Source organism: Melampsora larici-populina (genome assembly GCF_000204055.1).
Source record: "Melampsora larici-populina 98AG31 unplaced genomic scaffold MELLAscaffold_75, whole genome shotgun sequence".
Classification (NCBI taxonomy): Eukaryota; Fungi; Basidiomycota; class Pucciniomycetes; order Pucciniales; family Melampsoraceae; genus Melampsora; species Melampsora laricis-populina.
Genome location: NW_006768839.1, coordinates 3000 through 144536, shown reverse-complemented (window position 1 = coordinate 144536; position 141537 = coordinate 3000). Strand labels below are relative to the sequence as shown.

Sequence of the window (141537 nt, the reverse complement as noted above, 5' to 3'; positions counted from 1 at the left end):
ATTGGTTTCAAAGAAAAGGTATTTATCTCACATCTAAAGTAAGACAGTCTTCTTGACCTCCGATTCCTGGTCCATAAATCGGAAGTTTGTCTAGTTCATCAGTCACAACAGTTGCAATGTTAAAGAGTATGTTGCCTCCTCCCGTAAGGACTTGCTGAGCACAACTAGGTGGTGTCCTCTGTGCAAGAAAAGATACGAAAAGGGTATTGTGTAAGTAAGAATTCAGAGTTCGTGATAAGTCAAAAAAAAAGACAAACTGTTGCATCAAAATTCGGATACTTTCCCAAAGGAAAGATGGGATTTGTCAACCTACGTGCGCCCACAGGTGGTTCAGCCTATAGAAAAATTCAAGTATGGTAAAAAGCACGTGAGCGTGTAAAAAAAACAATGAAGACGAGAAGATGATTACATAAGGAATCCCATAAAACTGGTCCACATGGTTATTAGTATTTCCATTGAAATCGCCGTAATCTAGAACCACCTTGACAGAACCTGTGCCAGAAATCGATTTTCGCGTATTCGATTTGTCGGTTGGTAAAAGGGTTGAAGTGACTTTATCAACCAAGGGACCCAAGACTGGGACATTTCCTAATCCGAGAAGACCATTTCGACGAGAATGACTTTCGGCGGCTAGTTTTGTACAGTTCGAAGAGATACAATTCAGATCAAGTGAGAAAGGAAAGCTCTGGAGTTTCTCGAATCTTACCTGGCTGTGGTAAGATAGCAGCAGATGCATATCGGAGGCCGGCAAGGCTGAACAAAAGGTATACTAAACCTACCATGATATTAATATATATATCTATTTGATGGAGATGAGTATAACAAAAATGTAAGATGAGTGAAGAGTTTATGTAGACCGCGGGGTGTCTACAATAACGCTGGTCAAAAATAAGGTCGAGCCAAGAGTGCCTCTAATATATCCCTTGCTATCTATCGGTCCCTTGCTATCTGCAGGTGACTATGTATCCCAGTGGAGGTCAAACTGCACGTTGGCGGGGATAAGCAGGCTGTTGGTGTTCTAGAGTCAGGCAATCTTAAGGACATCTCCTTTCGTAGTTTGGAGTCTCGACTGGAAGAATGTAATTCAGATGAGAATAGATTCTGCCTCATTGCGCTAGAACCTTTTGTGTTGATTAGAGCAAAATGGCATGGACATGACTGGGGACTATGACGAAAGATGTGGTAGCAAATGATGCTGTGATATGACGAAGAGTATGCAAAGGCATTGAATAACTTGTGTTTGCGGGATATCTTGTGGGCCTCATAGCGTAGAGATGCATTGCGATATCGGTATACTATCGGCGTTATATAGACCGCGCTTTACTCAATTAAGTAACCCATGATTTCGAACACTCTGCGCTGAAGTAGAACCAGCTGGACTACATCCACTCAAATCTTCAATTATTTCATCTTTCCAACCTCAGAACGGCTCGCCCAACAAGCCTTATGATTGTCACGTAAGTAAAAGAGGATACGACAAGAGTCAAGTTTTCTTCCGGCTCGCCTATCATAAGGAAGTGGAGGTTGAAGAAGTTTTAAGCAGCTCAATGCAATGCGGAACACATGTTAGGTTGAATTGCGGACAAAGAAGCCGAAGTGACAACGGAGCGGCCACTGGACCAGATGAAAAGATCGGACGACCGAACTGCACGCTATGTATGGATTGGCACATCATCAAAGTCTGATCCACCCAAACAGCCGGAGTACTCCACACAGGCTCACAGCTAGGTTCTCGAGATCCACTGATGACCAATGACCTCCAACCTATCACATGTGCCTCGCATTCGACGAGAATGAGCGACTTCTTGCAACGTTGACCGCTGTGCTTGCTCGCGATGAGGGACTGCAGCGCATCACAGCGGGGAGTAACGTACCGGACGAAGGAAAACTCGTTGCGCTGCGCGCAACGCACTCGGCGGCAACAGCGAAAACCCCAAGTCAGATCGAAAAGCTGGATTGCAAGCTAGGCGCCCCGTTGCGCACCGCAACCCCTGGGACTCCGGCCCTGCATGGATATTGTATTGTACAGTCGCTGCGATGCGGTGCAAAGGCCAGCACAGCCGTTGCAGTGCGTCGCAATGCATTGCGCGTTTTTGCCAATTGGCAGCCAGCGGTCCAACATTGCTCTTTGGTGGTTACACCGCTGTGTGGATATGTGACTACATCAAGCTGCTTCAAGATGTTGTGATTACTGGATGAGGGCTCAGATACATCTCTGCTCAACGCTCTGAAGTAATAGCTTTGAACCTGGTTAGAGTCATGGCCATACCTGATACCCTTGAACCTCAAAATCGTCACTGTGACATAGCCCGTTTGAACTTGAGGGTATCTTCAATCTACGAGTGCCTCAATTCCAGATGATGTGATTGAAGTATCCAACAATTGTGGTTCCCAAAGCCTGTAAAAGTAAAAGATCATCTAAATCAGTAAGATAGAGTTGTTATAAAACAAGCAAAACAGGATGTTTGATTTGGCTATCAGATTGGGAAATCCATGGTTGTCACTAAACTTTGAGTTGACCAATTGGACATACACCCATTGAATGTTCCTCTGATGAACCACAGTAGATCCATCACAACCACCATGCCTTAATTTAACAAATGTGCTAAACTGATCAACAAATATTATCCAGTATCATGGAGAAATCAAGTGAAATCTCAAAAACAATTCATCTTAGTAAACTTTAAAGGAAAGATACTTTGACAAATCTGATAGTAAGATTATAAGAGGATACAGCCAGATCAGCAACATGATTTATTACCTGAATCCAAATAAAACAATTGATCTCAGTACAAGTCAAAGTACTCTGACAAATCTTATAGTAAGGTTATAAAAGGATACAGTCAGATGAAGACAAAGGAATCCAAGACTGTGACTTGAACAGGTTCAGGTACTAAAGGAGAAAATGAAATGAAATGAAATGATGTTACATAATGAGATGATGATATTTCACAAATTGGTCAAATTTGAAATAATGAAAACAAGACAAACCCATGTAACAAAGTGTTTTGATGCAGTATATGACTTTTAAGCCAGACTGCAAATGTTTGAATAATAAAACAAAACAATAAATTCAACACAATTTGATCAATCACTCAGGACCTATAAGAAATTCTATCTTTCTGCTTCAACTTGATCAGATTGCAAAAAATCATTAGTTTCCATATGGCTCCTCACAACAGAAAGACTGTCCAATCGCAATACTCAAAATGTACAGGTAGGTTCTGAATTTTTACAGAAACTTAAAATCTTGGTTTTTCCAAAACTTGTCAAATCCCAATGAAATATGTTCCTGCTAGCAAATCATTCTGTGGTAAACTGAAGCACTCCCCATTTTCATGGATGAAGTGGAATCAGACTTCTGAAGGGATGTGAGGAAGTGCCTCAGGATCACTAGTGAATTTGTATGTTAAATTGATGCTCACATATTGTTGGAAGAGCTCTAGAGATCCCTGAGCCTATGTACTTTCATCTCACAGGGTCTTGCATGGTTCATACAGAGAGGATGAGGGAGCATGATCTTTATGTTGTGGATATCTGTCACAAAGGTCAAGAAGACAATCAAGGTGGCATACTTTTGAAGCAAGCACAATATCAATACAACTTTCAGACTGTATCTCACATTAATCAAACTCCTACCACTGGCACCAATCCTTGGTAATTTTCCAAACTATTTGTATGCACAACTAACAAGGATGGACTGTTACTAGTTAGTTGATCAGAAGAAAAGACCACATGGCGCACTTGAAGCAATCACCATTTGTATTGATTGGCAACATGAAAGTGAGTGAGCATCCATCAATCCTCCTGGCTCAGTGCCCTGAAAACGTGATATTTTGTGCTTGTAATTTAAGCTATACAAATATGAAGACCATGTGATCAATGTGATTTGATTTTTGCAGCTTGGCTTTTTGAGAAAATGAAAATTTGGCATAGGAGTGTGAGGTGGAGTGTACTATACACATTCACTGGGTCAAAGTCTTGGTGCAAGCTCTTGAAGGAGCGGGGATTTATCTAACCCCCTTAAATCAATTGCTAGTCCAGCACTTCAAAGATCAGAAAACAGTATAAAATAAACAATAAAACAATAGGAACAAGAAGTGAAAACCATGGGGAAAAAAGAGAACTGTAAAGGGGTGAATGAAACAGACTATCTACCCAGTACCAACTGTCTAAATCCATACTGTGATTACACATCTCTACTTAATGTCACACTTCCGCCCTTACAAGGAGATCACAGCTTACTGTGAATTTCAAAGCGGGTTGCAAGATTTGCCACATGGTAGATGACACTATTCATGCCTCATCTCATGAAGTTCTCACTTATTTGGAAGCTTGAAGGCTGCTGTTGCAGGGTTTATTGGGCTTTGTAAAGTTTTGCATTGTGGTAATGGTTTTCTAAATTGCGTGTTATACAGGTGTGTTTGTTAAAAGTGGGCTTCAGCGAATGACGAGATGTACAGAGTATGATAACAAGGCTAAATATGTAATAAGTATACAATGAGGATTCCAATAAATATGTGTGGTTAAGAAATTTACTTTTATGCAGAAATAAGTCTGAAAGTCTTGAGATTATCCAAATAATAATTAATTTGAGTTGATCTAAAATCATCAGGGATAGTTCCAGTTGAACCAGATGATTGGAATTGAAGTACATTTCCTTTAAAATCATCTGTCCCACTTGGTCCTCCGTAGTTCTCCCATCTGGGAAGTCCTGGTACATTAGGGTCTAGATTGTTAGCAAATGCTATCCAGCGAGATTGGAAATCATCAGCTCTAGGTCCAGGAATGATACCAAAAGTGGAGAGTAATTCGACGGTGTGAGTTGAGCCTGATGAAAAGGATTGTTAGCACTATATTTTATGAATGTTGCAAATTATAAGACCGCCTTACCTAGAATGGGGGTTGATTTCATCCCACGGTCAATGTAACCCCAGGTTGGCATATGTCTGTTAACCTGCCTGGAGACTAGACGACGTAATCCCTATAAAACAAAAAGAATTTTTGATTTTAGAATGTTGTTAAATGAAAAGGGACCATTGTGTTACGAACCTGGAACCCTACGTCACCAAAGATAGCTAAGGAAAGTACGAGGTTCAATTGAATTAGTATCAAGCTCAAACAGATATGATGGTCAATCTGTATCTCACCTGCATATTGTTTAAAGACTGGGGTAAGAGTATTGAGTAATCCTGTGTTGAAAGGGGAACCTTGTGTTGGGTCTTGAGGATAAGCCTTGGTGACGAATTCAATTTGCTCTTGTGTAGCTTTTGGTACCAAGCGTGACAGATCTAGTGTGTGGATATGCGAAATATTATGAGCATCAACTTGAGTGTAGCGATATGGATATGCTTACATTTTTTCAAGTTTGACTCGGTGAGGATCGAAGGAGCCACGCCTAGAGTTAGCAATGTTCCTTCATCATCTTCTGCTCCGGTGATCAACGACACGCGCGCAACTGAAAAGGAAAAGGTTCAGTCTATAGCGATATGATGAAAGGATCTCGAGAAAGCGTTAGGACTCACACTTTCCGGCTTCGAGATTATCTTCCATACTTCCTGTGACAAATTCTCCTGAAAGTCGAGGTTTTTCATTATCCCCACTGTTTTTGAATATAAAATAGAAGAAATGACTCACCATCGACGTACGCTAAAAAACGTGGCACAGGATGATGGGAGAGTGGCGTAAATCAGCCTAAATACTAACATAATGATAAGGAGGTCGCGAAATTGGGCTTACGAGCATAAGCTAAGGGATATGAGCCTCCGGAGAAAGGTCCTGGTAATCGGTTTGATGCAGCGCTACGTTGTGAAGTGCGATGAGTAAATGCTTTCGAGCCACGATATTGTTGAAAGGAGCTGACTATAAGGTAGCAAAATCCACACTTCTCAGGCACGCCAATGCATCAGGCTTATCCGCGCAACCAATGTCTTTCAAGATGGCATCGTAAGTGGTTTGACCAGCTCCTTCGGCCAAAGCTGGTGAAAAAAACAATTGAAAGTGATGAATGTGGATGTCATCGGGTATAAAAGGTGTGTAAGTAAAAATTTGACTGACTTCCAACTGGGAAAGCACTCCCGGATTCGCAGATGGCAGCTCTGAAAAGTCCCTCGTTATCTCCGTTGTTGATGAAGAGATGATGTGAGATAGAGATGGAGCCAGCTGCAAAACATTCCATCAATATTGCGTCCCATATGGTTTGTGTAGGCTGTGCTTACATGATTCCCCAAAAAGCATGACTTTAGCAGGGTCTCCACCAAACTCAGAGATATGTTGCTACACGACCAAGAAAAGAAGAAGACAATGTCAGGTATAAAGATATGATAACTTTTACATTGGAGAGACTTACTTGGACCCATTTCATCGCCAGACGCTGGTCTTTCAAGCCGAGATTACCCACTCCTGCAGCGCCAACTTGTTTCCCTCCGAGGAATCCGAAGGCCTAGTCAAATGTTTGCATGAGCCTTGCGAAGAGCTATATGCATCAGAATGAAAGAGAAGCCTCTTACCCCCATTCTGTGATTGATTGCGACAAAAATGACAGGTTGGCCCAAGGCAACACTTTTTTCAACCCAATTATTACCTTGAAGTAGTGTTGATGAACCAAATGCAAAGTCCCCTGGGTCTAAAACACATGGTATAAAGGTTATCAATTTCAGAATGCATGTGAGATATCAAAGAATGCAGGTGCATATACCCCAGTTGAATGTGATACTTACATATCCAAAACATGACAGGTAAATTGGCCCCCTTTTGGATCCCTGTAGGTCGTAAGATCTGGCGTAATGCGGAAGAAAGCGTCAAAGGGTCAGGTACGAATTAGTTCCGCGAAAAAAGTGTTTGCCTTACATCTAAAGTGAGGCAGTCTTCTTGACCCCCAATTCCTGGTGCATAAATTGGAAGTTTGTCAAGTTCGTCAGTGACAACGGATGCGATGTCGAAGAGTGGATTTCCTCCTCCCGTGAGGACTTGCTGAGCACAACTGGATGGTGTCCTCTATCCATGAAAAAATACGAAGAGTTGAATGTGTAAGTGGGATTTCAGAGCTCGCGATAGATTCATGAAGCAAAGAAAAACACGAGACAAACCGTAGCATCAAAATTGGGATACTTTCCCAAAGGAAATATGGGGTTTGTCAATCTACGTGCGCCGACAGGTGGTTCGGCCTATGTAAAATGCAAGTAAGGTATAAAAAAGGCGTGAACTGGTGATGCATATTGAAGATGATCATATGATAAAGTGATTACATATGGAATGCCATAAAACTGGTCGACCCCGTTGTTGGTGTTTCCATTGAAATCGCCGTAGTCCAAAACAACTTTTACAGATCCCGTGCCAGAGGGTACTTGTCGCGCATTCTGATTGTCTGTTGGCAGTAAGTTTGAGGTGGTTTTATCAACTAAGGGGCCTAGTACTGGGACATCGCCCAATCCGAGAAGACCACTTCGACGAGAATGACTTTCCGTAGCCACTTTCCGCCAAGTTGGAATCAAGAATTTTCAGTTCAAATGAGGAGGGAAAATATGTGGATGTTCTAGGTGATGAGACTTACCTGGTTGCGGAAGGGTAGCAGCGGATGCGTATTGGAGGCCTACAAGGCTAAAAAGAAAGTATAATGAAGATACCATGATGTATGTACGTTTGTCACTCGAATAAATTATTACACAGGTCAAGAATGAGTGAAGATATTGTGTAGACCGCGGAGTGGCTACAAGATGGATAAAGGATAAGAAGGCCGAGAGAAGAAAAGGGGTTAGTTCTGGTATATCTCTTGCTAATAGAATCCTAATTATCGGGCGTTATCCTTGAGGTCCAATTGCGGCTTGATAGGCATAAGCAGGCTACCAGTGATGCAGGTTCAGGCAATCGAGTGAACGACTGCCAATGTCGTCTGGACTGGACGGTGACCTATCAAGTTGCGTCTCATTGCGCCATAACCTCACGTCGACGGGTGTCAACCGACTGTGGATTCTTTGATAGAGATCTGTCAAGTATCTCCTGGACCGGATGGAGTGGTTGGTTCGAGTTGCAGTGCGATGCTAACCTAACAAAGTCTCTCTCGGCGAGCGAGCCTGTTCGCAGTGCGATGTCGGTATCGCTGTCTTCTTCAATAGCTGAATAGAAGATGTAAAACGCTTCACTAAAAGTAAGCCTTGATGCGAACACTCTGCGGTCTTATCAAGCGGAAGAGCTGAGCAAGCATATAGGGAAAAGTCTGACTATATGCGCTCAAATCTTTGATTCTTTCGACTTGTCAACCTTGAATCGGAGCAAAACTTGTGACTGGCTTGTAATCGGTAGAACAGGATGCGACAAGTCAGGTTAGCATCCAGTCTGCCTGTCATAATGAAATGTAGGCTAGTGTAGGTCTTTATCAAGTCAACAACGAAGCGGCCAGATGGAAAAATCAGACGATTGGACTACACAGCTTCAAAGCATGGTTCACCCGAATAATGCATGTCCTCCACACGGTCAGATTTCTGACATCAATTGCGGGGCGAAAGTCCACCAAACCTATTCGACGTGACGCCACTGCTGGGTCCAACGATTCCAGGTGATGTCATTCTGGGATCATTGAAATCAATGACGTGTCTAATCAGAGTGAGCCTGTTGGTCAGTAAGAGTAAACAAAAATGTCAAAGTCAGTAAGGTAAGGTCTTCAAAACGATGAAAACATGATGTTCAATTTTACTGCCAAATCTGCTTTCCAAAACCTCTGGTTGCTTGCTTCAGGTGAAGATACACCTATGCTGGGGTTCTCTCTGATTGATCAGTTGATAAGTTTCTCGACGAGGTGGGTTGGAAAGCCTCGTTGTCATTTTCTGTTGACAATTCGTGAATTTCAACAAACTTCTTTTCTCTCACTATCAGGACCTTTTCACCATTCCATTTATGAACTCATCATTTGTACACCCTCCGTGAATTTAATAGTGTTCACAAAAAGGCATTAATTAATAGCACAGGAGTAATGGTTTAGACTTTTAATAAAATAGGGATGTAGTTTGAAGCAATGATTCTGGAGACAATCATAGAGGAATGGGTCTCTTTTGGTTCTGGATACTACGTGTATCGTGATCACTCTAAACGGCCGCGAGGACAGGTTTGATTTCGCATAAAGATAAAACCTGACTGATAGAAAAAACGCTACAGAGATATAGACTTAAGATGAAACAATTGTGAGTTCTAAGTGGGCGGCTCTAGCAATTTTTCTGCGCGTACAACTATTATTAAGATTTACAAGAAAGACATTTTGATATTATGGGACAACAAGGCTTTTATTTAGCTGGGCGGGCGGGAGGTAAAGAATTTTCTTCACTGGAAAAGTTCTCGAGGTGGAAAAAACTAGGATAATGAGATGGATGAAAAAAGGTAATAATTCTTTTCGAATATACTTTTTTCGATGCGGATGTTGGGAATAGGGAATTGCTTTCATCCTATCTTGCCAACTCTTTCCAAGATGATTCTTAGAGTGGATTTTTTCGTGATGTCATAATCTGTTATGAAATGTAAAAACTATAAGTATCATCTTATGAAGAGTGGAAGTTGTGGTGTGATCCGGTTACTTCTTTATCCGGTGCCTTTTTTTCCCGACCCATTCCCATATGTCAATACATGTACCGACTTCTAGTAACACAATGTGTTGGGGGTTTGAAAAATACAATATTTGGAACATTTTCTTCGCGGCCAGGCGTAATGCATTCATTAGGTAGTTGTGTACGCCCTAAAGTTTGCTATTGATTTCCTGAAACATAATGGTCATGGATGGCGGAGTCAATAAGAATAAGAATGCGACAGGGTACAAATACAAGCATTAAGCAATGGTAGATGAAAACAGAATTGTAATGGTCAGAAAAATGTCTCGAGCAGAGATAACAGATTGTAAATGTTGTCTACGCGATGCTAGATCATATACAAAGAACAGATAATTATAGAGTAAAATTCTAGTTGACAAAAAATATTGTCTATGTAGAGAGAAGTCTAAAACTCTTAAGATTGTCCAAATAATAATTAATTTGAGTTGATCTAAAATCATCAGGGATAGTTCCAGTTGAACCAGATGATTCAAATTGAAGTACGTTCCCTCTAAAATCATCTGTACCATTTACACCACCATATCTTTCCCATCGAGGAAGTCCTGGAACGTTAGGGTCTAGATTGTTGGCAAAAGCTATCCAACGAGATTGGAAATCGTCAGTTCTCGGTCCCTGACTGATACCGAAAGTCGAGAGTAATTCGACAGTATGTGTTGAGCCTGTTTAAAAGAATTCTTAGCACTTGATCTGATGTGTTGCACAAATTTCAAAAGTATCTGACCCAAGACAGGGATCGATTTCAACCCGCGATCAATGTAACCCCACGTAGGCATATGTCGGTTGACTTTCCTTGAGACTAGACGACGTAATCCCTGTGGACGGAAAAGATCTATCGATTTAGCACGTTGTCAATCAAAAGGAATCATCTTCTTACGTACCTGGAACACAAAGTCACCAAAGATTGCTAAGAAAAGTACGCGAGTTGATTAAATTAGCATCATGTACATACCGGGACGATGATATATATGTATCTTACCAGCATATTGTTTATAGACTGGGGTAAGAGTATTGAGGAGTCCTGTGTTGAAAGGGGAACCTTGAGTTGGATCTTCAGGGTAAATAGTGGTGAGAAAATCGATTTGTTCTTGGGTAGCTTTGAATAGCAAGCGTGAAATATCTAGATATGAGAAAGTCAGTATATGCTTCAGTATCTACTCCACTACATCGATCTCAGACGCTTACACTTTTTCAAGTTTGATTCGGTGATGATTGTAGGAGCAACGCCTAGCGTTAGCAGAGTACCTTCATCATCTTCTGTTCCTGTGATCAAAGGCACACGGGCGACTGAAAAGGATAAAACTCAATCTAGGACGTAAAAAGAAAGTCAAGATAATATTGAGAACTCACACTTTCCGGCTTCGAGATTATCTTCCATACTTCCAGTGACGAATTCTCCTGAGAATAGAAGAGACTTCATTATCCAAACTGCCATTTAGTTGAGTACTAACAAACAGGACTCACCATCGACGTACGCTACGAAACGTGACACATGACGAAGCAAGAATGGGGTAGATTAGCCACCCGAAACACAAAGGAAGAGTGATGTAATTCATTGAGATTCTGCGTACGTGCGTAAGGCAATGGAAAGGAGCCACCAGAAAAAGGTCCCGGTATGCGGTTCGACGCAGCACTGGGGTGAGAAGGGTGATGAGTGAATGCTCGTATGGTAGAAAATCGATGGAAAATGACAAACTATAAAGTAGAGAAATCCACACTTCGCAAGCACGCCAATGTGTCAGAATTATTCTCGCAGCCAATGTCCTTTAGAATAGCATCGTAAGTAGTTTGACCAGCTCCTTCAGCCAAAGCTAAAAACATGATTGAAAGTGATGAATACGGGTATCACTGGAAAGGCTCGTGCACGCATAAAGATTTGACTGACTTCCAACTGGGAAAGCGCTTCCAGACTCGCAGATGGCAGCTCTGAATAATCCCTCGTTGTCTCCGTTGTTGATGAAGAGATGATAGGAGGTCGATATTGCACCAGCTGAAACATGTCCCATCAGTTTTTCGTGCCGGATTGTCTTTGGAAATTCCACTTACATGATTCCCCAAAGATCATCACTTTAGTAGGGTCCCCACCAAACTCAGAGATGTGTTTCTGTACGACAAAGCAGAGAGGAAGACACTATCAGGTATCTCAATTTTGAATATCTACAAGTGAGTTCTTACCTGAACCCATTTCATCGCAAGACGCTGGTCTTTCAACCCAAGATTTCCAACTCCTGCAGCCCCAATCTGTTTTCCACCCAGGAACCCAAATGCCTAAAATTGTCTGCGTAAGTCTTCCAAAGAGATATCAATGCCAATTTGAGAGATCATAATCTTACACCCATTCTGTGGTTGATTGCAACAAAAATGACCGGCTGGCCCAAGGCAACGCTTTTTTCAATCCAGGTGTTACCTTGAAGGAGTGTTGATGACCCAAATGAGAAATCTCCTGGGTCTGAAACGTATGGTGAAGTGGCAATGTGATTCAGAACGCAAGGTTGACATCGAAGAAAAAACGAGTATATAGTCCAAGTCAAATTTGATACTCACAAATCCAAAACATGACAGGTAAATTGGCTCCCTGTTGGATTCCTGTAGGGCGTAAAATCTGTCGCAAACCAAAAAAGAGGAGAAGTCACGATCACTTCACAGGTAAAGTGATTTTGCAAGGAAAGGGTTTCTCTCACATCTAGAGTCAGGCAGTCTTCTTGGCCTCCGACGGTGGGTGCGTAAATTGGAAGTTTATCTAGTTCGTCAGCGACAACGGTTGCGATATCAAAGAGTGGATTTCCTCCTCCCGTGAGGAACTGTTGAGCACAGCTGGGTGGAGTTCTCTGTCCATGAGATGGTATGAGTAGGGTGATGTGTAAGTGGGACATCATAATATAGTGATGATGAAAGTACAAGGTACATACCGTAGCATCGAAATTGGGGTACTTCCCCAGGGGAAAGATAGGGTTTGTCAATCTACGTTCGCCAATCGGTGGTTCAGCCTTTGAAAAAGACAAGCATGGTACGAAGGGCGTGAGCTTTTGAAAACCAATCAGCCAGAAGACAAGATGATTACGTATGGTATTCCATAAAACTGATCGACTCCATTGTTAGTGTTTCCATTGAAATCGCCGTAGTCTAGAACGACCCTGGTAGATCCTGAGCCAGAAGGTACTTGCCGCGCATTGTAATTTTCTGTTGGCGGCAAGGTTTCCAAAATTTGTAAGCGATATTATCCAGTCCATGTGGGACAGGGGAATTATGGAGTTGTTCTCGGTGATAATGAGACTTACCTGGCTGCGGTAATGCAGATGCGCCATGGAGGCCGACAAGGCTGAAAAAAAGGTACAATGAAGCTACCATATTGTTTGTATTGTTTGTTGATGGAAAAGATCGTAAGAGAATCAATATATGGATAACGATTGTATGCAGACCGTCGGGTGGCTACAAAGGATGATGAAGGATGTAGGGGAAAGATTCGAATCAACCTTGCTATTTATCAGGGACTGTGGGAGTGAAGGTCAAACTGCACCTGGTTGAGCACAAGCCTGTCAGGAGTGCAAGTTCAGGTGATGTGGTGGACATGTATCAATATTTTTGCAGTTTGTAGTCTGGACTAGAAATAAGACAATTCAGGTCAGAATAAATTGTGTTTTGCTCCGCTAAGCGTTCGTTTGTTTTTGGTCGAAGCGAACATGGATAGAATTTCGAAGTAAAACTAGACAGGAGCATACACCAATGGTGCGGTCATGATGATGATGATGAAAGAGTAAACGGACTGGAGTGTTCGATAGATGTTTGTGGAGAATCTTGTCGTCCCGTGTAGTTCAACTTCAGAAGCTCAAGAGTTGCGAGATTGGTATCGCCAAGGCCCATAGCTGATATATGTTCAAGGTGGAATGCACTTCCTGCAAAGATGTGAAACGGACCCTTCACTATCATATCAAGTTGGAGAGCAAGTGACGAACAGCTTGTTTATCAACATCATGGCATGATGGGACCAGATGTTCAGTTCCCTTTACCTCATAATGATATAGCTTACGATGAACTTAAAACTATGTACTTAAGTCTAATACCAATATACATAATTAAGTTTTGATTTTGGGGTGTGGATGAATCGGTCAACAAGCAAGTCAAACTGAAATGAGTTTACCAACATTTGCTTGTTTACCTTCATTCTTAGAATTCGATCCATCAAACCATTCTCAACAAAAACCGCAACCATCATCATCAACATCAGAATTCAATGAATCTACTCAGCCTAACATCGGGGTAAGGCTTTTTCAAATTTAAAACTTGAATTTCAACAATCAAACTGATTTAAACGAATTGTTTTTACAATCAAAGCCACATTCGCCTGCTCGAGTTGCTTATTACTTTCCAAAAGGTGTAGGAGAATACCATTTCGGGGTACGCTCTCTTTTCTTATCTTATCGATCGTCTAGAAAAACTAATTCTTGAAATTCGGATGATTTTGTTTTGAAATAGAAAGGTCATCCAATGAAACCACATCGACTTACAATCCTAAATCATTTGGTCGCTGGTTATGGATTACATAATCATATGGAATTTCATTCACCTAGACCAGCTTCACGTGAAGAACTTGAAGTGTTTCATTCAGCTCCATACTTAGATTTCCTAGAATTGTCCGTTTAAATTCTCATTTATTCCTTTCCGAATTATTTTATAACTTATTTTTCATCAAGCATCAATTTTGAACAGAAATAATATACGAACCTTACCAGATCAAAAAGTAGAAGGAGGTCAATCTTTAAGTTTAGGACCTCATAATACAGGTGAAGATTGTCCAATGTTTGATGGAATTTATGAATTTTGTTCAAAATATGCGGGTGCAAGTTTAATGGCAGCAAGAAAATTAAATTCTGGTACATCTGATATCACTATAAATTGGTCTGGTGGATTACATCATGCGAAAAAATCAGAAGCTTCTGGGTTTTGTTATGTGAACGATATCGTTCTGGCTATCATCGAATTACTTAGGTTAGTGATTTTTGAAACTGTTTTTAAACAAAAAAAAACACCGTTAGAGATCATTTACTGAGACTTTTTGGCACTTTCCTTGTTTGGTTCTTAGAATTCATCCTAGAGTACTGTATATTGACATAGATATCCATCACGGAGACGGAGTCCAAGAAGCATTTTACTTATCAAATCGAGTTTGCACAGTATCATTTCACAAATACAATGGCGAATTTTTCCCGGGTACAGGCACGATAGATGAAATAGGATATGGATTAGGAAAAAACTTCAGTTTTAATTTACCATTGTCAGATGGAATAGATAATGAAAGTTACATAAATTTATTTCGATCCACAATCGAACCGATTATGAATTGTTTTAAACCAAGTGCGATTGTGCTACAATGTGGTGCTGATTCTTTAGGTGGTGATAGATTAGGTGGTTTCAATATCTCAATTGCTGCTCATGGAGAATGTGTTAGATTTATGAAATCGTTCAGGATACCTTTATTGGTTTTAGGTGGTGGTGGTTATACGCCAAGAAATGTAGCAAGATGTTGGACATATGAAACATCAGTTTTAGTATCAGATACGTGTCCAACAATACCTAATACATTACCTTCAACACCATACGATTCAATCTTCAAAGATGAACCAAAACTTCATGTGAATTTAGTCACTAAAGTAGATAATACGAATAATCGAAAAACATTAGAAACTTTAAGGATTGGAATTTTAGAAAGATTAAGGTATATGCATGGAGCACCAAGTGTCCAAATGCAAGAAATCCCTCCTGGCTTATCTGATTGGTTAGAAAGCGAATCTGAAATGTTAGAAAAAGATAAAGAAAGAGTTCAAGATTTTAGAAGATCAAAGTCTAAATCAACAGGAGTTTTATTAGATTATTTTCCAAACAATAATCAACCACCACCACCAAGACGAAATAGTAGATCAGGTTCAGTTTCTTTACATCAATTCAACCTTCATGAACTTTCTAGTGGGATTAAAGGTATGCCAGTGGCTAGAACTAGAGCTAGTTATGCTTTGAATTCTAGGGATGTTAGTCGTAGAAATACGATTGTAAAAGAAGCGGGAGCCAATCTTACTGGAAATCTCAATCAGAATCAGACAGGAGATGGGGATGGAAATGGTGGTGGAAATAAAAATGAAAAGAATGTGGATTCTATGGACTTGGATTTGTGATCGATGAACAAAAGACAAAATATAAAAGTATGCAGAAATTTATTAGAATTGGAATTTGTTTTGGTATGCTAATTGTAGGGATTGGATTTTAAGATCTGAAGTGGTTTATGTTATCTAAGTCTTTTTTTCGTTTTTATCATTGTAATTCTAAGCTGAGCAGAAAAAAAATGTAATCAAAATTATGTTTCAGGAATGTGATGTGATTATCAAGAGGGGTTCAAATTTTTCTATCAGAGTAGTGTTTGGATCAAGACAAAAGTTGAACAATTAGTTATTCAATCTTCAGGTGTCAGCATTTCATGACTCAATAACCCAAAGAAGTGCTGGTAAAAAGTTTGTAAAGCAATTTGTGGCAAACTGTCCCATATATTTCAGATTCAACCTAGCAAACTGTAAAGAGTGACTGTGACCTAAATTCACACAAAAACAAGATACTCAAGGTTCCTAACTCTTTAATCTTTAGCCAAATCTGCCCTTTGGGGCAGTTCCTTTTTAAACGTACAAAGCAGCTGTAGGGTTGTTTACAAAATCCTGATGCATTGTCCAAGTAGGGGTAGGTTCCTCAGCAATAACATCCCAAAAAGAAGAACCAAACTTGATAGTCATGCCTCAAATGCTAATTTTAAGTAGAGGATTGTTTTCAAAGATTCACTTTCATAAAAAACTTTATTACTTCTGAGTTATAAGTCTGAACTCTGAGAATGTAATAAAAATACCTGATGTACACATGAAGAAGCCAACATGCAAACAAGACAGAAAGAAAAAATAGGATGGAAAATTGAATGATGAGATGAGATTTTTTTTTCTGACAAAAGATGAATAAGTGGTGTACAAGTGCTTGCAGAAAAGATATGGCACACTACTCAGAGCCAGTGGCATAAATGTGTTGTATCTTTTCTGAAAGCACTTGTACACTATATGATCAGAATTCTAGTTTCATCTATGAGAAGGAAAGGGGTGATATTCAAACTTGATGAGTGATGAGAAATAGTTAAGATCAGTTTTGGTCTTTTTTACTTACTGGTGAGATTCTTGTTACTTGTGACATGAGCAAGGGTAATGATGATACCAAAATACCTTTTGTGTCAGCCATGAGGAGTATTCTGTGATACTCCCATTGTCAGCCATGATTGATACATACATTAGTTCATGGTAGTTGATACAAGGGTGGCATTCCCAAGCCCAAAAGCAGTAAGACCCTACACCACGGGAGGACTTTTTGTCTGAAATTGGCCTGCCATGGTCTGAGATTGGTCTGAGCGCAGAATGGCCGGGAGACCGCCTGCGGGCCATCCACAGGCGGCCTGCAGGCGGCCATACTTCTGGCGCGCAGATGCAATTTTGGTCAGCTCAAAAATTGGCCTGAAGACCGACTGCAGCCGTTCTAGAGCCCGCCTGTAGATAGGCCGCCATGAGCGCGCAGACGCCAGATGGCCAGGTTGCAATTTGGGCTGAAGACCGACTGCGGCCTACCCAGAGGCAGCCTGCAGTCGGGCATACTTCTGGCGCGCAGACGCGAGATGGCCACAAGACGCAGGACCTGCCTGTTGTCCGCCTATTGACGGCCTGCAGGCGGGAATCCGGTTTCCGGCGTATTCCAACCAAGCATCCGACTGCAGGCGGCCAACAGATCGCCACCAGACGCCCATCTCACGAACTTCGGCAATACTGATCTCACAGTCTGCATGTCACACCTCCGCAGTACGCAGTGAATCCATCAAAAAATTTGATTGAAGTTTTTGCAGGTGATGGAATTAGGTCAGCCAGATTCCTTCACCTTTGTTTTGCAATCACCTGCATTTTCTTTATTTTTCAAAACTACATCAAAACCCTCCAACAACTTTGAATTTATATACGAAATCAGAAAGTCACTTCAAGCTCCTATCATATAGAATCAACCTACATCTTTTCGTGATCTAGACAACCACATCATCATCATGTCCCACCGTTCTTCTCAGGAAACTCACAAGTCACATCCGTTTACCAAGCCGATTACAATCTTGATATCTTCTTTTTCTTGGAAATCAACTAATTCAAACCACTCTTCTAATCTTGATGATCTTGATGGATTGAATCATCAACTAGGTAATTTGAATGTTTCTAATCTGCTTTCAGACGGCGGTTTCTTACTGGGACTCGGAGACAATCATGAAAGTAAAAACCAACTTAAAGTATCCAGTTTCTCCAAAAGTCGAGAAGTTTTGACATTAATGACTGATAGTTTGAAAAAGTAAGTGATTTTGGGTTTGTTCTTTTCAAATCAATTGACCAACGAAAAACTCACCTGGATCTTCTGTTCATTCTTAATTGAGAATTGATTGTGGATTGTGATTGGAAAGTGTTATGAATCATTCCTGTATATTTTCAAGGACTTTCTCTTTTGATATCATGTCTTCTCAAGGCTGATGTTTTCAACCTTGTTCCAGTCTAGTCCCAGAAGTTAGTCGTCTCCTTGTTTTCAAACCTTCCTCAGATGTGTTGAACACCCACACTTTTTGTAGACAACGGTCGTGATCAAAACAACAGCTTGCATGACTTGAACAATCACCAAAGCCTACGATCTCTCGCAGGCAAGTGTCTTGTTTTGCTTCTCGTTGTTTGCGACTTGAATCTCACGAATTTTATGTTGGAGTTAACAAGACTTTACAACAACACGTTTGTACTCCATGTATAGTTTTTTTCTTCATATATTCCGAAGAATTTACAATTACTTACAAAACTTCTTATTCTATCATTGGGGTGATAGGGGGCTCTTGTGATGATAGGAAGTGTCAGTCGTTTCTTTCAACATCATCTTTTATGACATCGGTTGCTGATTAGTTTATTTTTTCTTCAGGATCTACATCTTTAATTGAACCACAACATCGAGTCATGAATTTAGGTCTATCAGCTGGAGGCCATACAATTCATAGATTTTATACTGCAAAAGAAAAAATCTCAGCCTTGGCAAATTATTTTCAAACACTTCCTTATCATATCGATCCTACAAATAAATCAATAGATTATGCTTATTCAGAAAAAACTATCAAAGTTGTCAAACCTTAACTTTTGATTTGTAGTGCATTGGCTTGTCCACATGATTGGGATTATGCTAGATTGCAAAGAATTGCTGCTGAGCAAGGTGCTTACTTAATGATGGATGTAAGTTTTAATTTCAATATCAAAGTTTTCTTAAAGAGGCACCGATTCCGAGTTTTATTTTGATTTTTCATAGTTTTTTTGAAAGCACATCCTTTGGGTTTGATCGCAGCTCAAGATCAAAACGACACATCTGAATATTATAATACACAACAACTCACAATTCCCTCCGAGGCCCTAGAGCAGGAATAACCACTGACAGAATCGACTAGCAAATTGAAAAAATTATTCATTTGATCATTTAAAGAATTATTCAACCATGTAATTACAAATTGTATCTTATAGTCAAATAAATAAACTGTGAAATGAATATCATCGATTTCCCCTGTTTATGTGCCCACGAGCTGAGCTGAGCTGAGCTAAGCCTGACCCATCCCTGAGCCTGACGCCCACCCCTATTTGCTGACTCGGACCGGTCAAACCGGTTCCGAGTGCTGAAAACCCCGTCAATGTGTCTCGGTCCAAGACCCAGCTGACCGTCTGAGGCCAAATTGCAGCTCGTCGGCAGCTGGGTCACGCGCCTGCTGAGCTCGCCTGCAGGCGGCCATGAGGTAGGTGGCCGTCTGAGGGCGGTTTGCAGATCGCCAGCAGGCGCAAACAAGGCCGGCTGCAGGCGAGCTCAGCAGGCGTCTGACAGTCGCCTGCCGTGAGGCCCATCGGGAGACGGCCTGCCCCTCTGCAAAGGTTGGCCGTCTGCCGCCGGCCTGGCTAGCCCGTCTGTAGACGGTGAGACACCTCTGTGGTGTAGTCTCAAGATGGGATATTGATTGACCCTAAGAGACGAGCTATTGGTGTTGCGTGTTTCAAGATTAAAACCCTGATGACAGCATCCAGGAAAACCCTGACAGTCTAGCGCAGAACAAATGCCTAGCTCTGATATATAAGCCACAATTCTTTGCATCCAAAAGGAAGAGAACAACCTTTTACCAAGCAACAACTTTACTTTTAGAAATCAAACTCTATAACTTTTTACTAAAAAACCAGCGCATACTTTTAACTTAGATTGTATCCAATTTATTGATCCTATCTTTGTTATTTGACTCTTACTGTTTTTTATAACTGTTATCGTGTATCTTTTCACTAAAGAATGTCGTTATTGAACTAAAGATCCCAACATCTACCTCATCTTATCGTCCAAAATGTTATCGAAGATCATTATTGATAAAGACACCTCTTTATCAATACGTAGAAACTAGACATAGATTACCTTCCACTGTCCAAGATGTTTTCAAAGATTGTTATTAATAAAGATGTCTCTTCATTAATACATAGAAACTAGACTGCCTATACCTGAGACAGGAGTACTCTTGTACCTACCTCAGAAGACCCTGATCGGAACAGACCTTTCAGCGAGTATCAGGCAGCGGTAGCCATCCCGCACCTAAGACAACATGGAGTCGCCAGCTCCTTTTTATGAAGGCTCAAATTTACTTCAGTAAGATACTGTAACAAAGCCAATAAAGACACATCAAGCGCACAAGTATTCAGCTTTGATTCTCTTAAAGCCACCTGTTTTAAGTCTCAGGCTGACATTTTGTCTCATTCCACCCAGGAAGTAAACATTTTGATTTCAGATATTTATTTGTGTATCAGCACACAACTGGTCCATCAAGTCATAAAGCCTGAGTGTGGCCATTGATGAGTATGATGATCTACATAATGAGGGAAGTGACTGTTCACATTGTTGCTTTTGAATCCATTTTCAAGTCATTTGATATTACAATCTTAAACGCATCACATTCCTACCAAGGTTAAATCCTACCAACCTATATAAGCTTTTCATAGTTCCCTACCAATATCAAAACTCCTGACTAATTCCCACCCTCTGTTGTCCTTGGAGGGACTTACAACTTATTTGGTACTTTTGAGTGTGATACCAGTTAAAAGAACGTGAATCTTCAGGTGTCTTTTGACATGATTAACACTACAGTATCATTATCAAGCAATCAAACAATTTGAACTAAACAAACTGTTTTGTACATACTCTACATAGAATCAGTCTAACACTTGTGTACTTGAATGATCACCAAGTTTGGTCTATAAGCTGTGCAAATTGCCACAAGAGTGTAACTCTTGAGGAGCTCAATCACAGCACTGTAGACTATCAGGAAGAGATTAGAGACATTAAGCAAGAGACAAAGAAAAACAGAATGTAAAACAAAATAAGATATTTCTTGAACAGATGCCAGAACCATTGTGTTTTGGTAGCTTTGAAGACTTGGTCTTCATAGATAAATTCTTGCAAAAAGGTTCTGCCACTACCCCAAACCAAAACTCTATGACAAGTGATTGAGTTATGCTTGTTTGTAAGGGCTAATGATTATCCAGAAAAACCCTTTGAGACTCATCCTTCACTTGAAATGATTTAAGCTATTGAGTAGATCTAACAGAAGACTGTATGAGATGACTGATACAACAAATAACAATGAAATTCAAAAAAAAAGGATTGTTTAAGGATAAAAGTGGGTACCAGAAAAAATGATACACTTTCTAGCTGTGTTTGGTTTCCATGACTGGGAACCTATCTATAGCATGACTGTTTGTGACAATGACTAAGAACTCCTCCAAGTCCTGAACAATGGCCTTGTCTAGAAATGAAGATTGTTTCAACCAGGCCATTACAAGTGAGAAGACCGTTCTCAAGGGGAAAGGTCCTGAAATATGTGACCTCTCAAGGAATTTCAATGTGTTCAGCATAGCCTCCTGTTCAACCAGATCAACCTCCTTAAGCTCTGTTTCAGTTGACCCATATGGTTTTGTAAGTGAACCAAAAAAGTTGATTAAGAATATCCAACCATCATCAATTAAATCTTCTATGGATGCACTGCTCTTGAATTTTGATTTCAGAGCCAAAAGGCTACCAAGGAAGCATGGTGTAAGGTCATTGTAGATCATCCTGACAAATGATTCAACTCTTTTTAAGCATTTTGTACTTTGTTGATTTCCAGACAAACACTTAAAGTTGAGTGCTTCCTGAAAATGGTCAAAACATTTGTCTGCTTCAGCGCGTAGTGTTAACATTTCATATTGATATTTACCAGTACGTATTGTTGGATGGTACAACTCTGACCATGGGGACCTGCCACCCACACTAGCTTGTTCAAGTATTCCAGGTCTATTTTCTTCCAGCTGAAGTGTATGACATGTGTTCAAGTAACTGTGTTCTAATGTTGTGTCAAACTCACTTTTACTGGTTCTTGATTTCAGCTTTACAAGGTTGATGGCAATTAACCTAGAAAATTGATTGATTCCCACAACAGTGTGTTTACTTGGGTATTGAGAGCTCCTGAACCATCTCTTCCACACTTTCCAAAGACTTGTCAGACTAAGTCTTGATGGTCCCCACAATTCTGAGACATATTGCAGGAAAGAAAATGGTTCTGATACATCAAAGTGATGGTCAGGGGGAACCTCCCAGGCCTCCAAGTCTTTTTTAACTTTGAAAGAAAACCATTGAGAATTCATGTCATTCAAGAAGTTTAATCCATCTTGAATCAGTGTATCTTTGGAACCGTCTTGAGTAGATGTTTCAGGGTGTAAGATTAATAAAAGGTTGATAAAGGGCATATTCAAAGCTTCTTGAGACTTTCTGATCATGGTCCAAAGCTCACTTTTATGAGAACTTTCATTCAAATCTAGTAGCCCTGGAAGAACCATATGGACTTTACGAGTGACATGTGAGGCATGATCTGATTCACCAAAATCCCTGATCAGGAACATCAAGTTTGGAAATAATCTCTTGTGGTCATGGTCTTTTGAGCCCTTGAGATATTGGTAAATCCAACCATTCTTAGTTCCGGAAATTTCAGTATTGCTCTTGGTTACTGTTTCAGTTAACTTTAGCCTGTGCAACCCCGGTGAAGTAGGCCTTTTCCTTTTATTCACAATGGTCTTTTTCTCTTGATCCTTGTTTGCAATGTTATCCATGCTTGGGGCCATTGATGTTTCTTGGAATACAGACCCATCTGGATCCAACATTGATGAAGAAGGACCGTGGGTCACTGGGACTATTTCTGTTAGTTTCTCCTCTATAGCCACACTTGATGATGAAAGTATATGTTTTTGTTGTTGTGGTTCCTCCCCCAAGGCCCACACCTGAGATTCCACCGTTGAGAAATGGTGCTTCTGACCACTCATATCTTCAGCAATATCATTGACATTCATGATGTTAGATTTTGCAAAGAGTGTATTGGATAGATTATGTCTTCTTTCAGTTTGAGATAGAGAAGAAAATCTTTGATCTCCTGGATAGATTTCCATTGGTGTGTTATGATTTGAGGCCAACAAATCCTCTGAGGAGGAAAGAATAGGAATGAAAGGATGATTTATCAAGCTGTCCTGTACAACGTCTGATTGATGAGCAGACAGCTGGTTGGGTTCCACCCATTCATGCATGTAGCTGTCTATCAATTGTGACAACTGGAGAAATGATTGTGGAGATTGTGTTTGGGACTTGTGAAAGTCTCCGGATTCCAGGAGAGGTGTGGATTGAAATTCTAAAGTGTTTACTTTGCTAGGAATGAAGGTTGAAGGACGGATTCTGGTTTGTCCACTATCCAGAGGTAGGGTATGCAAGATCTTTGGAGATTGTAATTTTTGGATCCAGTCATCTAACCATTCGGTACCATCTAAAGGATTTTTTACTCCATCCTCTGTATGTAAATCCAGATTGATGGGATTGATGGATGTTGAAAGTGGATCTTCCAATGTAAAATAGTTTGGGTTTTTATGAGTGAATTCATTAAATGATCTTTCTGGGATTTGGCTTCCTTGCAAATATCCAGCTTCATGTAGCCTTAGGCCACTTGTACTCAAACCCTCAAATTCTTCAAAGGGATTATATGATGATGTGGTATGGTATATGTGGTTGTTTTCATGAATCAATCCATGTGAGATGCAGTCAAGGTGATTCAGATTTGTGTGCTGTAAGGATGGACTAGCCCTTGCACTTGGATTAATGTCTTTGATTGCTGTTTGAAAGCCATCTTGTGTGTATTCAGGAACCTGAAAGGCTTCAAAGTTATCCATTGGTAGCCCCCAAGTATGAGATATTTGCCACATAATGAGTATCAAGGTGATCCAATTGTTCATTTTTGTTTTGTCAGATGATTTATCTTCCTAACAGGCGGGCAACAACAGATGTGTTATAGCTTTTATTAGCAGAGATTATGCAATTAAAATGGCAAAGGTGTTATATAGAGTTTGTGAAGGTCAAGCAAGACACGCAAAAGGTAAAACATACTTTCTGAAACATCCCCTCTTCCTGACACTTCCTACATTAGAAACATGCATCAAAGATATATGTAATCAGATCACTTTCCCCCATTCAAAGTAAGCTAAGGATAATGCAAATCCTTTTGGTAAATGGTGAATTTCAAGTTGCGTCAGAGAAACAGTATACTCACCATAATCAAGCATTGCTGGGAATTTATTCATGACAGAAGTCATTGTGCAGGACAGTGTTTTGCAACATCACCACAGTGTTGCCTTGCACTTCAAGCCAGGAAACATCTCCATTTTGCACATGCAAGGAAATATGCCTGTAATGAAATTTGTAGGTTCATAATGTTGTTCCTTGTCTTGCCCTTTTGTTAAGGTTAAGTATTTGGCACTTTGAAATTACACAAAACCATTCATCAATCTTAATTAAAGCTCAATTCAACTTGAATATCTAAACCCAAAAGACATTGGTTCCTTCCTTGTAGCTTTTCCACTCTGCCTCTTTGTTAAGCCACTTTTGGTACAGAAACAGGCAGTAATCAATGGTTGTGTGTAGCTGTCTCAATCAAAATCTTAGACCAGGGTCCTCTTAATTTAAGATCATTGGCAATTATAGCACTCAAAGTCTTATTTGGTCAAATGCAAAGAATCAGAAAGGATTCCTTATCACTGTGGTGTTGCCTTCTATCTCCAGGTTCAATTTTTGGAACATAGTATTAGAATAATCATGGGAATCAATCTGGTTGTAGTTCAATGATATAGGGTAAATTAATGTTTGTCAGCTCTATATTAAAGGCCTCAAGCAAGGCTGCCACTATACTATACTATACTATACTATACTATTCTATACTATACTATACTATACTATACTATACTATACCATACCACACTATACTATACTGCATCTGAACTATACTCAGTATAGCATAACTACACTGAAGTATAGTCAGATTTCTTTTTGAAAACTTGTATAAGCATCTGTCAGGATATTTTGTAAATCCAGATATACTGGGTATATTTTTCAGTATAGTATAGGTCCAACTATACTGGTATATTTGTTATACTCATTGTATAATATACTAGTATAGTATAATGGCAGCCTTGCCTCAAGAGATGATAAGAGCTGCTTATGGAGTGAGCCTCTCTCTCAGGATGGGGGGCTCAAACATCCCAGGGCCATCCAATGGTAAAACCCCATGTGACAAATCCCAAATTTCACATGCACTTTTTGGGTTTGTCAAATGGTTTTTTTGCAAATCTAACTAAGCCTCTAGATGAGCTGTACTGGTCAGCTCAGTTAAGTCTAGGTTTCCAAATGTTTATCAATGTTTTTTTTGAAAAATAAATCATAATCAGCACATCATTTGTCAAAAGAAATGCAGGATGCAGAGCTATGTATTCATGTTTTTTGTATACATAATTCCAACTTGATGATGCAAGGGTGTTTGCCCTGAACCGGCGTGTTTCAATCCTCACACCGCAAAAACCTTATCATTGATGATAGCACTTGCAATATACATGTTGATATCCAGACATCCTCTCTGAATCTAGGCGGAAACAGTTTGTCCGAGTGTAATCCATGCCATGTGCGCGCGGCATTGGAAGTCCTAGGACAGGACTACACTATGCTCTCAGAAGGTGGCTCACAGATGGCTGAGTCAGAAATTATCTAGAACCCAATTATAATATTGAAAACTAGGGCTAGTTTGTGAGGAACACTCAGACCAGCAGAGCCCCAACTAACACAGATAAGTGATAACAAGAAAGAAAAGGAAGCCAAAAATGAAAACTACAGATTTTTGTGAAGCTGCTAACAGGAGTGTGCACAGTGCAATACAATTCTGTAACATCCATGTGATAGCTATGTGTAATCTTACAGGCATGCAGGATAAAGGGGTGGTAACCATTTACCATATACATCCAGAAAGTCATGTTCACCAATACGGATTCAGTAATCAGCCCAACACAAGCTGTCAAAGAGAGCCATAATGAATGACAGAAACTCTTGTGGATGCGAGGAGCTTTTTTGTAAGTGCAATTCTTTGCATTTTTGTTGAAATATTGTGTTTTCATTCAGTTGTTGTCGGTCAAGAACTTATCAGTACAAGGTTGAATCTTTCGTGTGAACAGAACAGATCTCGAGTAGTGAGTGTGATCAAGAAGATCAATTAGGTTTGATGATATGTGAATGTCTCGAAGAAGTGGTTGATATTGAAGTAGGAGTGTTTAAGTCGAAGTGTTCAAGGTTTATGTTGAATTAGTGTTCTCCGTGTGATACTTGTTTTTCATTCCTTGTGATAGTGTCTTTTGTGATTTTTCTTATATACCTGGGTGCTGTTCTCCTTAGAATCTTTTTCCCCTTATCGGGGAAATTTATTCTAAGGTAAGGTCTATTCTTTTTACTTTGTGTGTGTTATCATCACTGAAGCCTACATTTCTGTTGTGCGGGTTTGCTCTTTGTTTCTTTGTCTTATTCATCTTTATACTAGTCTCTTACTTTCTTCGTCAGGTCTGTTGAGAGCGTCGTGCCTCTGTTTTTCTTTCTCAGCGTGTCTCATCAACACTTGCTGAAGTATTATCTTATACCTTTATAAAGGTGTGTTGTATATGTTTATCTCATCGGGGAAATTTATTCTAAGTCTCTTACTTTCTTTGTCAGGTCTGTTGAGAGCGTCGCGCCTCTGTTTTTCTTTCTTAGCGTGTCTCGTCAACACTTGCTGAAGTATTATCTTATACCATAAAGGTTGTTTCTGTTTAGATTTCAAAATCTTACAATTTTTACTTGTGGTAGTGAATAAATCTCAGAAATACAAGAGTGTTTTTTAAAAGGGACATCATATATAACTACCTACATAAATAATTTCTGTGCATCAAATTGGTATCGTGATTATACTAATTGAATTTCCTGAATCCTAAGCGCTATCTATGTTTGGGAATTCGAAGAGAGCAGAGAATGGAACATGCATGCTGTCGGATTTCTATATTATAAAGCTACATGGATCTAATGCCAGGCATAAACTTTGATAATAAAAACAAATGAGAATTCGAGAGAAAAGCAAACATCGCTAGAGAAGTCCATTTAATCTATAAGAGCAGACTTGGCGCCTATCTCATTGTACCTTCAATTTGCTGGAATGGCAGGGGCCGGATGAACAAATTTGAATTGAGGTGTTGCTGCATTCTTTCTTGCTATTTGATTGACTTTACTTTCGAGGTCCGTCCATATATTTTGCATCTCCCGTCTCGTGAGAATGCTCTTAACTTTTGACACCATTTCCCATGTGCGTTGCCGTCCCCAACTTTCTAAAGTGAATACAGGTCGCTGGCCGAGAGGTATATCAATGATGAAAGGCTTCAACAGCTTCTTATTATAATCTTCCACCCCTGCGTGTACTTTGGATGACTGTTCTGGCTTTGTTTCACGGTAAGTTTGTTGTGGGTCGATCTTTCTCAATACACCCCAATGGCCGGCTGATGATGACGGGCGGGGTTCGAATCCATCAGGTGAAGTTGAGATGCAGTATGTAGAAGAAGAAACAACTCACTTTCTTCGTATAACTCCCGAAATGCTGCGAGTTTTGGAATCACATCTGGATCGTTCTTGTCTATACCTGCTTTCTTCATCACCACTCCCAATATGTAGTCGCTCGTTGAACCTTGTGGGATTACCTCGTCTGCCAAAGGGCCTTTTCGCAGTTCAGCCAATCTCTCGAATGTAATCTCGGTTTCCAGATCATCTTTGAGCAAGTGGCCCCGTGGAAATTCTGGACTCTTCAATTTTTGAATCGGTCCTTTGTTATTTTCGACTCTCTGGGTCAATAATATATTGGGTTCTTGATTCTCTGGGTTGGGCCTGACACCAATAATCACCGCTTTGGGTTGTCCCTCGTTGTCAGCCTCTCGACCCTGCGGCAGTTGCGAATCGCGTTTGAGATTTAATTCGGCGTCACCTGGAAAATTTTTGTGGAAACGAACGCCATCTTTTGTAACTTGGAGGTCCTGAGTGTATCGTACATCGGAGATGCCACCTATATTGTTGCCTATATTGAGTGAGGAAGCTAGGTCGTGGGGGGCAGCTAGATTGCGGATTGCACCTCCATTATGGGCGAGAGTCATGAAAGGGAGCGAGAGGATCAGGTTTGTGTGGCATACGAGAGCAAGAATGATCAGATAAGGGATATTGAGCATCTTTTATTGCTGTGTGATGTGTTAATTTAAGAGAACGCCACTGGCGTTGTTGCTGGTGATGTGCGATGAAAAGTGATGGTCAAAAGACGATGTAAATATTGTTAGGAATGTATGTCGAAATAAAGAAAAACGACTGGCAAGCTAGTTGCAAAGACAATGACAAGGGGCAGGTCGGTTGGACATTGACAAAAAGAGACGCAATGGTGTGGCTTTTATCTTCTTTCGAGGGATAGCTGATTGATCCAATACTCATCGCAAGCACTTCGGCTTGCCACTCTCTCAAACGGGAAACACGATCTTTCACGTGTTATGACGGGAGTGGGCTGTACTTTTCGAACGTTAGGGGTACGGTATTTTAGTTTTACATAGTTGTTTTGTATGTTTCGACCGGCGATATGAGCACCTTGGTGGTCTTCAAGGGGCGTTATGTATAACTGATAGAATTCGAGTTTCATTGGTAAGATGAAATTTCGACGATGTCTTGGAGACATTCAAAGTAATGCATTGTCTGCTTATAGTACACTTCATCTATCAGAGGGCACAGCAAGTTTCATGGAGGTTGTTACCAAATTCTCAAGAGCGACGTGGCCGCGTCGGCAGAGGGGCTTAGTTAAGCTTACCTAATTCTCCCCCCAACTGCTCAAGTTTTGCGGGTAAATTTCAATGTGATTGAGGAGGATAGTACCTTTTTTTAATTGACTCCGAGTCCGGAGGATATACAAAGTTGAATCTGGCCACAAGATTTGAATTTACAGCCAAATGAGATCTAGATGAACCCAGATGAACCCGCTTTTGCCTTTGATCAGACGCGAAAGCTTCAAATATCCGCAGAATGAAAATAATCTTTGACTTCGTCATCACTACTCGTCCATGCACCCTGCACAACTCAAGGTGATTCCTCCTGAATCTTGCCGAAAACGGTTTCAGCCTGTTTCAGCGCTCACTCTTTTGAACGATAATATTTAGGAGCCATTTTGATCATTTGGGCATCTTCCGGACAGTCGTACCCTCTTGTCGCAACCCGTGACCTCAACGATAAATACCATCGCCTACATATGTACCTCCACCGACTGCACAAGTCACAAAATAATTCATCTACATTGTGACTAGGGCACGCACGTAAAGATTCCGGTTGTTCGAGGTCTCTAACTTTCCAGTTGCTGTGCTATAGAAGAGCCACAACAAGTTTCGATGGAACATCCGGTCCGCTCCCAGGCTGAGACTCGCACTGTCCGCCTGCGTTTTTTTTTTTTTTTTTTTTTTTTTTTTTTTTAAGTGCTTTTGATTTCACATGTCGCACTAACTATCTTAGTATGTTATATGTAACTAAATTACAACTTCTGGTTCGTCTTCTACTATGGACTGGTCTACTGAGCCTCCAAAATAGTCGCCTGCGTTGACAGCGCCTTTTTGTTGGACATAAAGGCAATGCTCGGCCCCGCACCGCAGGAAGTCGCACTGACATCGGATGCTCCGAAGCCTCTTGGCACCACGACTTCGGCCCTGGGTCCCTCCAGGGCCCTCAGGGCTATTGATCAAAAATGAGCTCTTGATGAGTTTTCAAGATCAAAATACAATAAACAGATTGTAATTTTTGGTAACTAAGAATTAATTCAATGATATAGCCTGTGAAGAACTAGATTCCTGAAGGTTTCTTTGATTGATTAAATTGAGGAAATAAGACAATCTTGAACAGTCAAAAATTTGATTCCAATTCAGAAAACAATGATGACAAAATGAGCCAGAAATTGAAGAGGCAATAGAAGAGTACAAGTGACAATTCTTATTATTGTCAAAGTCAAGACCAAAGTACAACTTGAATGATTCTGAGACTGTAAAAATGATGACAGAAGCTGATAGATGACTTACAATCAACTTGACTGAATTATACTGTCAATGATTTACAAGGAATGAGTTTGTCCAAGGTTAGGCAAGACATGATTTGGGCTACCTAAGTGGGCCTGGGCCTGGAATGAATTTCCCCCACAAATGCAAAGTACTGCAAGAGAGAGAGAAAAATACAAAGACAGGAGAGTACATGTGGGAGGCTTACCTAGGCCTACAATATTAGGACCCAGGAAAAGCCCCAGGTATTTGGGTTATCTGAAATGACCAACTTTAGCCTTTTTCATACTACTATTTCAATGTATGTTGGGTGTTGAGAAAAGATAACAAAGTTATCTACTACCATGAAGCAGATTAAACTTCAAAATTCACCACTGAAAACCAGACAATACAGTGGTTGCTGTGTTTGAATCCAGTCAAAAACTGAAATTTGAACTTGTTCATTTTTTCTCAATGTCCAACATATAACAAAATAGCTGTACCAGAAAAAAGACTGAAATATATTTATCTCACTCCTGGGTTTTGGGAGTATAGTCATATAAAATTTGGTTCTCATTCCTACCACACCTCCGTTTTTGAGAAACTCTTGTGGGTGATTTGAGCAGAAAAAACCATTCCTGCCTTTCTTGGCCAAAATGTGTGCAAATCAGTTTTGAGTAGATAATTTGGCATCAGAAATCATGATTACTTGATGCCTGTGCTTATAGATGATCTGTGCTGTGCAATCAACGTAGAAAATTCAACTTCAACTCTTCATAAAAGTATATGAGGAACCTTTTCTAACAAAATTCATACACTCCTGGCATCTAGGTAAAAGTTCACATATACTGGACATTTTGAGAAACATATGCTCAGAAAACCACCCTGTTTTTGAGAGAATCAATATCATACCTGTCAGACCACTATGTCAAAAAATATTTTTTCAAAAATTCATGCCTCCCAAGTCAATGAGCTTTGGTAGGATTTGTCTGGGTCCTGCAGCCATTTCCATGATTGATGAACATTTGAAAGAAAACTTTTTGATAATCACAGCAAAGATCATTGATCACCAGTTTTTTTCTGTGATTATTCAAATAGTTTTTTCAAAACATTTGAAAGGTTTTTTTAAGTGTTCATCAATCATGAATACGGCTGTACAATATTACAACTCTGATTGAGTTTGTCTGGGGAGGAGGAGGGTGGGTAATTAAGATGATAGAGGGAGCCAACTAGATAAGGCCATGCAGTGAGAATGAAGTAGAAGATTATTCAGTGAATTAGGATATAAGGTATTAGGTCAGATTCTGATTAAATCAAAAGGATTGATGCTGAAAAAAAGAAAAGTCAGGTTGAATATGCTTTTCACAGTGATTTAGACGATATTTTTGGTTTTTGTCACTCTCTGCCCTTTACATATTCAAGACAATACAACATAACAGATCTAATGGAGTGACCAAACAATATAGTTAGTAGATAATTTGACAATAGAATTGAAAAGTTGTGAAAGAAAATATGTTGAGAACAAAGATGAAGGGAGCCAAAAAAAAGAATATGTGAAAGATTCAAGTGGAAATTGTTGGTTGAACCACTTTGTATCAAGTTCTTATGTAGTTGAGTTTGGTTCAATCAATTTCAACATTGATTCAAACTATAGCTATTCCATCATATGTTGGGCCATAAATAAAAGAAAAATCAAATTTCAGTTTTGGACCAGATTTTACCTAGGAAAAACTGTATTGTTTATTCTTCAGTGGCAAATTCTGGTCTTTAATCCTTCTCAATTTCTCAAGGTCCAAGATATAAAGGAATGGTATCATATTGCTTAACTAACAATTGAATGATTCTTGTTGAATTTCGGGCAAGCTAGGGGATAGAGGCATCTTTGTTGGCTGTGAAAGGATTCTGCAATGAAGAAAATAAAGCTTTCAGCAGAAAGGACCAAAGGAATCAATTTTGAATAGTGATACCCAACTTATACTATGTGACATATATAGAAAGGATAAGCAGAGAAAAGCCTTTTGTGGAGGCTGCTGCATTGTATAGCAAGGCTTGTCAAAGTTCTGTGATTCAAAGATCCAATGTCATCATCACAATTCACGGGGGGACACTTCAACATATGGAATAGGAAGAATAAATTACAAAGCATGAAACAATGGGTGTTTTGGGAAAGAATAAGCTTATCAGGGATGACAGCATTTGACTAGCAAGATATGTCATTGAAATGTGTCCATATGGTCTTTGTATCAAAACTTGGCAACATTGATTGGCATAACTAATGGTTATCAAAGGAGATATTATTATTCAAAAAAACAATGAAACATTGGATCATACATTTGAGTTGATCAGGAAGTGCTTTGGATTGTGGCTGTGATTAATTTTGAATAAAGCTTGTTGATTATCTTCATTTCAAACAATTAGCTCAGTATGTAGTGACAAACAAGCCCAATTTTCAGAACAATATGCAAGAGACACATGCTCTGGTTGAGGGAGCTTTTCAAAAAGTAGACAGGAGCAGAGATTGCTTTTGCTTACAGAAATTTTCACTTTTGAAAAAATTCAAGTTTTGGTTTTAATCAGAGCAAACAGCTTATGAGATAATGGCAAACAATTCAAAAAAGTGCAGGGAAAATCTGGTTGAGTGAAGAGGGCTTTGGGGAAATAACACATCAAGAATACAGGCAATTGAAGGGTAAAAATCAAGGGCCCCAGAAGAGAGATCCATTTGCCATTGTTCACTGCTACCCATGGCTACACTTAGGTGAGTTGTGAGTGGGAAGTCAAGAGTTCCTGGTTGATCACCACCCCACATTGGTGAAGCCCCCTGCAGTCATGAAAGGGCACACAGGAATTTTTTGGGGTGGTGAATCCAGATTTAAGAATTTCAACAAGCAAATGAAAAAAGATTCAGCAAAATTTCCAGGTGATGATTTGTTGTCTTATTCAAAAGCTCCATCCAACTTTCCAAACAAACCTGTTTCCCAAGAGTATTGATCTTCATGGAGAATCTGTAGTCATCCATATCATAACCTACCAAAGAAAAGCTGCTTTCAGAAGGGACAATGGCCAGGTGAGAATATTGTAAGCAATGCAGAAGCCAATAGCCTAGGGGTGGTGATGAATGAGGCTTGAGTGGTCAAGCAAGCTATGATGAAATCTTGTCTTAAAGCTGATGAACTGTGTGGACACTTGGAGTCTCATCAATCAGGTCTGAGTGGGACCCTATAAGCAATCATTGAGCTTCAGTTGCTTCAAATTGCTCTGTAATTCCTAGACAAGGGCATGCATTGTCAAGATGATTCTAAAGGTCCTTTCATAGTAAAATCATTGCACAAAAATCTTTGAGTTTGTTCCTGGGATCAAGAACAGCGGCTATGAGGTATATATAGTTGGTAATTGCCTTGTTCCTATACCAAGAAACTTTATTGTACATTGATCTCAAAGCACTTGGAGATCTGGTATTGTAGATGATGCATCCATAGCCCGCTCTTAGAAACAGTACCATCATTCGAAAGGGAACATTGGATAGATAAAGTGGTATTGACTTACTATCTGAGGGGTCTCATCATCTCCTCATAAGATAGAGCTGCAAGAGAGGATGGGAGTATTCTGGAGATTAAATTTTGGATGTCACAAGGTTCTCAAGTATAATCCATTCTACCTCACCAATGTGCATGTTAATATATTGAGTATCATTGTCAATCTTGTAGTCAATAACAGTTTTCATCCATAAGGCTTGGGAACAGAGATGAGAAAGTGAGTTTCAGAAAGTGACATTGAGTTCAAAGACCAATGCAAGAACATCTGTGTCAAGTGTTCATTGTCAACATTAATTTTCATCTTCACTACCACACTCTGCTCTACAGGACTAGCCCCTTGCATCTAGACTGAGTTGACATCCATGTGATGCTCCTGGAATATGTAGTCCCTCACGTGCAGCCCACTTGACTCAGCACAAATCAACAGCACACAATATGCTGAGATCATCACATCTTGACCATGTACCTAGGTCAAGCTTTGCACAATCATCCTTTGTCTCCTTGACTTGCTATCTTCACCTCCTTGTGTTCCAATCCCTACCTTACCCAATCAATTATATCTACAAATCCATCTATATATTATTTACCAGTACCACATGGGTTGACCTAGCCATCATATCATAAATCTCACAAATCAGATCAACTCCAAACGCTCACAGGACCACAAGTCCAAAAGGCCTTTATCCAATTCCACCACATATTAGATTTTCTTTGGAACTTGGGCAGTAAAAGATATTTACAGCCATTCCCAAAACAATTCATTTCTTTAAAACAGTGAAAGTGATTTGATCCCAAAGACCTTTGGTTAAAAAATGTTAATCACACTGTTGAAGAGTTCTCTGAAATTTGTCAAAGATAATCCTATTTCTCAATAAATCTACCATCAAACATGGAAAGGGACCACACACTAAAAAAACCCATATCATAAACAAAATCAATAAGGTATAACTTTAAGCTAATAGATATAGATCACCCTAGGATGTCCACATCAGTCCAACTTGACCTATGCCCTTCAGCCATATTCTTCAATTTCAAAAAACAAGTAATCATCAGCATAAACTTCCAAGATTCCTCTCATTGGTGCATAAACCAAACAATCATTGACTCTCAATTTCCTATATCCAATCAATTCATAAATACACAAACTTGAAAAAAATCTGATCCAACCAATCAACTTAAACAAATCTTTCATTTTCAAAGTCATTAAATCAATAAACATCTTAGACATAAATTTTACTAAAATTTTTGTACATTTCATTTCACTTCTTTTCTTATTAAACCTATCAAACCAAATACCTCATCATAATAGAATCATGAATCATGAATCATGAAGCATCAGTAGTACACAAACATTAACATATATGTATCATTCATAAAACTATTTAAAAATGATCAGAATTCAAAAAAAAAAAACCATAATGTTCAGACAGTTCATTGTGTGTCCATTGGACATCAACACAAAATAAACAAGGGTTTGATTACCTTAAAGAAGTTATCTCCGAAACTCACCACCAAACACCCCAAAATACAATCTTTGCTAGATTTAAATCCACTTAAAATCCACTTAAAAATTGAACTTTTTCATTTCTTCTTCAATCCTCAACATATAATCAAATGGTTGTATATTGTACTTCTTCATCTTCAAAACCTTATCACAAACCATGCTTTAGAAAAAAAACCAAAGCAATCATCATCTTTCAAAACTCCTAGGCTCCACCCGAAAGGAAAAAACAAAATTTTCTCATTCAATTGGTTTTTCTCATTCAACTTCTTTTTCAATTTCTGTTTCTTCTTCAAAACACACAAAAAGCTACATTTTTATTTATTCATATAAAGCAAGAGAAAAAAACTCAAAAGTCAAAAGTTAAAAACAAGTGTCCAAAAAACCAATGAAAGTTCAAAAACATTCGTGCAATAACATTCGTGCAGTAACATTTGTGCAAAAAGAAGTGCAAAAAAAGTGCAAAAAAGAAGTGCAAAAAAAGTGCAAAAAAAAGTGCAAAAAGACTTGCAAAGATGCAAAAAGTATAAAAATGTGCAAACAGTATGAAAAATTATAAAAATGTGCAAACAGTATGAAAAATTATAAAAGAAGCATGAAAGATTATGAAAAATTATAATAAAAACAGAATAAAAGCAAAAAAAAACAGAAATACCCTACCCAGTACGATTATATATATTTTATTCGAAAAAAACACAAAATGCAATTAAAATTTTTCAACAAAAAGAAAGAAAAAAAAGCAAAGAAAAAAAGAAGAAAAAGAAAAGACCTGTTTAAAAGCATGAAAGAATTGTCCAAAGATTTTATATATTTTCTCAACAATTCATCCATCAATTCACCTTACACCTCAAATTTCCATCATCTGTAATTCCTCAAGTTCCAAATCATCCAACCTAACCGGTAAATACCCATCTTCCTGACCCTGACCCATACGTTTTCCAATCCGTTTAGAATCCCCACCAATTCTCAAACTCTTTAACCAATTCCAACTCCAACGCTTCTTTTCACTCGATTCTTGATCATCAAACTTAATGGAATAAATCGGTCGTTTCCACCATCTAAGAGTTAAAGAAGAACAAACGACTGAAACGGATGAACAAGCCATGGCTGCACCTGCCATCATCGGATGTAAATGAATTCCCCATGGTAAAAAGAATCCCATAGCTAATGGAATTCCAATCAGATTATAAACACTTGCCCATAAGAAACTAATCAAAGAGAAAGAGACAAAAAATCAGTAAATTGACGCTTTTTTTCTTCAAAGAAGATTAAAGATACTCAACTTGAGACGGATTTGTCTAAACACTCTTCTAGAAAGATCAATTGCAGCCACTACATCTAATAAATTAGATTTCATTAAGATTATTTGAGCCGCTTCCATAGCAATATCAGTACCTGAACTCAAAGCGATTCCTAAATCCGAAATAGCAAGAGCAGGTGAATCATTAATTCCATCTCCTACCATAGCTACTTTCTTTCCTGATTTCTGTAATCTTTCAACAATCGATTTTTTTCCATTAGGTGATACGTTTGAATAAACTTCAGAAGGTGAGATTCCAATCGATTTGGCTATCGCATTGGCTGTTCTGCTTTGATCTCCTGTTACAATCGTCACTGACATTCCCATAAACCTAAAGGCTTCTATGGCTTGTGCTGCTTCAGGTTTGATGGTATCTGCTAATGATAAAATACAAATCGATGATCTATCGACAGTGACATGTATACAAGTATGTCCTTCTGATTCTTCATCAATCATAAATTTTTCTGATGCTTCATCTAATCTAATCGATTGTGTTCCTTTTGATTTATCATCTAATTCTTCATTCATGAATCCAAGACTACCAATTAAAAGGTCCAAGGTTTCCACCTTATCATCCTTCTTATCTGTTTCTGATAAATCAATCGTTACCTTACATCTCACACCTTTACCTGTCACGCTTTCAAACGAACCAACTTGAACCTTTGATGAAACTCGATCGATCCATCCTAAATGTTTCATTCCAAACCTAGTCACAGCGTTCGCCAAAGGATGTTCACTTTTTGACTCGGCAGCGGTAATAGCCTTGATGATCATCTTTTTCCTCTTATCGTCAATTTGCTGATGTGTGTTCCATGCAATTCCGACTACTTCTAATTTACCAACAGTAATGGTTCCAGTCTTATCGAGTATGATAGAGTCGATCCGATTGGCCGCTTCTAATGGCCCGGCACCTTTAATCAAAATTCCATTTTCAGCTCCTACTCCTGTTCCAACCATCACAGCCGTCGGAGTCGAAAGTCCAAGAGCACAAGGGCACGCTACTACAATAACTGAGATGCATAACTTTAAGCATGTCATGAATTTACCTCCACTACTACCGTTCCCATTTGAGTTCATGATGAATAAATGTTTCAATGGTGGTATATATTCAATCAACCTGGTGTTTGAAATAATCATCCATCCAATAAAAGTCAATACACCAAGAATCAAAACAGTGGGTACAAAGTATCCAGCAACAGTATCCGCAAAGGCTTGAATCGGAGCTTTCGAGGTTTGTGCTTCTTCTACTAATTTGACAATTTGAGATAAGGCGGTATCAGACCCAGCTCTAGTGACCAACATGTCAAAGGTTCCTGTCCCATTAACAGTTCCTCCAATGACATTATCACCGGTACATTTCGTCACTGGTACCACTTCTCCAGTGATCATACTCTCATCAACAGAGCTTTCACCCCGAACCACGGTACCATCAGCTGGAATCTTATCACCTGGTATAATTTTGAGTGTATCGCCTACTTCGATAAGTTCCGTAGGTAATTTTCGTTCAATAGTGCAAGATGAATCGGTGTAAAGGGTAGCAGAAGTCGGACTGAGAGAGATAAGTTTAGATAAAGCAGTAGAAGTTTGTCCTTTGGCTAAGTTTTCAAGGTATCGTCCAAACGTAACAAATGTGATGAGCATAGTACAAGTATCGAAGAAAGTGGTAGGATGGTAAGTGGCTTGAACAGATTTCAGTTTAATTAAGAGAGGTGATGATAAGAGAGCAACGGTTGAGAATAAGAAGGATGCTGTAGTGCCAATGACAACTAGAACATCCATCGTAGCTGATCGATGTTTAAGTGATTTGAAAGCCGATTTGTAAAACCTCTTGCCAATACCGAATTGAACTGGTAGAGTCAAGAAGAAACAAAGCCAATCTCCTAGATACCAACCATGTAGGAATACTTTGGGTTCGATGAGAAGGGCGCGGATCGGATTTGAGGGTGAAAGCATTGGGAAAACCATTTGAAGTAAAAAGACAGGGACAGCGAAGATGGCAGCTGAACGATATGCAGTCCTCCATTCTTTGACTTCTTTGGTCCGGGATAAAGATTGAAGTTGAATGGAATTTGATGCCATGTCTGATGAGCCTACGATTGGGTCATAACCTTCGCTGGAGATGTGGTCAACTACTGTCCGAAGTGGGAGAAGGGAGCGGATGTAGGTGATGGTTAAGGTCTCGGATGGAAGGTCTATTGTAGCAGAGGTGATACCGTTGAAAGCAAGGACTGTTTCCGTTAAAGCTATACTCAAATCAAAGAAGTGGTTTCACAAAACAAAGACTTTAGGTCAGTAGGATTGTCAATGAGAAAGCCAAAAATATGACGGGCTCTCGATCAAAACAGAGATCACTGAGAGAGAAAACCGAGACAGAAGACGAACCAGTAGCAGCCTGCTGAGTTTGTAAGCCATAAATATTGATGACCGACTTAGACTCAGACATCAATTTATCCGCTTTCTTTGAATCAAGGCCCTGAGAAGCTGAAGAGGAAGAGACTGAGACGATTTGAGCATCAAATCCTAAATCTTCAATTTCTGAAACAATATGTTCAGGAGTCCAAACTGAAGGAAGATATTGGATAGCAGCACTTTGAGCCAAAAGAGCCACAGAAACTTGCTGAATCCCATCCAATGAACCGATTTGTCGTTCGATAGTTGAAGAACAAGAAGCACAAGTCATTCCCAACACCTTGAGTTGTAAAGTATGAGGAAGATTTGTAGATTGAGAATTAGGGGTAACGGTGGGAACATCTTGAATCAATTCAGCATCAAAGCCTGTATCATCTATTGCTTCAATGAGTGATTGAGAAGACCAGAGAGTGGAATCATAATTGATGATTGCTTTTTCGGCCAAGAGAGCTACTGAGATTGAATGAATGCCAGGTTTGTTTGATAGATTAGATTCGATTGCTGAGACGCATGCGCCGCAGGTCATTCCTATCAAATTCAGAGTAAAAAGGATCATAATTAGTAAATTTGGATTGATAAGATCCAATTTGAAGATGATAAGGATAGGATTGATTGATTACCTGATATTCTGAGAGTACATTGAGAGCTTGAATTGTGATTGTTGTTGATAGTATTCGACATATTTTGAGGATTGAGGATTGAGGATTGATTGTAATGATGATAGAGATAGTAAGAAAGGATAAAAGTAAAGAGTAGATTATTAAAAGTGGTGAAGAGGAAGAGGCAGAAGTAGAAGAAGAATTGAATGAATGAATCGCATTTTTTTCTTGAAAAGTTTCTTGACCGGTTTTAAAGAAAGTCACTTTTGAATTGAAAAACCATCTCACTCTGTTCACTTAACAACCAAATTCGATAAAACCACACTCTTAACAACCACTCTGTATCTTCAATTTCAACTACAATCTTAATCATCACGTCAGATTACATTGTAACTCTATTTATATCTCTTTATCTCCCTTTATCTTCGCAGCATCACATCACATCAAATCAAATCAAATCAAATCAAATCGCTTATGCAATCAAAGCAAACAACCCCATCAATCCCACATCAAACCAAATCAAAATCTCTCTCTGTCATCACACCGCTTATGAGTCATCACCAGCACAGAGGATCATGATGATTTTCATCTACATACCGCATCTAAATTCCGCTTGACTCATCACAGCTTCAATCACGATTCACCAGCGAATCTCTTGAGGCAAATCGGCCAAAATCACTCAATTGATTTCATTCGGCTTTACGGAACGTTACTAAGATTTTTAAATCACTCAATCTATTTGCATCTCCTTTCCAAAATAATCACTCATGGCGCTTACACCATCATCTGCCGAATCAAAAGTCGTGTAAATCGGCCAAAAAGACTCAAGAGCAGATTTGTTGAAGATTGAGGAGTCGATTCAGTCAGAAGTCAGAACTACCCTTCTTGTCAAGTTTCAACCTTTTTTTGAGAATCATTTGCATTTGGTTTCCGATTTCCGATCTGTCTTTCCTAAAGGGAAATTATAGGAAATTATATCAATTCAAGCCTTAAGGGTTCTTGAAATACTTGATTGTTGAAGAAACGAATGAATCCTGAATCGGGTTCTAAAAGAGATTGAAATAGACTGCTCGATACGATTTCTCGATTCGAAATTTCAAAAAGTTGATTTTCGAGCCAAGGAGGTGTGTAAGGTCTTTTGGGGTTCAGACACGTCTTCTTTATAAGCTTTTATGGTCATCACCAATACATGGCAAAAGATACCCTCGACTTGACTAAACAATTAAACCATGTGTTAATTCATAAGGGTTATGTAGATTGTTCTCAAGATAGTAAGGAGGAGGGCGAAGGAAAAGGGGCTTTGATTCTTTGATTTTGGTTAAAGTCAAAGCTTGGCTTAAGAAGGAGAATCAAAGTAGAATGCAAAAATACGAAAGAATGGTCACTATACTTTTTTCGGTCATTTTCATCAACATGAAAGGGCTTAGAATTTCAAGAATTCAGGCAAAACGTTTAGTTGGTTTGTGTGAAACTTATTGGTTGATTCGTTGTCGATACCATTTTGAATGGATACAAATCGATCTCAAATCCAAGTTTGAAAGCGAGCAAAGAATAGTTTTTCGATAATAGCCATTACACATGTCAACCCCATTTGCGAACTTGGATTTAGATTCAAACCGTTTGTTTTGATCACATTTGTTCATCATTGATGGATTGAAGGAAACTTTGTTGAATTGATACAATTTCATTTTGAATTCATATGGGGTTCATCTCCGACTTTGAAAGTCAGTTAAGAATAAAATCTTATTGTATATGAAAAGAACCACGACAAATGTAAAACCTTGGGTTCAGAAACAACCCATTCTTTTTGGTTACAACTGTTCATTGTTTCAGTATTGGAGAATAGATTCTCACTTGATCATATTCTCTGAAGAGGGTTTAAAAGGTCGAAAACCAAAAGAATGAATACTTTCAAAGCTATAGTAAGAAAATGATACAAGTTTACAAAAAGAAAAAGAAAAAGAATGATACATATTTTGTAAGATATGGTACATAAGTTTTGATAAATGTTCATACTTTTTTTTAGTAAAAAAAATCGGTCTAATGTTTTTGTTTTACAAATCTTAAATGAAACAATAACAAAAACATTCAAAAAATGAAATCCGAAGAAGATCAAGGATTCTTTTATTGTAAAATTTGAGCAGATGGTTTACCTTTATTACTATCACCCATAATGTTTTCAATATAATATTGAATTCCATCCTTTCTAAAGTTATCTGGAACAATCTTTCCAGATTCAGTATCAGAGAATTCCATTAATTGAGCATTAGGTCCGTATTTTGGCCATTGAACTTTGACTCCTTTTGGATTGGGATCATTGGTATAAAGGAAGTTTAAGTAACGGGTTTGGATATCTGTACTTCTTCCTGCACTTGGTGCTCTTAAGGCACTCACGGTGTTTATACCTGAGTATGAACCTAGAGAAATGGTTGCAAAAAGGTATGTTTAGTATGATTTCTTGTAGAGTATTTCATGGATTATCTTGAACTTACCAAGGTATTTGGTTTGTTTTAATCCACGGTCAATGAACCCATAAACTGGCATAGAAGCCTGAACAGATTGTGAAAAGAATCTTCGAAGACCCTAGAAAATTATAACAAGTTGGTGTCAGGATCGCCATGAAGTTGTATGTACTAGGGTTGATGAAACTTCTTCTCACCTGGAAAGCAATATCACCAAATAGAGCTGCCATTTGTTTTGAGACAGAGTTCAATTGGTTTTGTAAACCGGTATTGAACGGTGAACCTTGGGCTGGATCAGAAGGATAAAGTTTTAAAAGTCCGGCGATATCACTAGGTGAAGCACCTGGAAGAAGGTGTTGTAACCCTAGAAAAAAATATCATTCGAACTGTTAACTCTTTGACTTGAACTTTAAGAGGTGATTTCAAAAAAGACTGACAAGGTGTGACACCTGTTTCATTGAAGATATGAGCGTCTTCAACCAAGGTATCTAATGTTCCAGAATCATCAGAAGCTCCTAAGATAATAGGTACCTTGGCCACTGAATAAATGGGGAAAATAGAATCAGAAATCAGGAAATGGATAACGAAACGAGCCAAAACAGTTAGGATGATCTACATACCTTTTCCGGCTTTTGCTAAATCTTGAACCGATCCTGTAAGAAACTTTCCATCTACATAAACGTGGAATGGTAAGGGATATCGAAGTTGAGAAAATATTCCAGGGAATGTATTGGCAGCAGCTCTGTTTGATTTCAAAAGAACCATTGAGGGTTTTTAGATTCAAAACATTAGGAAGGTAAAATGAGAAAGGTTGAATTGATTTGTTTGGAAAACGTACACTAATTTTTCAACTTTCACTTCTCGTAAACAAGCGAGTGATCCAGCTCCGACTGGGCACCCAGCTGCTTTAACAAATCTGTCATAGATTGCTTGACCGGCTGGCATTTCTGATAAACGGTGGATAAGAATGAGATGCTTGGTTAGGTTCAATTGACTGGTAAGTTAGGATGACGGTTGATGACTTACTAGGACTGGGGAGAGCAACGGCTCCTCCAAGGATGGCATTTTGGAATAATCCCTTGCTGTCACCGTCGTAAGCCACCAATTGGTGAGATACAGCCATGGATCCCACTAATATGAAGTTGTCAAAGATCCCAAGGTAAGTAATTTAACATCTTCAACGGAGCGAATGTGAGTGATTCCCCTTGAGGAAAAGATCAGTAACGTACAATTAGATCCATACAGAGTGACTCGTTTTGGATCACCTCCAAAGTTGGCGATATGTTTCTGTTAGACCAAAGTGAGCATTTATCAACGTCTTGAATAAATCTGATCATTTCAATGAAAATGAGAATATGTACCTGAACCCATTCCATGGCTAATCTTTGATCTTTCAATCCAAGATTACCAGCATCAGCAGCGGCCATCTCTTTGCCACCCAAGAACCCAAATGCCTGAATGGTTAAAGAGAAAAAAATTAAAACGGACTTCAAATTTAAATCAAACAAACTTTTTCTTACACTTGATCTCCAATTAGCTGAAACCCAGATAAATGGCTTTCCAGTCATTTTTCCACGAGCCATCAAACCTGCTGGGTTAACAGTTGATGAAGCGGATTGAGCTGTAGAATTGAAACAGTAATGAGCACTTGGAACATCTTGTGAGGTAAGAGGACAGCACAAAAACTCACAAATCCAAAAGATCACGGGCAATTTCTGATCCTTGGGTATTCCAGAAGGTCTGGTTACCTGTAAAACACCCGAATGCGTCAATGAATTGATGAGCTTGATTTGATGGAAAAGTTGATGCTTACGTCTAAGGTCAAACAGTCTTCTTGTCCTGCTCTGCTTTCTGTGGCTGTCGCTACACCTGGTGGAAGGGACTCTAAGACACCTATGATGGTTGCATTGAAGGCAGAAGGGTCTGAGCCGGCTAGAGGGTCAGTGGCGAGACATCCAGGTGAGATTTTCTGTCATTGAGGTTCATGGTTAGAAGTTGGTCAATCGAACTTCTTATGAAGAAAGTGGGATGTTTCTAGACTAACGGTGGCATCAAAGCTTGGATATTTCTTGGTGGGAGCAACAGGTGACGCGAAACGTCTGGCACCAAGAGGTGGTTCGGCCTAAATGAAGAAAAAATATATGAGGATCATCATTCAAAAGTTTTTGCTGAGTTTCGTTTTCTGACTTACATAGGGAATCGAATACCAAGTGTCTAATCCACCTTGTGTTTTTCCATTGAAGTCACCATAATCTAAAATGACGTGTGTTGCTCCTTTACCGTCGCCCGCAGCGGCTCCAGCGGCTGGTACTGGTGCCGCTACTGCAGCTTCCGCTCCTGAGGATCGTAACAACAACTGACATACAGCGATGAAAACGGGTGAGATGAACATGGCGATGAAAACAAGCAGATAAAAGGTAGGGTGTGCCGAAGAGACGTGTGTTGAAAAAGTGAGATGCTAGTATATGAACAAGTGATGACGAACGAAATGATAGTGGATGAAAAGCTGTTGATATGAAAATTTAGATAGCTTTGCCTCAGAGTATTTAAGCAATTTTTGATACCTTCCTTCGAGCTGCGTTGTACGATGGAATCGGTCCCATTCGAACATTCCTGTGGAATGGGGAGTTGCAGGGATTCGTTCACCAACAGGGTACTGTTGCTAGTCGATTGGAGATATCCTCATGTCTTGGGTCCATCGATTTTCACAGGACCTATTGCTGTTGTCCTGCGCCATGCTGGATTGATCACAAAAGGGTACCAGAATCTAGTGGCTTTCAAAGGGAAACATTCATCCCTATGTGGCTTACTACATTCTTTGCTCATGTCCATCCCATGAAGACTGAATGTTGCGTTTTTTTTGTATTTCTTTACTTGAGGTCCCTTATAGAACTGCACATCTATACCTGCAATTATTGGTTTGTACCCGCTCAGACCCGCTCCCAGTAAACACTCTCACTGTTGAAAAAAAGGATGTGTTTGGCTGTTTCAATGCGCAATTCAATTGTGGTGCATACATATGTGGTTGCTGGTTCACGGCGCAGTGCGAGGTTATGGGTGATGTCATAAGATTGGGTATGCAAGGAAAGTCTTTTTCATCCTTTTCCCTTCAAGGGATGACCGATCAGGTCATTCTTGTCGACACCCAGTGGCTTTTAAACCGTTGAATCTTATCGCGCTGGAATGATTTGGTTGTAGCGCTCCCTGAACCTTTCGGAGTCATGTTGCTTTTCGTATCTGTAACAAGGATAACGAAGGAAAACTCGGTAGACTCAGAAAGCACGACTCATATCCCTTTACCAAATCATATGACGCGTGGATTATTTGTCCAAAGCGAGTAAGATATTTTTTGCAGTTTTGTATGGCTTGATCTTGAACTTCATAATTCAGAGCCCAGGTTTTTGAGACGGGCTTTGGAATTTTTCTCGGGGTTGAGGCCCTAAAAAGTCAATCTTGTATTCTATAGGGCAGTTCACCTGTGAAAAAGCACTAAAACATAACTGAATTGAAGTCTTAGACGATGATAGTACTCACAGCCCCCAATCACAAGTCACTGGCAGGCCAGTGCCTCCCACCGACCCTAGCAAGTTATGAGAAAGTTATGAGAAAGTTATGAAATGGATATCAAATGGATAACATCCATTGATTGAGAATTTGTTGAGAAGTGGTTGGGAGACCACCAAAATTGAGATGATGTCATACAGCATCATAAACCTGTACAAACCTGCTCCTGTATCTCCCCACCAAGAATATATAGTTTATTACAGCCCTTTGCATAATTGATGACTTTGAAGAAAAAAAAACCTCGAGTTTTCAAATAAAAAACCTTGAGTTTTTTCAAAAAGTAACCGAGTTGTGTGAAAAAGCTGCTGAGTTTTTCAAAAAGTCAGTGAGTTTTTTTTTGGAAACCTGGCTCAGTAATTCCAAAAGAGAAAGAGCTCGCTCAGTTTTTGAAAAACTGAATGAATTTTTGAAAAACTCGATGAATTTTTGAAAAACTTGATGAGTTTTTGAAAAAAAACTCACAGGTTTTTTTTGAAAACTCAAGCGTTTTCTTTTTTTCCAAAGTCATCAATTCTGCAAAGGGCTGTAACCTTTGTGACATAAATTGACTGAGTTATTGAGGTTTGAAAAAAAAATCACGGACAAAAAATACTATTTTTGTACTATACCTAAGAATTGATTCTGGAATATATTCCAGCTTCATCAATATACATACACAAAAAAATTGATATTCCTTTTCAAAACATGTTTCTCCACATTTTTGTCCCCTAAAGCCTTCCTGTATGGGCAGTATTTCTACATGTAATTCCTGAATGTGTCTGCAAGTTTGATTTTCTGAAGTTCTTTGCCCCAAGAAAAAATTTGAGGGAACATATTGCCAAAATCATTCTGAATTTGATTGATGTGCATGTAGATGGTATTTGACAAAAATTTCTGCCATAAACTTTGCCATATTCTGCCTAGAAACAAAGAATCAATCAAATTGTTGACTGCTCATGTACACACCACAATTACATATAGAAATACTGCCCATACAGGAAGGTTCTAGGGGACAAAAATGTGGACAAACATGTTTTCAAAAGGAATATCAATTTTTTTGTGTATGTATATTGATGAAGCTGGAAGATATTCCAGAATCAATTCTTAGGTATAGTACAAAAATAGTATTTTTTGTCCGTGATTTTTTTTCAAACCTCAATAACTCAGTCAATTTATGTCACAAAGGTTAATAAACTATATATTCTTGGTGGGGAAATACAGGAGCAGGTTTGTACAGGTTTATGATGTTGTATGACATCATCTCAATTTTGGTGGTATGAGATATTTTGCTGGTAACTGACCCAAAACATCTTGATAGCAGATGGATGTTATGCTGAAAACCAATTGAAGTTTTGTTGAAAACATTTTGGAGACATCGGATGTACTGGCCTGCCAGTGACCAGTAGTTGGGGGCTGTGACTTTGGGTTATCTTATCTTATATTTAAATCCTTTTTCATAGTTATCTATTCGTCTCTTATGATTGTTATCTCGTCTCATATATGATGATATCATACTGACATCATATGCTGTGAATGCTGTGTCCTTGTACGTGATGTGTTTGGTATATAAAGAGGTCCTATTCTTACTCATTGTACTTTCCCTTTTTCCTTACCGATTTCTACTCATCACTTCGAGCAGGTTTGTTCTTGCTCGTCATCGGTCACAGAGATAGTAATCTCTTCTAGTGACTTACTAGAGACCAGGCGCACTTTGGGCCAAAACTCGTGCGTTGTCACTAACTTTTCCACTTCAAAAGTAGATTTTGACGTTGTGATCGGCGAGGATCAGCAAAACCTCCCTGCAGAGCGCGAGTGAAATGCGACAGGATGTCACTGGGTTCCCTATCTAAAACCATGCTCGATGTTTGCAATGTTACAATGGATATAACCGTGAATGCTGAGCTTGTAGAGCTTGTGGCATGTTAAGTGGTAATAAGGGGGCTCAAGTCAAAATATTTGCCGCCTTTTCTTAAAAAATCGGGGAAAGTTTTTTACGGTACCGTGCTGTAAAAACTTTTCCCAATTCATAAAAAAGGACCAAAAAATTCTTTCGGATCTGCTTCTGAGCAGTAAATTGACGCAAATTTGCTCCGGAAAAAAATTTGGGATGTTGTATAACATTTCCCAATTTCATAAAATTTTGCGTAAATTTTATGAAATTGGGAAAAGTTTTTTACCATAAAAGTTGTGAAAATTTTTGACTTGAGCCCCCCTAATATCTTTGCTCAAACTCATCCCAATCCCTATTCATCGACATCTCTGATAGTCAACGCACAAGATTTAATTAAGGGTATGTTTGGTAGCGATTATTTTCGGCGATTATTTTGAATAATAGGGGGGCTCAAGTCAAATTTTTTTACAACTTCTGTCGTAAAAAACATTTCCCAAATTCATAAAATTTACGCAAAATTTTATGAATTTGGGAAACGTTATACGACGTCCCAAATTATTTTAAGCCGTAAATTTGCGTAAATTTACGCTCAGAAGGAGATCCGAGCTGGTCCTTCGGGTACCCAGAGTTGAAATGAGATAAGATGGGTCTCTTGACCATCATCTTCCTTGACCACCTTCCCTCTTGACCACTTCACGAGCCATCTGTTTTATACTTGTCTCAGAAAATCAACCAAAGATGGTTCGACACAGCCTAGCCGAGATCAACCAGCAATGTACTGAGCTACTTCACCTCGCCCCTGGAACACCTATAACCCAATATCATATTCGAAAAACTAAACAGATCATGAAAGAAATTGTCGCAAATGAGAATGAACAAGCAACTGCAGATCCAAGTAGTACCAGTCAACCTACTCCGAAACCTAGCACGATTCCGAAGAGACAAACTACTGTCTTGGCCAGTACTAGTCGACCTACTCCAAAACCTAGCACGATTCCGAAGAAACAAACTACTGTTGTCTTGGCCAGTACTAGTCGACCTACTCCAAAACCTAGCACGATTCCGAAGAAACAAACCAATGCGGTTGACCTAAGTCTATCACAGCCAACCCCGTCAAACTATAGCGCAAGATTTGATCGAGAAGATCTCGAGTTTGTACTTGACCGTATCTCAAACGAGTCTAATCAAAGAAATCTCATGGGTGCTGGGTCAAAAACAAAAGTGGGAGGTTTAAGTCGCAAGGCACACTGGAATATCTTTGCTACTCTAGTCAATAGCTCACATAATGATCGAATTCGAGCAAACGGTAGACATTCTTCAAACAAGCTATCACTTGATGGTAGTGCACTTGGCAAACGGTGGGGTACAATCAAAACTAAATACATTGAAACTCGAAATTACTGGGACAGGAACACTGGTGAGGGTTTAACTAAGAAGGACTTACTTGATGGTTATGTTACAATTGAAATAAAACAAGAAAGTCAGTGTCCAATGTTCTTTAGATTGAACGAAATATTTGGTGAAAAGGTGAACGTGGCTCCGGGTGCAATCCGCAATAGCATGGATTTAGACGCGGGCTTGGATGATGAGGACTCTGAGGAATCATCTGAACATGAAGATGAAAACATATTGTCATCAACTGAAATCTTGAGAAAGGCAGCACGTATTGAAGAGCTCGAAGATGTTGAAGATGAGATCAAATCGCCTGTACCCTCTTTGAAGGAATTTGATGTTGAAGACGATGAAACTCAACAACACCCCGATAACCTTCAAGACTTCTTACACGCCAATTCACCTGACTTTTCAAATGAGATCAAGGAGCCAATTTACATACAGCCTGATCAACAAGCTCTACCTCCTCGCCAAAGCATCAAGCGTAAGGCCAAATTACAATCCCCGATTGATCTTTCAGAGGAAGAAATCGAAGAAGAACCTGACCTACAGTCTCGATCCACTCCAAAACCGAAAACCCGAAAAACTGAAAAGGCTTCAAAGGCTTCAAAGGCTTCAAAGGCTGTTGCAGATCAACCATTAAAACCCTTGCCACCCATGAATGAAGATGATGTTCGACGTAAGAAGCCAGTGGCGAATGCAATGATGCAGGCTCAAACATTGACAATGCAATTTTATAATGAAAAGATGAAAGAAAAAGAAGAAAAAGAAGAACTTAAAGAAAAACAGAAAATCGTTTGGGAAAGAGAGAAATTTGACTTGGAAACCGCCCGGATGGCTCAGATGAAGCAAGATGACTTGGAACGCGAAGCTCGGGTTGCTGAAGCTCAATGTGATCGTGATTTGAAGCTTGCTTCAGCTAAATCAGCTGAAGACGAAAGAAGAGAATGACGAGAGGCAGTAAAGGAGTGTTGTAAAGATGGGATGTCAATTGAAGATACTAAGGCATACATTGAATTGATGTTTCCTACCACTTGATAGATCAGCCAAAGTAAGTTCTTATTCTACAGATTTGACTTTGATGCACATTTGTCTGACAATCACATCTCTTTTGTGATCATCATCAGGCTTTACTCTTATCCTAAAATCCGGTCCCTCAATTATAGCAGAACAAAATTATTATGTAAATTAGAAATTCGAGATTTCACCACAAAGAAAAAGCCTCGTTCAAAAATGAGCAAGCAAATTTTAATTCAGCAGTATTTGTTACTCAACCAAGCAAAATGTATTGTATGACAGTCTGATTTCTTTTGTATGTCTTCAAAGCTAGAGACTTGTAGATTTGATTCAAAAACGATTTGTAATTTTTTCTATGCAAATGAACATTTCTTAGTTGGTTTGGAGGTAATCATACTATGTATTTCTTTTTGTTAGTTTTTGATATTGACAAAAAGTAATCAATAAATGACACAATGATTATTAAAAGATGCGAGTCCAAACATAACAAAAAAGTATACAAAGCTTAAGTGGAGTTTGTTGAGTCAAACAGAAACAATAAGATGTACACTATAATTTTTCTGTGTTGATCAGATACACCAGTATTTGAAAATAAAACACTATAATTCATTCACTATCATTAAAAGCTACAGCATAATCACGCACAAGTTCTCTTCTTAGATTACCAGCATCACTATTTTCTGCCCCTATATCAACATCTAAACGCATCACTGCCATCTCATCAATTTGTTCTTTGGTGTCATCTTGATACTCTTCTTCCCAAGCATCCCCTAATTGAGCTAACATGTTATGAAGTAAGATACAGACATGAATCCAGTCGAGAAAGAACTCCATATCTTCTTTTACATTCAATTGCAATCGCATGTCTTGCAATGATGCAAACCGACCTTTCAAGATTCCAATGGAGTGCTCGTTTCTCACCCGAGCCTGTGCTGCGTAGAGGTTGAATTCAGAGTTTCGTGGGACATCTGCTGCATTGCCTTTGTAAGTTGAAACAAGTGTATTGCTGATTTGGTACGCGGAGTCAGCTAAAATGTATTGATCTAAAATGAATCAATTGTCAGTACTGTGAAAGGAAATAAAAGACAAAGTGAAGATGTGTAAATCAAGTTCTTACCTGTGCTCAACCATTGATTGGGATTCTTGTAAAGGCTCATAAGTGAGTACATGCAATTGTCATGACATGAGCCAGGCCACCCCGTGTAAAAAGCTGTGATTTGACGGTCACAATCACAAACAACCTGACAGTTGATCGAGTATCGTTTCTTTCGATCAAAAAATGTTTCACCGTTGTAACCAGGTCTTCGATACATAGGGAAGGTTGTTCCATCAATGAATCCAACACATCCAGGGAAACCTTCAAGTGCCATGACTTGGGAGATTTCCTGGCGTCGTTCGGGACCGGGCCATTGGAGGTAATGAGCACATTTTTCTTTGATGGCCAACAGGCATCTACGAGTACAATTGATGATACCGCCAATCGATGACTTGAAATTTCGAGCAAAGCGTCCAATGGAAGCTCCATTCCCACAACTTCCTAAGCGTTCCAAGGTGATGGCTAGTTGTTTATTGATTGGTGGTTGAGGATTATTGGTGGGTGATATGAAGATAGGATGGGTTGATATCTTTTCAAGCAGCGTATCAAAGCCACCTCGGGTAGTTCTCATAGCTTGCCGAAACTCAGTCCGACGTGAGCGAAGCAGATCGTTGATGTTGAAGGGAGTATCATAAGGAATGCGATGGCGTGCTTCATGATAGCGTAAGTCATGAAGTACTTGAAGTAGAGTCTTCAGCTCGTCTCGTTCATTGAATAAGATATTGAATAGCTCGGCTGATTCTTGATCATCTTTGTATAAGATCATACCCATCGATGGTATGATTGGAGCTCCCAGGAAGAGTTCTTGCATAAGGGCTTCATCGGCTAGGAATTTTGTAGTTTGGTAGAGGTGGGTAATTTCTTCGATTGTTTGTTGATGCTGTGAAACCCGAACCATGGTGAAGTGTCCAATGTGAACAAAACAAAAAGATCGGAAGAAAATTGGTTTTATGACTGAGATTTGAGAAGCGGTAAAGAGATTTTTACGGCCCTTTTTTACGAATTGGGAAAAGTTTTTACGGTACCGTAACGTAAAAAACTTTCCCCAATTTTTTACGAAAGGGCCGTAAAAACTTTGACTTGAGCCCCCTTAATAGCGATTATTTTGCAAAATAATCGCTGTTAAAAAAAGACGTTTGGGACCACTTATGGTACCCAGAAATAAACTCCTTCCCCGTCCCAAAAGGAGTTTAAAACGGGACTTTGGATAAACGCCAAAAGGGAGTTTATCCGTGCAATAAACTCCCTTTTGTACTTGACACAATCTCATCTCGAAAGACTTCAACCCTCCTCAATCGATCCAATATGTATTCACTTCATAAGATGCTGGTTCTTTGACTCAATCAACATCTTCAACACTACACCATCATACTCAAGACTCACAAGCCAATCTTTGCTTCTACTCTTTGCTTTCTGTGTAAAAAGTTATATCTATTGTGATTGTACAAATGAAATCTTGAAAACCAATTTTGATTGAAGGAACGAGTTATCGATCGTTCAATTTCCAGTCAATTTTGCAATTTCTATAAATCGGTCAAGTTTAAATCAATTTTTCAAAACCAACCAATCATTCAACTTCATTCTATCAATCTCCATCAATTGTTGAACTTCAAAAAATCTCAAAACAAATCACTCTTGAAAGATGAGATAAATAGGAAGTGGTGGAGAGTGTTGAATTGGGTGGGACATGTTTCTGTTATCGCGAGTGTGTTTGGGCAAAAGATTGTTGGATGGGGACAAAGGTCGTATCATATGATCATTGCTTGTATCGGAAATCCCCAGAGGATATCCATATGGGTAGATGCGAAGTGGTAGAATGTGAAGTGAGCTGAGCTGAGCTGAGAAACCTTCAAAGAGAGTTGACTACATATAGATACGTCTGGTTGGGATTTTCAACCAAACGTGATTTTCTTCAATGTACCCTAAACGGAGTTTATTTGATGAAAAATCAATTTGAACAATAAACTCATTTGCCCCGGGGCGATGTACCTGGGGTCAAACGGAGTTTACAATTTGTAATCGCAACCAAACGTACCCTAAGCAAATACTTCAGATTATGGATCGCTATAGCTTGATACCCACATAATTATGACTGAGGAAGGAAGAAAGGATGAACGATCCTTGTAGGTATCCTTATATTCCATAAGCACACCTTTCACAGAAATCCTCTTGCCTCCAGTAATGGATGTACTTGAAAACCCATAAATTATATCTTTGATCTCACCTTACCAAACCTGTGCAAATCATCCTCAAGGGAAAGATGCACAGATTAAATCAGTCTCAAAAGTGCCGAAACGTAAAGGTTAGCGTAGAAAACCATCCAATTGCAACTGGATTAAGGCAGTGAGTTACATCAAAGACCCATAGTATATGTCTGCTTTATCACAAGCCTCACTGAACCTATGTGAGGCTCGACAATCAAAACTCATTTATCTTTCCCAAACGATGTCTGAAAGTGGATTATCAGCCACTTCTGAGAAGATGGCTCAAAAACCCGATCAAAACAAGCCCCCTAACGGTACGTTAGTGACGACAACAACCGGGAATCTGCGCCTGGTCTCTACTAGAGTTCCTCTCAGGTTTGTTCTTGCTTGTCATTGGTCACAGAGATAGTAATCTCTTCTAGTAACTTACTAGAGTTCCTCTCAGACTTATAGGTATCTCGCCATTAACTGTGCCTATGGTAAGATGCTGCTTATGGTTCTTCAAAGTTTGAAAAACTCTGAGAAAGCCCTACCTGAGAGCACATTTATGGCAAAACATAAGTAGGAATTCCGTAATTTTACAGTGCACGGAAGACAAGACACTATGAGAAGAGTGACAGACTTGAAGCCTTTGAGGAACAAGTTGCCTTCAACCACACCTTGACTCCTAGACCAACCATGTGGTAGCATTCTGTCCACTTGGCAACATACTTCAGTCAATTGATTGAGATACTGATAAAAATATCTCACAAGAAATTGGCAGTGCCTCAAGCAAATACAATATGAAAACAACAATTTTGCCTATATAGGGACAAAAGAAGTGCACATGCAATAGTTTGATATTGGTTCTAATGCTCAGGGGTTAATTTCAATTGTATGTTGGGCAAATTGAAACAGAAGAAGTTCAGATAGGTGGATTATGTATTTGATTAGAGCAGAATCTGGTGAATCCAAATAACCTTCAAGCAAGTGCGCAAGAATTGGCATGGCTAATGTATTCTTAACATAACAGTTTTGGTCACAATTTTTTAGTTTGATCATGGAATACTTGAATTGATAAATTTCAAAAAGAAACAGGAATCTTAATAATAGCATGGCACTATATACAAATGAGAATCAAACTCCATATGCACTATTGCAATAATGGAAATATTGATTGGGTAATGAAGAAACAATTATTTACAACAGGCAGATAAAAAAGCAAGAGGATATGATAAAAACAAAAAAAGGTAAGATGTGTTGATCATGAAATGCTAACTTTGAGTAGAGATGGAACAAAAGTTCATGTAGATGCCTCCAAGACTGACCAGGTTAAATATGACTTTTAATTAATTGCTACTGAGAACAGATGTGACATATGTGAATATCCCATTGAGGGAAATCATGTACACATACTGAATCAAAGACAAAAGAGTACTGCAAGAGATGTATGCCAAAGATGAGCATTGTCTTCAAAGGCAACATCAATCAGATTTAGTTGTAAGGACTTACTATAATGCTGGAGAGTTTATTGTCCTACATGAGGAGTTCTTTCTCCCCATAAAACAAATTACTTGTCATTTGTGGAAAGATGTTATCTTTTGAAAGGTAGGCTGTCTTACTTCCCTCACAGATTCACACCCCACCAACATATTTACCTCAATTATTTTTCAAAAATCTACATTGGCAGTGGCAGTGGCATTCATTTTGTTGATTTTGTCTAGCCATGAGCACATTAGCTTACATTCCAGCCTTTTGCTTGAATTTTATAGGTGCCTAATTTGTGTCCATAAAAATGTTTACTGAACAAGACAGTAAAGTCAATACACAGACAAATTTGATACCAGGATGAACATATAATTCTCCCCAATAGTTTAGATGAGTAAGAGATCTACTCCTTATCTTTAAAAACTTCATCTTGCCTTCACCTTTTCAAATATAGCAGTTGAACATTTCACTATCTACCCACCCAGTCAGGAGACCCACAACCTACCCCCCTCTTCATATCAAATGTATCAGAGACATGATTGAGTTACATATCAAAAGGCCTTGTAAGCTGTCTCATTGGCCATAGGTTAGCTAGTTTATCTCAAGATTCATGTCTGTTCTTAAGCCGGTGTCACAACACTTCAAAAATTGCCCACAAAAGTCAGAAAGCCAACAGAATGAAAAGAACACCAGAGAGAAACAGAAGACTAGAAATTTCAACATCCAACCATACCTACTTCAACACTCAACAGTCAGAAAGCCTGTGGAAGGCAAAGAACACCAGAGAAAAACAGAAGACTAGAAAAGATGCCCAAAGAAGAAACAGAAAAACTGAAGGAGAACATATCTAAACTGGCCACTCCATCCAACCTATCATATTACATAACACTCCTGTCACCAACTTGTCACTAACCCCTCTTGCAAAACAGTTGCCTTGATCTCACCTAGAACACAAGCACACAACCCAAGATTTGCCCAAAATACTATCACAATGTTTTACAAAGGCAATCAGATTGAGTTCAAAAAGTAAAGATCAGATATTGAATGATTTTAAAGCAATTGTGATCACAGTGTTTACATAAACATAAACATTTGAATCACCTTACAATTTGGCAGATTCCATTCTGAAGTCATAAGCTTGAACAGTCATGGTTTCATCAGTAAATGAGGAGGCCACTTTTGATCCTTTGTGAAAATTTTTCAAGATGGCAAGTTTCTTTCAGAAGTGTTAGGGCAAGAGAAGCTGCTAGAGCTAGCTGTATGTATGTGGTTGTTTCAAAGGCAAATTATATGCATACTGTGAGGGGTTCAAGGCCTGGTCAATTTTTTGTTTTTTTAAAAACCTGGGCAAGTGTCCAAATAATCTCTGTCTTTAAAATTATATGTTTGTTTCATATCAAAATTACAAAGGTATTCTATGTATAATAGGCCATCGACTCCAAGGGGCCACACAGGTGTGAGGTACATGTATGTAGCTTACCTTACAATCCTTTACAATCACATCATCATAGTATGCTCATCCACAGCAACTCATACAATCATGACAACACATTCACACAATTTTGTGCCACGTTCCATGAGCATACCACACAATGTCCACTTACATACCACACTTTCCTCAGATGAGGATGAATTCAAGGTTGTCTGAAGCTATTATTGAAGGCATACATCACTACAAGGATCATGATGAAGGATGGTGTAAATGGGAAATAAAGAGCAGTGAAATTGCACAAGTCAATGGGTATTTCTTGTTAAGAAGTTTGATGTGTAATGGCATACTGTGTGTACACTCAAAATGGCAGCAAGGAATTTCAGTGGGGCTAGACCAGAACACATGGCAAGTGGTCATTTTTTTTTCTTGAATTACCTTCCTTTATTTTATTTAGCTAGATTCCTGTGCAGTCCCCTCAAAGTGATTTACATCATCACTATTTGGGATTTGCTCTCTGTGACCTTTTGAAAAAATAACTTCAGACAATCTCAAAACCTAAGTCTTTCACCAGATAAAACATGGAATTCAGCTGTAAGACGTCAAGGTTATTGGGAGTTGATGTTGCTTGGAGCTTTGATCATTAATGGACAGTGTTATAAACTCGTAGTCCTTGTGAAACTTGAAGTAGGTTTCAAGCTCACTAACTTCTTTTTGAAGAGTTGCAATAAGCAAGTCCACAATGGCTTCTTATTGGTTTATCAAAACAAATAGGTTTGAGGAATTTTTTTTAGAAAAATGTCAAAGACATATATTTGAGTTTTTCTTGGTGCGGAGGAAAAACAGATTTTGCTACAGTTCATTTTCCCTAAAAAAATGACATGGTGAAACTAGGTTACCAAAAAGGTGCCTCAAACCTAGTTTTTTTGAGTAACCTAATTTGCAGAATAGAGGACAAGCAGTATTACCACTAACCAAACTAAGTGCCTTTTGGCAAAATAGATTGTCAAGAGAGGGTTATAGCTCATCCACAGATTTTGGTGTGTGAGCCTCCAAAGGTCTGGCTGAGGCATTTTTCAATCCCACTTACAACCTTCCCTTGGAACCAAGAAATGCCATATCCCTTGGCTCATCCTAGATTCCCTCCCGCTGGTATCTCCCTCTTACTCTAACACCAGATGGCTACCAAGGTCACAAAGCTCATGTTGTTGAGAATATTCATCATTTGTAACTAGTTGTGTGGGCAATACTCCCAAATGCTCTTTTGATCTTGTTGCTTGAGTATAAACATTCATGATTATTGCCTAAACTTTTAGACCTGTCAAGAACTTGCAGCAGCCACACTGGAAGTTTACAGAAGACACAATCTTTTCAAGTGATGTTTTGATCTTATTCCTGAGGCTGAATGTCTATCTGGAAAAACTGAGTGTATTTAGGATGAACCAAGGAGGGATGCATTTGGTATTACAAAGAGATATTGATATTTTGAAATGAAAAACACCTTAGTCAAACCCCCACAGGCTCACACACCAAAATCTGTGGAAAAGTGAACACGAGGGACTTAGTTAGGCTAGTTAGTAGTGTCAAGTCGCACAAAAAGTGGAGGGCTGCTGCCCCAGGGGACTGTGGGAAACAAGAGGTCACCTTGAGACAAGCTGGGAAGCCTACACATAGCAAACAAGACCCGGATGCGACTCTCTTCAATCAGGCTTCCCACTCAATGATTGCCACGGTGTGCGACTGTCACTCATGAAGGGTCTGTTGTATAACAGTCGGGTGGAAGACATAAAGCCAATAGTTGCAAGTGCTCACACTGGGAAAATGTAGTATTTTTCCCAAGTGAAAAATGATTGACCTGAAGGACAAAAAAAATTGAAAAAGGTGGAATTCTGCATTCATTCTGCATGTGCATTAACACTGCATTTTTCTGCATTGATGCTGCATTTTTTTTCATTAATGGTGCATTAATGGTGCATTTTTATGCATTAACATAGCATTTTTAATTATTTTTGACATTAATTCTAATCATTTTGCATAGCCGAAAAATACTACATCTGTGCAGTGTCAGTAAGAAAATTACACAAGTTTACAAAAAAATGGAACAACAGATGTGTAATAGACAATTTTTGATGAATGGGAAAAAATTGAATGTGGTTTTGCAAATCGCAAGAAATGAGTGACAAAAGAAAAGACGAAAATCATATTGAAACAAAATCTGAAATCAAAAGGTTTATTGTAAAAGTTGAGCTGATGGTTTTCCTTTAGTACTATCACCCATAATGTTTTCAATGTAATATTGAATTCCTTCTTTTCTAAAGTTATCAGGGACGATCTTTCCAGATTCAGTATCAGAGAATTCCATTAATTGAGCAGTAGGCCCGTATTTTGGCCATTGAACTTTGACTCCTGTGGGATTGGGGTTACTGGTGTAAACAAAGTTCAAGTAACGGGTTTGGATATCCGCACTTCTTCCAGCAGCTGGGGCTTTCAAGGCGCTGACGGTGTTCACACCGGAGTATGAACCTGAAAAAGCAGTCACAAGTGAATCTTAGTACACGTTCCAGTATCTCAAGTCAATGAGTTGTCAACGTACCGAGGTATTTAGTTTGTTTCAATCCACGGTCAATGAACCCATAGACTGGAATAGATGCCTGAACGGATTGCGAGAAAAAGCGTCGGAGACCCTAGATGGTAAAAAAATACATGTCAGTGTTGTAATAAAGCTTTACTATGTATGATAAACGAATTCTCACTTGGTAAGCGATATCACCGAATAGAGCTGCCATTTGCTTTGAGACGGGGTTCAGTTGGTTTTGTAAACCGGTGTTGAAAGGTGAACCTTGAGCTGGATCAGAAGGATAAAGTTTCAAAAGGTCGGTGATCTCATGTGGTGCAGCACCAGGAAGAAGTTGTTTTAACCCTAGAAAAAAACATCACGCGAAATTCTTAGTCCATCATATCGCAAACTGGAAATTGATCATGGTAAAAGACTCACAAGGTGCAACACCAGTGTCATTGAAGATATGAGCAGCTTCAACCAAGGTATCTAAAGTTCCAGAATCATCAGATGATCCTAAGATGATAGGAACCTTGGCCACTAGAACGAAAAGAGATGCAAAGTTAGAAAGGAGTAATATAATAATAACAACAATAGTTTAGATCATTATACCTTTGCCTGCTTTTGCTAAATCTTGAACTGATCCTGTAAGGAACTTTCCATCTACATAAACGTGAAATGGTAAAGGATATCGAAGTCGGGAAAAGATTCCAGGGAAAGTATTGGCTGCCTCTCTATTTTCATGTCATGAGATCGAGTTATTTTCAAAAGAAAGAGTCAATGCGCTGAAATGAGTGAGAATGGCTTGATTCGTTTGAAAAACTTACACTAATTTCTCAGCTTTAACTTCACGTAAGCAAGCGAGTGATCCTGCTCCGACTGGGCACCCGGCTGCTTTGACAAATTTGTCGTAGATTGCTTGACCCGTTCCTATTTCTGATTGATGGTCAATAGGAATGTTGTTAATTCGTTTCAAGCGACTTTTAGATCGAGAGCAGTGTTGATGACTCACTAGGACTAGGGAGAGCAACGGCTCCTCCAAGGATCGCATTCTGGAACAATCCCTTACTGGCACCATCGTAGGCTACCAATTGGTGAGATACAGCCATCGATCCCACTGATGCCAGAAGTTCAGAGGTCGTAAGGAATATCTCCAACGTCAGTGATCGCGAGTAATACTCCTCTAGTAAGAGATCAGAAACGTACAGTTGGATCCATATAGAGTAACCCGTTTGGGATCCCCTCCAAAGTTGGCGATATGTTTCTGTTAGAAACAAGTTAGTTTTCTCTATCAACGCCATATCTTTGATGTCAAATCAATATTTAATGAGAGTATGTACCTGAACCCATTCCATGGCCAATCTTTGATCTTTCAATCCAAGATTACCAGCATCAGCAGCGGCGATCTCTTTCCCGCCCAAGAACCCGAATGCCTTGATACGGGAAGAAAATACTTAATTTGTTTTCATATACAGATCAAAGAAAAAGGTTCTTACACTTGATCTCCAATTGGCTGATACCCAGATGAATGGTTTTCCAGTCATCTTTCCACGGGCCATCAAACCTGCTGGGTTGACTGATCCCGAAGAGGATTGTGCTGAGGAATTGAGAAGATGATGAGCACTTGAAAATTCCTTCAAGAAATCCAGATTTATAAGATCAAAGACTCACAAATCCAAAAGATAACAGGTAGTTTCTGATCCTTGGCTACACCAGAAGGCCTGGTCACCTGTAAAACACCCGAATGCGTCAATGAAATGAGGAGCTTGATACGATGGAAAAGTTGATGCTTACGTCTAAGGTCAAACAGTCTTCTTGACCAGGTCTGGAATCCGTGGCTGATTGTACGCCTGCAGGAAGGGACTCTAAGACGCCAATGATGGTTGCGTTGAAGGCAGAGGGATCTGAACCGGCTAAAGGATCAGTTGTGAGACATCCGGGTGATATTTTCTGTGATTGAGGGTTATGAGTGGAAGTCAGATTATTGGACTTTCTAAAAAAATGCATGGTTTTCAAACTAACAGTGGCATCAAAATTTGGATATTTCTTAGTAGGAGCAACAGGAGACGCGAAACGCCTGGCGCCAAGGGGTGGTTCGGCCTAAATGAAATAAATAAATAGATGAGTATCATCATTGGAGAGCTTTTGGTGATTTTGAGTATTTTACGTACATAGGGAATGGAATTCCAAGTGTCTAATCCACCTTGTGTTTTTCCATTAAAGTCACCATAATCCAGAACGACGTGTGTTGCTCCTTTACCGCCGGCCACAGCGCCTGCAGCAGCTGATGCTGCCGGTTCCTTTGCCACTGCAGCAGCTTCCGCTCCAGAAGATCGTAACAACAACTGACATACAGCGATGATGACGGGTGATATGAACATGATTGAAAAGAAGGATAAAAAGTGCGGTTTGGCGAAGACAGTTGTATTGAAAAAGTAAGATGCTAAAGGAAATATGAACAAGTAATTAAGCAAGGAATGATAGTAGATGAACAGATGAAGAGAAGGTGTACACCATTAGGCAGCTTTTCCCCGGGGTATTTGAGCAATTTCTAATATCCTCCTTTCGAGCTGCGTTGTAGGTAATCACTTTGATCCGAACGTATTTGTTGAACGAGGCGTTGCAGGGCTCTCATGGATTTGAACAGGGTACGCTGCCGTTCAATTGGAGATATCCTCATCGTTTCCTGGGGCCAACGATTTTCACACGGCCTATTGCTAGTGTCCTGCGCCGTGCTGAGTCGATCAAACAAGGGTTCTATTTTCTTTCAATGGAAAACATCATCTTCATGTGGCTCACTTCATCGTTTGGCTGTGTCCATCGATAAGCATACAGGCGGGGCGTTGCAATATTTATGTTCTGTTACTTGCAATCCCTTATAGACCTGCATGGCTATCAGGAACTGACGCGCTCAGATCCGCTCCCTTAGTGCTGGGGGAAAGAATGTGGTTGGCTGTTTAAATCTATAATTCAATCTTGGTCCCTATATATGGGATTGTTAGTTTACGCCGCGGTGTGATGGATAATGTCATGAGATCAGGTATGCAAAGGAAGTCTTTTTTCAACCTTTTTCTACACACAAGAGTCATCTGGCGCAAAGCACTGGCTTCTCGGCCATTTTTACTGGCCGGCTTGCATGTCAGTCAATAAGTCAGCCTTCACGTTTTTGCTGTTACATCAGGATATGTATCTCGGAAACTGATGGTGCTACAGGGTGAGAAGGGTGTACATTTTTAAGGGGGCCCGAGAATTTTCCGAACGATCTTTTGCAGACGTTAATGTTTGCAAAAAGGGATGTTCGGAAAAATGCACTTTTCCCCGGACAAAGTGAATTTTTCCGGACATTCCCTTTTTTTGGATGTCTGCAAAAAAAAGTGACGCAAAATATTGTCTGTAAAATTGGATTTTGATGGTCCAAAACATTGATTTTTCCAAACGTTGACACCCAACCGATATGTTTCGTGAATAATAAAGCATGCAAAATTGCATGATTCACCGTGCAAATATAATTTTACGGTCCTTAGTTCACGAACGTTATTTTCCGTGAAAAGAAGGGTTTGGAAAATTGAACATGAGAGGCCGATCTGTTGAAATTTACAGACATACTTTCATCAAAAATACGAACATTTTTTTTACTTAAACTGCTGATGATAAGGCCGCACTTTAGTTTTGAACAAAAAAGGGTGATGGAATTATCAGTTACAAGAATGTCGAGAAAAAAGCTTAAAAACAACAATTATAACGAAGGTCAAGGAAAGTGAGAGAAAAACAATAGCAAGAAGGAAGAAATGAAAGAATGTGGTAGCAAGAAGGGATAGATACGGAAAAATTGAAGTAAAAAATTTGTACATATGTCCAAAGGAAGAAGAGAGAACAAATGCAAACATGTAAAAGTTAAAAAATAAACGGACTACTTCCTCTCCCTCTTACGCTTCGACTTCCGCACCTTGCCACTTGCCTTTGACTCTTGGCTACTGCCTTTGACAGGCACATCCAAAGTGGTGTCCTCTTTCAAAGTGTTTGCCTCTTTCTCATCAAGAAGGACATATCCTTTCCAACGTGGTTTTTTGACAGTTGCGTCATTGGCATCCGTAGCAATCAAAACCTTACATTTGCGATTATTAACCTTCATCGTTGTTCCTACAAAAATAAAGTAACCATAACTTCAGTGAATTGTATAATTACCAACCAAAAGAGAGCAGGCAAATGAAAATACCAACTAACACTGCAAACATTAATCAACTTCCCCAAGTGGGCAGGAAAAATGATTGGGAGTATCATTTGTCATAAAATGATCTATCACTCCACACCTGATCCATAACACCCACACTACATATGTGTAGCAGGCTCAGTGAATTGGTGGTTATCATGTACATACAGTTATGCTCAGTTATCTGCTCGGCAGGATGAGTTATTCATATGTAATACATGCTGAAACTTTTTTCAGATTGACAAAAGCATTCAAAAGATAGACTACATACACTGACTCAACGTTTTGGTGTAATATCATCCACTCAACTGCATGTAATACCCTTTCTGTTACTAAGAAATAGCTTCAAAAATATTGCCTGAGCAGCTACAAAATTATATGTAGTGAATTCTTGGGACAATTTTTTTCAAGTCAAAAAAGTTACATGTGGTATAACATGTGATTTATATATTTTGATGGGCAAAAAACTGAGCAGACCTGTATGTACATGATAGAAAGCTATTTACTTAGCGTACTGCACATATGTAGTGTGGGTGTTGAGGCTCAGGTGAGCGGTATTGGATATTTTTATGACAAACTGTACTACTAATCATTTTCCTCTTCCAATGTGGGGAAGTTGAATGATGTTCACAGTGTAACCGGTTTGGCTCTGTGCTTCATCTATGTGCCCATCCAACACAACCACATCTTCTTGAGTTCCATCCTTACGCTGTGCCTCTTGTTTTTTAGACTTGACCTTCCGTACTACAAAAACAAAAAATATGTAACATGAGTGAATTGAAAACCAAGACAAAGAAAGTAAAACGTAATTAGAAACTGACCTGTTTGGTTTGGAACTTCTTCTAAGTTTCCATCTGATACTGAAGCCTTGCGTTTTGGATCTTTCACCTTGGCTTTAGGCTTGACAGTCCCTACTAATAAACATAACATGAGCGAAGTGATTTCAGAATAAATAAAAGGTGGGTGGACTAGCGCACCTGATTGGCTTGGTTCTTGATCATCTTTTCCGTCCGACATAAACAAATCTTCCAACTCCACAATCTTCTCGAGGCCTTCGCCGACACTTCCACCGTTGCGCTGTTGCTCATCATCCTCATATCTGACATGTCTGCCTGAACATTCAGGTGCAGTAGACTCCAATTCCACTTGTGAAAAAGGCAACTCGCCTTCATTGTTGTCCCCAAAACGCTTGTGAATTTTGATGTTGGCTTTATCAATAATCAAAGCTTCTTCAGATGTAGGCGCTCGAGAATACATAACCCAATTTGTATTATCCACAGCACCTCCAATGGTGATCAAGTCCCTACTTTCCAAAGTTGCAATGCCTTGATTGACCAAATCATTGTGATACCATACCCCCAACAGACCGCCAACTGTACGTACCACCTTGCACCAGTAGTGTCCTTTGGCAAAGAACCCACGAGCCCACATCCAGTAGGTGACACCGTGAAGGGTTAATTTGTAAGGCAAGTCGCATTCATTGGTCATTTTCTTGGCTTCTTCAGGCTGTCCTTGTAAGATACCAATGTCAATTTGAATGTATAAATGAGGCGGTGCTGGGTCAAATTTGAACCGCGTCCTCTCAAATAAAGGTGGCGCTTGTCGTGGCAGAGTTGAAGTGAGGTTCTTTGGGTCCTTGTTGACTGCGCATTCCGTACAGTGACGCGCGGAGACCCGGCGAATCCCCTCGTCTGAAGCCCAACGCTGTAGAAGATCCGGTGTATCGGAATACTGAATTGACTGTGTAGTAGATGGCCGACCAACACCAAAATACTCTGGAAGCAGAGTAATTTGATTTGTTTCGAGAGTTTGATTACTGACATGCGAAAAGTCATTCGAGCAGACCAACTTGCGTTCACGCAAGACACGAAAAAGTTCCTCAGTAATTGGAGGCGCTTTAGGCTTGGTTTGTACCCCTTGGCAATCAAATAAGCCTTCAAAATACAATGTAGCAGAAGCATAATCGTCGTATTTGAATGAACCTGGATAGATCTTCTGAATGGCCGCGTGAAGTTTGTTTTGACCCAAGGAAAGGATTTGTCGAATGCTGCCGGACTGATGTATCTCCCAGGTAGCTCGTGACAAGAAAATATTCATTAATTTGTTGAAGATATGAGTTGAGCCACCCTTGGAACCGGTGAACCAATAAGGATTGTAGAGGGCATACAAACACTCTGACATCGAATTCATCCAACACCAAAACTGGCGAGTTGGAAGCACAGAGATTTGAAATCCTTGATATGTTGTCACAGGGTTACGGTCCACGTTGACAGACCCTTTGGGTCTGCCTAGTTTTGTATTCTTGCTTCCTAATAAAGCCTCCGTGGTGTCCGGCGGTTGTCCGTCGTTCTTGGTCTCGCGGCGGTTGCGAGCCTTCTTTGCCCATCCGAGAACTTGGGCGACTTTTTCATAGTTTTTCGTAGAACCGTATTCAATTGCCACTCCTTGTCGAAGGTCATGATAGTCTCTTTTGAGGCTCATTACCAAAGCATAAAGCTGTACAAGACCAACTTGAATGGTACAATTACCTTCCCTAAATTGTTAAATCATCAGAAAGGACATCAAATAAATGTAATAATGAATGATAACGAAAGGAATGGAACTTACAAAATCATGTAATAAACCCGGTGCATCGATTCTTGTGCGTTGGTAGTCGCAGGCATGTCATCGTCAAGGTCGTCATCGTCAATGGCCTTGATTCTGGATTTGAATAACATGGCCTGTACGTCGGATGCTTGCCACCAATCAATCCACCTTTTTGCTTTGGGAAACTTGCGTTGCAAAAGATCAACCTTGACTTTGAATGTGTCTTGTCCAGGCGTGTTTGGGTCACATAGACTCATGGCCAGAGTCTCGAATTCTTTCTGTTTAACCAGAAAGAAGATTAGACTCTAAAGAAATCAGAAGCAAAAAACATTTCAAAGAAGGCCAAACTGACCTCAAATCCCCTTGCAATGATCGCATTATTTCTCTTCACACGTGTGACCTGAGCACGAAAATGTTCCTTGCAGCCGGTCAACTTGGAAAGTGCCACATTCCTGTCTGTTTCACTGAATACATCCATGTAGGCCGTGATGAAACCATTCTTCTGTGCCATAGAGAAGTCAACAACTTGCCGAACCAGGGTGTCCTGTTCGGAAGTGGAAATTTGAGCTGCTTTAATTTGTTGCATGAGCGTGGTGAAATGTGCCTTGTAATGGTCATCGGTGAGACCATTCATCCATGTGAGTTGGATCGGAATCCACCGATGGAGCACGTCATTGTACATTGACGTCGTGAGCAAGTACCCGTTCGCAAAGAACTTTTACGTGACATCTGAGAGCAAGCCGCCTTGGTACACGCCGCCGTTAACTCGAGCCAGCAGTTGTTCAGCCATCCATTCCGTTTGAAAGGTCATGTGGGTAGTTTTCGGCATAAATGAAGCCGATATTACACGGAGTCCTTGCCTGAATCACATAATCAAAGTGCAATTAAGATATTTTTTCAAGATTATTATGAGAGAATAGAAAACCATTGACATACTCAACCCAGTCAATTATGTCCAACACGAAACTATCACCTCCACCTGGAATCTTCTTTGCAGGAATTATTCCCGTGTTGACTAGTATGACACGTCGATAATATCCTAAACGATGGAGATTGTTCAAAGCAGGATGAATGTCGGTCGATGTTGCAATGGCGGCCTTCCCTGCAGGCGCTCGGCCGACCTTAAATGAAAACAGTGAATGTTAGTCGCAAGATAGCGTGATACACAGGAAGGAAATGATGGTTACCTTGTGTTGTAAAGGTCCCAAATCAGGATTTTCAACAACTTTTTTTGCAAAGGTAGCCAATGCAAGCTTGTCAGGCTTTGCCCGTCGAGGCCATGGATGGTCGTGGAGTCCTGAGTGACGGACAATGCCCCATCCAGAAGGGATGTGCTCATCCACTCAACAGATTGTACCAATGCATGGAACCATTCTGAGATACTCTGGGCATAGGGCCGCGGGGCATTTATGAGCTCTGAATGAAAAAAACATTGAATGAAAAAAAGTCAATTGATGAATGGCGTGTTTGCAACAAACAATTTTGAAATTGAAAACACTTACTTCATTTCCCACTCTGCTCTCTTAGAGTTCGAAGTTGGCGGTGTGCCAAGATAGTCACAATGGCGGTTGTTGCACATTATGATGCCTAGGCATGTGAATCGCACAGTTTGCCAGTCACTACCTTCCTTGATACCCCCGCCAGAAGTTGTACTAGAGAACCCAAAAGAGCACCAGTTGGTGAACTTTTCGCCCTCCTGCTTGACGAAAACGGTTGAGCCTTTTGGAAGAAGAGGGTAACCTTCGGAATCCAGCCTCGTGCCGTGGTCAATGTAGGTATGAAATGCCGGGCGATCCAAGGGTAGGCCAAAAGTCTTTTTACCTTTTGTCCCAGCCTTCTTAGGTTGACTACTAGAATTAGTGCTTGTCTGAGATTCTTCTTTCGGTTGGCTGCTTGATTTAGTGCGAGTCTGAGAGGCTGCGAGCATTAACGTCTGCAAAACATCGTTCGGAAAAATACACGATCCCATTTTTAAGTGATTGTCACTCATGTGAATTATGATCAAACAATTATAGAGAACACAAACAGGATGAATGCCATAAAATGCGAGTACGTAGATATTTATTTACAAAAGAATTCATGAGAAGGATAAAAAGATGATACAGGTGATGATTGATAAACAATTTGTTTGACTGGAAATATTATAAATCTTAGTTGTCTTGTACAAGAAGAAATACAAACACAAACAAAGACAAAAATTTGCAGAGAAGGCCATTCAATAACAAAAGTTCAAGTTTTAGCAAATTGAGCAGAAGGTTTACCCTTCGCACTATCACCCATGATATCTGTGATGTAATACTGAATTCCTTCCTTTCTAAAGTCATCAGGTACAATCTTTCCGGTTTCAGTATCAGAAAACTCCATGAGCTGAGCGGTAGGTCCATATTTAGGCCATTGAACTTTTACTCCCTTTGGGTTAGGATCATTGGTGTAGACGAAATTCAAGTAACGAGTTTGAATATCGGTACTTCTTCCAGCAGCTGGAGCCTTCAAGACGCTCAAGGTGTTCACACCAGCGTATGAACCTAGAAAACAGGTGGAAAGGGAAACCCATTAAGTTATGGGATATCATAAGGCTAGCATAATTTTAAACCTACCAAGGTATTTGGTATTTTTGGAACCACGGTCAATGAAACCATAGACCGGCGCAGAAGCCTGGACTGATTGTGAGAAGAATCTTCGAATCCCCTAGATAATGGAAGAAAGGTATCAGTATTACAATGAAGTTGGACCAGATAGACTGAGCTGATTCTCACTTGGTAGGCAATATCTCCAAACAGAGCTGCAATCTGCTTTGAGACAGCGTTCAATTGGTTTTGTGTACCGGTATTGAAAGGTGAACCTTGGGCCGGGTCAGAGGGATAAAGTTTCAAGAGGGTGGCGAGATCTTTGGGTGTGGCACCAGGAAGAAGTTGCTGTAACCCTAAAACCAACACAAATTTCAACTTTCTGTCCTAAACTTTCAAAGGCAATTCAAAGTCTGATGATGACTAACATGGTGTAACACCGGTTTCATTGAAGATGTGTGCAGCTTCGACCAAGGTGTCCACCGTTCCAGAGTCGTCGGTGGATCCTAGGATGATGGGAACCTTGGCCACTGAGTGTAGATGGAATAAAGGTTAGGAAACATACGATAGGAAAAAGTTTGAGATAGTTATACCTTTTCCTGCTTTGGCTAAATCTTGAATAGATCCTGTGAGAAACTTCCCATCGACGTAGGCGTGGAATGGCAAAGGGTATCTCTGGCGAGAGAAGATTCCAGGGAAAGTATTGGCAGCAGCCCTGTTTTTTGAAAGACAAGCCATTCAGTGTTTTTATAGGGAAATAAGTGAACTGCCACATAAAGGGTTTGTTTGTTTTTGGAAACTTACACTAATTTTTCCAATTTGGCTTCACGTAAACAAGCGAGTGAGCCTGCGCCAACTGGGCAACCAGCTGCTTTAGCGAATTTGTCATACGTTGCTTGACCCGATGCTATTTCTGATTGTCGGTTGATAAAAACGGTTTTTGAGTTCATTTCAAGCGACTGCGACTTGAGAGGACTATTGCTGGCTTACTAGGACTGGGAAGCGCAACAGCTCCTCCAAGGATCGCATTCTGGAACAAGCCCTTACTGTCACCGTTAAAGGCCACAAGTTGGTGAGATACAGCCATACCGCCCACTGTGAAGAGATAATGAATGAAAGTTAATAGGGAGAATGATGTCAAAGTGAGTAAATGCGATCGATGCATCTCGGGGAAAAGAGGTCAGCAACGCACAATTCGATCCATACAGAGTAACTCGCTTAGGATCTCCTCCAAACTTGGAAATGTGTTTCTTTTGGGAGGGTCGAGAATTTTTTATCAACGTGATGCATGAATAATGAGAATTTAATGAGCTTATATACCTGAACCCATTCCAAGGCCAATCTTTGGTCTTTCAACCCGAGATTGCCGGCGTCAGCAGCAGCGATTTCTTTGCCACCCAAAAACCCAAACACCTGAATGAGGAAGCCGAGACTCAGAACCTTTGTAATGCAAATCAAAACAGGGTTTTATTGCTTACGCTTGATCTCCAATTTGCTGAAACCCAGATAAATGGTTTCTGGATCATCTTTCCGCGTGCCATCAAACCTGCTGGGTTGACCGCTCCTGAAGCGCTTTCCGCTGAGCAAGAAAGAACATGATGAGTACAAGAAAAGTGGTAGGATGGATCTATAAATAAGATAGAAACTCACAAATCCAAAAGATGACGGGCAGCTTTTCATTACCGCCTAACCCAGAAGGCCTAGTTACCTGTAAACCCCCGAGTGTGTTAAGTAAAAGCGTGAAGAATGGTAAAAGAGGTGAATGCTTACGTCTAGGGTCAAACAGTCTTCTTGACCAGGTCTTGTATCTGTGGCTGATTGTGTACCTTTTGGAAGGGATTGTAAGACAGCTAAGATGGTTTGGTTGAAGGAAGAGGGGTCTGCGCCGGCTAGAGGGTCAGACGAAGCACATCCAGGTGAAATTTTCTGTCATTGGGAGCATTATGCAGAAGTTATAAGATTACCAAACATTCTTTGAAATAGTGGATCATTTTCAGACTAACGGTAGCATCAAAGTTTGGGTATTTTTTGGTGGGAGCAACAGGAGACGCAAAACGTCTGGCGCCAAGGGGTGGTTCAGCCTAGATGAAGAAAGAATAAGTGAATGAATATCATTGAGAAGCTTTCACTTATATTGAGTACTTTACTCACATAAGGAATTGAGCTCCAAATGTCCACTCCTCCTTGCGCTTTTCCATTGAAGTCGCCATAGTCGAGAGTGACACGGGTTGCTCCTTTTCCTCCGGCCGCACCACCTGCAGGTGCAGGGTCGCGCGTTGTTCGATTACCACTAGCCGCACCGCCTACAGGTACTTGGGGAATCGTGGTTTGATTGCCGCTTTTATCTGCAGGGGATGCCGGTGCTGCAGCTGCAGCTTCTGCGCTTGTGGATCGCAATAACAACTGGGTTAAAAGGATGATGAGACGTAATATAAACATGATTATGCACACAAGGATAAAAAAGCGACGTGGCACAGAGAGGTGTGTTGAAAGAAGAAAAAGTTAAAAGAAATTTATACAATCAGCTATTCACGAAATGATAGGGAAGAAAAGCTAACGGGAAGATAGTTTGCAATCAGACCGTTTCGCCTTCATGTGCGACCCATTTAAAATGACTTGCGAGCTGCGTTGCTGTAGGACAAATCGGCTTCAATCTGGACATTCAGCTGAGCGTGGCGTTGCAAGGCTTCCGCGCGTGAGTGTTGCTATTCAATCAGAAGGATCCGTACTTCCTTGCTGGCCGCGATTTTCACATGGCGTATTGCTTCTCTCTGATGCCTTGCTGGGTTGAGGTATAGGGGTGGACGGTGGACATCGGCGGTCTCTGGGAAGTTGAAAGATGTCGGTTTTGAGGTGAAGCTACTTCAGTTCCCTGGCAAAATTTTACGTAAAATTTAATACATTTTGACCTCAGCTCAGAGAACTGTTGTTCTTGAACCATCTTGCTTCTGAATCAACACACCTCATCTGTCCTGAATATAAATTTAATGAAGACTTGATCCATGACATCCAAGGAGAAGGCAATGATCATTGGTAAGCATGAAGGATGTCTGTGTGGCATACAAGTTTTTACCAAACTAAAACACTCACCATCAGCAGTAAAATAATTTCAAAGTTTAAGAAAACTGGTACTATGAGTAGCAAGAACCACACTGGGCAACCCCAAAAATTCACTGAACACAACCAACAATCCCAGAAGCAAATCCTAAAGAAGAACTAAAGAGCCAACTGCATCCAAAATCCAACTGAAGTCAGCTCTAGAAATTTCCAAAAAGAAATCCACAAACTTGGTATACATGCATGTGTAACAGTAATTAAAGAATCCAGCACCAAATGATATACACAAAAAGAGACAGCTAGAGTGTGACAAAAAGTATAATCAATTCACTTTTCATCATTGGAACACATCTGGACCAATGAAGGTTACTTTGAAAACGGCAAAAAACTCTAGACAGGTTTTAGTCTGGAGAAGGCCTTATGAAAAATACCTCGTTGATTGTCTAGTCTCTACCTTTTGAGTGGGGTGGACCTCAGTGACAATAAGTATGGAGTGTGTTTACCACAATTTTTTGAACTCTGATCATTGTAATCCTTCCTGGTAGTATTCTATCATGTGGATTAAATGGAATCGATCTACGAAGGCTGTCTTTCTAAATTACCTGAAATTCCTGAATCTCCACACAATCTTATACTTCCGGGGGATGGAGCTCCTGTCCATCAAATTAAACAAACAAACACCTGGTACAAACAACAGTCTCTCATCAATCTTGACTAACCTACAAACAGTCCTGATCTCAACCCAATTGCAAATCTTTGGAAGCTCCTCAAACACACAATCTCAAAGGAGAACAAGCCTAGATCACACCAAGAGATGAGTTCAGAAATCATTGCTACATGGTGGGCCATCTCTTCAAAAAAAATCCATTGAGTTTTAAAATATTTCACTTTTTATTTTTTCTTACAAAAAACCAAACTGAAAAAAATAACAAAAAAACCGCAAAACCTCAAAAACAATTCTAAACCTTGACCCATTCTTTTCATCTTTTTTTTTGCAAACTTCACCTTTCACTTTTCTTTTTATACCTGTTCATAAACCCCAATCCAAACTCCTTAATCCAAACCAATCCCATCATCGATACCTAATAAGCGGAGGAGGCGTTCCAACCGGAGTTGTTGATTTGCCTGCTGTTCTAGATTCTTTTGATGAAGGATTATTAGAAGGAACAGGTAAGTACAATGGAGGAGGACTTCCACTCGGAGTTGTAGATCTTGGTATAGGTTCTGATACGCTTGATACCTGTCCTCCTTTTTCAAAATGATGATGATGATGATGATGTGGATGATGAGAATGATGTGGATGTGGTGAATGATGATGATGATGATGATGATGGTGATGATGATGATGAGGTGTAACCAAATTTGGTGATCGATTTAACACTTGTGTAGAAGGATTAGAAGGTTGAGAAGCTTGAGAAGGAGTTGAATGGGATGAGAATTGGGTAAGAGGTAATGAGCTTTGTTGTGATGATCTAGGTCTAGAAGTAGGAGAAATCGGTGGATTCGAATAATAAGAAGCTTGAGTTTGAGCTTGAGTTTGATTTTGAGTTTGACCTTGAGCTTGAGTTTGAGGTTGATTTTGTTGAGATGCTTGATAATGATGAATAGCTCTAGACGAAGCCGAAGAAGCAGACCGTTGAACCGGATCAAAACAATGAGATCCCCCATTTTCAAAACTTTCTTTTTCAGATTGACACATCACAGGATTCAAGATATTAGATAAACTAGAAGGAGTTGAAGATCGATGATGAGCGATCTTTGAAAACTTTGAAGTTGTTGATCCTCCTCCTCCTATTATTGGATGATGATGATGATGAGTATGATGATTAGAATTCATAATCGATTCATTTATATTCATACTCGATGGATTTCCTGTCATTCTAACTTGATAATATTCTTGATTTCTTTTCACTTTCACTTGGTTTCCTGATGGTGAAGAAGAAGAAGAAGAAGAAGCATGTTGTTGTTGTTGTTGATTAGCTTCTTGTTTAAATTTTTCTAATAATTCTGAATGGTTTGGGGTTCCTAAACTTAAGGCTTTTGAAGGTTGTGAAACTGATCTAGAGATCGGTTTGATTTTAATCACATTACTTGATGGTTTAGTTTGTGATTGAGGATTCGAATTCAATCTCATATTCATCCCACCATGACCACCATCTGCTGGTTCACCTGCATCAGGTACATCTACAAGTCTTCTCCTTTTACGTGAATTAGGTACAGGTTCAATCAAACGTGGTGGAATAGGTGAATGAGCATCCAACGAATTCTCCAGTGTCACAATCGAAGCAGAACCAGCTACATCAATCTGTGCTACTACTGGCATTCGATTAGTTGAAGGTTGTGATGATGGTGTAGTAGTAGTAGTATTAGAACTTTGGATTTGTTGTGATAATGAAGCTTCTTGTTTTTTCAAATCTGCAAGTCTTTTAGTTTCAAGTTTAGCAGCAGCTTCACTGGCTCGAAGTTCAGCACTCTTAGGTGGTCTTCCTCTCTTCTTCCCTGGAATCGCATGTCGTGCATGTGTAGATGGTCTTCTAGTTTTAGATGTACTTGTCGTCACCGAACCAGGTGTGATGGGTGTTTGATTTAAATCAGGTTTAGGTGATTCTCTAATCGGTGTGTTTTGCGGTCCTAGTGTTGATGGAAGATCAGATGGTGAAGCGTTTTGAGTAAGTTTAACAGTTTGAGCTTTTCCTTTTGAACGAGTTTGTGAAATCGGGCTTCCAAAGGTTTGGTTCGGTAATGAAGTAGGCGTAGCAATCGTAGATGGAGTGCCTTTCTTAATCGATGAAAGCCATGTACCCACTTCATCTTCTACCTTTTCAACTTTAGCTTCTTTTGCTTCGGATCCTAAGATCATATGATGATGCATCTCACTATCCATACTCATCTCTTCCATTCTTTCATCTACGTCATAATCTAGACTAGAGTCATGCAAGTTGACAGGATTCCCATCGGGTTCAGTTGAATGACCAAGCTTCATTTTCTGAGCCAAAGGTAAAGCCGCTCGAGCCGCTTCAAGTAATGCAGCTGAAGGTTTCCTCTACAAAATTTGCATCACATCAGACCATCTGCACAAGCTTGACAAAAGCATAAGACTGAAAAACTCACTTTCCGACCCGACGTTCTTTGTTCAACCCCAGTAAGATCGACCACCCTACCAGCTTTAGTAGACCGATTACTAACTCTAGCCAACATAGCCTCCAAATCGACATCCGAATACTTTAATCTTAAAACCTTGATCCCATCACCTAAAGTATGAAAATGTTCTAAACACGAAACTTTGGAAGATTGATTAGAATTCGAAATCATCAAATGTGAAAGGAATCCTAAACTTTTACAATAATGACATTGGATTTGATCTTCAGGTAAATCTTCTAATACGATCATTTCTTCACTAGATAAATTCGTGATACACTTTCTTGCATTTTCTCTTTCACGTAATTCTCTTGTTACCATTTCACGAAAATGTGGTAAAAGCCTAAACCCCCAAAAGAAAAAAATCAATTCAATTCAATTCAATCAGAAAAATGATTTTAGAATTCAAACTGACCATCTTGAAACCCTTGGACTTTTTTCATAAGTGAAAATCGTCATCAACAATTCATCATGAGAAAAGACCGGCAACTTATGTAAAGTCTTATAGCGATCCACACAAATCGATCCATCCGCCAACCAATCCGGTAATCCAAAGTTCACAGCTTCATTCAAATTAAATCCATGATTAAATCCCGAATGATATGATCTTGGACAAGTAACTACAAACTCATTAGGTCTTTGATCACACACATAAGTTCGTACACCTGATTTCTTTAATCTACCTGGTGACATTAACGTTACTAGTTGATACATCACATCAGGTTGTTGTTCAAATAAATCAGGTGCTGCTTCTTTCATGGCTTTTTCTAATTTCTCATCATCTTCTGCTGGAACTCCATACCACGTTTTCGTATCACCCCAATGATGATAATTCACACTAAAAGCCCATCCCCCAAAAAAAATTCAATCTCTGATCAACTTTCCAATCGAAAATCAAACCAACTTACCTATACGTATAATGATCTTCCTTATGCCAAGCAAAAGTCGAAAACACCATCCCTACATATATCCAAGGCTGAGTCATCCCAGCTATATCTGATTTAATATACCGAAGTAAAGATCCAGGAGCGATTGGTAAGTTATTTAAATTCCATCCGTCTTTAGCATAAGGTTCGAGTGGATGTTTTTCAACATGTGGAAAAGCACTAGGGATATCCAAAGAAAACGTGTCAATCATTCTTTGTGAAAAAAAAATCCAATCAGGAAAAGGAAATGTAATACCTTCCATAAGTTGATGAATGGATATCCGCTCCATATTCCACTTCAACAGGTTCAGCTTGAGACTCTACCAATCTCCAAAACTCACGTTCGATATGATCTTCCAAAGCCAACTCATCCTGAAACTCCTTCAAAGCCCATTCGCCCAACTCTTCATCATCCCCATCCTCTTCTTTAACCCCATTCTCTTCCCCGGATTCTTTTTTCAAAGGTGATCTTAATTTAAATGATTTCTCAGGTATCGGATGTGTTTCAATCCATTGTTGTTTAAACCGGTCTGCCCTAACTTGAAACTTACTTAAATCATACTCTTCTCCTTCTTCAAATCCAAACTCGTTTCCAGTCGAAAGTATACACTTATCACAAAACCAATTTCCTTCGGGTACTCTTTCTAATGCTGGTCTTAAACATTGTAAATGGAATCCTACAAATCCCTTTGTTTCTTTCAGTTTTCTTCCCCCTTTTTTTGATGAGTGGTGGTGGGGAGGGAGAGGGGTAAGCTTACCTTTATCACAACAATCACAAAGTAATATGTTTGGATCATCTTCATCAGATCCACAAATCTCACAAATCTATTCATCCACAAAATCAAAATCAACAATCAGATCATCATGAAATCAAAATAGATCCGATTCTAATTCAACTCACCTCACCACCTCGATCAACCGTATCATCCCAAGTAGAAGTTTCTCTAGACACACCATTATTGACCACTGGTGTATTTTGATTGGTATTAGCTTAAAAAGAAAAGAAAAAGGTAACAAATTGAGTCAAGAGTACAAATCAAGAGAATCTAATGGATCTTCTTACCTGGTACAACTTGTTCATGATCTACAAGAAAAAAGAACCGCAAATCAGATCAAAAGACACTCCAAGAGCCAATGTACAAGAACCGCGCAAAAGAAGACCACTTACCAAGCGTTTTAAGACCATTAGATCTCTTCAAATCCGTCGCATGTGTTACTCTTTCATTCCGATTCTCATCCACAGGAGAAGTAAGCGGAGACAAAGAATCAGCGGGAGATAATTGGCTTGTCGAAGCTTTAGATGCTGAAAGATTAGAAGTGGCTCGAGTCATATATTCATCAAAGGGGACTAAGATCTTCAAATAAGTTGACTTTAATTGGAACGCTATGGCTGGTGATCTGACTACATCGTATCCTAATGTTTTGGCTAAGTATGACCATTTTCTTTGAGATGTTACCTATTCACCCAAAACCCCCACCAAAAAGTCAATTTTAGAATTCAATAAAAGAAATCAGTTTTAGAATTTCATAATAAAAATCAGTTTTAGAATTTAATAAAGAACTCAGTCTTAGAATTCCATCAACTCTCTTCAGATTAGAGAAAATGATCTTACAGTTTCATAACCTCCCATAGACCTCACACCTTTTCTTACTCTCCAAAGATCAACCGGTCTATGATTAATATTAGGAACCTGAATCTTAGTAGGAGTTAAAAAACTACTAATCGTTCCTTGTTGTCTATGAAACAAAAATAACTGTTCCAAGAAATTCGAATTAGCTCGAGTAGATGCTTCCATTGAATTTAATTTTTGTAATCTAGTTTTAAATTTAAAAGACTTTTCCAAAAAAAAAGTCAAGATTAGTTTGGTTTTGAATGGAGAGGGATGGGGGTTGGTTTGGGGAGGGAAAAACGTACCTCGATGTCTAGGACACAGGGTGATCTCCATCCTGAAGGTGGAACAATCTTGCCTATTCCAAATCGTTTTAATCGTGCTCCAATGCTTTCGAAATACTTCATTGGGTCTTTAAATTCTTCTTCACTAGGATAAAACACTGGACAATGTTCTAATCCGAATAATCTATCATCTGGCTCAATCTTGGGTGTGATTCTAGGCGCTTCTGTTCGGATTGACGTTCGATCAAACGTTGTGGTTGTGGTTGTTGTTGTTGGGGGGTTTTCAGGAAGAGTTGATAAGTATGTTCTTAGTGGGTTCCGTGATGGGGTGGCTGGGATAGGTTTGGATGGAGCGCTAGGTTTGGAGCAAGGTTGGGAAGGCTTAGTGCTCCCTCGATGAGGCTTGTGCGCTCGTGTTCGTTTGTTGCGTTCCATTAGAGTGGGGTCTAGTGTAGTGGTGTTCATAGACGTTCGGGATGGTTTTCGTCGTCGGTCTTGTGAAGTTGTGGTGGGTTTTGGAAACTCGAGTGGGTTGGGGTTGGTGATCTTGCTGGTTGATTGGGTAGGTATTGGAGTGGGATTTGAAGTCGTTGATGGGTGCGTACTTGTGGTCATTTTGGTTTGGGTAGGTTTGGAAAAAATCGTAAACGGTTCTTGGGTAAGGGTTTGGGTGAGGTTTCGAGAAATCGAAGCTATAGAATGGTACACATTTATATCAGTTATACTTGTTGAAAAAAACGTGGCAAAGTATAGATATTTTTTTAATTCTGATGAGGTGTTTTTTTAGAAACTTTGGAAAAAGGGTAAAAGCTTACATGAGAGGGATGAAAACCTATTTAATTACTTTGAATATATATATATATATGTTAAGATTTTTTAAAGAAATGGATAATTGAAGTTTGATGGGGTATTTCTGTTTGATTTCAAGACTTGATGTTTCGAAATACCCTGTGTTTTTAATAAATCAAAAAGAAACCCATGAAAGTTATTAGAACCAATGCAAAGATAGATAAAAAAAAGGAGTTTCGGTTTCTTGAGTACAAGTTATTGATCAGAGACTGAGGCATGATTTATGAATATATATTGAGATATATTTCATAGCATATGGTTCTAGTTCGGATACCGATTTAAGGAAAGATAAGAAAGAAAGACTTACCTGAAGAATGGGAGTTTGGTGGAATGAGTAGTATGTTTATTTTTGATGGATGATGAGGTTAGGAATGGGGAGTGAGATAGTAGTAGATAGTATTAGTGGTGACCACTTTGTTCAGATGTAAATGATAAATCTGGTGGTTGTTTCTGATAAAACTAGAGTTGATGGGTTGGATTGGATTGGATTGTGTTTGAGGAAGAAAGAAAGAAATTATCAAAGAGAACTACAGTTTTTGAATTTAAATCACTTTCACTTTTCAACTCAACTCAACTTCATCAACTAATCGAAAACTATCAACATCAAAACTAATACCAACCAATTCGATCTCAACTTTTAATACTCAAGCAAATAAATCAAAGCAGCTTTCCTTTTTCGATAGACACCCACTTCATCTCTTCAGAAAAACCAATCTTTTTAGATCATCGATAGAACTTTCATCAGAAAAAGATCTATACTCGTAAGACATTATATTTCTCATTCTGATGGGTTAATCAGCACAGCGGACTTCTAGATCCCGAATCGATCAAGAAAACACTCAAAATAACACTCAAAAGTAAGTGTTTAGAACCTTGGGTATTTCTGATCAGTTCTTAAGTCTTAATCAGTGAACTGTTTCTTGTAGGGTGGTGTAAAGAAACGGGTTAGATCTTTTGGAAACTGTGGAAGTATCTATCACTTCGTAATCAAAGTACACACATATCGTTCTAGAAATTTCTAGACTTTTTCCAGATCACCTAAAAGCTTTTAAGATTCTGGAAACACACACAAAGTGTAGATAGGACATTTGAACTTTCAGAACACCAGAACAGCAGAACAGCAGAACACACCAAACGAAAAAAACCTTTAGGTGTACTGGAAAAAGTCATCTAGAAATTTCCTGATATTCGTGTACCCTAAATGTATGAAACCTTTACAAGAAAAGTTAATAAAAAAAACATGAAGGTTTTTAAAAAACATGAAGGTTTTTGGAAACTAAAGTCAACTTTGGGTTCTACTTCTTTTGACCAAAATATAAATCAGACTAACACTTTTTGTAGAGGATAATGTAATGGCAATATCTGCTGAGAAATCACATTCTGCAAAATTTAAAGTGTTTATTTGGTGGGGCATGTTTCATTTTTGCATTAAAAAATTTAATTTCTGTTCAGAAATTCCTCAAGTAAACGCACCCTAAGGGCGTGTTCACTTACATAATTTCTGTTCAGAAATTCCTCAAGTAAACACACCCTAAGGGCGTGTTCACTTACATAATTTCTGGTCAGAAATTGCATTCTGTGAAATTTGAAGTGCTGCTTTGGTGTAGTATGGTTTATTTTTGCATTTTAAAATTTACAGAACACAATTTCTGTTCATAAATATCCTCAAGACCCCATTTGGTTGCAGTCAACCTTGCAGGTGTACACTTCACAATCATTTCCTTGTGTATGCCCAAGTTGACAATATGGCTCAAGAGCCTGGGTTGCAGTATCCCAAACTCAAGCTTCATAAAAACATAAATTTAAACTGAAGAGTCCTTTTTTGGTACATAGTAAGTCTGATCAAGATTTCATTCATATCCCATTGATTGGTATTTCATCTCACTCATTCAAAGCATTTATAGATCATCTTATACCTTTCTCTGTCTGTGTTGGAAGTTGAATTTTTTTTGATGAGTTGTATTTAAAGCTCTCAGTTGGTTAATGACCTACCAAGTTACAACTCATGTTAGTAGTATTGGATTTTCAAGCTGGTTTTTTGAAAACATAACAATCATGTGTTTGTTCTTTGTTTTCTATCTTGAGTGAATGTATATATTGTATTTATAATAATAAAATAAGGTATAAAAAGAAAGAAAAATCAATTGATTTGATTTGATAGAGGTATCCTTTTTGAAGCCAAGTTCATGACAGTAGGCAGGTCAACCTGGCAGAATGCAGCAAAACAGTCAAACTGCCAGGTTGACTTTTGGCTGGTGGAGCTGCAGAGTGTACGCTTCACTCTTTTTGAAAAAGGGTGTACAAAACATCTCAACACCCAAGTGTGCACTTCAAACTGCCTTGAAGTGTATGCCTGAACATTTGGCTTGGTCAACTTTCAAGGTTGACGGCTACCAAATGGACCCTAAGTGAACATGTCCTAAGTCTGTAAATTTTACAATGCAAAAATTAACCATACTCCACCACATCAGCACTTTAAATTTTGCAGAATGTAATTGCTGACCAGACATTGCGCAAGTGCACATCCCCTGAGATTATCAATCAATAGCTGGGTTCTAGCAATCAAGAAAAAATCAAAAGTTTGTCACCATCAAAAGTTTAGAAGGATGCTTTCTATAATACTCTGTGTAAAGAAAGTATGATCCAAAACCAAAGATTTCATGAACTATAAACTTGACAAACCTACACCAAACCAAGCAAGTATGTCATAAGAAATACTCATATATGAATGTTTACTGTAGAAGAATCAGAAAAAATCAGTGGACAAGTTTTTCATTGGCTCATAATCCAAAATCTTTTAATTTCTGTGTGATTGTCTATCCTACATGATCATACATGTATGACACTTCAAACCAAGAGAAAGAGAATTAATAGGACCATGTTCTATAGCTCAAGCAAATAGGACTTCTTGGTTCAAATTGTATTGGTATCAAAAATCTTTAAAGAAATACAAAATAAAAAACACTTATTTATCTACTACATACACACCCAGATCCCCAATACCCTAAACTAAAACACAATAGGTTTGGTTTGTAAAACAAAACACTATGAATGATTGCTAGAGACAACATCCAAAGAAATCAATATGTTACCTGTCTTCATCAGTTTTTGAGTCTTGACCAATTTAATCAATAAGGTGATAGATGTATGGTGATCTGATGTGTAATACTAGTACATATAGTTCTTTTTAAAACCACAATCACTTATCAGATGAGTAATGGATCTCTGACCATAAAAATGTAACAATGATCTCAGTTTCCCAGGAGATTATGATTTGAAATAGGGAAAACCATGAGGGAAAGGATTAATCAGCAGTGATAAATTGTGGTCCTTGGTGGACATTGCAACTAAAGATATTTATGTCTCAAACCTGTGTGGTTTCTGGGCACCAATTGCCTAGCTGGAGATGAAGAGAAGATGTTGAACTTGGTTATCAAAGAAAGAAAAACATGGGATTATGTTTAGTAATAAGCTTGTTGGAAACATAATTGAAGAAGAGACATTTTATGCCATCACTAAGTCCAACATCATATATGAATCTCCCTGCTTGCTAAAGCTTGCTGGAGAAGCAGTTGGGGCTTACTTAGTTAGTACTGAAACAAGAATTTACCATGTTGGTGTGGTGTTTGCTCATTGGTAAGTGCACATGAGTCACCTTTGTGCCTCAAAGGCAGTCCGTGTGAGCTTGTCATCAAGAGACCGCCACACAGACACAGTGATTATTGATTTGATATGGTGTGGCATCAACGCGCGAGGAGCAATGCAATAAATTGCATTGCGTTGCGACTTCGTTGCGGCCCAACGAAGTCGCAATTCTATGCTGTCGTTGTGTTATACTACGCAACGAAACCACAAGGGTCTTGGGTGCATTGCATTAAATTTGCAGCACAATGCAATGACAAACCAGTTTTCCGCAACGAAACGGTACAGATTGCGTACAGTTTTGTGAGGAGCCCCTTGCCCTTGAGTTTCCCGCATTCCCTCGTTTCCAATCTCGTAATCCCTGCATTTGATCCAGCACCTATGCCCAAATAGGAATAGGATGATCAGAATGGGATTTTTTCATTTGAGATGGACAAAGCAGACATCCACTAATGTATGAAACTTCCAAACCCTTCTCGTACCTTGACCAAAAAAAATTCCCCCAATCTCTTTCTTATTTTCATATCAACAGCTCCTGAGTCAACTCTACTTTTGAGTATCAAGTTATAATAGTTTTGCTACTACAACATCAACATGGCACCTGAACACTCACAAAAAAATATCTCTAAAAACAAATCTTTGTCTGTACCGTCTTCCAATCATTTGTCTCAGAACCTTAGTGTCCCATCTTCATCTTTTACATTCTCAGTGGATCCTCGTGGTAGTAGTTCACGCCGGTCACTTCGGCCTCCAAGCCCAGCGCGCCGTGACCCTGGCTTTGTATCGACCCCATCTGACAGTCGCCGCGCGCCTCAAGCGCCAACAAGTCCGTCAAATCCACTTGAAGACGACGAAAGTTCACAATATCAACCTTCACAAACTGAAGAAAAGGATGATGAACAAGATATAGATGATGGGTCTAAATCTGATGCCTCAGTTATCTTAGTATCTGGCAGCTCAACTGTGGGTAAAAAACGCTCCCGTCTAACTTCGAAGAACGAAGTCAAAAAGAAAACAACAAAGTCTAAGGCAAAGAAAGCCAAGGTGAGGAATAATTCAAGTGTTCTATACGAATTGATGGACGTACCTGACCTCTTTTGGCCTAGCAGACCTTTCGTATCCCCAATAATTTAGACATCAATCGAGACTCCGACACAGAAATCACGCACACAGCCAAAAAAGTCAGGACCCGAGCTACCAATGCTGAGCTACAGGACTTATATAAGTTTTATGGGGATCCCGAGCCGCATCCAGACCAAGTTGAGTTCAATCAATCATGTGTCCATTGACTTATCTACATATCATGTTTATGATCATCTCACACATTCTATTTTATTTACATCAGGACCCGGGTGAGGAGATCCCACGCGGATACAAATGCCGGTGGTGTAAAGGCCTGTATCTTGATGGAGAAACGAATCACTTCAACCTTTGGGGCCATCGAGATGGCCGGAAAAAACGAAAGCCATGTCCCAAACGACATCTGGCAAAGGCGGCTGGACTGGTATTGCCTAATACTTACCAAGACGAACAGGATGAATTGACGGCAAATAAAGCCAGTCAATCAAAAGGGACGTTGGACGCCTTTCTAGGCGCCCCAAAGTTTGATGTTGAAAGACTCAATCAGATCATTGTTTTATGGCAAACCCGACAAGTGTTGCCCTGGCGTCACATTGAAGACCCCCTCCTGCGAGCTGCTTTCCTCTTGGCTAACCCAGCGGCGGTCCTTCAATCCAGTTGGTGGGCTAGGCAAACCGGTTGCAAGCTGTATCAGGATTACCATGATCACATGATTGATATTCTGAAGGTATTTAATGTAGTCAAACAAATCCAGAGTAACAAGACAAATCTGATTTTATTAAATTGTTAGAAATTACCTTCCAAGTTTAATCTCATCCACAATGTATGGACAACTCGCGGAGGGAAGAAAGCTTTCATTGGATGCTCAGTTTCTTACATTGATAAAGACTGGAAACTTAAGGTCATGCATTTGACTCTGAAGCTAGTGGCCTGGAACAAGAACGGAAGTCTTCTGGCTCAACCAATCGCAAACTTTTTAATACGTCATGGATTGCATTCAAAGATAAGTGTCTTAGTTTTTTTATCGTTTCTAACACGTTGATTCTGGTTCTCCACATGTTAGCCCAGACAACGGATTCTGGTTCTAACAATAACACAATGGCAGCAGAAATGGAACGGATGTTCCTTGGAGCTGATGAGTCGGTGGAATGGGACTCATCCGTGAACCAGATCCGATGCTACGCACATAAGTTAGCAGTGACGGTCAAGGAAGGATTGAAATCCATCAACTTGACTGCTGGTCACACAAAACCAACAACCAAGCCAGGTAGAGTACCGAGAGTCCTGCTACAGGCCGATGATGGGCCTTCAATCACCGTTGAAGTTCCATCCGATGACGAAGATGGGCCAGAAGAAGATGATCCGGACTTAGCCACTCATTTGGAAGACTCGACTCCAGTCAGTAACACTGAAACTGAAGAAGATGAAGAAAACGATCAAAATACACCTCCCAACCTTATTGAACCCCCGGCTACTCTTCGTAAGGATCCTCTTCCAAGAGCGGTCAGCAAGGTAGGACATATTACCTTCTGTCTATCTATCTATACAATGTACAAGATCAACTAACATAATGTATGTTAGGTCCGAGTGGTTAGCAATGCAATTGCTACGTCACATGCTCGAATTCAACAGTTTGAAACAGTGAAGAAAGAGCTCAACTACACAGGCCGAAGCCCAATATCTGGTCACGGTCACAGATGGGGTATTGTGTTGGATTCTCAGAGTCGAGCTTGTGAGGCAAAGAAGGTATGTTGCTTTCTATGAAGATCATCTTTTTGAAAACACTGATTATTTCGATGTAAAAGGTCATCAATCACATTTTGAATGATGATGAGGAAGGCTATTTTGAAGGTATCACTATCAGTCCCAACAAATGGAAAGAGGTCGAGGCCCTCAACCAGCTCTTGGAGGTCAGCCAACTCAATCCTTGTTCTGAAAGTGATCGATCAGCATAGATTGATTGTATTGATTGTTTTATCTTGATCCAGATCTTTACCCTTTCAACGAAGATGATGGAGGGTGACGAATCAAATGCATGCCACGTTCTCTTCCACTACGACTCCATCATATCAGCACTTAGAGATCATAAAAAGAAAACACCATTCCTCAGCCTGAAGACTATGATTGATGTGATGCTTCCAAAGCTCATGAGCTACGAGTCGGAGGCTTTGGAGTGCGACACGATAGTTTTAGCAACAGTTCTCAACCCGGAATATCGCCTCAAATTCTTTGAGGACAAGTACCCAGATCGATTTGAACGTGCTTCAACTTTATTAAGTGAGAAATTGAACTCGCAACCCGAGTCTAGCAGCCCAACAACAGAAGTAAATCGTACTTCTATCGCTGATACTGAAACTCGTGATTTAAATCCTTTCAAGAAGTACAATGCATTTGCCTCAAAATCCGCACCTCCCACCACTTTGGATATGGAGATTGAAGTTTATGCAAAAGGCAAGTTCCCTTGTAGTCAGGGTATGGATCATTTGATGTGGTGGCGGGTCAGTTTTTCCTCTATCTTGTCTTATGTTTATTCATTCATTTAAACTAATGGCACTTGGTAACACAGCTCCACGAAACCGACTTTCCTCGCTTGTCAGTCCTTGCCAAGGACTACCTAGCCTGTGTGGGGACCTCTTGCGCCATTGAACGAACGTTTTAATCAGCGGCTGATGTTTGTTCGGCAGATCGGGGTGGGCTTTCATCTTGGACTATTGAGCGATGTGTACAGCCAAGCTGAAGGGCAAGGGGAAGGGCAAAACTTGATTGTCTTTTTCATTTCATCTATCTTTGTATGCCCAATCTTTGTATTCTTCTTTTTATTCTACACTTATTTTACTGTTTATTTCTTTTATGGAATATCTTTCATTCCGTTTATATAATGTTAGTTGTTTTAGTAGTACAATGGCCGCAATCGGCTCCTCATAGTGTCTGTTTCGTTGCGTTTTGTTGCGCTCAAGAGCAACGAAATGCCTCGATTAACTTAGGTTGTTGCGTAGGCTATACAACGCAACAACCACTGCACTACTTTGAGGCGCAATACAACAAAAAAAAGGACATTTTGCGTTGTATTTCGTTGCGCTTGCACGTTGGTGGCATACTAATGATAAGGAAAGCCCTGAGCAGTACCTTTGGTTGTAAAGCTCTAAATTACATGTGATGCATGATTTTATTCAGACATACAGAACAAAAAAAAATATGTGTTCAATTGTCCTGACAAAGAATTTTTGAGATGCTCTTGATGTGGGCATCTCAAAAGTGAGGGTGGATCCTCAACAAGTACAAAATTGAGGGCTTGTGTATTTAGAGCTCATAGATTGGTTGCCCTTTCTTTATATTTTATTCTGTGCTTGTGTGGTGGGTGTGGCATGAAAAGTAGATTTGGGGAGGGGGTGCCCTACGTATATATATGCCTAACATGGCCACAAAATCAGTGTGGCTCCCTACAAAAAACCAAGTGAACCATATACCATAAACAGCCATGATCTGTGTGTTGTGAAGATTTTTGGGATTGTAGCCAAGCCGCTGGGATCAAAAGCCTGTTTTCAGGGATATTTGCTCAGAAGTCAAAGTTGTGCCTGTGTAATATGTATGAAATCCACTACTTTGACATACAAGATTGAAATGGAAGGTGTTGGTGTCCATGAAATTGTGTTTTTTTGAAGAAAAAAATCATGCTGCAACTTCAAGGGAGCGCTCTCACGCCCTCACCAAGGGTGTGACTGTGAAAACCCAAAACAAAAGGGCCCTGGCTCATGTTGTGGGTGCGTCCTTTTTCAAACAGGCATGCCAATGCGCAAAAAAACTTGATTGGACTGGCACAGGCGCCACTGGGGCGCGTCAGGCACGCCTTTTCCCCCCAAAAAAGTAGAAAAAAAGTAAGAAATGTTCTACACCAGCAAAGGCCACTATTACAGTCCCAGAAGATGTATAGTGGTCAATAAGAGAATTCTAGTGATTGATTGTAAGGTAGATTGCAAGAGATATCAATAAAATCAACAAAGCAGAAAAGGACCAATGAAAATGGAGTGAGAAGCATCATCCAACAAGTTGCAGCTTATTCAATGGGGACAATGTAAGCAAGTGTAAATTCTCAACAAATCCTATGATTTTCCACTCAATTTTGAAGAACAGATAAGAATCACAGCTGAAACCAATCCAGGCTCACAAACAGTGCAGACATGATAAGATCCATAAAATCAGAAAAGAGGGATGAGAACAAAGACCACACTGTTAAGGAAAACCCCTTAGAAATACACAGGTTGTATTTTGAGCTATGGGACTTAGAAGTGCATGGGTTTTTCTAGACATTTATGAGAGAAAGTCGGGTATATATAGAGTGAGATTTGAGCTAGAAGTGGAATGGCATAAAAACAAGACTGGTGATGTATAGATGGTAAGGAAGCTGAAAAGGTACATTCAGAGACCCTGGCAAGGGCTTTAACAATTGTTTCTTTCTCATTTTTCAGAGGACAAAGTCAAAGTTTCTAGATTTTGCACCTCTTCTGGAACTTTTAAAAAAGTTGGTATCCATTTTATTAGTTTGTTACTGATAACCATACCAAAGATCATTACTCTGATTTTTGTAACTCTATTCTCTTGATCCTTTGATTAGCAATATGTTCCAGTAGATCCTGAGCTTCCTCAACAAGCGGAAGACGAAACTGAGCAGCTGTCCATACTCTCTTATGAAACTCATTCTCGACCATGATAGAAAGAAATGTGTGTTGATTGAGATACTCAAGTAAAGGTTCATCTAGTTCAGCGTCTCCCATACCAATCACGTAATCATACTCTTGGCCTTCATTAATAGCTTTTTGAAGAAGAGCGTCTGCAAGTTCTATCTTACTTTGATTGGCTAGCCAGATATTTAAAAACCTCTTACTTCGTGGTAACACTGCGTTCCAGGCTGTTAATCCTTCATCCTTGAGTTCTTGCTTGATAGTCTCAAAGAGTAAGGATACTGTTTTCATGATCAGTTAATTCAAAGGTACCAGTGTACCAGGAGTTGGACAAAAACATAAAGGAATGATTAACATCAGTAATTCTTTTCTTCACTTGGGCAAAGTGAAATGAAAAGTATTTCAGAATTATAATCAGATGGATTGGGGTAATGGGTAGTAGTAGTACTGACTAAAGTTTGGGTCAACTTTTTCTCCAATAGCAAACCGATATGAATATTCCCTGTCAGGGTATGGCTTCAATTGATCATTCTTTACGTATTCATCTTGATTTAATGTCATTAGCCAAAGAACAAAAAAAGCATTGGTAAGAACTTCAACAAGTCTAGTATCTTCATGATCAATTTCACTGGAATTGAAACTTACCTTTATCTAGATCTGAAAGTATCAATAATATATTTCCACAGATCAGAAAAAGTAATAATTTCTTTCTATCAAAAAGAGAAAAGGTCAACCAGAAATTGACTTACCTTTGATAACTCGATTACAGATCTGTTCGATCCTCTTGACTTCTTCTCGAGTTCCCACTGGAGCACTTTTGATTTCTTTTCCTTCAAAAAACACTGCGGCTCCCATCTCAGCAGCAATAGTAAGATGAGGAATCCCATCAAATCTTTCAAGGAGCTCTTTAGCTGGACCTCCAGAGGTGATCACTAGATCTGATGTTTGAGAGATCTTCTTGAGGATTTTCATAAGCTTTGGATGGTCTTGATTTTCGTATCCCATGAGAGTACCCTGAAATTTTCCAATACACAAGGAGTATATCGTTAGTAAAGCATGTGTTTGACAATGAAGCTTTGATGAATAAGGAGAGTAATCACATGATAGTCAAGAAGTAAAAGTAGTCTTTTCGAATTGATAGCTTTTTCAACTTCTTTGTCTTCCCATCTCAAAGCAGGAACCTCGTATGGAGCCCTATGTGCGCTCAGAGTGGGTATCTCTAGTTCCAATGGCTTTGCGATAGATTGAGTAGTGGTACTGATCAGGATCGCAACAATCAAAGTGTTTACAAAAATCATTTCGCAGGTCAAAAGATGATGACAAATTATGTATTTTGTGTATCGGAAGAATCAGATCTCAGGAAAGTCTTCGACTCAAAGTTCACAACAAATCAGAAGAAGCAAATGCTCATAGGACATGAGATTTTAATGTGTGAACACCATCCATCCAGAGCTGGCTGAGGCTGGCTATGACTGTCGACCCTACGTGTGAGATCTCATACAAGATGCGAGGGACTTGCCTTCAACTTGCACGCAGAGAAGCGCCAGTAAGACTGTCAATGGATCAGCCGAAGTTCAGTGCTCAGCTTCTCTCACGTGAAAAACTATTCGCTCAGTGTGTCGTCGGAAACTCTGGAGCGGGAACGTCCCGACCTGAGGAGTGTTTAAACTCCATACAATGCAACTTTTTGAAGTCAACTGTCGATCGTTTTCTTGTGGTATTGATAATCATTCAAGTATACCTCTCGGCCGTACCCTCGTTAAGGTTTCGGTGACGTTCCAATGGATGACTCCGGATTCAAGTGAGGATCAGAGACGGTAATAACATGGCCAAACTTGCCCGTTCGGTACCCTATCTCGCACCAAGAAACACGAGACGAGCATCTCTTGACTTTCCTCGAGACGAGGGACTTTCAAAGTACTTTAGACCATCTCCGAGTCCAACCCATCTCAAGGCTTGTCGAGCATCCGCCCACTCCTTCCTCTGAATACACAGTACTTGATACAAAACTTGATAAGCTCTTTCGGGGCATCCGCGTCCTCACACCTACAACACTGGATGGCTTCCGGTTACTGTTACTGTCAGAGGGTAGGAAACGCGGGAATGGGAATGGAGCTGTCCCGAGCTGTACTTGCCCCACAGTTTGTTTTGGGCTGAGGAAAAAACACACACACAAAACACCTTCAGTTCAAAGATGCTATGTACACAGCATGTTGAACTGAAAGTCCTTGAAAAGAATATAATCAAAAGAGTCGCAACGGAGCCGGATATGAAAATTGATGGGCTCTGACTTGAGTGATATGGATGCTTCTGATAATGAGTAATGTTGAATAAGAAGCATTTATGTAGACAGAATGATAAGAAATGTTTTGAGCTGAGTCAATCAGGATTAATTAAAGGTATAGGTATGGGATCAAGAGCAACTATGAAACCAATCAGAAGAGAGTTCTTACCAAGAAGTTTTTGCTTTCCTTTTTCCAGCTCTTCTAGCTAAAAGGGCGCTACAATGTACCATACACCGTTGGCTGTTTTTACTAAGCCATTGGTGCTGATTGATGTACTGTGAGAACATCTTTCCTTATCCATTTCTTCCAGTCTTTTACATATTGTTCATCTGCTTCTGTCTGTCATGCGGGTCTTGGACAAACATAGCTTTCTTTGGAGAGAACATTTCAACAATTATCACTTATGGATATGGTACATTGGCTTCAAGAAAGCTCAAGTTGTGAGATTTCAGGGAAAAGAAATGAGTTTAGGATAGATCACTTTAATTGGAAATCATATTATGTAGGATCAAAAGACACTCTAATCTTTCATATGTCAAGAACCTCTGTTTTTTATAAAGAGCCAAATGGTGCACAAAAATTAAAGAATAAAGATTGATATGAATTTGAGATGATTCACTTTCATCATCTTGATTCTTCATTCAAAGTATATCTAACATATAATTACGTATGCTCTCGATGTTGTAAACAAACGCGATATTTTTGCATTGGAAAAATCAGAGGTGGATGGAGAATATGTATTTATCGTAGAGTTTAGAAGCGATTTGAGCTTCACTTGGTCATCGAGTTGAGTTGGTCAAGAAAATTATGAGACTTTGCAGAGATCCGTGCAATCTTTTGGGTGCGTTTTGTCTTGAAAGCATTGTACAAGACAACCTGATATGTTCGTAGTAGAGGAAATCGGTCATATCTATCGTACGTGGACTCACTTTGAGCTTTTAATTTGTCTTTCATTTGAACCAATGATGAAAAGATATCTGAGAATCAAGCATCAAGTGGTCAGTGCTGAGTTGCAGTATGAGGGTGATTTGATGCTTGGATGTATGCACATTGCAGGATCATTGTGCTTGACAAACTACATTATCAATCGAAACTGTGTTTTTGAAACAACACTTTAGTACTCCGCATATGGAATCGAATTGAGTATCAAAACCTTATCAGTATCACCATCAACCCAACTCTCATCCAACTTATCAAAGACCCTCAGCAATCGAAGAAAAGCTTAATCAAAACGAAAAGAAATCCATTCAAGAAAAGAAGAAGGATTGATTCATTGATTGGATCTTAACAAGTAAAAACAATTTTGGAAAATCTCAACAAGACCTTACGATTCAAAAACCTTGGAAAACCTTGAAGAATACTTTGTTTAAGATGAAAAGGATAGACGAATTGATTAAATCATTAAACGAATCAAACCAAGTTTATTTCACATTCGAAGTAAAGTCCCCCAACTTCCCCCCAAAGAAACCCACACTTCATCAAACCATCTAATTCATTTTTTACCTATTGTTTTGTTTTTTAGTTTTTTCCTCCTAAAACTATTGATGGATTACAAAACTTACAAACCAGAATCCAAAGAATGATTAAACTAAATCCATCAATGATTCATTTCACATGGGGACCCAATGGATCGACCTTTAAAACTTCTTTAGGTTTAGTTAGTTTTGTTCAAATCGAATTAGGATTTCCTACTTGTTTACATTTAACTTGTACGAACCTTTCGATCGATTTATTGAATCAAGCTTTAAATGTAAATGGAATATTCCTCTTATTTTTCAATTTTCAAGTTTTCTTACGTATTACTTTTTTTTCCTACAACATACACACATAAATGTTTGGTTGGAAAACGTTTTGGTTTTTTTGGTTTAGGAAGCTAAAAAATTAGGAATTGTGAATATTTTGGCATTGAGAGGAGATCCACCACGACCCAACGAATACACCACCGATCCCACAACCACCACCACCACAACTACTGAATTTAATCATGCAATAGATTTAGTTAAATATATCAATTTGAATTATCCCAAGACGTTTTGTTTAGGAGTAGCTGGTTATCCAGAAGGATCGAGTGAATATGATTCGAATCAAGAACTAAACTTTTTAAAAGAAAAAGTCAATGCAGGTGCTGAGTTTATTGTTAGTCAATTGTTTTATGATACTCAAACTTTTTTGGATTGGTACCATGATTGTCGTCGAGTTGGTAAGTATGAATTTCGGATCACCTCATGAACCAAACACACTGATGGATTTGGTGATATCTTTATGTAGGTATTAGTGTTCCCATCATTCCAAGTATCATGCCAATCCAATCGTATGAATCGTTTCGTAGATTAACCGCATTGACCAAAATAAAAGTACCTCAAACGATCTTAGATTCATTATCACCTATCCAAACCAACGACCAAGCAGTCAAAGATTTCGGACTAAAGCTTTCATTAGAAACCATCCGAACCCTTCGATCACATCACATCAATTCATTTCATCTATGTACCTTAAATCTAGAAGTCACCATCACTCGATTACTTTCCAGTTTGAATTGGACAACTCCTTCGATGAGCAGCACGACTACTACTACTCTATTACTTCCACCTAACGACTCTAGAATCTTACCAATTGTTCAACCTGGATTAGAACCCAACACATGGGACGAGTTTCCGAATGGAAGGTTTGGAGATTCAAGATCACCAGCCTATGGAAAGATAGACCAATATTACGGAGGGATAGGAAAATTATCATGTGATTCTTTGACAGGTTTAAAGCAATGGGGATCACCCAAGAGTGAAGCAGAGATCACCGATTTGTTTGTAAGATATACTAAACGAGAGATCGATTCGACTCCTTGGTCTGATACACCATTATTAGAAGAAAGTGATTTGATCTCAGATACGATTTTAAAGATGAACATGAAAGGATACTGGACAATCTCATCACAACCTGCATGTGATGGGTTTCCATCTGATAATCAATTTGTTGGGTTTGGACCGAAAGGTGGTTATATTTATCAAAAATCATTTGTAGAGTTTTTTTTAAATCAAACTCAATTAGAGATCTTATTGATGGCTATCGAAATGGAAAACTCGAAAGCTGAGGTGGGAATGTTGAAGTATTTTGCTGGGAAAAGGAATTCGGACGAAATTAAAAGTAATGTGAACGTTGGAGAGACTAATGTGGTTACTTGGGGTGTGTTTAGAAGTGCTGAGGTGGTCACTACTACGATTATTGAATTAAACAGTTTTAAAACTTGGAAGGTTTGTGTTTTCTCTATATACATATTCAAAAACTGTCAAAGTTGAGAATTTGATGGGGTGTTTTTTGCTTTTTTTTGCTTTGCTTTGGTTTTGATAGGATGAAGCTTTTGAAATTTGGAGTTCTTGGGAATCTTTATTTCATCATCAAACTGATCATCAAACCAAAACCTTAATCAATTCGATTGGAAATGAAAAATGGTTATGTACAATTATTGATCATGATTTTAAATTAGAAGAAAAACTTTGGAAGTTTTTAGAATTCAATTGTATTTAAACAAATCACAAAAAATAGAAGAGAAACCAAGGTTTGAATCAGGTTGATGTGTATATAGTTTTTGGTTTTTTCTTCGTTTTTGATGGGTTATGCAGTGGAAATCTAGTTTGTTGGATTTGTTTTGACTTTTTGACTTTTTTTCTGAATTTTGTCTTGTATCAACAAACTTTTTTTGTTTTCTACTTTATAATTTTTTTTCTCTAATATAGATACATCACATGAACTTAATTCATATAAAATATCAAATACTACTGTTTCATTATATCTTGGATATCAAAAAAAAAAGTTGAAATTTCAGTTTTTAACTGGATTTCAACACAGCAACCACTGTATTTGTCTGTTTTTCATTGGTGAAGTTTGAAGTTTAATTTTCTTTCAAGGTAGTAAAAACTTCATCCATTCTACAAATCTCGTTAGAGTGAGATTTTTTTAGTTTATATACCTCACGTGATATTCTCCTTCCTAGGCCTATGTATTCATAGGCTGAGGGAGGAGATGTTCGGGGGAGCCCGGTCCCGGGTGCGCGCTCAGTTTCTTCACGGTTAAACCTTACCGGGTGACTGAGCGGCTCAGTTTGTGGCTTGCCGATTTATGCGGGCGAGGCAATTAGAGTTTGGTGGATCAGGCGATCAATACCCCATACAGTGAGGCTCGCGTCGAGTCTCAACTCGTTGAGCGTCCCGTCAAACTCTATGCAAGTCTGACTTGCTTGTGCTCACTCCTAGAGGCCTAAAACTCTGTATTTCATCTTATCAGTTCAAAACCCTGGGTGTACTCCTTACATTTCTGGAATTAAATCGGAATTACTGCCTATCTCGGCTGTACCCTCATTTGTTCCTCCGGTCTATTACCCATAGGAAATTCTTTGTATCTTCCTTTTCTTTCTCACCAAAGCTTTTAAGGTAGACATCCACTGCTTTCGATTTCCACCTACCGATTTCCATTATTTTCTCTTTTTCCCATCCTAGATTGAACCTCAGGGATGCGCCTCCTACGCGGAAAGAGTGACCCGACCACTCTCCCGTTTGTACGTTGTGTTTACCCCACACGTTCTCCATCATCTTGGTGAACTTCATCCTCGATATCGTCTGTCGTTCGCCTTCTACGTCGTATGAGAAAAGCAGGGCTTTCCCATCGTTCTCCTTATGTTCCTTGTTTACCCATCTCCTCAGGGCCCCCACTGGGTCTAGTACCGAGTTCTGTTCAGTCATTCTTTATCCGATTTCCAGTTAGCCTGTGTCTCACGATCTTTCCGTAGTTCGCTCTTTTACGTACCTTATAAATTGTGGTTCGCCTGGCTTCGCTGTCTTGGCCTTCCATACTCTTAGGATCGCGATGCTGCCCTTTTTCGATTCTCTGAAGGACAGGTCTTCCAGTCGGATAGCTCCTTCTAAGGTTGTTTCTCTTACTAGCTCGCCGAGCCGTGCCATTCCCCAAAAGGCGCAGAGAGCTATCGTTATAGCAAGGTCGTGTGCTTTAGATTTGTTATTCAGCTCCGCTATCATTTCGAATAATTTTTGGACTCGGATCGGCTTCTTCTCCTTTTGCTCTCCTTTCTCACCCAACAACTTCCTTTTCTCCTCGCTTCTCGCCGTCGACTTCAGCAGCCAATCTACCGTTTGTTTATCCAGTTCTAGCTGTTTCAAATGTTTTGCCACCTGCCATGCTTTCAAACCCGCTAGATACTTCTCCACAGTTTTCGCCTTGATCTCCCTACTCGGGCCTGACATCTTCTGCACTTCAGATGGTCCCGCCCAAACCACAAATCCGTACACGTCCTTTCCCTCTATTGGTTCTTCTGCGTTGAACACTCGTCCCGTGCTTTCCACGTAGGCTTTGAACTTTTGTACCGCGCTTCCGTAGCTTTTCATTTTGTTGTCGGTCCATGCGCCTTGCACCAGGTGCTCCGATACCGGTTTTCTCCAACTCTCTTCGCCCTCGCCGTCTTCATTCCTTGCAACTCTTTCGAAGGTTGCGCGTCCTTTCCTCATAGGCTTCTTCTGATTCGTACTTGACATATTTAGTGAGATGTTTCGGGATCTCTGGTTTTTCGTGGTGTTTCCGTTTTTTCGTTCCTCTGTTGCCTCTTGACAGGATGTCGGCGTTGTTGTTGCCCGTTCTTACGTATCGCTCTTCTATTTCACAATCTAGGTACGCTAATTCTTTTTGAAGTAATTTCCATTCGTCGTTCACTGACCAATCCCTAGACTTCTGATTACGTATAGCCGCTTCGGTTCCGGTGTTGTCCGTTAGGACCAAAAATCTTCTTCCCCTTGTTTCAATTGTGTTTCGTATCATCTCGAGGCTGATTCTTACGGCGACAGTCTCTAGCCACGCTATTCCGTGTTTCACACCTCTCTCGTCGATTTCGTTCCAACCGTCTTTGAGTTTCAGCTGTGTCCACCGCTTCCCCACAATCACCCCTATACCAAAACTTGTGGATGCGTCTCCAATCCACCCGATATTTTCGACTCCTTTCTTGGGAAGTAATCTGTGGTTCTTGAAGTTAGTTAGAACTTCTTCCCACTCTCTTAAGTCTTCTCTAACGTGGTTCGGTATTCCCCGTATGGCTAACTCATTTTTCCATCCTGCTAGCATTCCGTAGAGTCCTACGTTGTAGCATTTCATTTGTGGCATCATGTAGGTTACATGGTCTAGTCTACCGGTCAGTTTCTGTATTGCCTTGTGTGTATGCGGGCCTTCGTTCGCTATCGCCTCTCTGATCTGTTCAAGTCTTTCTTGCCTCTTCTTTTCCGGTAGACGAACTGACTTGTCTCTACCGTTCCAGATGAAACCGATGTACTTCTGCTCGGTTTGGAATTCGGAATACTTTCCTTTGTTGGTTTTCACTCCCAGTACCGCGCTCGCGTCAACCACGTTTTTCATCGACATTGGGTTGGCTTCACCTGCCTGCCTGACGAACAGATTGTCGTCGACCCAAACACTTCTACAAAACTAAATTTCTTCTTCATAATCGCCCTCCACGCGTCAGCCGGTCCACTGAAGCTCCCGCACCCTGCCACGCCGCCAAATGACACCCTTGTGTCTAGGATGAAACGACCTTCTGACGTCTTTAGCATTAAGTATCGCCACTGGTCGGGGCTGGTTGGAATTTGCCGGTAGGATTTTTCCCAGTCGAAAATCCCCAACTCTAGTACGCCGTTTTCCTTGCTGAAGAAAGTCGCGACGGTCCTAAAATTGTCCCAACTGGTTTTGAAGTCCTCCTTGTTGACGTATGAGTTGACTGACGATATTCCTCTTACGTGTTTCGGGTGGGACAGGTCATTTATTACTCGAGTAGATCCGTTGTTGTTTGTTACCATGCCCATCGGGCTGGTTCGGAAGAAACCTAAAGCCGACAGCACTTCATCCTCTGTGAAAGGGCCTTGCATCCGTCCAGACTTCAACTCTTTTGATAATTTTCCTCTTATCTCGTCTTTCTCCTTAGCGCTTGTTGCGTGATTGTCGGGTGCGTAGAATTTCTTGTCACCGACCGTATGTTGAGGGATTCCTTGCGTGAAGCCATATCTGAAGCCTTGTAGTACGTAGCCGTGCTTCTCCATCAAGTTCAGCGCTTTCAGTGTCCTTTCCCACGCTCCAAGGTCCATCTCGCATTCGACCTTTTCCGGCCACACCCTGTTCATGTGGTAACCTCCCTCCGGGAGTGTCGCTTCCAAATTTGGTATAGGACACCTGTATTCGTTCACTAGGCCCGTCTGCAGGTGGTTCGGGACTTGGTCCGTTACGGGGTGGGATGACTCCACCTCTAGGTTTCGTTTTACTTCAACACTGACTTTCTCTTCTGGAGGCTCAGCTCTTGGGCTCTTTATGCACGGGGTTTGTATCTCTACTTTCTCAGGGTCGTCTGCGGTCACGGGTCTATTGGCAGAAAAGGTTTCCGTTGTGCAAAAAAGGTTTTTGGATTCATTACTTCACGCAACCAGAACAAAGAACACCGGCAACAATTCCCTCTCCCACTCCAATTAGGTTGCTTGGCGACTTACTGTTTCTCGGCCTCTGTTGGGGCGCTTGCGTTACCGCTCCCCGAGATGACGTTTCCGCCTCCTCTTCCCTTAGGGTAACTCTTCCCTTTCCCAGCTCCTTCAGTTCCGAATGCATGGTTTGCGTCTATCTTCTGGTTCGCGTTCCAGGATCCGTTTGCTCTTTTGATGGCGTTGTAGTTTTCCACAAAATTTCTGCCTTGATAACCTACGCTCGCCGGTTTACCCCAGCTCCTGTTTGGCGCCGTTTGACCGTTGCTTGCGTATTGGCTGGTCTGGGGGGGAAGGAACTTCCTGTGGGTGCAACCGTCTCTTCAGCACATTAGTCTTTCCGTCTGCAGCCGATATGCTTACTTTGGTTTGATCCGTTGCTGTTATTGAACGCGAAGCCTCTTTTCGCCACCGACTTCGTCAGCCCGGTAGTAGGGTCGATTTGTTCTTTCCCGCCGCCTGCTACGTAGGGGTTTTCGGCGTACTTCCTTTCACCGTTGTTATCGGCTTCTTCCTTTGCTTCCCTCAATATATCTTTGTGGAAGTGGCCCGCGTCTATCATGACCCGTTTACCGTTCTTCTTCTTCACGACCATCACTACGAGGCGCACTTTCATGCAGTACCTTAAAGCAACCATCCAGCACTTAGTCGATCTTCGTATTTTCACTACGTTTTCTTTGTGGCGCATGAACATCTTTGCGGCTGTTGGTCTGTTATACTCTGTTTCTAGGTACTTGATGAACAAATCTATCGCGTCTGTCCATGCGCCGTACGTCATTCGAAGTTCTTCCGGCGGTGTCAATCCTGAGTACGTGGCTGTGGAATCGTCTTCTTGCAGTTCTTTCAGGGACTTAGTCTTCTTCTTTCCGACTTGGTGGTGGTCTTTTTCTATCCACACAGGGTCAAACACTGTAAGCTGGACGTAGGCCTTTAGGGTTTTCATTCTGTTTTCGAAGTAAGGTGTTAACGGTAGCAAAATGGTTCCTTCAATAGGTTTGCCTATCATGTAGGTGATCCCCTCCTCTGTTTCTGTTTGTTCGGGTAGCTTGGTTAGTTGCGGTTATTTGTTGGCTGACTACTCCTGCTATGCAGGTTGGTTAATGCTCACCATCATCCCCTTCCTCGCTGTTGGGTTCCTCATCTGTTTGGAGGTCATCTGGCTCTGCCGGTTTTTTCGCTTTGGCTGCCGTCCTTTTAGAGTCTATAGGAGTCTTCTTCGTGACCGCCAAAGTCTGCTCTTCTTCGCTCTCGCTCTCGCCACCTGGTACCAGGGACTCTGTGCGTGGGCGTTGGTTTACGCGTTGCGTATCAGGTGGGCCCGTTGGCGATCTCGCGCGCTTGTTGCCAGCGACGTTTCTGACGTTGTTTGTTACGTTGTCTCGGTCTTGTTGCGTAGGATGTTCTCCTCCGTACACCGCATTGAAAGCTCTGAGCATCTCGTCAGCTCGATCTGAGTCACCCCAATAGTACTCGTGTTCGGTTCTTTCCATCCACTTCGCCTTCCGGCTTTCGTGGTCTAGGTTCTCTGTCAGACAGAAGGAAGGAAAACCAGTTGTCTTTAGTTTCACGGCCTTTTTAGCATATTGCCGACGGTCTCTTTTTATCCGGGTGATTTTTGGATATGGTTTGCATCTGTGTGCTTTTCCACTTGGTCCTTTTTTTGGTCACGGTATAGCCCGTTACGAGCCTCAGTATTTTGTGACTGGAGCACTTGTCTTTGCTTAGGTAAGTTGCCTTTAGCTTTCCTGCGGACATTCTGGCGCCTCTTCATTTTTTGGGCTAATGAATTTGTTTTCCCTTGGTATGACAGGGTTGAAAAGTAGAGACGGTGTTTGTTGGGTGAAGAGAAATGCAGATCTTGTGGGTGACAGGTTTTCGACTATTTTGGAGGTTGCTAGTGTGCCGTTCTTTGGACTTCTCTTTGACTTGTTTACTAAAGAAAAAAAAAATTTCCGCTTACCGTCTCCTTGGACTTCGTTCTCTGGTTCTCTTAGTACTTTTTCTTCCTCCTTCTTGCTTGTACTAGCGACTGGTTCTTTGTTTGCTTGCGGTTTTTGATTCTCGACATTCTCGTGTTCCCCTTCTTGTTGACCTGAATTTGTTTCTTGGGTTTGTTGTTGTTCCTTGCTTGTTCCGGTCTCACCTGACTTGGACTGGCTTCTAGTTTCCATATTTGAGGTCTCGTGTCCCTTCTGACCTTTCCTTGTGATTCTTATCTTTGTACCCGCTGCCGTGATTTTCTTCTTTGCTGCTTCTATTTCTTCGTTGAATGATGACATGACTGTGAAAGACTACTCTTGAGTGTTGTATGAGCTTTTACAAAAAAGAAGTTTATAGGGGAACGGGGTATAGAAACTATGAATGTCTTGATGCTATTTGCAAGCTTTCAAGCGGAGGTGTGAATGGTTGTGTACAGCGGAATTTTTTTCCTAGATTTGGAATCTTGCGATGTGGGAGCTGTACTCTCGTACAGGCTGTACAGTTTACTCACTACCTCAGACCTTTGCTCATGGAACTTTCCCCTTAAGTCGTGCCTTGGTTAAGACCAGCAATTATATATTTGTTTCTCAATGTCTAACATATAATGAAATAGATGTAAGAAAAAAGTTGGAAGAAAATTGAAAATGTTAAAACTAGCCTGTACCATCACATTATGTAAGATGAGTTTGGAAATTTTGTGATACTTACTTGATGTGTTTTTTTAAAAGAAAATTGAGAAAAATTAAGGTATCAAGCAGCTTGAATTTGAAAGATAGTTGAAGTTTTTGAAGGAAGTTAAAGTGTTATACAAAAGTTTGGGTTGTTTTACACACATATATATACAGTAAGAAATAGGTCATATGATTTAAGATTTTATTCATAACCTTTCAAAATGAATCAGAAATAATTCATCAATCTAGTTTTAAAGTGCTCAAAAAGGTACATATTTGGCTTAAGGGCTCATGGGGATCATCTTTTCTGAAAGATTCTTGTTTTTCTTTCTGTAAGTCTAAGCACACCAAGGATTTTCTGTCCACTGCATCTTTCTTCAAGATTATACAATCAGAAAATCATCAAATCTTACTGATCTTTTGCTGAGATATAGGACAATGAAGTTGGGTAACCTTCACTTCTGATTATGAAACTGTCAAACTAAGCTAAGGGATTTTTGACCATTATATACTATCAGAATTGAATAAGTCATTCTGCTAACTCAAGCTAAATGGTAACATTATGCAAATGTGTTTTGACGTTGATCAGCAAGGATGATGGTCATGGGTCAATATTTTGGCTTTTGTTATAGATCCAAAAATGCAGATTTAATGCAGATTCAACCCATTTTCAATCATTTGTTGCTTTAAATGTAAGCTTTTTTTCCATGGGAAAATCATTTTATGCTGGTAGTGTCTGAAAATCCAAGGAAAAAGAAACTCATATTGAAGGTCTCAAATCTGGGAACAAGATCCATTTTTCTTTTGAGATTTATTTGGTCTCTTCCTGGCATTGATTCAGTACTTTATCATTCTTTTGCTTTTCTGTCCAGAAATCATATTTTTGGTAGTGTTTGTTTCCAAAATGGCTAGAGGTTGATTAGGGTGGATTTTTTTGTATACATCTGTCAGAGTATAGAAGGATGTCTCATCACACCTCATTCCAAGGAAGTAGACACTGTGTCCTGAGCAATATCACAGGGAGACAAGAATACACCAATCAGCGTCTTGTCAGCTATAATGACCTCATTCTATAATTTCACCTCTTTGAAAACCCACAACTGTGGAAAGTCACCTTTATCTCTAGCTTCAGGGATTTGACAAACATTTCAATCATCTTCTGCTTTCTCAATACACCACTTTGCTCTTACTTCCTCCTGATCCAATTCACTAATCTTACCTCTCGAAAGTTTATCTAATCCAGTCCAACCTATCATTGCTGCATTATCTCGACACAACTCTTTTGGTGGAACCATAAAGTTTAAACCAGGATCCACTTCTTTCAACATATCTTTCATTCTGTTCATGATGTAAGTTTTGATTTAATTGACTTTAAGTTGAATTTTAGCATCAGTGAAGAACTTACCGATTTCTAAGCATTGTATTACTAGCTACTCCACCACTTAACACCAGTCCTGAGATTTGTATGTCTTGAGACTTTAATTCTTGAATCCAATATCGAACCTTACGCTCTAATTGAGCTATAGCAGCTTCTAGAAACGCTTTACCGATTTCTCTTTTAACATCAATTGAGATCGGATCAGAGATTCTTCTCACTGTAGCTGTACGTAGACCACAGAAAGAAAACGTATCAGGTCCCGTACGTTGGGCTACTGGGAGAGGTGGTTCGGGTTTGCTCGGTGATGGATCAAGGTTGGGTTCGTTGATGAACGCTTCGAGAGCTGGTCCTCCACCTGAATGACCCAGTAAATCACGTGTAACTTTATCAATTGTTGAACTGTTTGTGTTGTTTTTTGGTAAATTTATCAAGAAATCAGTAAAAAGTTCAAAGTCTAAAAAAGAGCACGAAAATGAAAACAAACCCGATTGATTCATCAACTGTTTGTGCCAAGATTTTAAATTCGAAAGTCGATTTAACAAGAATTAAAAGAGTATGACCACCTGAAACTAATAAACTTAAGAATGGAAATCGAATTGGTTCAGATTCGGTAAGGAAAGGTGTAAGAGTATGTGCTTGCTAAATGTGTAAGAAAACTTTTAAAAAAATTGAGTTTTAGATAGATGATCGGAAAAGATTCAGAAACGAATTACGTACCATATGATGAACTGAAATGAGAGGTTTAGAGAAAGCAACAGATAAAGTCTTGGCAGCTGTGGCTCCAACTGCAAGGCATCCGGCTATACCAGGACCACGTGTATAAGCTATTGCGTCTATCTCTTCTAAAGGAATTTTAGCTTCTTTAATCGCTTCGCGAATTGCGATAGGCTGAATTATTCATCAAAAGTGAAATCAAGATCAGTAAAGTACTTTTTTTGTATCTTTTTTGAATGATATCAACTTACGATGTTGAGTTGATGAGCGTTTATGGCATGGTATGGATGGATTCCTTGGTAGACAGCGTGTACTTTTGCTTGAGAGATGATAATGTTAGAATGAATGGTTCGATTTGAGTCGATGATCGCTGCGCAAGAGTCATCACAAGACGATTCGATGGCTAGGATTCGAATGATATCGTTAGTTTTGATCGATGGTATCCCGAGAGTATATGGTCTAGTGAAGCTTTTGAAAGGATGAGCTGAGTTGAGTCTGAGTCGGGTGAGTCGAATTGACATTGGTGTTGTGTAAAAAAAAGTTGATACCTTTGCCCTGCAAACAGCATTTGCGCTGATACATAAAGTCATCTGACATTCAAGTTCAACCTATCATCATGAGCCACAACTTGATCTCATTCCATCACAATTGGTTCCTCAACAGCAATCCAACTGGAAAATAGAACCAGATCTCCATTCAATCTATGCTCGCATTGTGATGCCCCTCCTCTCAGGAGTCTCATAACCCCTCAACATTTGCCATGTAAAATGATCATAACACCTCAGGTACAAGACCACACTTTTGCAAAGAAAAGCAAAGGCCAAACTTGTCACATAAGGTGCTCTGCTGGCCACTTTGTCTATTTACCCTGATCTGTTCTCAAGCCATATTCAGGATCACAGTTGGCACTGGAATCCACCGATGCTGAAATCCTATCTTTGGTTTTATTATAATTGGTAACTTGCAACTTTTTACATTTTTTTCATTTTCAAGACAAACAATCCAAATAACCCCAGATAGGGTTGGATCTGGAGCAAATCTGAAATTGAAGATTGCTTAAACGAGAACGCAAAATGAAGCATTAATGTTGAGCAACAAATAACATCAAGTTTAAAACAGATTTCAATGTTTTTTTTAAACATGAACCTTGCTTTATATCTACAGAAATTAGGTACCGTCATGTTGAGGTGATTATGGGAGATTTTAAAAAGTAATGTCCAATAAAGTGATGCAAAGGAGTATTTGAAACAAAATGTAAAGGTCAACTCCAAACAAGGACTTGAAAGAGTAGCAGTAAAAATGTATATGAAGGTGGGTCAGGAACAATCTTTCAAAGCGATTGTCGATGGAACCAACCATGTACCGGGAGCTATGTGTATAGTGTAATTGCTCAATAACCTCATCGAGTATCCTTGCCTGAAGCTCTGAACTTCACTTGAAACTGATCCCAGGTGAGCCACCCCAAAACTCGGCTGGCTCTTTTGTGGGAGAGCTGATTCAACCGAGAAGACTAGCAATCCCCTCTAATTGACCACCAATAGAATCAGTAATCTGTCCTAAAGGATTCCCATTGGGGTTAAGAGCGCCTCCTAGGCCTTCTTTTCCTAGGATTCCCTTTACAACATTTTGTCGCTCTTCAGGACCGCAGAATCCAACGGTACATTCTTGTGCAGGTGCCAAACCACGATTACAGACGTATTGCTAGGAAAAATCGGATGACTTTAGCAGCTTATTTCTAAACAAGATTTGTAGAGTGATCACAACTTACTTGCAATTTTGGTTCTGCGAGAGAACTCTAAAAACACAATAAATGTAAGTGAATATTTTCAAGAGGAATACAATCACTTAAACTTTGTAGCTCACCAAAGTGGTCACTGTCTTTAAGATCTTATTAACTCGATCAGGGACGTTTCCAATGAATGTTCGGAAAACAGTTTGCACGTAAAATGGGATATTCTCAGCAAAAGCCAAAAGGTCATGACCTGCTCCAAAGTGTTGAATCAATGAGTTTTTCCTTGATTAGTCAGATGGCTGAGATCATGAACCCACCTAATTGTCCACAATAACCACCTAAGACCGTCAAAAGTCTTGAATTAAGATCACTTTCATTGATTGTTATTTTTCTGTTGGATTACTCACGATTGAACGTGTAGAGACTGGCAGGCCTACGATTCGTAAGCGCATCCAATGCTAATCCATACGCTACCAAGTTCACTCCTATACCACTGATAGAACCTTACCGTCAATGTTATACTGACATGATGACTAGTAAAGGTGTACATACAAATGGTCAACGACTGTTCCAGGGCACGCTTTTTGTACGGGTATATTCGAAGCGCCCGGAAGGAAAGAAACTCCCTGGAAGGATAGATGTGGATCAATCAACTACGCAACACGAAAGCAAACCAACCGCACTCACCCTCATGCTATCGCTCTGAGGGAATACTATTTCATCTTGTAGGGTGAATATGGAGGTTGTTTGCACTTGGGCTACATTATGAGTGTTGAGTGCGCGAAGCAATCTACTTCTCTACACATAGTTCAAGCATACATCAGTGCGATCATTGTTCATCAAAAATATAGCATCCACCTACTTGAGACATCTGCAAACTGGCCACAGAACAGCCACCAATGGCAGCTGAGGGACCGCATCCGAGCGGGGAGAGAGTCGTGCCTTTGAGAGACCCGGCGATCGACACAAAGTTCATGACCAGCTGCCGAGCAGAAAGCCAAAAGTCTGTAGTACCGCAGTCAGACATCAGAAATTCATGCTCGTTGTTTTTTGTTTGTCTCTGAAAGAATGCGAGGTACTGACTCAAAGTCCAATGTGACTACCAAGTCCATGGTTTATATATAGAGAACCCCCACCATTGCAAAAAGCATGTAAGTTAGCCCGAGAACAAGTGATCATCAGAGAAAAGATACGAGACGTACAGTAAGGCCACCTTGACTATAGCCGAGCATACTAATTCTCCCTCCGGTTGCAGGCGACCGAGGGGCGAGAAACATTATGGCATAGGCAATAAACTCGGCAGAGAGCTGAATGTCATCAAGCGAGCGCCCTTGTTTTTTCGGTGAGAAAGAAGGCAATCAGTGAGGGTAGATATGTGTGCGGTTATGGTAGCGGCTCAAGACTCTACTTGGAAGATCCACCCAACAGACGTCAAACCCAGCACGAGGTAGACCAATACCAAATGGACCCTGTACAATGTGTTCCATATCAATGCGAGGAGCAAATCAAGAAATCAAATCGCTTGGACGCACCTTTGCATATGCTTCAGCAGCAGCACAACCTGGATATGGAAAATCTCAGCCGATCATTCATCTTAATCCGACATAGAGACTCACTTGTGCAAGGAACAAGTAAGACAATTCCTAAAAGATGTCATAAGAATTGTTAGTGAGTGTAGGATACCACGGAGAACGTTGATGATGGTGGAGACTTCACCATTTGGGCTGTTTCTGATTCCGTTCGGGCACGTGATGGCTTTTTCGTAAGCAAAACGACCTTGAGTCTAATCCTCATGATACAGTCGCCGAGAATACCACGTAAATCAGAGAGCATCAGAATCTTCACTCAAAATGTCAATGTGTTGTAGGTAGTGATCAGCTTACAAAAGGTGCATCGCCTGGACGTGTAGGGGGAATTGGGCCGTCAGGTCGACCACAGGCGTTGTAACTGATTTGTTTGGGTCAACAGACTTGTATCGCGATTGAAAATCCGTATAAATACCATTGAGATGAAAACTGATCACTCACTCGGGAACACCTAACAGGAGTCCATGCAAAAAGCTTTCCTGACCATGATTACCAGAGCCTGTCGGTAGCAGATTGCCGAAAACGTCTCTTTTGACGGGAGAAAACGAGTGACGATTGCTGGAATGAGACTGCGCAGCTCGCCTTTGCGGCGAGGAAGACGAACGTGTTCTTTTTTCGAAAGACTGAGTTGCATCGGCTTCGCGTCGAAGATGATTTTTGTCCTCATGGTTGTGTGCTTCAACTACGATTAACGATAGCAAGACAGCAAACGTCGATGCAACGATTAATACTCTTGTGAGCATATTGGATTAGTGGATAAAGATTGACTGGTGGTTGAACGCCCACTGGATGCGTTTATTATAAAAATGAAGAAATCAAGCAGGAGAGAGGATATCTGAAGTGGAGCTTCTTATAGATGAATTGGCTCCATACCTTTGTTTCGGCCTTCTCTTCGTTCAAATTAATGCGGCATAAATGAAACATATCATAGACAAGTGAGAGAAAGTACCGGAACTCCTTCGAGAAGACAAGCTCTCACGGCAGCATCAGCAAAGCAACTCAATCACTTTGACTCTTGAGGGCATTGAAATTTGATAACGAATCCACTGCGCGGAACGCGTGACACGGCCGCGCCTGGCCGCGCTCGAAGGGCTCGCTTTTACCGAGTTACATCACGGGCTGGGTAGCACCCGACCGGCGCGCGACGGGAAAAATCTTCAGGCAGGCTTGCAATTGGGCAAAGGAAAGGCGGGGTGCCCATTCGTTTTTTCATCTTGTTGACCCATGAGTTTATTCTTCTTATTTGATGTGTGAAATTAAAGTATGAGTTTTATTGTCAATGAATTCTCCACTTTTTAAAGAAGTTTAGCATGATGATTGATCAATTGCAGTGGCTTTTGTGATTATATCGGCAGCCGATAACGGTCGGGTGGTTGATCACCATCTTAACTGGGTTTTCTTTCTTTTTTCTGATAGCCTTGTCACTTTTAAGATAAGAGTTAGAGTATGTATTTCGAAAAAGCTTCCGGAATTTGGTGGTATTTGATTTTTTTGAAGGTTTGGCAAGCTTGACTATCCTGTAGTTCAATATCTTTGTTCAAACAAAAGTTCAAAATTTCTCACGCGGCAAGCTCAAAGCTGGGTTTGATTTCTGTTCTCACAAGTTTCTTTCACATTTGCGCCACCACTTCATCATATGGATCAACAAAGTGCGAATTTGACTGATTTCGACTTCAAACCTCTTCAAACGCAATCAATAACCTACGCTACATCAATAAGTCACACCTTCAGCTAATCGTGTGCATCAAGATCATCCTTTGAGCGGAAAGAATTGGGGACGATGATTCAGCCAGAGGAGCAAAAGATGCTGGACTTCGTGGCAACAATACCTCATAACGTGAATCCTTATTTCGCTGTCGCCACTTACCTTGAACGTGAAGCTAAGGTCAGTACAATCTTACGGTTCTCAATTACCCTCTGTGTGAGATTTCAATATGCTTACTTGTGGTATCTTGATTTTGTGATCCCCGCACACAATTTGGACATAGCCTGTCGTGTTGCCACCCTGGGTCCAGATTGTCATGGGAGTGATTATAGGAGGCTACTTTATGCACGTACCATTCAGCGCTGCAAAATATGGCACATACCCAGAAGACTTATATATTTTTGATCTCTTCCTTCATTCAGAATGCTTCTCCAATGCTTGTATTTGTTTTACATCAGAATCATCACGAGGACTTTTAGGTTCTATTCCACCACAAGACGTGAATAAGTTTCCGTGACTTAAATATAGCACGATTTCGAGACTAATCATGATCTTTGGCTTATGTGACGCAGTAAACCTCGTGAAGATCGATGTACCTAATCTGACTTGTTTGGGTCACTTCATTTATACCTTGTGTACGTGGAACATATATACAAGGGGAGCTCTTTCTCATTGTTCAACTCAAATATTAATGTAGATATTTTTACTTCGAGACCTAGTGGTACTAGCGGATTTGATCTTTCAACAACTTATAAACGCGGGTCTTGTTTCCGATCACAAGAAACTTCCTCTGTTTGGTATAAAATTTGTGGTCCTTCTCAGTGGTTCTTGGTGAGCTCCCAGAGACGAGTACGTAGATAGCTTTGACACTGGCTGATGTATATCTTGTGATGCGTCAACTCATAGGTGTGGGTCAATTTAATTCCAATCGTTGATATCTTTGCATATGATACGACGAGTAGAATATTTATGGACTGTTTCAGCTTTCATATGGGTGTGTTTTTGCCAGATTGTGACCTCCATCTGGGATAAGTCGTGGTGTACGGTTCCCCCCCAGGAGAGAACATCAGCACTTCCCAGGCCTCTTCGTTGGTTTCTGAACATGACCTTCATGTGCTTGGCACTTTGGTTTATACGTACGTACCGCTTCTTCCGCTTCTTTGTGTGTTCACCGTTAACGAGCTCTCAATTCTCCGGCGAATCAGCGGCTTTGATCGTGATCTTCATTAGTGCCGAGTCGGAACTTGAGGAGTTGAGAGCCGTACTCAAGGCCATCACTTCAGACTTGCGTCATCAAGGTGCGATGGCTAACATGGAGAACTACAGACGGATGGATCTTTTGGTAAGATTGATACCTGCCAGACAGTTGGTAGTACATCGAGTGAGTGATTATCACCAAGAATGTCTGTGATGATTGAGCTGATTATGACACGCTCATTCATCAATTTAGGACCGCATGGCTCGCTTGTTCAGACTGTCGATGATGATTGGGATTACTGATTTGAGTGTTTTATCTTTGGTGGGTGATTAATGACTAGGCCCGGTTCTACGTAAAAATCTATCTCGCGCATGATCTGATCCAATCATCCTCACGATACGTCAGATCTACGGGCCACTCTTAGCAATCTCCATCGGGACCATTCGCAAAAAAACCAGCGAATGTACTTTTGCCATCGCCACTTGTACGGCAGAGCGGTCCATACAATTCAAAAGAATCGAGCGTAGGTTAGCAAAAGAGCATCAGACGCTCCTACAGCACGCCCTCGCTGCATATGGCTCGACCTTGATCTTTATCCCTGTTATTGCCTGGCAAGTAAGCACATGAGACCGCCGTCCAAAGGAGAACACTTCTACTTTGTCATATTGTTATCTCATGATGTTTTCTCTATGGATATGCAGTTATCATATAAGGGCACTACTTTTATGCAAAACAAAAAGTGGCTTATTCTCACACAAATCGTTAGTTTATCAGGGACTGGCCTTCTATCTGCAGTCGGGATACATACTGACAATTCACTCCTTCCAGGGAATGCACGGTCCTTTCGCCATTGGCGGGAACATGTTGAGTCTTCCTTTTCTCGTAATCGTGCGATAATTGATTGTAAATTGACCTCGAATATGATCTCTAGCATCGGATTCCTGCTTAATCAACAAGCAAAGAGATTATTAGAAACGCACAGGGCGGTCACAGAAGCATGCCTAGGCTCTAGCAAAGATAAAGAATCTTACGAGTCGTCGTGCCCAACGGATTAACGCGCTATCGCATTGAACTGTTCAAGTTATGGTCCCCATTTGTATGATCTTTGTGAATATGATGATTGGAATTTTCTCCATCCGAGCTGCAGATGAGCAATCAGGTTTCATTGCCAGTCTAATCAAGGTACAACTTCAGGCATAGTTCCTTCGATGCAGTTTCAGGGTGCGAGGTATAAAGCCATAACTCATAGTCAGAGTTTTTACATCATGGGAATTTGAGATTTGAATACACAAATCATCAATTCTCATCACTCAGCACCTAATCAAAACTTTTACATCTCATTATCCATTCTCAAAGGTGGAAATAAGAATTTCTTTCAAAATTGAGTTCAGTCCAAGAATTAAGAGTCATGATCTCAGTCACCAATGATCTGAAAGCTACACAGGACAAACTTAAGGCATTGGGGATAAAGGCCAAAAAGACCAATCTAGGGGAAGGTACTAGCAAAAGAGAAGTTACCGGAAATACAACTATGAGGAGCCAATCAAAGAACAAAGTAGTACAAGGCCCAGGAAATGAGGCAGGTAATGAAGGAGGACAGGTTATAAGCAGTGTGGTGACTGGATCACAAAGTCAGTTAACGCCAATCAAGGCAATACATAAGAGGAGAGGTACAGGATGAAGAAGAGAACAAAGGAAATGACCCAGGTAAGTTGTAACACCAAGAGGTCCCTTCACCATTATAATCCTTCACTACTTGGCTGAGGGGATTCAGGGGTGGTTCAATTTACCTCTCTTTCTTGGATCACATGAGGAGTGATGTGGAGGTACAGGGAGCCGCAGAGAGGGTGGTACAGAAGAGATGTACTATGTGACTACAACTGAGTCAGAAGGGGCAAAGTAGACCAGTGGAGGTTGTATAGGGATGGTACCATCCAAGAGACCCATGGAGGGGAGAAGAGGAGTGGAGAGTGAGGAGAAATTAGGGCAGAGAGGAAGTAGAAGAAGAGTGTATGCTGATTATGGGATGTGTTTGGAACAGCCACAGATCCAGAGAAGAAGCAGTCCGTCAAAACAAGATGCTAGTCAGCAATAGAGTTTGCCTTTGACATGGAGCAAAATAATTTAGCAAGAGATATGTTGCAAGTTTCAATTTTGTGTATGGCAACTGTCAGCCTAAGTCTCAGAATGGGTGTTACAGTCGTTTTCAAAAAGGATGAAATTGAGGCACTTCAAAACGGAGAGGTGGACTGTGCACCACCTGTGAAAGGTGTCAAAAATGCATACATAAATGCTGTCGTAAAAGCATAACCACATTTTATCCAAAAGTGACTGTGGCACAGTCAGTTGAGCGCCCTCATCACGATGTGTCAAACACCTCTCAAGTCTGCTCCCTTTTTGGGTTCGAGCCGGACTGGCTTGCCTTTTTGTCATCACACATTTTGACAAGTTTTTCTTATTCAATCTGCTTGATATCATAAAACAAAACAATGAAATCGCTCCACTATACTTGTTTGCTCACATATAATTGTTTTTGCTCTATCCGTAAGTCGAGACAAAAATATTTGCGATTAAACGAGGCAGACCGAGTCAAACACAGGACTACCAGTAACCTACCAGAGCAACTGACCACTGTGCTACCAAAGATTGTGCTATTGTAAGTGGGCAACTTATTGATCACCGTACAATGGTCAATCTGTCAGGTAAGCTGGATACCTTTCACAGGTGGTGCATGGTCCATCTCTTAATTTTTGAAACACCTCGATTTCATTCTTTTTGAAAACAACTGTACATGCTTAGACTGGGATGAACAAAACTTGCACCAAGGGGTAAGTGGGACATGCCAAAAGCCAGGTTGAGAACAGTTTTCAACATGTCTTGTTTTCAATTCAAAAGAACAGTGACTGAGACGTTTCTAGATGGGACCAGACAAAAATTGCTCCCAGAATGATAACAGTCACCGGAAATCAGGCTGTATCAGACTGTATCCAACCTATCAATTGAAGCTCAGCCAGGCAAAGATTGAGGAGGATAAAATGATTGCATCCTGATAGGATGCTTGCACTTGGCTCAAGATATGATCTCAGACAGGTCTTCCTCACCCTTCATACCCTCTTTGACCAGGTTTTTCAACCTTTTCAAACCCAGAAGAAGAGGCAAACAAAATTGATTGTCCCATGATTAACGTATGTTCCGTGACTGAGACCGTTCTGACTTTGTTGTCAGAATTGTCACATCTAGAAACTGTTGTAGTCTGTTCTCACGCCTACGTGGCACAAGCCTGGCTCGCAGCGCTGCGCAGCGCTGCAAGCCGCAATTCCTGAAGCGCAGCAATAAATATAATCGGCCAAGCCCAGTAGCTTTAGCCGCAGCGGGAAAAAGACCCTCACATGAAAAATAAGCTGAAAGCGTTATTTTTTATCGCAGCGCTTTGCAGCGTTGCATGACAAAAAAAAGCGTTTTTTTTGTAAAGGGAGCCACAAATTTAAACATCAATTCCAAATATAGATCAAGAGTAACGACCGTAAAGAAAAGTTAACAAAACAAATTAAAGGAGTGTAAAGAAAGTTTTTTTAAAAAAATCAAAAAAAAACAAGTTTAAGGAGTGTAAAGAAATGAAAACACTACATTAAAAGACAAAACGAATAAACAAACTAGAAGTGAGACCTTCTGGTTTTCTTTTGAACCACTTTCTTGCCATACTCAATGACTTTGCCAACATCAGCGAAGTCACCGGTTAACGGGACTCCTTCCAGTGACCATATCTGACTGCTTACCAATATCTTGATCATACGAGGAACCAGCCCACCTCGTTCTGCTGTGCACACTTTTCCGGCAATAGAGAAGGATCGTTCAGGGGCCGCTGAAGAAGCCGGTGTTGCAAGGTAGTTCCAAGCCAAAACCGACAAGACTGGGTACTTTGATCCATGAGTCTGAATAAGATCAGAGGTCAGTATAGGAGTCTGGAAAACGAAAGGAGAATGTACTCACATTCCACCAGTCCAACGCATGTTGGGGGTTGTGTGCGTCAGGGGAAAGCATCGGATTGATGCCTTGGATGTAACGGTCGAGCTCACTGAGACCATTTGGTGTCTCAACCTCATCGTAGAGATTTAGAAAGGCATCTCCAAAAGATTTGGTAGCTGATCTGATTGGTGAAGAAGTTGAAGGGCTGGCTGGTTGAGTTCGAAGTTCACTTGCATCCCGTTCCTCTGTAAACACGTCTTCTAATAGTCCTACGGCGCGCTTATGATTGGGAGACCCCTCTCCAAAAGCACAAGAGAAAAATCGAACTCGGAGACTAGGGTGAAAGACACTTGCTAAGACAAGTGTGTCACACTCGAGAGCTTCCTTGAGATATAGATCAATTTTATTGATCATGATATCTACCATTGGATAAAGCGGGTCGTTGACATGCATTCTGTCCAATCTATCCTGCATGGACGACTTGAGATGCATGTACTTGACCAGTACCATACATCCTGTGGGCTTGTCACCCTCCATCTCACGGGTTAGTACCTTGTATGGCTATCAGATAGGGTTGAGTTGAATGTGGTCAGTATTGAGAAAGACTTAAAGGTATGAAAGTATGAAGTGGAACTACTCACTGTGAGAATGTCCAAAAGATCTCGCAGAGCTTGCCAATCGGCTACAGAGAATACAACCTCTTCAAAATAGCCTTGCTTCTTGCCGTCCTTCCGTGGACGTTGTTTCTTTGAATGTACCTCAGCTAGATTGTCTTTCATCACTCGATCAATCAGCTGAAAGAGGAGATCAAGCCAATATATTTGGCATAATTAGCCATCACATAAAACCCGTCAAATCCAAAATAAACAACTCACATCTCGTGCGTGCCACATTCGCTCCCACCGCTCCGCCTGGATTCCCCATCGAATACCGTGACCTGATAAAAGGGCCTTGAGTGCCGGTAATTCATCATTCTTACGTTGGACATTTGCTCTTTCTCGTCTTCGATTGAAGTCCGCACGGTGACCGCTAGACCTTGTGAGCTTTTTATTCACAGTGTCCATCTAGAATGTGATGAAGTCGTCATCAGTCATGTGAAGTCAAATGGAATAGATAAATAAAACAAGGGACTTACATCCTTGGTCAAAGACTTCATATAGGTATCGCCGAGAAGATAAGCATCCTTACGTCGATGATAAATCTCAGGTTCATCATCTTGTTCACAATCCTCCTCTTCTGGATCGTTGTTAGAACCATCTGAGTTGGAATCACTGCTATGATTGCTATCTAAGTCATCCTGATCATCACTATCCAAGTTATTTTCATGTAATTCAGATTGGCTTAATTCAGGTGTGATCTCGTTGACTTCATCTTTGTCCTTGTCAATAACAGCTAGTACTTCTACTTGCGTGAACCTACCTAAAGTATTGTGGCGGATTCGTCTAGGTTTCATTCCAAGGGCATCAAGGCCGGCCTTGACAATAAGACCCATCTTATGACAAAAGCATCTAATCAACATTCGTTTTGGATTCCAAGATAGATGATGGCCGGAGATGAGGCCCTCTTCCTGGAGCTGTCAATGAATTTCACGGCCCATAGTAAAATTGTTGCTACCTGAATCTGACACACTGGCAAGCATGTGGGATTTGAGGACATGTCAGGACTTGTCAATAGATAGATAGAAAGATTGGAAAAGGGACTTATCTTCTTGTAAAGGTCATTTTTTTTCAGAATTGTTACCATAGGTTCAGCAAGTAATTGACCCTGGTGATGCCAAGCAACAAGTTTCATGCTTAAGTGGCGAACCACATATTTCCAGTCACTTGTGATATACGAGACTGATGCTCCAATGAACACGTGGAGGTTTCCCTTCACCGTCCAAACATCTTGGATGAGACAGAATTTACTGTCTAAGCTCTGAGACAATCAAAAAAGGAAGAACATGTTTTATAAATTTCGAAAGCCGCTGATAACAAAGATTAATATGATGCAAAACTTACTTTGAGTTCCTGCTCAATAACCAAACCAGAAAGCAAGAGGTAAAGGCGTTTTGCCTCATCAGCAGACCATTTTCGTCCAAATACACGGGCATCCGGCCTCAACCAGTACATTATCGCCTTGAGGATAGGGTCATCAATTCGAATGAAGGGAATTGCATGTGTGACTTGCCACACTGAAAGACATTGATTCAATGTCTTGTTTGAAAAGACTGGAGGCGAGTTGACAAAAGCTGAATGGGAACCTTGATGATTTTCTTTGAGACATTGAGCTTGTACATCGTCTTTGGTAGGTGGAAGCTTTGCACCAGCCTGGATAGCCTGGCGCCGACGAGGGCAGCCGGCACCAGACTTTCCGGCTGCACAATTACTGTCCCTGTGCGTCTTGAGATTCGACCGAGAAGATAAGCTAATTCGGACCACCTTGTTACACCAAAGGCAAGGGTAAGAAAGGCCAGGTTGGTCAAGTGGCTACAGCAATAGTTTACATGTTAGCTGAATGTTCGAACAGAAGAAGGAAATCATGGTACGTACATCTTTTTCCCCATGAAATGGCTTTCCAAAGAACGAGTATGGACTGTCGAATTGTTCATTTGGCTGATTCCTTTTGCGTTTTGTAAGACGCACGTTCTTGTCATCTGAATCCTGGGCCAAATCGACTTCAGGAGGACCCGAGGCCAAGTTTATCTATGGTTTTTGATACACAACTATCAGTGTCAGGTAATGAATGTGTGATGAGATTGAGAGGAAGTTAAATTACTCACCGCAGTTGATGTGGAAGTGGAAGAAAACAAGTTGACTACAGTTGCTTCCTCGGAATCGACATCATTACCGGACACCGAGTCAGAACATCCGTGGTTGACCTACAGTAGTATTTTGGAATAGGGTTGGGAAAAGTAGGCAATAAACAATGGAGTTGATCAATAAAAGCGAGACATCAAAAAGTTGGAAAAGATCTGATTGAGAACATCGACGACTTACAGAAGATGATGGACGTGCAACAGTTCTGGAACGTCCACGTGCTGGTCCGCGAGGAGCTTGAGGTTGGTCGCCTGGTAATGAGGCTGACCTCTCTCGACGTCGATGGACATGGGCGTCTCGTACATCTCTGACTGAGAATAGGTTGCCCATTCCACGTCGAGAATCTGATGATGGGGTTATCATGCCAGGGGGTCTTCGGGCAGGGGTAACTATGCGAGAAGAACGACGGATGGGTACATTTGAAACGTTATCGGTCTCGTAGCCGGAAGAAACAAAGGAGTCGATCGTTGGCTGTTTGTTCAACATGACGGAAGTGAGTTTAAGTAAAAACTTGAGCGGATTTGTATGAAGTGGTAGCTAATGAGTGGAAAGATTGAAAGATAGGTCAGAACTATACAATGAAGGATAGGTGTGTTGATTGGAAGGTGAAAGGATGAACTCCTTTTATACTCAAAAGGAGGGACATTTGTAAAACACGACTTACCAATGTCTCGAGTCTGATGAGATTGGTCTCCATTTGTCCACATTTGACGGAATAGATCGTGAGGTTGGGAAAGGTCGTGGAGTGGGTATTTGAACTGTCGACTCTGGGCTAACCCAAAGGGGTGAGTTATTATCGAACGAAACTGGATAGTCGATGGATTCGACTGGGTGACCCGGTTAGGAGGTGACAGGGTGGTGGCTTGGTAGTGCTGGAGGTAGGTGTAACACTTGTTGTCCGAAACCTCTGCGTAGCTCTACGAGAGCACAATGGTTTGACGAGATGGAAGCGGATAGCTCAGCGCCTCCAAATATGGGGTCAAAATGTGAGCGATAAGCGTAGTGCCCGGGGTTTGTGGCCCCGGGGCTGCTATGCGACAGCGCCGGGCGCTGCGCAGACCCGCGCTGCGCGCTCCGGCTTACGCTGCGAGCCAGGCTTGCGTGGCACGACCACGGCGCAGTCCCGATCAGTCTTCTATAAGAGCCGGCAGCTCAGCATCAGCTCCAGCTCCACATCTCTCTCTTGTGGAACTCAGAGCTCTAGCAGATGAGCTTGTCTCTTATAGGTATGCAATACACTTATCTCTCTCTTGTGGAACTTGGAGCTCTAGCAGCTGAGCTTGTCTCTTATAGAAGCATCCCCGGCACCAGACAAGGCCGAGGATGTTTCCCCCGTGGTGTACAGTGCTTCAAGAATCCTTTGGTTTTTTTAACACAAGAAAATGAAATAAATGTGCAAAACCCTTGCTAAAACCCTTGCTGAAACCAATTCTGTACCAGAATCTGTCAAATTTGAGCTGTCCAAATGAGTTTTTTTCAAGTTTTGTCCAAAAGTTTTAAGAAAAAGACCACCAAATAAACCAAAGGATTCTTGAAGCGCTGTACAAAATATATACAGCCGTTGTGAGAACTATTGGTAAGTTTTGAGGTGATGGGTGTCGCCAAGTTTTAACTAGAGTTTAATCTTTGGTCCAAAACTCTGTTTTTTTCGATGTCACAGGCCTGAACCTTGTTTTGCTTCTTGCAATATGCTTCTATCTCACGGTACGCATGGTCAAAAAGGAGTTTTGTTTAGTTTTTGCCAGTTTTGGATTAAATCTTGACACAACACAAAATAAAAAAAAGTTATCATTAGTTCTCACAATGGCTGTACTTTCAAGCTATGTTGCTTCAAATGCTTGATCATCTTTTTTTGATTCTTTGTAAATCGGGAAAAGATAAACTGTAGTCAGTTGCTAAAGTTGCTTATGGTGTGGGATGAATACCACTGCCTGTACTGATCAGGATGCTGGGTACCTGAATGTCTTCCACAGGGGATGCTGAGTTATAGCAAACTGGTCTTTAGGATACACTTTTGTGTAAGTTGATTTTAGTGTTATCAAAATTGAAGTTGGGTGTAAGTCTTTAGTCAATTGGGAAGAACCAATTAATCTTTGAATCTTTTGTAGGAAGAGATATGAAGAAAAGAAATCAAAATAGGAGGCTTTCTAGCAAGATAGACATTCAAGGGAAAAAGCTCTAAAAAGATGATTGAGATGGATTTTTATGAAGTCTAGTTTGCAAAGGAAACAAAGCTTGATTTGATAAAAAGGGGTTTAAAGATTTGTGGATTTAATGGGATGAGGATCCTTCTAAACTTGAGCAAAATAGGTTGGGTTATATACCTATCTGTTCTGTTGTAATATGAACCTATTTCACAGAACTAGCTCAACAGTTTTGAAGCATAACTAAGGTAGGTGACATGGCATTGAAAGAAAAAAAACAAAAGCAAGAACTACTTAAGCCTGATGAGAGTGAAAACCAAGAATGGCTTGAATGTTGATATCTTAAGTTCATATCTTGAGCTGATATATCCTTAGATACAATCCAATATGGTATGCACATAGAAATGGAGAGGTGGGGCCAGGGCTTAGAGCATCCGCAATTGTGCCTGGATTGTGCGGGCTCTGGAATAGACTCCCAATCAGATGTAGGGGGTCAAAAACACACTGTTGGCACAACAGTTCACCTAAAGTTGGGGGGCAAAACTTGGTTGAGTGATCCATTAGGATCAATTATGTTTGAATGATCATATTTGAGCAATATATACAGTTGGTTTTGCAAAATATGGTTGTGCAGGCATATTTGATAGAGATGAATGGTGATTGTAAATGGCTGAAGGCACCAGTTACCTAATGTTTGTCTGCTTATTTGTAAGCACACTTGTCCTATTTCACAAGTATGCAGACTGGGACTAAACTAAGTGATTTGAGGTATGAATAAAAAGTGAGAACAATAGGGGTACACAAACTTGAACACCCGACCTAAAAACCCATGGACAAAACCCATGACAACCTGATTGTTTTTTGGGTTTTGTCCATGGGTTTTCCGCTTTCCCGTTGGACAAAACCCAAAAAACAATCAGGCTGTCATGGGTTTTGTCCATGGGTTTTTAGGTCGGGTTTTCATGTTTGTGTACCCCTAATGAGTATGAGCAACAAAGGCTCAGGACAAGTTATCTACAGGAATTTTCTCTTTCCCATAGATAATACATTCAGTTCTAACTAACCTGATGTTATTGTGCTTATTTGTAAGCACACGTCTCCTAAATCACAAGTATGATTGCAGACTTGGACTAACCTAAAAAAAATGACCAATACAAGTGACAGCACAAGTGACAGGGTCACTATAGCACTCTTTAGTTTACTTATGAATTTTTTACAATTTACGATTTATTTAAGAGGATATGAATATTGTAGTATCTCATATTCAAGCATGCATTAACTATTGCACTCTCTATCATGGCTATAATATGTAAATATGTAAATATATAAATATAAAACATATATAAATATATATAAATATAAATATAAATATAAATATAAATATAAATATAAATATAAATATAAATATAAATATAAATATAAATATAAATATATATAAATATAAATATAAATATAAATATATAAATATAATTGATTCTTGATTATATGTTCAAGAGAGTGAGAAAAATTATTCTAAGCACAAAGGCTCAGGACAGTGATTTACGTGAATTTTCAATAGTATGACAACATTAGTAACACTACAAGGATGGAAGGTGATAAAGCACTCACTCATTGTCCAATGAATCAGGAAAGAAAGTAATAATTAAAGGGGGAATATATATATATGTCTGATCATCTTTAACCACAACTGACTGATGTGCAATAACATTGGTTGGAATTCAAACAAGTGCACACATTATAACACTAAGACTATTCATTGACAGTATTAAGAAAAACCTTGATACAAATCAATTCCACATTTCATGCTCCATTACATGCTACACAACAGTCTTAATTGTCTTTCAACAGTGATGGCTCACAAAGAGCTGGCGGATGTGGAAAGCCCTTCTCAAAATCTGAAAATTGAGGGCTCTTGTTGCCGCACCCTTGTGAAGGGGAAACAGACTCACATTTTTTGGTGGGAGATCTCCAGAAATCAAGTCCCCTTAAGTGCTTCTTTTAAGTTCTGCACTTCACCTCTCCGTAGAAAATTCCAAGTTTTGGGTATGATATTCTTGATCTCTTTGCGCATACGTACCTTGTGGTTCATGTCCAGTGTAATGAAAATGTGATGAAATTTTTCAAAGTTTATTGCATGCAAATACAGACAGCTTAGGTGGTCTTAGGGCATAACAAGAAGACATAAGGCCCTTTTTTGACCTCAAGCCACGCAGATCTGTCCGTTCCTCATGAAACATATAAGAGCATCTCCTATCGTCTCGGTAAACGGCTTCGGTACGGTAAATTTTACCGTACCGAGGGTCAAAACTCCCAATCGTGTCAAAATCACGCATCGGTACCCACAGAATCTGTAGAAATTCTGTAGAGGTCCAGTAAATTTGCTGGACCTCTACCGATTCTGCAGAGGTCGGTATCTGCAAATCTGCTCGACTTCTACCGAGCCGATCCTACAACTCATCCTCAAAATCAGTCCCACTCTATCCCACTACACCTTTATCACCATCAAACACCAATTTCATCTTGTAAATTCTCCGTTTTCTGTGATCAATGGTTTTCAAATTGTCATATAGATAACTTGGTTGTTCTCTAATCGATCTTTTTCTAATCGATCTTTTTTTAATTGACTTTTTTCGATCGTTTGTTTTCAGCTCGATTGTTTTCAACTCAATTGTTTTCAAGTCAATTGTTATGAAATCAATCATCTTGTTTTCAAAGTGATTGTTCTGAAATCAATTGTCATCAGATCAATTGTCTTTGCAAACTGATTGTTCTCGGATGGATTGTTGCGTGATAGAACATGAGATTTGCAGTTTTTTTTACCGAACATACGATAGTGGCAATGAGGTGTTTCTGTACAGTATGTACTGTACTTTGTTTGATATAATGCAACGATAGTGGATTTCCACCGTTCTGTATCAAGTGATACCGTACCGAGTGAGTATGTACAGAAAATTTACAGAAAATTTACTCAAACGATAGGAGATGCTCTAAATACTAGCAGATGTACAGTCGTTCTCAGAAATGTTGGAAAAATGCAAAATCTCGAGCTGAGCTCGGGGTCCGTGCGCTGAGCAGTGACACACAGATACAAACACTGACAAAAACTTTGATTTTGACAGGTATCTCAAGATGAAAATTCAATTACTTTCCATCATACCTCGATGACCAGACTACTATCTTGCCAATGGCCAGGCTAACGGACCAATGTCTTCAGAAAAACGGTGAAAACATACGATTTCATGGTTAAGGGGTTGTAACACGAGTTGAGGATCAGAGGAAGGATGGCATGGAGAGGACACAAGGGAGTTGAGGTTGGTGAAAGGGACACTGATCTCCACTCGACAGCTGCCATGACTTTTCCGTGACACATGTCATGAAAAAGTCGCCTCCTCGGGACCACGACCTCAGCTCAAAATGTTGGATTTTTCCAACATTTCTGAGAACAACTGTACAAAAAGTTTAAGAATGGCTTGCTTGAAAATTGAGAGTTTCTATGTTCAGTTGAAGTGGGCAAGTTGAAAAAAGTACTAGAGGGCACTTAATTGGAGCTCTCTAGCCAAAAAACGAGTCATATACATAAGCCCCTCTGCCAGGGCGCGGCGAACACGCAAGAGGGGCTCCGTTAAACTTAGCGCTCTCAACATCTCAGCCCTGGTTGTGCGAGGTCTGTTGTAGCAATTTTTTGCGTTTTGATTTGACCCCCTACAACCTCAAGCAGCTGTGATTTGACCTCGTATAGCTGCTTTGCACAGGCAGATAGAAGTACCTGGGGTGATTCCGAGTGATTGGTTGTAATAAACTGAACAAGTATCCACATACAATATGCTTTACAAACTTTATCACAAATGTTTGACTAAATTACTCAAGTTTTGCGGAAGAATTGGTGCAAGGTTATGAAAACGAGTTGGGCACCAACACAGAACAAGTGTTACCTTCGAGAAGAACTTAAAAAATATTCAAATCAGGTTCTGCAAGAACAACAAAAAGCAGAGACGTGACCGTCTTTATGCAAGACTAGAGAAAGTTGTATAACAAGTATTGTGAAGTAAAGAAATATCGAACAACGAAAGAAAAGACTGCATATGAAAGGAGCGGACACGGCTAAGATAAAATTGCATATGGTGATGGGCGAGCTTTGAAAAATCCGACAGGACGACACTGGAAGCACCAGAACCGATGAAAATGCTGAATTGTCACTGGGAAGGAGCCTCAGTAAGCATCTTATATCACGGTTTTGAGGCTCACGAGACCTGATCTTACCAAACTTTATTGAGGGAGCACTGCTTCATCCGAGGAGATGGGTGAGCCCTTGCAATGGTCCCCCTTGCAATGGTCCGGCCGCAGTACCAAGCAAGGGTCCCCATGGATTTCCGTGCTTGGCGATGGCGCCTCCCAAGGCAGTGTCCCCTAGGAGTCCAGTTACTAGATCCTGTCGCTGCTCGGGACCGCAAAATCCAACGGTGCAATCTTGCTGAGGTGCATAGCCACGATCACAGACATATTGCTAACATAATAACTTGAGTGAGAAATTCTTAACGATATCCAAGGAGTGATCCGAGTCCGACTTACTTGTAATTTCGGCTCTCCAGTAGTAGTCTAAGAATACAAGGGATCTCAGTCATCAAATATGTGGAGAGGGTTATGATCACATAATGTAACTCACTAATGTGGTAACCTCCTTAAGAAGCATACCAACTCGAGCTTGAGGGTTGACCAGCGCTCGCATAAGAAGTTCCACGTAATTTGGGATGCCCCCAGCAAAAGCCAAGAGGTCATTGACTATTCGAACGCTTAAATGGATTAGCATCCCTTTCAAATACTCAGATAGCTGGAATCTTGGACGCACGATAATGGCCACAGAAACGACCTATGAAACCCATCGAAAATCACAAGTTAGCGTCACTTCTACCTCATTTGGCTATTCATACGAACCACTCACGATCAAACGTGGCCGGAGTGGAAGGTCTACCATTTGTAAAGGCATCGAATGCTATACCATAAGCTACCATATTTACAGGTAGGCCACTAAATTGACCTGATCATCAAAAACATATTTTCTGGACAACTAGTTGCAAAGGTGGACTTACAAATGGTCAACGACCGTGCCAGGGCACACTTTTTGAATAAGCATGTTTGATGCACCCGCAAGGAAAGACACCCCCTAAAAGAATGGGTTTCGTTAAGCGAGCTACACAACACGTAAGCGATCCAGGTGTACTGACCGACGGGCTATCGCTCTGAGGAACGACAAGGTCATCTTGTGCGGTGAAGATGGAGGTGGTTGGCACATGAGCAAAGGCTCCACTTTCTCTGTCCCTACCACAGGTAAGAGCGCGAATCGCTTTACTGTTCTACATAACATCCAAGCATAAGTTAGAACTATCGTTTATCGGAAATATCGCTCTCAACTTACTGGACTCATCTGTAAGAGGGACTTTTCACAGCCGCCCATCAAAGCTGAGGGCACACATCCTACCGCAGTGAACGTTGTTCCTTTGAACACCGCGGCCATAGCCACGGAGTTGAACACCTTTTGACGAGCAGAACGGAAAAATGCTGTAGTAACACACAATAACATGAGCAAGGCACGATCATAATTCTAGGATGTATTTTTGATGGATGCGGAAGAGAAGGTACGAACTTAAAGCCCATTGCGCCTGAAGTTGCATGGTTTAAAGACCAAAGACACCAACACGAATGTGGGTTAGAACAAAGTTGAGTGAGTGTTCAAAATGAGAAACGAAACGTACATTATATCCACCTTGACTGTAACTGAATAAACTGATTCTATATCCAGTCGCTGGTGACCTTTGGGCAAGATACAAGATAGCATAGGCTATAAACTCGGCGCTGAGCTGAATGTCCCCCAAGGAACGCCCTTCATATAGCGGGGAGATAGAGGGGGCGAGCACCAATCAATGGGAAGTCAGAAGGATCAGTGTTACAGATTCAAGGCCTTACATGGAAGATCCACGTAGCAGAGGTCGAACCCAGCTTGAGGTAGACCGATACCAAATGGACTCTGTGAACCGCATCGCAAATCAATAGGTGAGCAGCAAGTCTATAAATCAGATCACAGTTAGGAACAAACCTTAGTATAAGTTTGGGCAGCATCGCAAGCTGGAAATGGAACATATCAGTCATAGGTCTAGCATGTCACCACATGACGACTCACTTGTGCAAGGAACCATCAAGAGAATCCCTAAGAGAGGTCATGATTGTTAACAAGTGGTGGGCAGCACGGAGAATGTTGGTGATGATAGATACTTCACCTTTTGGACTATTCCTGATTCCATGCGGGCAGCTGATTTTTTTTTCGTAAGCAAAACGACCTTGAGTCTAGTCCGATACCGCACGACGAACAGCGGCGAAGGATAGCCCGTAAATCAGAGAGGATCAGAATCATCACTCGATGTCAAGGTCTAGTGGATAGTGCTAAGCTCACAAATGGTGCATCGCCCGGTGCCGAGGGTGGGATTGGGCCGTCAGAGGGACCACAGGGGTTGTAACTGTTGCATTTGGGTCAACAACCTTGTATCGCGATTGGAAATACATATGAAATTCAGGTAGGAATCGGGCACTCACGGAGGCACACCGTTTAGGGTTCCATGCAAAAAGCTCTCGTTTCCATGATCATCATTGCCGTTCGCCAGCAAGGTCCCGGTAAGGGTTGATCGCCTTTGCGGCGAGGAAGTTGAAGAAGTACTTTTATCAGCTTTACGTCGAAAGTGGTTTTTGACTACATGATCTTGTGCGTCAACTGAGATTAACGAGAGCAAGAGGGAAAACGTGGATGCAACCACGATTAATGCCCTTGCAAGCATGTTGGATGAGCAAGTAAAGATTGACTAGTGGTTGGTTGAACGCTTTGAACAAAATAATGAAAGATAACCGAAGCCCAGGGGGAATGGCATTGGTGATGCTCCTTGCCTTTTATCGGCCTTCTTTTTCAACGCACCGAGTTGAGAGAAGCCTTTAAGCAAGTGTGAGACAATCAAGGAAAGCCTTCGAGAACATAGATTCATCACGGAACCATTGAAGGTACGCAGCTCTATTATTGAGTTGATAGCATTTCAACTACTCACCTTTAAACTAATGTCGTTAAAGTGTTCAGAATTTGAAATACATTATGATTGGTTCCGCCCTTTCGGTGACCGAAAAGGCTTGAAGATGTCATTCCATGCCGAGAACGGTCAGACACGGTCGGTGACGGCCTTCACAAGTTTCATAACACCTTCCGACTTCGCCATTTTGCGATAACGTCTTATGTGAACGCGTTGTTCGATCTTCTTCGCTTACAAATTCCTCGGAGAGCACCTTAGAGCATCTCCAACGGGCCCCTGTAAACGTACGGAATCTGACATACACGTAACATGTATTTTACGTGTTCAGGATTGGTTCAAAAAACGACCATCCAGCGCGGTCTGAAAACGTAACAGACCACCAAACGTGTGAGCCTTAATTTCCGGCAAAAGCGTTTTCACACGCTTCGTACTTCATATATGAAGTACCAATCATACATTTGCAGCAGACAGTATTGAGCCAGTATTGGACACAATACTGGCATACGTGGTGACATTGAATTTATCATCAGACCATTTAGGTCTACTACCTTTGCTAAAAAGCTTGCCCGGTTCGATCGCGAACAAGAGACAAGAGAAGTTGAATTTGGCCGCAGCCTGCTGCGAGGCCGCTGCGCAACTCGTCAAGATCCCAAATTTGGCCGATCACAAATTCTGAAAGAGATCGACTTCACCCGTGGATCTCTGACTTTGGGATATGTTGAGATCAAGCATAAAGCACAAATATCTACCTCATCATGCTGAATTCGTGCTCACACTTCTATGCGATTTCTATCGCGCTGCGGGTACTATGGAGACTAGCTTTAATCAGGACTACAGGAAGCGATTGTAGTCGAACGGCTTGATTCAGTGTGAGCTGATAATGATAGTGCTCTTGCCAGCATGGGATCAAGGCCGTTCGACTGGACTTTTTTGCTGAAACTTCGAAATGAAATCAAGGCATCTTTGACATGTGTCAGTACAATCGTCATCCTATGGTGACCTCATTTGAGCTCTTGACTGAGCAAGAAGAACAAAAGATTTTCAAAAAAAAGGTGCTGTCCTTTTTTGACTTGTACTTTTCATCTCATGAAGCCAAAACAAAAAAGCACAAAAGCCTATGAAGGCTTGAACGCACTACTACTGGTTGAGTCGACAGCGTGACCATAACCACTACTTCAAACCATTACACCAGGAGTGCTATGGAACACAACGGCGATTTCCATTCTCGATAGCACCTAATCAGAGCTGCACTTGACTGTATGGCTGATCTTGACATATCAAGCTCCAGATATGCTGTGAATATCATCATAATGTGTCTCAGAGTTGGTTGAAGTCAGAGATCCACAGGTGCAGTCGATCTCTTAGAATTTGTGATCGGCCAAATTTGGGATCTTGACGAGTTGTGCAGCGGCCTCGCAGCAGGCTGCGGCCAAATTCAACCTCTCTTGTCTCTTGTTCGCGATCAAACCGGGCAAGCTTTTTAGCAAAGGTAGTATCATCATTAATCCAAGGAAAACGCTTGATTGTGATCGAGCGACTAGAAGCAATTTGGTAGCTTTTGAACATGATTCCACCACGCACCAGCAAGGGTATAACCAACCTGTGCAGTATATTGATTGAAAAATGGTCAAAAATTAATCATTTGGTCACCCTACAAATGATATATAAGTTTGATTAATCTTCTCCACCAGGTCCCACTGTTCCTGTTGTCGTTGTGTAATTTTCAAGTATATAGTTTACCTTTACTACAGTTCATCTCTACAATCATTAACATTTTAATACCAATCATAAATCTTGGGCTGTGTTCAATCTGAATTAAGATACTTCAATTTTACTTCTTTTGTTTTGATTTATCAACTTGGTTCTCTAGCCGAACACTTCTATTCTTCTGTTATCATAACCTCTACTCATTTTACCATGGAGAGAGACTCAATCACACCTGGACGTCAGCAGAACTTTGGTATGATGACCTTTGACCGTAGTCGTCAAATTGAGAATCCTGATATTCAAAGCAACAGACCCCACCGTAATGGTTGGTTAATGTTCATCTTGTCTCAAAGTTTGCGTTAAATGTAATATCTGATCTGATTTATTTGTAGATCGGCAAGCATCTGAGCATCCTTTCCAGCTTCGCCAACAAGTTATGTCTTCCACTCCCACTGGCCGTGACGACTTTGATGCGCATTCCCAGTACAGTAATCGAAGATTTTGAGAACGAGAAGATTCTCTTGCTGCTCATTCCCAGTACAGCAACCAACGATTTTTTCGAGGACGTGAAGACTCGATTGATTCTATTTCCCAGAACAACAATCGTCAATTCTTTCGAGAACGTGAAGATTCGGTAACCGCCTATTCGCAGAACTTCAATCATCGTTTATTTCGTGATGAGTCTGTTGACACCACCTCCGATATCAGTGATCACCGATTCAATCGTGATCAATCTGTAGCTTCCACCTGTGATTCCCTCCCTACTCAAACCCAATTATCCGCCCGCTCCAACCGAATATCAGACTGGGATCCAGCTTCTCCAATTAGCCAACAATCAATTAAGAAAAAATCAAACAACATCATTACTACAAAGTCTAGCAGCGGACGCGGTTCTAACTTCAACCAAAGCAAGCTAGAACAACTATGTAAATCTTGGCTAAACATATCTGAAGATGCTATAGTTGGGAATGATCAGAAATCCACCACGTTCTGGCAGAAAATCACTGATCACTTCAATGCTCGAGTGGAAGATGAAGATCCCAAGCGCTCGCTCAAGTCCATTCAGACTCGATGGGCCACTCTGAACAAAGCTATGTCTCGTTTTGCTGCGTGTGTACAACAAATCAAAATGATCAGAGAGACGGGTGAAACTATCGAGGATCAGTTTCAGGATGCTTTAACCTTGTATGCAAAAGATGTTGGTTCAGCTTTCACGAATGTATCGAGCTACAACATTGTTAAGTATTCTGCTAAATGGACCGACAATCCTCAGTACCTTGAGTTTTGTGGTAAAAAGAAACGGGTTTCTGAAAGCTTTTGAGATCTTTATGTCTTTATTGCAGCAACAATCACATATATAGATTTCAAACAACTAATATAAGACGTTAGTAAAAGAAATAAAACAGACTTTAAAAGAGACATGTAGACAATGATCAATACCTAATATAAGATCAACACTAGTAAGAACTCGGTGAGTGTAAGTGACTTCTAGGAATATTGGATGATCCCTACTATGTCTACAATAAGAAACATTAATACATATGTTTTATATTCTTTTCTTAGCAACCATCAAAGAATCTAATTACCTGAAAACAATAGATAGGTAGCAGACTCCTCCTGCAGTCAGTTACTATCAACGAGACTATGTGTCGTGGTGATCTAGTAGTTGTTGTTTTCCTAGATATCTTTGATGGGTAAAATAGAGAAATTGAGAATAAATGAAATGAGAGAAAATGATACGAGAACAAATCAAGAAAGAGAGAAAACATAAATCATAAAGAGAGAGAGAAGTTAAATCATAGAAAACATCAGTAGGAGCTTAGGTCAAAACGTATGAGAAGATATTGACGCATTTAACCATTGCCAATTCCATTCCATTACCCATTACATAATTGATCATTTGACGTAGTAAACTTCAATATATCATTGACCTCTCACTGGGTATGATTTCAATTACACAACACTCCTCCTAAATCATGCCTTAGTGAGTTTCAACTGATTCATAGCTCTTTCATGTTTAACCCGTCCTAAAGGTTTAGTTAATACATCTGCAATCATATCATGAGTTGACACTTGTTCCATACTTAGTAAATTTCGAGATATGAGATTCCGTAGATATTGATATCTTACTTCAATGTGTTTAGAATTTGGGTTGAGTTGAGCTTCCTTACTGATTATAACAGCACCCGAGTTGTCATTATGTATCTTAACGTTTAGAGGAGGTTTCTTCAATTTGATGTTAAGACTGCTTATTAAAATTGATAACCACCTTAACTGCTTCGCACATTTATTGGAAGATATAAATTCTGCTTCAGTGGTTGATTGGGCAACTACAGATTGCTTCTTAGTCGTCCATGAAATCATATTACCAAAAAGAGTCACACAGAACCCAGAGGTTGATTTCTTGGTTACTAACGACGTCGCATAGTCAGCATCCGCCCAGCCAGTCAGAAGATTGTCAGAAGCTACAGATTTCGTGTAGTGTAGCCCGATTCGTCTTGCTCCATTAAGATAGCGCATAAGATGACGAATTGCTGACCAGTGAGACAAAGTTGGTTTGTTGTTAAATTGGGAGAGTAGATTGACAGTGAATAGTATATCAGGACGAGTATGTAAGGCTAGATAGCTAAGCATTCCAGTTGCCTTGAGATAAAGACCCTTGTCAGCATCTTGAGCCGGAGTAGCAACAATAGCATGTAGATCCTGAGCGGCTGGAGTCTTGACTGGATTGGAATTTTCCATCTTAAGTTCTTTGAGCATCTTGACACAAAAGTCTTCTTGATGTAAAATGACTGAACCGTCCTCCTTCCAGTCAAGCGTATAGCCAAGATGTCGTGTTGGCATTTCCTTTGTCTTGAGTTTGTAATGCGCACTTAGCCGGGTCAAGAAATCTTGACCTTCAGCCCTGGTCCGAGCCACCCCAAACCCATCATCAACGTGCATATGAATAAATGTTGAATAGGAAGAGTTAGAGAAGAGAGACTCGTCGCCTTCAGTCGCATTGAAGTTCAAAGACCTGAGAGTATTGACCAGATGTTCACGCCATTTGCGAGGCGCTTGTTTGGTACCGTACAGGGAACGCCTGAGTTTCCAAACTTTGTGTTCTTGACCTTTAACCTCAAACCCACTGACTTGAGAAACGTACACTATAGCATCCATATCACCATACAAAAAGGCCGTTTCGACATCAAACTGAAAAACGTACAGGCCATGCTGCACCGCAAGCGCTAGCAAGACTTTGAATGACTCATTTCGTGCTACGGATGCGTAGGTGTCGAAATAGTGTAGCATATGAATTTGATGGTTTCCCAATGCAACCCATCGAGCTTTAAAACGCTCAACCTCACCAAACTCGTTCAACTTCCTGGTGAGTCGCCACATCCCCCCAATAATAATTTCACCCTTTGGAGGATCAACCAACTCCCCAGTGCCACGCGACAGCAACGACTCAAACTTGTCCAACATCGCTTTCTTCCAATGCTGAAGTTCATCCGGATTTGACAAAGCTTTATCAACGGTTGTTGCCTCTGCTAGGAGTATTTCACCACCTTCACTTCCAAGCACCCTAGCGCGAGACCTTGTAACCCTAGCACCGTCCGATTCAAGTATGTTATCTTCATTGATGGCAGATGATATGTCGCGAGGTGCAGTCGTAAAATTTGGAACAAATGCATAGCCTTTCCTGGGTGGTTGTTTGGGGGAGGAACCGTCTGGTTGTTCAGGGGAGGGACCGTCAGGTGTTGAATCTCGAGGAGAGGGCTCTTGATGTCTTCTTGACGATTCTTGACCTTGTGAATCTTGTCCACTAAGGTCCTCCTGAGGATCGTTTCTAGAACCATCCAGTGAAGGATCATGAACTGAGACGTCGGGATCCGGAGGTAGTTCTACTTCAACTGGAAAAGACCTTGGAACAGTTGCGGGAGAGGGACCAGGCATTGAATTGACTGCCTCTCGAGGTAGAGTTGAGGGCGGCTTTCTGAGTAGTTCGGGGTCGGAATAATTGACAGTAATAGGAAGTGGAACGAAATCACGACTGATGATAATATTTCGGGATTGTGTATCGAAAAATCGACCAGCATCAGAATATGGCTCATACCCCAAGAAAAGAAGTGGAACACCAATAGGAAAATTTTTTCCATGAGTGGTTGACTTCACGTACGTTTTCAACCCAAAAGGTAAAGTCTTGCTGATGTCACGTATTGGTTCAATTGAAGAGTTGACCGACGCTAGAACATCCATTGCACACTTCCCATTAAGGCGACTTGTAGGTAAAATATTGATGAGGTAAGAGGCATATTTTGCTGCTTCATCCCACAAATTGATCGGTACACCAGACTGAGCAAGCAGACATCTCATTTTGACTAATAAAGTATAATTGAACTTTTCAGCAACACCGTTGGTCTGAGGGCTATTAGCAGGTCCTCTTTCAACTGATATACCCTGCTCTTGAATGTAAGTCATAAATCGAGTTGAGCTGAATTCTCCACCTCTGTCGGAATGTAGATAGGCTGGTGTTATGCCTAATTTATTTCTAATCTCCTTGATAAACGACATAAGACATGATTCAGATTCTGATTTTGTCTTCATTAGATATATACAATTAAATCTAGAGAAATCATCAATTATTACTAGCACATAATTCTTCCTAGCCTTGCACAACACGGAGACTTGAAGGACATCAAAATGTAAACGTTCAAATGGTTTTGTTGACATCGGAAGAGGGTGATTGTGAGGTCTGGCTTTTAGTTTGCATTTCACACAAATTTCACAGTTCTTTGACGATTGGAAACTATTGACTTTGATGTTTCTGAAGACCAGAAATTGTTTGAGATATTCATCGGAAGGGTGTCCAAGAATAATGTGCCAATCCGTCAAAGGTTTGATGCTTTGAATATTGTTAACTTCACTCCTTCCTTTAGCAACAAAAAGTTTCCCGTCTCGAGGGAATTTGAGTATTATGCGATTTGCCTTCCGTATTATAACACCACTCGGTACATGATGAATGGTTAAACCATGATCTTCTAGTTGAGATGCGGAGATCAGATTTCTAGGTCCAGCGGGAACATAGAAGACAGGATAGATGATTTCCCCTCCTATGCTCATTTTCCCGACATGAGTAACAGTTATAGTACCACCATATGTATTCAATACTCTGAACATAGGCTTCGGGTCAATGATAAGACCAAAGTTGTTGACAGTTGTGTCAGTCGCCCCCGAATCGTAAGTCAAATCGAAACTATCAGAACGTATAGATGCAGATACCGCAGAGAAAGATTCAATCATGAAACATGATCCGTCCATGGTCTCATCCTGATTGTTGTTTCTAGAGACCGAATTTGCATTCATTGATCCGGAATTGTTTGATGGATTCGACTTCATTTGATTTTCTAAACGATTCAGTCTTTCTCGCATTTCTCGAATTGATTCCTGATTCTGATCCGATCTCTGGTTTCCAAATCTGGTTGGAATTATTCCTCTAGGCCGAAAGTAGCCATTGTTTGTTTGCGAGGAAGAAGATGGATTAGGAAATTGAGGTTGAGGATTGCGAGATAGAATATGTTGATTTCTGGATTGACTATTAGGAGAATTTTGATTCGAAGAGGAAGGCTTCTTGAAACGATTGAATGCTTGATTTCGTTGATTATGAGCAAAGTTTACTGTCATATTAGATTCGACATCGTCTCGTTGATTTGCTTCCAGCATCATACTTTCATAAACACTAGCATATGTGAATGGTTCCGATTTATAAAGAGTTTGTATGAGAGGGGTTAGAGATTCATCGGAATTGAAAGACGACAGAAAAATGCAGGCATTAAGACCGGTAGACATCTTAGCAAAATCAGGCATAGATGCTAAGGAGGTTCCGAGTGAAGTTATCAGACTATTGAAATTAGAAATGTGTTCCTTCATCGAAGTTCCCACATTTTAGACAGTGTTAAAAGTCTTTCGAAGTTTAGCTGAGACGGTAACAATACATAACATTCCACATGCTCTTCCGAGGGCTTGATAGGTATGCCAGAAACTCGGGGAATTATTTATGATTATATCATGAAGGTCTGATTCAACAATGTCCCATAGGAGAGAAAAAGCCCAAGCATTTCGGACACGATAAGTTTGAGTTTCTTTGTTGTCCCGATTCCAGTCAACATCTAACAGTTTATCAAAACCTTTGCTGGTTAAAACGCTGTCGACCATGATCTGCCACTTTGCCCAGTTGGTTTGATTGAGTTTAAAGAATCTGAATTTTGAGACATCGATTCCAGTATCATATTCGGAAGAAGTTGAGGAAGTGTCCATATCGACAGAGGAAGACATATTCGATTGTATCTAATACTATAAAGTGAATTGTTGCCAAGACTAGACTCTCGCTACCATGAAAGCTTTTGAGATCTTTATGTCTTTATTGCAGCAACAATCACATATATAGATTTCAAACAACTAATATAAGACGTTAGTAAAAGAAATAAAACAGACTTTAAAAGAGACATGTAGACAATGATCAATACCTAATATAAGATCAACACTAGTAAGAACTCGGTGAGTGTAAGTGACTTCTAGGAATATTGGATGATCCCTACTATGTCTACAATAAGAAACATTAATACATATGTTTTATATTCTTTTCTTAGCAACCATCAAAGAATCTAATTACCTGAAAACAATAGATAGGTAGCAGACTCCTCCTGCAGTCAGTTACTATCAACGAGACTATGTGTCGTGGTGATCTAGTAGTTGTTGTTTTCCTAGATATCTTTGATGGGTAAAATAGAGAAATTGAGAATAAATGAAATGAGAGAAAATGATACGAGAACAAATCAAGAAAGAGAGAAAACATAAATCATAAAGAGAGAGAGAAGTTAAATCATAGAAAACATCAGTAGGAGCTTAGGTCAAAACGTATGAGAAGATATTGACGCATTTAACCATTGCCAATTCCATTCCATTACCCATTACATAATTGATCATTTGACGTAGTAAACTTCAATATATCATTGACCTCTCACTGGGTATGATTTCAATTACACAACAGTTTCAGATAATGATGCATCTGAAGATATTATTGACCTGGACGCCATCCCAGCTGGAACCTCGATCAGAGGTTTAGTTAATACATCTGCAATCATATCATGAGTTGACACTTGTTCCATACTTAGTAAATTTCGAGATATGAGATTCCGTTGAATCTAATCAAACTCAAATCCTCGCCAACTCAACTTCTACAGCCAATTCAGCTGACCGCATTGCAAATCAATTGGAAAGGGCAAGTTCTTCACTCGAAGCCATGCTTGAGCTTTCGCTCCTGCAGACTGATACCTCACGTCTCAATGAAAATGTTCGCGCAGCTCTTGAAGCAGACAAAGAGAGCCTGTTGCTGCGCAGGGCGGCTCGTCGCACTGCTGAATGATGTGTTCGATTTGGCTATGTCTAGATTTGGTTTGATTGAAAACTGCTTGTGCTCGTGTTGTTTTTTGAGATTCTTCCGAACAACCAAACTGCGGTTGTACTCGATCATCTTGGTTGTATTTGCTGAAATAACTAACTATGGTTGTATAGACTGATTTTCCTAACTACGTGCTTGCTGGGTTACTTTTTTTTGTTGTTATAAAGAGCTTGACCTGTCCTCTAAATTGTTTCTTTTTCTCATACCGTTTCATTGTTACAATATCTTACCGTCTCTTTCCATCAACTAACTCGGTCTCAGTCATTATTTCATAGTATATAGTTTAAATCAAACCTTTTTCAGTTCTTGATAATCATGCCAAACTTGAGATACGTTCGCCATACATCTTCCTCTGAATCCTCTGTCGAGGAATCAAACGCTACACCACAAAATCGACAGGATGCTCGCGTTGGTCTTATTGCAGAATACGGTAAGTATTGATTAAGTAAACATTCTAACCGAGTTTGAGGTTTATTCATCTTGAATGTTTTGTTACTTCTATTTGAATGATCATCAGTCAACATTCCTGATAAGACATTAAGCCCTTGCCATTTGAGCGAGTTAAAACGCACACGCGCATATCGACGCACATCGTACCTCAATAGAGCGGAACAGGACATCAAGAAATTGGTTCAAAACAAACGTCGAGAAGATTTCCGCGCATTGCGGGAAGCACTCTATCTGGTTTATACATACAAAGGACCTTTCCTTCAAACCAAGCAGGAGAAAACCCTCGCTGCCCTTTACCTGCGTAGGAAAGGATTAGGCAAGATGTTTGTTAATGGTTTCAATAACGAGATCAAATGGGAGTGGCTCAGCACTCGTGTTAAAGACATTAATAAGCAAGATATTACTCATACTCCTTTACATCATTTGAAAACACCCATGAGATTGTTATAGGCTTTATTTTTGTTGATTCCATATCGTTTTTGGTTTGACCTTTTGTTGTCTCTATATAGTTTCAGCTTATATCGTTTTAGCTTTTCTTTTCAGTGTTTCCATATTGATCTAGCTTGTAATCTACCATGTTTATGAGTTAAACAAGCTTAGTTCGTGCTCATTATCGATGTGTACAAACATACACGAATTTCGTTTGTATGTTTGTTTTTGAGCGATGTGAGCAAGATGGATAATGGATGATTGATCATCCTCGTTTGATGATCGATCAAACGAAGATGAAATAAGAGTTTGTACAAATGCAATGCTTTCATGTTTGTTGAAGACTTGGACAACAAATATAAAAAAATACCTACAGTTCAAAAAATAAAGGACAACATGAGATGATCAAGAAATTGAAACGAGCGACAAAGATTTAATAAAACAGAAATTATTCATATGTACACAAAAAAACAATGATAAGAAAGGAATACGTTAAAAAGATGAAAAAAAGTAATTAACAGGAGAATGAACAGCATCTACTCGTCATCATCATCAGAACCAAACTTCCTCCATAAGTGCTCAACCAGGTTATTGCGCAAGTTGACATGAGCTGCTTGTTTGCGGAAAGCACAACCTTCCATGAAACGATCAAAGGTGGCTGGAGGGCGTGGAAGTCGAGGTGGAGGTGGCACAGGTGGGTCAAATATATCAACATCATTTGCTCCTCGAGGTTCTTGGGCCTGATCCTCGACTATCATGTTGTGTAATATTATACAACAATTCATTATCAGAGCCATAGTTGAGGGCTGCCACATTCTTGCGGGACCTTTGATGATTGAAAATCTAGCTTGCAATACACCAAAAGCACGCTCAACGTCTTTTCTAACGGATTCCTGCATTTTGGCGAAAAGCTTTTGGTCAAACAATAACTAGTTAGAGTTGTGTCACTTGTGTAATATACTATGTATATAGAGATAATCACGTACCTCGTGCTTAGGATGTTGAGGACAAGAGAACGTCTTCATTAGAGTTGCCCACTCCGGATATATACCGTCAGCAAGATAGTAACCGGTGGTGAATTGCTGTCCATTTACCGTGAAACGACAAGGGTAAGAATTTCCCAAAGACAGATCTTGAAATAAGTTTGACCGTTCAAGTACGTTGATGTCGTTCAGACTTCCAGGTAAACCGAAGAAAGAGTGCCAAATCCATAAGTTGTAAGTCGCCACAGCCTCAATCACCAGCGTTGGAGAGCCGTCTTTGCCGGTGTAATGACCATTCAACGCCTTAGGACAGTTTTTCCACTCCCAGTGCATGCAATCCAGCGAACCGAGCATACCAGGAAACCCTCGCTCAGCGTTTTCGGCGAGTATAGTTTCCATATCTTCTTCTGTAGGTTTCCGTTGATATTGATCCTTGTAAGCTACAATAACTCCGAGACAAAACCGTTTAAGAGATTCAATAGCGGTGGATTCACCAATTCGAAGATACTCGTCTTGGGAATCCGCCGACATGCCATAGGCCAGTTGGCGAATAGCAGCTGCGCACTTTTGAAAAGGAGATAGACCTAGTTTGCCTATGTACAAACCATAAAACGAATAACAATAGTTAGCTTGGCCAGTTGAATATAACAATAAGAGCTTGAACATACCCAAAGCATCTCTTCTCTGCGTGAAGTATAGGTCACCCTCCCCCAACTTCTCCATAATACAAACAAAGAGGCGCCGACTCATTCAAAAACGACGACGGAACAAAAGTTCACCGTAAACTGGAGTTAAATTGAAGTAGTCCCTTAATAAACGGAAGTTTCCATCAACACAGTCTCTTGGAAGATTTGGAGATCTGCCTGGGTATGAGCCACCAGGTCCTCGTGGAATATGTGAAACAGCAAGGTAGTCCTGCATATCTTTGTTGTGTGATGCAAGGACAGCGATCAGTTCCGATGATAGAGCACTGATAACTACATATTGTGCGAAGAAAGAAGGATGAATGAACATTTGGTTTGGATGCATAGTGCGTAGAATTTGACACTTCAGACTCGAGCAAACAGAAAAAGCTAATGACACCAGCGCAAAATAAGAAACTTGACTTTGTAACAGGAAGTGATATGGAAAGAAGTTAACAAATCGAGGAGGAAAGTACTAAACAATCTTTCAAATACGAGTAATATGCTGGGTGTGGCTGTGTCAAGCACTGCACTGTAGCTCCTGCTCATGCTTATCTCCGTGACTCAAATAGTTTGGTCAATATTGATCATATACTTTCATGGTTATCACCGTGACCATACTACAAATCTTGTTGGATATTGATCATTGTATACTTTTATCAGTGCGAAAAACCGATATCCGATCATATACGATTGATGGGAAGGGGATCAATTTCTCAAAAGGTTTTAGTTTGGCAGTTCGGGCATGGCCAGGAGATTGAATCACCTCCCTCTCATTTGCGCGTTGGATGAACATTATTATGCAGGACGGATACAGCTGTCAAAATTTTTACAGCGAGTTTTTTTTGGGTCTGTATTCAGTTTACAGAACCGGGCGCGTTGGAGATGCTCTTAGCCGCAACGCAAATGTTTATAACTATCTTTGGTCGGAATAATTTTGGATAATTTTATAACGTACTTATGTAACTCGTTGTCCGTCCTTGCGACGGATAAAGGGTGTTCGATTTTGAGTTCACCTAAACTTGTTCCGGTCCCTCGATGGTGAGACGTGATAGTAGGCTGTCATTCTGACATTCGAGCAACAGCTGTCAATTTAATCAGTTGAATGAGGGACTTAGATAAGTTAAGTGAGTTCACCTTGTGCTAACTTCGAAGGGGTTGCGGAAGGCCGGAGCAGAGAGCCTGGCTCCCATTTTAAGACTCATGCGAGTCGGTAAATATATGTTCCCATACCCCAAAATTGACAATAAAAATGACCGAAATAGGACTGTACACACCGTTGTTACATCAACTCTTGATGTTAAGCATAGAGATTGGCACAGGTTTCCTCTTGCTTATAGGGCATTCCTGGGTCCTCTTACACCACAACTTTATAAATCATGGAGATAAGGAAAAAAACTGACACATGGACTCCTTTTCATCATCTGAGACATTAATTTGGGTAGAAATCTGTTTGTATTTATTATGGAAAACCCCAGCTTTAATTACATCGCTGTTGGTAACTTGTTATTAACCAAGTGGAATGGGAAAGTTGGATTGTTACATGTCATGATTGGGACCGAAACTGACGGGTCGGATTATCAATCTTATTCTCATCCTGTAGGTATGATGTCATTCCTGTTTGACCACTCTTCACCAACTTCCCATCGCGTTCACTTTCGTCGAAGTTTCCTATCTTCAATCTCAAAGTTCACCTTCTAATCGTTAAAACTCTTAGCAATTATCAAATCAAAGTTTTTTCATTGTAAAGAACAAGGTACTAAAAAGTTATCAATTTATCTAAAAACCGTTTTTTCTAAAAAATTGTCTCTAAAAAACCGTTATCCTAGAAACGTTTCATTTAAAAAACCGTTTCTCTTATAAAAGCGTTTCATATATCCATTATCTCAAACAAAAAACCGTTTCATTTATAAACCGTTTCTCTGCTAGCTTCCATCAATGAGCAATGATGATTCATACAATTACGAACAGGCTAAGATTGTGGCCGATAAGTTGGAAATTCTGTCTACAGAATATGTTTCGGGTGGTGGATCCAACACCAAGTCTATGGCAGAAATGTGATCTCTATATGCCGAGATTGTACCTTTCGAATCTCCAAACTGGTACCGTCAGTGGTCCAAGTTTGCCTCTGATCTTATTAAAAGTGATAAGGATCATGATCGTCCTATTTATATTAATGGAGGCCCAGCACCTACTAGTCCTATTGTGTCACAAGACGTTCCGGTTTATGTATTTGATCTCTCTTCTAATCCAACATTTCCGGAAGATATTATTATTGATAAAGAGAAAGATAAAAGTCAACATGGGAGTAACAGAGTATCTCCACAAGTTCATATACTTACTCAAGAAGAGATTAATATGGCTCAAGTCGCCAGAAATCTTCTGGATGAACAAAATGGTGGGAATAAACAGAAATCGATTCGTTCCAAATCTACTCCTCCTCATGTTGAGAAGAAGAGTCGACATTCAAAAAATCATAAAACAGATTGCGACTCAGACAGTTCAGAGGATTCCGATGATATCAAAAATGCTAAGAAGACAAAAAAATTCGACTGGTCTTCTAGAGCTGAAGCTGGTCCGAACTCTGAAGCATCCTATACACCAGGTGCTCTTTGGTTTTCTAAAGCTAAGAAAGGCTATGCTTCAAGTATATCTCTGGCAGTTAAAGGGTTTAACGCAAGTGTTAGACCTTCAGATTTTCCAAAAACCCTCACCAAAGAGCTTCTGGAGGGTGAATATATTGATTTACGTCGTATCAAAGGAGAATATCTGGCTAAGCAGAAGGGTTATACAGCTCCTCTTATTGTGGATGGCCGTGACAAAAATCTTTCTCTACAAAATAAAGCATTATCAGAGAAGCTCCTCGACACCCAAGAGTGGTTCTACTATTTCGACATTTTGCAATGTACTTATCAAGAGGCTTTTCCGAGTTGCTATGACGATTTCAAGCAATATGCGGAATTTATCAAGGAACGGTTTATGTCAGATGGAAAGAAAGCGGATTGGATGTGTGTGGCAAATTTTGATGCAGCCCTCCGTCGGAATTTCGCGTCAAAAGAAAACCTATCATTTGGTGACTTTGACCATAAGTCTTTATCAACATTATCTTCGAACTACATGGCAGATGCATACAAGCCTCAAATCCGACAACCAGAAGCTTCGACAAGCGCTAGACCGTATCAAGGTCCAAGCCGTCAGGCTTTGAATAAGCGGGGTCAATTCCACCCAAGATCTCAAAATTCTCCCTTGCTTTACGATCATTCCTATAAATACAAGAGTGGTTTTGGCGTGGAGGATACCAGAGGTGTTAAGAATGAAGCTGAAACGTATTGTTTCGCTTTCAATCTTGGTCATTGTGCTCTTGGCAATGCATGCACCAGACAACATAAATGTGTTGGTATTCCTTCTGTTTATTTCTCTAGAAAAATTCATAGCTCATTATTCGTTAGCTATTAAGGTTGGTTGAAGAGCTAACCATATGTGCTCTTTTCCAGAATGTCAAAGGGTGTAGAAAAGATCACCCAGGTTGTAAGCATACCTGAAGGAGATAAAAAATCTATCTTCGGGTTGGTATTTCTATGTTATCAATTCTTTAGTTTAAAGGAATATTACTGATATGTTTAGCATTTTAGATCAAAAAGGAAGGAGGAAATGATTATTGACGAAGGGTTGTCTCACAAGTTCCGACGCGGTTACATATGGGACGGAGTCAACGACGTAGGGTGTTCACCGGCTATTGAGTCAAGCATTGACGCAAGACCTTTTCCTGATGCACCTTTGTTACACCGCGATGTCAATGCCGCCTATGCTCTCAAGCAATATCATTTCTTATTTAAAATCAATACCCCGGTTAAAGTTGATGAGTTCGAGAGACTGCTTGTTGATCATCCAAACAAACCATTTGTGGTTTCGGTTCTGAAAGGTTTACGACTAGGATTTTGGCCGAGTTCTTCTCTTCCGGATTCAGTAGTTGTTGACGGTCCTAATCACGTATCTTGCGAAACTTTCAAGGATATTCTGGATGCTCAATGCCAAGAAGAAATCGACAAAGGCAGGTACTCACAAGAATTTTTGACCCTTCTTCCTGGAATGAAAGTTATTCCGTTGCTTATGGTTTCAAAGAAAGACTCTGCAAAGATGAGGGTTTGTTCCAATATGAGTGCTGGAGGACCTGGTAGACTGTCACCTAATGAATTAATCAACAAAGACAATATCGCCGTGACATATGATTCATTAAAAAATTTCATTCCTTTTGTAATCGATATGAAGCTGGACAAGGAGGAACTTATGTTATGGAAGTCCGACGTCGAAACAGCTTTTAGAATTATGCCTCTCCATCTTCAATATCAAATTTGTCAAATTATGAGGATCAAGGACAAGAAACGAGTCGATTATAATTTAACATTTGGTTCGTCCGCTTCTCCACACATTTGGTGTGGCTTCTTTTCTCTTGTGTTATGGATCGCCGAGTTCGTTTTTGACATCAAGAAGATGAATAATATTATGGACGACGTTTGGGGTATTTGTTCTAGGAAAGATTTCACTAATTTCAAGGGTCATCATATCCCAATTCCTCAAGCAAAGTTACTAAATTTGTTTGACATTTTGGGCATTCCGTGGGTCTGGAAAAAGCAAATCCATGGCCCGGTGATAGAAATCATAGGTCACATCGTAGACACGAAAGAAATGACAATGTACCTTCAAGAAGAGAAAAGATTAAAATTATTTACGAAGATTGAAGATTTCATATCTGAACCAAAACATAAATTAAAAGATTGGCAAGAATTACTCGGTACTCTTAATTGGGCATGTACATCTATGCCGTGGGGAAGATACGCTTTACAAAGTTTATATGAGAAGATTGCAGGTAAAGACAAGAAGTATATGAAGATTCCTTTGAATAAAGAAAATCAAGATGATTTGCGATGGATTTTGATTTACTTCAAGAATTCGGCAGGAGTTCGATTTCTCGAGTCGATGAGATGGAATCTTCGGGACACTGATTCAGTCTTTTTTACTGATGCGTGCATGTCAGGTATTGGTATTTGGGAACCAGGGTCACGAATTGGAAGATACTCGGTTTTACCTCCACCCACTAGGAACATTTATTGGGCGGAATTGCTAGGAGTAGTTTGTGCAATCGATTATGGCATAAAGGCTGGTTCAAAGAAGATATTCATTCATTCAGATTCCCAGCTAGTTTGTGATCTTTTCAACTCTCATGCTCCGAATTTCATTGTGAGACCGCTCTTCCGTTATGCGGTGTCTCGGTTGGTAGAAGCTGGTGCTGACGTCAAAGTCATGCACATATCGAAAGATTTCAATACCAAAGCTGACGATTTGTCTCGCCAAAAGATAGATGTAAAGGACAAAGATTTAGAAGATCTACGGCTTCGAATTGAAGGTTCTTCTATTTTATATTTTCAGATTAATCCCAATCTAGCTTCAGGTGGTCTTGAAGCTGATCTATCAGTAGAAACTGTTCCCTTCGTCAACAATTTTTATTCTGGAACGACATCATGGGTCGATCCAAAAAGACGTCACCTATCTTAAATATTACATTAGAAGAGCTTCGCAAGTTATCAAAAGAAGATCATCAAGCAACCGTAGCAAAAACATCATTAGTAAAATATAAATCAGGATTTCGTAGCTTCGCGAGGTGGTGTAAGAATTTTAATCAACCTTTTATTCCAAATGTCATTAATTTATGTGATTATGTATCTTATATGTCTCGCGTCATTTCACCAAGATCAGTTCAAGCTTATTTAGTAGGTATTGCGCACATTTTTAAATTAAATTTCCCTTCTGTTCGTTGTGAATCAAGACATCAAGATGTAGTTGATACAATGAAGCATTGTCTTAACAAATGTTCAAAACCGGTGATTAGGAAGAAAGCATTGACGGTTCAACAAATTGAAGAAGTCATCAAGAAATCATCTTCTTCACATGAT

General features: G+C 40.2%; 22 protein-coding genes across 22 annotated transcripts in view; 8 read left to right on the top strand and 14 right to left on the bottom strand.

The window, feature by feature from the left end:
• The window catches only part of MELLADRAFT_112992 (lipase), a gene marked incomplete at both ends in the record, with an annotated part of 3098 nt that extends 2316 nt beyond the window's left edge, over positions 1-782 (bottom strand). The window contains 4 exons of the mRNA XM_007417591.1: positions 32-178; positions 258-335; positions 410-630; positions 707-782. Of these exons, the coding sequence (XP_007417653.1) occupies positions 32-178; positions 258-335; positions 410-630; positions 707-782 (522 nt within the window). The remainder of the gene's footprint in view (positions 1-31; positions 179-257; positions 336-409; positions 631-706) is intronic.
• A 3759-nt stretch (positions 783-4541) lies between these two features.
• MELLADRAFT_123569 (lipase) lies at positions 4542-7628 on the bottom strand (the record flags this gene model as incomplete). The annotated part of the gene is made up of 18 exons (XM_007417590.1): positions 4542-4831; positions 4894-4984; positions 5053-5078; positions 5151-5291; positions 5357-5458; positions 5526-5573; positions 5638-5649; positions 5740-5801; positions 5864-5978; positions 6058-6162; positions 6219-6276; positions 6350-6442; positions 6510-6625; positions 6720-6777; positions 6850-6996; positions 7089-7166; positions 7248-7471; positions 7553-7628. The coding sequence occupies 18 exons, from the start codon at positions 7626-7628 to the stop codon at positions 4542-4544; spliced, it is 1842 nt and encodes a 613-aa protein (XP_007417652.1).
• Positions 7629-9962: 2334 nt separating this feature from the next.
• On the bottom strand, positions 9963-12938 carry MELLADRAFT_123555 (lipase; the record flags this gene model as incomplete). The annotated part of the gene is made up of 18 exons (XM_007417589.1): positions 9963-10252; positions 10315-10405; positions 10472-10497; positions 10570-10710; positions 10776-10877; positions 10941-10988; positions 11055-11066; positions 11162-11223; positions 11287-11401; positions 11476-11580; positions 11637-11694; positions 11766-11858; positions 11924-12039; positions 12135-12192; positions 12272-12418; positions 12500-12577; positions 12652-12770; positions 12869-12938. The coding sequence occupies 18 exons, from the start codon at positions 12936-12938 to the stop codon at positions 9963-9965; spliced, it is 1731 nt and encodes a 576-aa protein (XP_007417651.1).
• A 780-nt stretch (positions 12939-13718) lies between these two features.
• Positions 13719-15985, top strand: MELLADRAFT_118370 (uncharacterized protein; the record flags this gene model as incomplete). The annotated part of the gene is made up of 5 exons (XM_007417605.1): positions 13719-13847; positions 13923-13985; positions 14064-14221; positions 14298-14576; positions 14671-15985. The coding sequence occupies 5 exons, from the start codon at positions 13719-13721 to the stop codon at positions 15755-15757; spliced, it is 1716 nt and encodes a 571-aa protein (XP_007417667.1).
• Positions 15986-18380: 2395 nt separating this feature from the next.
• On the top strand, positions 18381-18802 carry MELLADRAFT_94901 (uncharacterized protein; the record flags this gene model as incomplete). The annotated part of the gene is made up of 3 exons (XM_007417569.1): positions 18381-18425; positions 18504-18527; positions 18578-18802. 3 exons carry the CDS (start codon positions 18381-18383, stop codon positions 18800-18802), a joined length of 294 nt encoding a protein of 97 aa, XP_007417631.1.
• A 2583-nt stretch (positions 18803-21385) lies between these two features.
• MELLADRAFT_68833 (uncharacterized protein) lies at positions 21386-23986 on the bottom strand (the record flags this gene model as incomplete). Its single annotated transcript, XM_007417558.1, has 1 exon — positions 21386-23986. One exon carries the CDS (start codon positions 23984-23986, stop codon positions 21386-21388), a length of 2601 nt encoding a protein of 866 aa, XP_007417620.1.
• A 3250-nt stretch (positions 23987-27236) lies between these two features.
• Positions 27237-28303, bottom strand: MELLADRAFT_112987 (uncharacterized protein; the record flags this gene model as incomplete). The annotated part of the gene is made up of 2 exons (XM_007417588.1): positions 27237-27586; positions 27661-28303. 2 exons carry the CDS (start codon positions 28301-28303, stop codon positions 27237-27239), a joined length of 993 nt encoding a protein of 330 aa, XP_007417650.1.
• A 7708-nt stretch (positions 28304-36011) lies between these two features.
• On the bottom strand, positions 36012-39429 carry MELLADRAFT_40440 (uncharacterized protein; the record flags this gene model as incomplete). Its single annotated transcript, XM_007417546.1, has 3 exons — positions 36012-36372; positions 36448-38642; positions 39028-39429. The coding sequence occupies 3 exons, from the start codon at positions 39427-39429 to the stop codon at positions 36012-36014; spliced, it is 2958 nt and encodes a 985-aa protein (XP_007417608.1).
• A 2167-nt stretch (positions 39430-41596) lies between these two features.
• MELLADRAFT_68830 (uncharacterized protein) lies at positions 41597-44326 on the bottom strand (the record flags this gene model as incomplete). Its single annotated transcript, XM_007417557.1, has 14 exons — positions 41597-41889; positions 41965-42055; positions 42132-42277; positions 42372-42473; positions 42555-42676; positions 42773-42881; positions 42961-43065; positions 43164-43221; positions 43296-43388; positions 43455-43555; positions 43625-43682; positions 43748-43903; positions 43979-44056; positions 44126-44326. 14 exons carry the CDS (start codon positions 44324-44326, stop codon positions 41597-41599), a joined length of 1713 nt encoding a protein of 570 aa, XP_007417619.1.
• A 3780-nt stretch (positions 44327-48106) lies between these two features.
• On the top strand, positions 48107-49711 carry MELLADRAFT_112984 (uncharacterized protein; the record flags this gene model as incomplete). The annotated part of the gene is made up of 2 exons (XM_007417606.1): positions 48107-48726; positions 48871-49711. 2 exons carry the CDS (start codon positions 48107-48109, stop codon positions 49709-49711), a joined length of 1461 nt encoding a protein of 486 aa, XP_007417668.1.
• Positions 49712-58203: 8492 nt separating this feature from the next.
• MELLADRAFT_112983 (uncharacterized protein) lies at positions 58204-60911 on the bottom strand (the record flags this gene model as incomplete). Its single annotated transcript, XM_007417587.1, has 14 exons — positions 58204-58520; positions 58567-58657; positions 58727-58893; positions 58969-59070; positions 59143-59264; positions 59358-59466; positions 59543-59647; positions 59737-59794; positions 59871-59963; positions 60027-60127; positions 60202-60259; positions 60325-60480; positions 60553-60630; positions 60702-60911. 14 exons carry the CDS (start codon positions 60909-60911, stop codon positions 58204-58206), a joined length of 1767 nt encoding a protein of 588 aa, XP_007417649.1.
• A 6644-nt stretch (positions 60912-67555) lies between these two features.
• On the bottom strand, positions 67556-70332 carry MELLADRAFT_112982 (lipase; the record flags this gene model as incomplete). Its single annotated transcript, XM_007417586.1, has 14 exons — positions 67556-67851; positions 67924-68014; positions 68083-68249; positions 68322-68423; positions 68487-68608; positions 68698-68806; positions 68884-68988; positions 69086-69143; positions 69214-69306; positions 69372-69472; positions 69544-69601; positions 69664-69819; positions 69897-69974; positions 70045-70332. 14 exons carry the CDS (start codon positions 70330-70332, stop codon positions 67556-67558), a joined length of 1824 nt encoding a protein of 607 aa, XP_007417648.1.
• A 4161-nt stretch (positions 70333-74493) lies between these two features.
• Positions 74494-75839, bottom strand: MELLADRAFT_40457 (uncharacterized protein; the record flags this gene model as incomplete). Its single annotated transcript, XM_007417547.1, has 5 exons — positions 74494-74926; positions 74997-75194; positions 75271-75395; positions 75555-75691; positions 75773-75839. Coding segments are annotated over 5 exons (960 nt in total), but the record flags the coding sequence as incomplete, so codon positions are not given.
• Positions 75840-81993: 6154 nt separating this feature from the next.
• MELLADRAFT_68825 (uncharacterized protein) lies at positions 81994-82533 on the top strand (the record flags this gene model as incomplete). Its single annotated transcript, XM_007417556.1, has 1 exon — positions 81994-82533. The coding sequence occupies one exon, from the start codon at positions 81994-81996 to the stop codon at positions 82531-82533; it is 540 nt and encodes a 179-aa protein (XP_007417618.1).
• Positions 82534-87047: 4514 nt separating this feature from the next.
• Positions 87048-89730, bottom strand: MELLADRAFT_112979 (uncharacterized protein; the record flags this gene model as incomplete). Its single annotated transcript, XM_007417585.1, has 6 exons — positions 87048-87439; positions 87611-87703; positions 87804-87815; positions 87908-88172; positions 88259-88415; positions 89612-89730. 6 exons carry the CDS (start codon positions 89728-89730, stop codon positions 87048-87050), a joined length of 1038 nt encoding a protein of 345 aa, XP_007417647.1.
• An 888-nt stretch (positions 89731-90618) lies between these two features.
• MELLADRAFT_45803 (uncharacterized protein) lies at positions 90619-93225 on the top strand (the record flags this gene model as incomplete). Its single annotated transcript, XM_007417549.1, has 5 exons — positions 90619-90880; positions 90966-91193; positions 91313-91647; positions 91719-92691; positions 92789-93225. The coding sequence occupies 5 exons, from the start codon at positions 90815-90817 to the stop codon at positions 92963-92965; spliced, it is 1779 nt and encodes a 592-aa protein (XP_007417611.1).
• A 4829-nt stretch (positions 93226-98054) lies between these two features.
• MELLADRAFT_40474 (uncharacterized protein) lies at positions 98055-102221 on the bottom strand (the record flags this gene model as incomplete). Its single annotated transcript, XM_007417548.1, has 6 exons — positions 98055-98134; positions 100819-100946; positions 101014-101385; positions 101471-101625; positions 101704-101874; positions 101952-102221. 6 exons carry the CDS (start codon positions 102219-102221, stop codon positions 98055-98057), a joined length of 1176 nt encoding a protein of 391 aa, XP_007417610.1.
• A 976-nt stretch (positions 102222-103197) lies between these two features.
• Positions 103198-105761, bottom strand: MELLADRAFT_94890 (uncharacterized protein; the record flags this gene model as incomplete). The annotated part of the gene is made up of 16 exons (XM_007417568.1): positions 103198-103401; positions 103469-103495; positions 103564-103685; positions 103750-103770; positions 103840-103925; positions 103985-104058; positions 104120-104230; positions 104295-104437; positions 104516-104531; positions 104635-104762; positions 104841-104901; positions 104965-105008; positions 105049-105075; positions 105149-105215; positions 105316-105379; positions 105460-105761. The coding sequence occupies 16 exons, from the start codon at positions 105759-105761 to the stop codon at positions 103198-103200; spliced, it is 1497 nt and encodes a 498-aa protein (XP_007417630.1).
• A 1037-nt stretch (positions 105762-106798) lies between these two features.
• Positions 106799-107240, top strand: MELLADRAFT_112974 (uncharacterized protein; the record flags this gene model as incomplete). Its single annotated transcript, XM_007417607.1, has 2 exons — positions 106799-106903; positions 107007-107240. The coding sequence occupies 2 exons, from the start codon at positions 106799-106801 to the stop codon at positions 107238-107240; spliced, it is 339 nt and encodes a 112-aa protein (XP_007417669.1).
• A 585-nt stretch (positions 107241-107825) lies between these two features.
• Positions 107826-108976, top strand: MELLADRAFT_112973 (uncharacterized protein; the record flags this gene model as incomplete). The annotated part of the gene is made up of 5 exons (XM_007417608.1): positions 107826-107859; positions 107929-108104; positions 108174-108242; positions 108327-108536; positions 108623-108976. The coding sequence occupies 5 exons, from the start codon at positions 107826-107828 to the stop codon at positions 108974-108976; spliced, it is 843 nt and encodes a 280-aa protein (XP_007417670.1).
• A 12138-nt stretch (positions 108977-121114) lies between these two features.
• On the bottom strand, positions 121115-123653 carry MELLADRAFT_94889 (uncharacterized protein; the record flags this gene model as incomplete). The annotated part of the gene is made up of 16 exons (XM_007417567.1): positions 121115-121333; positions 121399-121425; positions 121493-121608; positions 121676-121696; positions 121769-121854; positions 121917-121990; positions 122052-122180; positions 122243-122385; positions 122471-122486; positions 122580-122707; positions 122791-122851; positions 122921-122949; positions 123005-123031; positions 123102-123168; positions 123275-123338; positions 123415-123653. The coding sequence occupies 16 exons, from the start codon at positions 123651-123653 to the stop codon at positions 121115-121117; spliced, it is 1446 nt and encodes a 481-aa protein (XP_007417629.1).
• Positions 123654-133356: 9703 nt separating this feature from the next.
• MELLADRAFT_68816 (uncharacterized protein) lies at positions 133357-133941 on the top strand (the record flags this gene model as incomplete). Its single annotated transcript, XM_007417555.1, has 2 exons — positions 133357-133471; positions 133559-133941. 2 exons carry the CDS (start codon positions 133357-133359, stop codon positions 133939-133941), a joined length of 498 nt encoding a protein of 165 aa, XP_007417617.1.
• Positions 133942-141537: the final 7596 nt, after the last annotated feature.